The sequence below is a fragment of the Notolabrus celidotus genome, chromosome 10 (assembly GCF_009762535.1).
Source record: "Notolabrus celidotus isolate fNotCel1 chromosome 10, fNotCel1.pri, whole genome shotgun sequence".
NCBI classification, from domain to species: Eukaryota; Metazoa; Chordata; class Actinopteri; order Labriformes; family Labridae; genus Notolabrus; species Notolabrus celidotus.
Window position 1 is genome coordinate 10,822,747 of NC_048281.1, and position 144,179 is coordinate 10,966,925.

A 144,179-nucleotide genomic window follows, 5' to 3' on the forward strand; every position below is an offset into this window, starting at 1 on the left:
ACAATGCATAAATACAATCATACTACAGCACTGTAATGTTGAAGTGCTCACACACACACATTTATTCAGAGGCTTGTATGATCAGCATTGTGCTGCCTGACAAACATTCAGCCACAAGAGAGATTTGTTCTCTTTGTTATGAGTTCTGCTCCAATCAGCTGTGAGAGTCGAGGTATTAAATCCAGAGAAAGAGAGGTAGAGGGACGCTTACGGAGCGAGCGAGTGTGCAGCACGAGTGCTTAGAGATGATGTCAGCGATGGAGCCCAGCTGTGCTGCGATGATGATTGGGTGTTGGAGCCTTTGATTCTGCGAGCTGAGAGAGTGTGAAAATCTGTGCAACCTCACAGGAGTGTGGAAGCCGCATGAGGAATAAAAAAAAAAGGAACGTAGAGGGGGATAGACAGGATCCCAGTGTGTCAGTTCCCCATGTCAGTCTAAGCTTATAGTAGTTTAAGCTTACAGCATTCTAAGCGTATAGCAGCATAACTAAGAGCTGGTCCAAGCCTGAGCCAGCTCTAACTATAAGCTTTATCAAAAAGGAAAGTTTGAAGCCTACTCTTAAATGTAGAGAGGGTGTCTGCCTCCTGGACCCTTACTGATAGATGATTCCAAAGGAGAGGGGCCTGATAACTGAAGGCACGACCTCCCATACTACTTTTAGAGACTTAAGGTACGAGGAGCAGGCCTGCATGCTGGGAGCAAAGTGTTCTGGAGGGGTAATAGGGTACTATGAGCTCTTGGAAGGAATGAAATAAAAACAGTAAAACCGTCTTTGAACACATCAATATGACATTGCAATAGAGTTAAGTTTTCTACCTTCAGGGTGACGTTTGGGAAAAAAATGGCCGCTTTGTGACTCTGGTCATTGACATAGATACTATTATGTATTTAAATCGTGATAGGCCTGGCAGGTTCCTGTTATTAAAACCAGTGATCCCAACACTTTGTCGATGTTTGACATTTAATGTAAGACCCACTCAAAAGATGGCGTAAAGTTTCTCATAAAGAACCTCACGTCTGCTGCCAAAAACAGTGACAATGTTTTCTCAAGAAAGTTATTATACTACCAGCCAAGAGTAAATGGCCCGACCATCTGGACATACTAATGCTTCCTTTGGACTGAATGGCAATCCAAAACGTTCAGTGTAGAAGAACAAGGCCCTCTATTCAACCTGTAGGGAAATATAAGGGCACTTTACAGGAAGAAGAGGCCTGGATGCCAGACTGAACCAACCTGTTGGATACAGATAGGCATTCTTTCCTGAATTCTAAACGTCTTGGAAAGCTTGACATTTGCCTGCCCCGCTTCCATCACCCAGGGAGTAGTCCACCAACCATTCATATTTAAATCCTCATATGCAACAGGCTGACATTTACCTTCCCCACGCCAGCATTTGATTCCTCATCATATTTTCCCTCCAAAGAGCAAAAGCCTGATCCTGATCAGCTTTGAGTTTTCCAAAGGTCCAGCCGTTGTGAACTGTTTCCCCATTAACAAGGATATACGGGAAACCTCATCTCTGCTGATGACAGATCCTGTAACACAATGACAATGAGTCAGTTGACCTTTGCCTGTTTGACTCACCTCTGGGATTCGGGCCAGCCTCCAGAGCACACCAGACACTTGAATGGGTCATCTGAGAAGGTTTAGTGGTCAGTTAAAAGCCACTTTCAATTAGCAGGTAGCTCAGGTTTCAAGCCTTGAGTAAATATACTTACATGTTAACTTTCAAACCCTTAGAGTTCTGCAAATGACATGAAGACGACAGTGATGTTGATGGTTTTTTGACAGAACCTCTACACTAACCCTTATCATTGATTTCAGAGAAGTCAAGTTGTGTCATGTATAGAATATGCAAATAGAAATATCTGGCATGTTTTTAGCAGATGTTGTTGAATACACACTTACGACAAAACACCATATAGAAACATAAATAAACATAGCACCCCAGAAGATTTGTAAGCTCTGTCTCAGTTTTAAAGGCCCAAAGGTGTTCTGGGATAGACAGGGCTCTCGATGCACAACCGACTTACGTTACAGAGATCGGAGCAGGACCGCCGGACAGCTGGAGTCATGTGACCGAGGTTTTCCCGCAGTAATTACTGATTTTATTTAGGATCTATTTGAAAAGATAATGCAAACACAGATTTACCCGTCCTCAAACATGTTGGCACCTTGTTTTATATTATATGTAAAGTATGAAGTCGTCGGCGTACAGAGTGATTACACAAAAGACAGAAGTCTTCGCTGCATGTTGTTTTTACTTCTGATAATCTTAAACAGGATTAAGTCACAGTGCATGATGTGAGTGATGTCTTTAATTGTGCCACCTTGGTTTGAAATGAAAATGTGCACATGCCCCAGCTGCCTCACAGATCCATATAAAGAGAAAATATCTGCTCCTCTGACCTAATCCTTTGTGCTCTGTTAATCTCACACACACTCACACACACACCTGGGATTTAGCTGGCTGGTTTAAGCAGAGACAGGCCGTTGATAAAGCAGCAAGATGATGTATAGCCATAATGATAGCAGGCTAATACTCTATGAATCCTTAATCAAGGCCTTGGCTGGACTATTCCACAGAGACCGAGGATTAACATGCGGAAGGCTTCGTCCTGCTGAGCCTGATCCCATCTCCTCTTACCTCTTTATGCCACTTCACCCCTGACCACCGTGATGAGCCCTGGACATAAAGACAAGGCAGACCAACAGGAAGAGATATCGTGTCCATCAGAGAGGGAGCAGCAGGGGGAAAGAAACGAGGCCTCCGATCTAGATAATCCAGATGTCGTTGTGCAAACACCAGCAGAGAAGTGAGTGATAAAACATCGGCCATGATCTTTGAACTGAGGCTGTAATCGTTTACTGTTCATACTTATGACAATAAAATGTAATGCGTTATAATTCACATTCGACCGAGTTATTCTTGAGCCAACTTGATCCATCTACAGACTCACAAAGCAAACCGCCCTGGACGTCAGCCTCAAGAGGAAGTCAAGCCTCCAGGCTGGTCCAAGGGGATCTTGGACAACAGATGGAAAAAGAGTTAACACTTAGTTATTTATACCCACACAAAGGTGTACATCCTTGACATAACCATGGAGTGATTCTGCATTAACCTGACCACACCAAATGTAGGATAAGAAGTAAACAGACCTTGAGAGAGACTGTGTGAGGTGCATTTGTATGAGTCGCCAAACTGTAGCCCTGCAAATCACTGGTTTTTGAAGGCTTCCTGTGACAACAAGGGTTGTCAGTTAACACTTTAACGAGTTAACGCCACTAGTTTTTTTGATGCATGAATAGTGCACACACGTTCTGTGATTATGACCCCCTGAGACCAGAAAGCGGTGCAGCAGTAACGTTGTGGAGGGCATGAAGACACAAAGCAACCAGAGCAGAAATAAGTAAAGAAATGGAAACACGGTGACACATTTTTCAAACCTTGCAAATGAATCAATTTTGAGCTTATCATATTGATATCAAGTCTAAAGGGTCCCATGACATGACCTGATATGTGTATACTGTATTTGTCCATTCCCATGCTGATAAGGAATTCAAAAGCTGAGAATATTAAATTTAATACATAAAAAAATTGTGATTAATTTGCGATTAATTGAGAATAAAAAATAACAACACTTGGATATATTGACAGTTCTGAGGGAGTGGATGTAGCCACTGTTTTCAAAGTGATGTCAATAAATAAGTGCCATTAACATACATTATTTCCTTCAATTTGATTAATTAATTTATTGATAGACAAGATTTTGGAATGGTCAAGCAGTTCAATTTCATGATGTCTCCATGGTCTGATGTTCTCCTGACGTTTCCATTGAATATAATCTTCCTCCACTCAAACACTGAACCCATGTTGTGCAATGTGTTCCTTGTATCAGATCCATACTAAGAACATTCTCATGCAGCCCTAAACTCCCGGTGGGTTCCTGTTTTGATGTTGAAATATAAATATTCCTCTGCAGACATGAGAGGAACAGAAATCACGAATGAGTGGCATGTCTCCCTTTTCTTCTCGTCTGTCCCTGCTTCGCTCTCCTCTCATCTTTTCTCACTTTGCTGTAGGGTTTAACATCCTGTCTGGACTTGCGGAGTTGGAGCTGCGTCATGAAACACACACACACTCAGCAGAAACACACACATCAAAGCGAGGAGATAAGCAGAGACACAGCTTGACTGAAAGTGTGAGACAGTAGGTAGGAGGAAGTGGCCAGGAGGCAAAGCCATTTCTCTCCACTTGTTTTTTATGGAGGTGATGGATGGAGATAGAGTGCTCTCTCTTTATCTTCTTCTTCTCTCTCTACATCACTTTCTGTGTGTGTGACGTGTGTGTAATGTGTGGGTGTGTGTCAGATACTTTGTTATGTAGGTGACACATAAAATGCCTACGCCCTGTGTTACATACAAAGCTTTAAACTGCATGAAGTCTATAGGTGTGTGTGTGTGTGTGTGTGTGTGTGTGTGTGTGTGTGTGTGTGTGTGTGTGTGTGTGTGTGTGTGTGTGTCAGTCACGCTAAAAGGCAGTCATTAGGGCATATTAAGGGAATGCTCCCACAATGGGACGTGACGGGATTACCGCAATTAGGTGGTACAGGGGGAGCATGAAGTAACCACACACACACTCAGATACACTAACAGAAACCTGCATGCCCCAACATGTGAGACCAGTTTGACTTTAAATGGTTCAAAATGCAAGAAAACACGCAGAAGATCGAAACACAGCAACACAATAAAACTCTATATCTGTTCTCCTCCATGTAATTGGTTTTCCTTTCAGAAGAAGCTGCAATTAAGATAAAATAATCCCTGAGCAAACAAAGATGTCCCAATGTCAAATTCAATATTTGTTTTTACTGTATTTGTTGTTTGTGTGTGTCATTGTCATCTCCACAGCTTTGTTCAGTGTTCAGTCAGTGCTAATCAAATGTTCAGTCAGTGCTAATCAAAGGTTTACAACATGTTTTTCCGATGAACAAGACAGCCGTTTGATACGTTTGTCATCGCCTCTTTGATTCGTGGAAAATGAAATATCTGAAATAAAAAATAAACCTTTGAAATGTGGATAAAAATATCAAATAAATAAGAAGACTTACAGGGATGAGGCTCAGACCAGAAACTCTATAAAGCTTCAAAGTGTGGATAATTTTTGGTCGTATCATGTCAAACTTCATATCAATCTATCTTTATTTATAAAGCGCCAAAGACCGTACTCTATGTTCTATTATTAACAAAGATGCAACATCAAGACAGGATAAGATCCAGTCCCATCTTACAAACCGGACTCAGTCTGATCTCATCTTAATCCACCATGAGCAGAGCACTTTGCAGCATTTAGCAAGTTACAGTGGCAAGGACAAACTTCCTTTAACAGGCAGAAACCTCCAGCAGGACCAGACTCATATTAGACACACATCTGCTGAGACCGTGTTGGAGAGAGGGACAGAGGGAGATGAACAGAGAGAGAGATGATAGTGGTGAGACGGATAGTAGTTGTTGTAGCAGCTGGAGTCTGGCACGTCCACAGCAGCAGGCCGTCTATGGCAGAGATCCAGAGGAACCTACGAGACAAGGGAGCTCAGGGACTCCAGAATGGTCTGTGGTTAGTAACTTTAATGGGACAGGAAGAGTTAAAGTAAGAGATAGGCAGAGAGAGGAGAGAGAGAGAAAGACTGGATCCCAATGTGTCAGTCTAAGCCTATAGCCGCATAAATAAGTGCTGGTCCAAGCCTGACCAAGCTCGAACTATAAGCTTTATCAAAAAGGAAAGTTTGAAGCCTACTCTTAAAAGCAGAGAGGGTGTCTGCCTCCTGGACCCTGACTGGTAGATGATTCAAAAGGAGAGGTGCCTGATAACTGAAGGCACAACCTCCCATACTACTTTTAGAGTCTTTAGGTACTATGAGCAGACGTGCATGTTGGGAGCATAGTGTTCTAGAGGGGTAATAGGGCACTATGAGTTCTTAAAGATACGAAGGTGTCATTAAGAGCTTTGTAGGTCAGAAGAAGGATTTCAAATTCTAGTCTAGATTTTATGGGGAGCCAGTATAGAGACGCAAACACGGGAAAGATGTGTTAGAGGATGTTAGACCTCGTCTTACTGCCTCAAACACACCTGACTCCGCATGAACATATACATGCACAGATGAAATGACACTTAACATGCTTATCCAACATCAACAATCCTGAACACACACACACACACACTCACACACATGCACACACACACACACACACACACACACACACACACACACACACACACACACACACACACACACACACACACACACAGGATTAAGCATGGGGCCCCTTCCTCTTTGTTCAGGGGACTGTATTAGTCAGAGTTTGAGGTGGACCACCAGCGGGGAGGGACAGGCTAATCCTCTGACCCTCCACGCAGCCAGGCCGGCCCCGGACTCCCGGCCCTACAGGTGTCTCTATTATCCCGGAGCGACTGAATGTGGAGTCCTCTGGTTCGTCGTTTTCTCGCCTTGTAAGACCCTAACGTTGTCTTTTCTGCCTTACTGACCCTCAGTGAACAAGTTAGTTATGCCTCTGTAGAAACTGTAGCCGAGGATGTTGGCTACTTCCTGTGTGTCGGACAGGGCTGCTTTGGGCGCACATGGACGACAACATGGGTTTGATTTAATTTGATTTACTTCAACTGAACTGAAGGTGAATGAAGCATCTTTTCTGGACACTCAAATTGCAAATTAAAATCTTTGATTCTGAAAGTTGGGCACAAATCAGCAGCTGATGGCAGTCCTATCTTGGAACCCATGACCACTGTCTGAAGAGGGAGCAGAGATTAGAGACTTCCGGCTTTGACTTACTGTTGTTGCCTTTGTTTGCAGTCCAGCATCTTAAGAAGCAAGAACAGAGTTGAGTGCATTATCTGAGAGCGAGTTGTGAGCTTCACTTTCAGATATCTGATTGTAGGAGTTAATGAAAGCTGAACCATCATTAGATGATAACCAGAGGAAATTTATTCTACCTCTTTTGCTCAGCATGGGGCTGTTTTACTAACAAAGCATGCTCAAATTCTGGTGCACAACATTACTTTAACCACAAATGAAAACAAGACAAGCTTTTGTACCAAAATCTGTCAGTGGTGTACTCAGGGGGGGAGTAGGGGGGGTACTTGACCCCCAGGTGCTCTCGTGTCCAGAAGTGACCACAATGAAGTGCCCTCTTGGATTCAAATCTAGTAGATAAAACATTACAAATGTCCTTCTTTAAGTGGAAAACACATAATGGTTGTTCTTGTAGATGCCCTTCCAGTGGATAAAACATAAAAAAGTGCCCTCTGGGTTCCTCTCCAGTTGATTCAATGCACAAATGTTCCAGCTGGATGCCCTTCCAGTTGTTTAAATGTAAAAAAAGAATGCTCTCTGCATGACTTTTTCTTTACTTCACGGGAAAAATGGCGCTCTGGATGCCCTTCCAGTAAACTGCTGGTAAAAGAGGGCGCACTAGTTGCTGCTTTAATGAGAAAATGCCAAAAAGTACCTCTGCCTTAATTCATTAAATTACCCTGAAATTGTAAGTACCAGGGGTATGAAAAGAGGTGTACCTTTTTTTGACACCTTGACTAGACTTAATGTGGAATTGATACCATAAGTTGTTTTTTAACACAACTTTAAGGTCTGAAAATCCAAAGGTACACTGTGCACAACATGTATGGATTTAAAGCCCAATTGAGAAACTTTTGGTTTGCATCAGATTTGGGGGACACCTGTGCACACAACAGTTCCTTTTGTCTCTCCTCTGAAGGCACGTTTGTTAACACATCTCATCCTGCTCTTGTATTCATGCACTATTTGCCTCTCCAGCTGTTAAACAACAGACAGTAAAAAAAAGAAACCCAGTTAAAGCTCTGATGTGCTCAGGTTCTTACATAACCTCATTAAAGCATGTGTTATCTGGAGTGTTTGAATTATTTAGACAAAGATAGGTGAAGCTTATCTACTCCGCTGTAGATGTATGGAGTAAACGCTCCCTCATGGCATCAAGGAGCGCAGGTCTAACATTATATACGGATAGTTCAGGCCAATTAAACCACAGGATACGAGAGCAAAGACAACCTATGAGGCAGAGAGGAGGGTAAATGTTACTCACAGGTTAAAAGAGACCATCTTAGAAGTAAAATATCAGCACATATTAAATACTCAAACACAAACTTTCATTCGGATGAGGTAGGTTAGCCTGTGTCCGCTGCAGTTAGTCTTATTTCCTTGCTATATGAGCTTCCAGGTGTGCGCTTTGCTCTCCACACAGAATAAAGAAGAACAGCAAAGGTGAACGGGTTTGCAAGAAAATAATAGAAATAACAACTCAGGCAGAGATCTGAGAAAAATGGAGCCAAAGCAAAAAAAACACAACAGGAAATATGAACGATTGGCAGCTACTGCTGAGATAAGAGGATGGGGAGGTAAGAAGAGGAAGGAGTGGAGGAAGGAAACGGTTGTGTCTGGAGATGGAGTGGTGGGTTTCCATGGTGACTGAATTGCCTTCATGTGTTTCTTTGCCATATTTTGTGTGTGTGTGGATTTACATATTAGTCTACCAAAAAGAGCTTTCTTCTTTGTTTCAGGTGCAGAACGCTCACTCTGTATTCTGCATGTATGTGTTGTGTTTGTGCGCGCACAGTCCAAATTATGCGTGCAGTATCTTTACAGTAAGTCTTCTTTCATCCCCTGAATACTCTCGTTCCCCTCCCTGAGTGTGTTTTTATGAGTGTGTGTGGGCGAGGTGCCAATCAGACGCCGGCGCCTTTCACGCTGGCAGGCTTTGCCCAGGTCAGACGTATCCCAAAGACCCACACACAAACTATTACCACCCCCCAAACACTATAGCCTCGGGCCAACCTGCACCCTCCTGCACACACACATAAACAGAATGCATAATTAGCTCTCCATCTCAGCACAGGGTCAGACCACGCTGAAGAAAAACCCACAGCCCCCCTCCCCCTCGGGTGGTTTGTGTGAATCCAGCAGACACAGAACAGAGAACACACTCTGAAACCAGCGGGGTCAGACTGAGCCGCGCTGCGATCTGGCGGAGATTCAACACGGACAGAGGCTGATGCCTTTCTTTGATTTCAAATGATAACAAGCAAAATGCAAAACTAATCTAAAACCCAAGACTGCAGGGTTAGAGCGGAGGCTCATGGGTAATTGGCATCCCTTTCTGCCATTCCTAAACACCCGTCTATGAATATGTTTATCAACAGCGCAGATAATGGTGTTTTTTCCTGCACAGAAACATCTTTGATTTCTTATCTCCTCTGTTTACTCTCCGATCTGTTATCATTTATGAAGCTGTCAGCTCGTATCGTCCTTTAAGCTGCCACCGTACGGGAGCTCTCTGACGGAAACGCGGGAGACAAAAGGATGATACGTGTCGACACCAGGGTTCAGGTAAAGTTGGCTCGGCCATTAGAGGGGAATTTCCATCGACTGTGCCTGTGGCAAGAGGAGTGTTTGGGGTTGATCCGGAGCCACAGTTATGGAAATATCTCACCCGCACTGCCCTCATGTTAGCAGCCCCTGTGTGACTGCTGCTACAAAAGGCTGAGACGCGGAGAGAAACAGGTCTTTGACAAAGAAGACAACTGTTAGGACGCTGTCTCTGACACCTGATGCAGAAAGATTTACACTCAGATACACACCTGAGGTTTGCTCTTTACACACAGCAGTTGTCTGGGTGCTTCTATTATTAACTTAGTCTCATTACAGGGCTCCTTTTAAAGCCAATGATCATGGATTATTATCTTTTATATGTTATTTTGGAGTATTTTTGCCTCCACTGGATAGGACAGCTTGAGGAAGACATGCAGCAAAGACCGCAGCTTTTACATAAGAGGATGCACTCGGCCAACTGCTCCCTGAACGATTTTTTTAAAGCGCTGAGGTGACAACGTGTTTTACCATTTGCATAAACAAATAAATACAGCAAACATCTGCTGTGTGCTCTGCAGAACAAGGAAAAACAATGACAGGACTCAGTCTGATCTCATCTTAATCCACCATGAGCAGAGCACTTTGCAGCATTTAGCAAGTTACAGTGGCAAGGACAAACTTCCTTTAACAGGCAGAAACCTCCAGCAGGACCAGACTCATATTAGACACACATCTGTTGAGACCGTGTTGGAGAGAGGGATACAGGGAAATGAAGAGAGAGAAAGATGATAGTGGTGAGACGGATAGTAGTAGTTGTAGCAGCTGGAGTCTGGCACGTCCATAGCAGCAGAGATCCAGAGGAACCTACGAGACAAGGGAGCTCAGGGACTCCAGAGAGGTCTATGGTTAGTAACTTTAATGGGACAGGAAGAGTTAAAGAAAGAGACAGGCAGACAGAGGAGAGAGAGGGAGACAGGATCCCAATGTGTCAGTCTAAGCCTTTAGCAGCATAACTAAGAGCTGGTCCAAGCCTGAGCCAACTCTAACTATAAGCTTTATCAAAAAGGAAAGTTTGAAGCCTACTCTTAAAAGCAGAGAGGGTGTCTGCCTCCTGGACCCTGACTGGTAGATGATTCCAAAGGAGAGGGCCCTAATAGCTGAAGGCTCTACCTCCCATACTACTTTTAGAGACTTTAGGTACGATGAGCAGGCCTGCATGTTGGTAGCGTAGTGTTCTAGAGGAGTAATAGGGCAAGATGAGCTCTTTAAGATAAGAAGGTGTCTGACTGTTAAGAGCTTTGTAGGTCAGATGAAGGATTAAAAATTATATTCCAGATTTTAGACCCCACATGACCTTCTCCCAGATTCTCTGTCTGCAGATTAACACGCAATGCTGGAGGAAGCATCCAGACTTAACTAAGAGGGAAGCCCACAGCTCCCTAGCTTCAAGCTTCGGGCTGCAGAAAGAGCCTGATGGTTATGAGTCTGCTGTTGTCCTCAGTGAAAACACACTTGCAGTAACATTCTCTGAATCCGGGTCTGTGAGTGACTGATTGCCAAATTTGCATTGTGTTGAGACTCCGAAGACGCAGCAATCACAACAAACAAATTACACCTTTCTTCAGTTGTGCAAAAGAATATCAGATGAAGCTTGTAATCTAAATTCAATTTGTGTTTGCTGCCGGCACATTATTCCAACGAGCTGATCGCGCCTACAAACAAACAACTCGCTGCAGAGTCATCATGAATGCTGATCACTGCTCTTCCACCGCAGTCCAACCTTTGCATCATGTCTGAAGAGAAATCAGGTGGGGTCAACCGGGTGCAGCATCCCTCCTGTTTACTCAGACGATCTTCTGCAGGCAGAGGACTAATATCTGTGCGCTGAGTGTAAACACAAACAGGTGCTGAGCGTCTGCTGGCTGTGACTCAGCCTCACGCTGCAGGCTGAGACTTCACAGAGTCGTGTTTGCGCTAATTTGGGGGTAAACACATTGCAGCAGAAGTCCTCATCTAGAGGCAGCTCTGTTTGGTCTGAGATGGAGGTGGGGTGTTCTGCACATTCAGGAGCTGCAGAGGAACCACAAGCTGGTGCTGATGGAAAGGTGTGATGAGCTCTGCAGCTGTTTGGTGAGCTCACACAAAAACCTGAAGAGTGGAAAACCATCAAAGCCTCCCCTCTTTGTCGACATTGATTGAATTAACAGTCAGCGAGCAGCTCATCGATTGTGCAAGTAGTGCAGAGGCCCCCATTAACATCACCCTCAGCCCAGCACAGCTGTAATCACACTGTTTACTTAACAACAAGCATTCATACTAATGTACCCGTAATGCAATGATGCGCCACCCCGGGGAAGGTCACTCTGACTGGCAGGCATGCCTGACTCGACTCCCCGCGTTTGTATGTGTGACGCAGGGGGAGAGAGCGACCGAGAAGTGAGAGAGGAGGCTGATGGGATGTGAAAATAAACCAAAAAGAGAGGGGGAGGTGGTGAGAGAGGGGAGGTGAATGTGACGAGAATCTGAGAAATGGAGTTTCAGGAAGAGGGAGTGTGAAGCCAGGAGGGTGAAATGGAAATGTTCAGAGATAAAAGTAGGAATAAGTAAAGTAATGATGCAGTAATGGATGTTAGGAAAATATTTGAGACAAGTGTGGAAACTGAGGACACAGAGCGGGCGAGTCAAGTGGGGCGGCAAAAGGATTTATTTAAAAAGGGGGAAAGTGTTTTTATGAGCATTTTTATCTTTGATTCACTCAGTGGAAAAGTAAAGAGGAAGGCTTTGAGACACCAGAGAGGAACCGTGGTGAGATTTGATCTGAGACCAGTGGAGGCGAAAAAGTGACTCCTTAAAGAAATCATCCAGAATAGTTTAAAAAAACATAAAAGTTCTTAAAGTGAAGGAAAGTCTTTAATCAAAGAGCAATGCTCAACATTTTAACCAAAGTCCCATTTCTTCCTCTTTATATTTTTTGGATTTCTAAAAGCTTTGCTGGATGAAAAAGTTGGTATCTGCTCTATTAGGTTGCTTCAGCTACAGCAGCAGCACGGCAGTAATGGTTGATGGTTGCATTATTGTTGTTGTTGTTGTTTGGGGATGCTGCACATCCTTTAAAAATGGCTTCAAGTGTTATGTTATAAAATGGATTCCTGTAGAACTGGAGGATGCTTTTTCTATATTATTTATATTTTCTGTTCTGAAACAGATCATGTGCACACACATAAAAAAAATCAATGTCCTGAAAAAGAAAAGAAAAAATAAAACTAAATAAATAGAAATAGAAAATTAAGATTTAATCTCAATGTCAGTTAAATTGAATGGAAATTTGATTAAAACTAAAGTAAATTAAATACAATTTAAATTGAATCAAAATAAACAAATTGGGGAGCTGGTGGCCCAGTGGTCCCCACATATAGAGGCTATAGTCCTTGTTGCAGAGGTCGCCGGTTCAACTCCCGGCTGCGACTATTTACTGCGTGTCTTCCCCCACTCTCTACTCCCAGTGTTTCCTGTCTCTCTTCAGCTGTCTTAAATAATAAAGGCAAAAAAGACCCAAAAAAATGTAACTTTAAAAAAAATAAAAATAAAATAAATTCAATGAATAAATCAAAATGAAGGATGTAGCCATAATCTGAAAGAGAAAATTGAACATGAAAAAAATAGAAATGAATATATAAATACATAAAAAAGTATTCATTGAATTAAATTAATCAATTAAATTGAGTAAATAAATAAATAACATTTAAAAATAAAAATAAAATATAATTAATAAATACATCAAGATAAATACATTAATAAATTAAAATAAAATAATTAATTAAAAGATTGAAATAAAAATTTTAAAAAAGTTGGGGTTTTTTTTAGACTTGAGATGGCTGTTGCATCACTCACCTGCAAAGCAACCTAGCTGCATTTACTACAACAGCAATGTCACACTGCAGAGTTGTTGGTTAATCCCTGAAGCATTTTAGTTTCTTAATCATTGCAAATTTGAGTTCAGATTATTAAAATGTTGAAGCCTAACAACCTCGAAAACCAACCAACCAATCGTTTTATCTCAACAAATGAGTGGTTTACTCAGGGGATTGGTGGCTTTCAGGAGAGAGATGTAACTTCTGTTGCTGATTTAAAAAGTATCTTACAGTCTCCCATTAAGGGCTAACTCTGTGGAGATCCTGACTGTAATTTTGAAATACAATCACATTCATTGTTTTATGATGATTCGAAGAGGCAAACCTGACGTGAAAAGTTAAATTGAAGACATCAGCCTGAGGTATTATAAACTTTTACCCGTTTAAATCCCAAACTGTGTTAAAAATAGACTTCAAACAGCCTTCCCTTTAACCATCAGTTTATATAAGACATAAATGTATGACTTTCTGTTCAGTAAAGTTTAAACCGAAGTGGACGGGAGGCAAAGACTCTTCCCCGTGGCTCGTGGCCAACATATCTGAAGGTGTGATTTCACTTATTGCTCTCTTGGCAATAAAAAGGCGGTGTTTCTTCCAGCTGGACGATCAGTCAGCAGGTTAGAGGAAGGTGGGTGTTGATGAGGAAATATGATTTGTGTGGAGTGTGGGTGGGGGTTAAAAAGGCTGCAGACGGGGGGGGGGGGGGTTAAACAGGGTTTGAGGGGGAGGCACAGGGTCACGAGGGGCCACCGAGGTGATGGTTTACTTTGCACAATTCCAGGGGATTAGGGGCTCCCTCCTCATGTGTGGGTAATGCATGCAGAGCCTAATTATTCAACGTCGCACTCAGGACTGATGACACGCCGAGATCACACACATCAGCAGCACCTCTGGAGGGGAAAACAAGGGGAGCGGGGGAGGAGGAAAGCCCAGAGAGGGATTTACGGTGAGGCTGAGAGGAGAAAATGAAGATGAATAATTAAGATTGAAAGTGGATTTGAGACGAAGAACACGAGGATGAAATAAAAAAAAAGTGTCATCCCGGGAGGAGGAAGAGGAGCGCCGCCGCAGCTGTGAGCGAAGGAGAAGAGAGAAGGAGGAGAGGCTGCCTTTTGATTATGTAAAGCACAGCCAGGTGTAGAGAGTGTTGAGAGGCTGTCACCCTCACATCAAGGACACACACTCTCACTCACACACACACACACACACACACACACACACACACACACACACACACACACACACACACACACACACACACACACACACACAAACACACACACGCACACACACACACATTTGACAGTTATATATCGAGGCTTAGTCTGGCAGACAAAGAAATGAAATGCATGTGTATTGTGTGTGTGAGACAAAAGCTCTGAGGAAACCAAACTAACTCAAACGTGGAAGCATTGTTCTGGTGGTCCATGTGTGTGTGTGTGTGTGTGTGTGTGTGTGTGTTAGTGTGTGTGTGTGTTCTAGCTCCATGAATGGCTGGTTGGTTGGATGAATAACTGACAGGCTGTAAACTAGAATACGACTTGATAATGAGCTGGCTGGAAAACTTGGTACATGTCTGAAGTCCGTTTGTTGTCAGTCACAGAGATCGACGTCTGACTTGAACGCAGCTCACAGGGGGGAAAATCCACACAGCTCATTGGTCGTTAGGTTTAACTGCCTTTTCTCCAGCTTAGAGACGCATTACTATTTCACTTTTATGACAGCATTTCTTCTTAAACCTGCAAAATCTCTAGCTTGTACAGATTTCAGAGGAATAAGCATTTAAAGCCAACAATATAAATATATCAAAATCAATTAAATATCAGTTTGGGAATGGAAACACATGATCCTTTTGCACTATTTGCTCATAAAAATAAGAATAGCTTCTAACTTAAAGTTCAGCATTCAAATATCTTCTGGAGTATTGAAAGTGTGGACATTTTCAGACATTTATACACAAAAATGTGAGAGAATGTGTGGTTCTTGTGTGAATTTAACAAATGCATTAAGTTTACCTGTCTGCTGTTAAAGAAGGGACATGATTTTTGTGTTTATAGTCGGAGTAATAAAGTCTGAAAACGCCCAATGCAGACAAAAATTTGGATCAAGGGCTCACTTTCAGTAGATTGCAGCAAGGGAGTTGTCTGCAAGTTGTTTAGCACCAGGTTTTCCACAAGTTTGTGGTTTGCATGCAACGACAGCACGCTTTGGTCGTATGCAAGGAAACAGTCTCCGTGCAATAGAGCAAAAGAGGTGTGACATTAGTTATTCTTATTCTATCAGCCTCTTTAAATGACGTCCCTATTGGTGAAGACAACTGAAGGGATGTAGATGTCTCTTCACTCCAAGTCTCACTCCTTGTGTCTGAAGTTTCTCAAGTTTAAACTTTGGCAAGTACGTAAAGAGGAAGTTTCGTATCCAGATACACTTCATAGTCCTAACCCAACTAGTGATGAAGATTAATTTCTTTAGATGTGATTTCTTTTATGTGAAGCAGTCTGTTATGGGTGTGTTCAAGGAGAGCCAGAACCCAGATGCAGAGTCGAACAAAAAACAGTTTATTTTCAAGTAACAAACAAAAAATCACCTTGACGGGAAAACAAGACTACGGACGAGCAAAAATAACTAAAAGTGTCCAGGAGGGAAAAACTTGCTAGAAAACTAAAACTAGAGTACCTACAAGAGAAACGCTGAGAAAAATACTTAGACAGGAGATCTTCACGAGAGCGAGGACACACGAGACACGAGCATGAGCAGGAATCTTCTGGCGCTGAGGAGAATTTGGAGCAGGCTTAAGAAGCCGGACTGATTGCGGGATGAGAGGCAGGTGTGTCTTGTGAGCCTTGCTCCCGTGGAGATCGGCCCCGCCCCTCTGCATGTACCTGCTGAGGGAGAAAGAGAAAAAGGATCAGGTGGGAGGGCAAAACACAAAAGAGCCAGATCATGACACAGTCTCCAGTAGAGTCTCAAGATGCTACAAAGAGATGCTAACACATAAGCGTAGTTAAGGAGTTAACAGTTCATTACCATTAATCTAATCACTTATCTGAATAATGTCTGGTTACAGCAGAGGCTCCAAAATTTGGCTGTCACACCCAGAGGCTATTTCAGTGTCATACAACCCTGCAGCCTCTGGGTTTGAAGCTAGCGGCAACCTCCGTCTATGAGAATTGAAGCCAATGTGGAAGTGTTAAACTGCAGTTTCTTGGGTGTCTGCAAGAGGCCAACTCCGGTAGTACCGGAAACCACATACACACATCAATTCCAAAACAAGTGTAGGCTAGACAGCTCATTCCTCAATCGGCACACACTGTACGGGGGGGGGGTAATTTTTTCATAAAGTGGTTATTTGTAGAAATTAAGATTACGACAACATTCAACATTTCCAATATGGCTGCTGACGCCACCTGGCCTCAAAACAGCGCTTCAGAAACAGATGGGTGACATCACGGATACTACGTCTATTATTTATACAGTCTATAGTTTCAGTTGCACCCATGAGACAGGCAAACTTTACTCAACCTGGTGCTACGTTTCTGAAACTGTCAGGCAGACAAACGTATCCTCTCCGAAACAACAATGGCTGATTTTGTCACCTCTGCACACAGTCTAATGGACGTCATACAACTCTTAAAATAACGTAAGTAACATGAAACAATACAAAAGACAACAAAAAGGAAGATAAAAACAAGAAAACAGACAGAAATAAAAATAAACGAAGAGAAGAATTTTTAATATGTCATACATTTGACAAAAGCTGACTAAAAGTCCTGTAAAATTTCACATTCATACACTAAGTGGATCGATGTGCCCTGGTTCCTCTCAATATTTGATCCATGATGCTTTCATCTGTTTCAATAAAAACATCTAGGTCACAACATCATTCAGAGATTTCAGCTCCTTGCACAGATGTACTCTGACATTGCGAGCTTGTGAACGCAAATCTCTGAGCTTTATCTGGACTTTTTCTTGCCAGCCTTCTCGCAAAAAGTCGATGTGTGAACACTTCCTGCTCTTAGTGTCGTTTAAACGTTGTTCGACATGTTGTAGTGATTTTAACACTGATACAGTTGTCTCTCCCTGCATGTGAAAGTTGTCCGTCCTTAGTTTAACCATATGCATGGTCATTTCTGAGGGCGTCTGAATATCTCATGCATGTGTGAGCAGCATTTAAGGAAAATTTCAGGACCTTCATAACTTGAAATCGTCTGGAGGTCCATGTGTGAATGCAGTTTATGTCTATAATCTCCGTGCACAACGATAGATATTTACAAACACATGTATTCTTGATTCTTGAGTTTTGTCCGTCAACACCTCCTCTTGTTCGTCAGACATTCTCCCACACCGTTCAGCTCCAGTCTGTCGTCACACACACACACATATGTGCACACCTATACACCGAGCGAACAAAAGACCCACTGTAATGCATTGTTCCCCTCCCAGCAGAGAAACATGACTCCCGTCTCGCTTTATCTGGCTCCACAAAGAGCTCAGCAGCTGATCCAAAACAAAGGGACACAAAAGTGTGTGTGCAGACCTGTGTTACACTGGGTGGGGATATGCGTAGTGATGGATGGCACACACACATGGACAGGATGTGTGGGAGTGCAGACCTGTGCAGAGCGGCTGATCGTTTTTCAGCCCTGAGGATCCTGAGAGAGGAGGAGGTAGTGTTTTGGGAAAGCACCCGGTGAGGAGGAGAAAGGGAAAGTGTGCTAATGTTATGAGTATTTATTGTGAGACTTAAGTCAATTGTAGTCAATGAATGTCATCTGAGCCGGGGAAATGTGTGGAGAGTAATGACCCTGGCTCTGCAACTGACATGTGTGTCTGTGTCTACACACACACACACACACACACACATATTCACAGATGCTGATATTCAAACATAGAGACCCTCAGGAGGAGTTTGAAACACACACACACACACACACACACACACACATGTTTAGAGACACACATGTAATCAGAAAGAGCTCTGTGCGTGACAGACAGACGCGTGCTCACAGACTGCACTCAGCAAAATAAAAATCTCATTATGCTCATGAACCTGAAGGTATGAGAGCAGTCTCTCATCTCAACCCATGGCCCGGAATATTAAAAGGCTTTCTGCTCCTCTCCAGCTCCCCGGCTCCCTGCTCGCTCTCCCTCCCTCTGCATACATATGACTGCATCTCTCCGTTTCCACATCGCTCGCCTTTGGGATCAAACGCGCTCATGGTACCCCAGGGGCCCACGCTGGAAATGAATTGCAATTACAGCTCTCTTTTTCTCACCGTCTCTTCTCTTATTTTGCTCCTGTTTAGCTTTCAAGTTTAACAGAAGCTGTGCGGGAATACTTACCAGGTCCAAACGAGCTGCGGAGGAGGCAGGGATCCATCCATATGTCCATCTGTCCATCCATGGTCCGTCCATCCAGCATCCATCCATTACCCTTCCTAAAAAAGCATTCAAGTAATGAAAACAACTTCAATTTTACCAGGTCAGCTTATGTTGTGATGCTGTTTATGTAACTCTAACCTTTATTTAAAGGTTCTGCATAAAAATGTTGAATCTGCACCCATGTTCTGGATTTCAGTCGATGTTTTGGTTCCAGTTTTACAGTAAATTTGTAGTCCAAGTATTGACCAATCACATATCAGGAAGTTTAAGTGTAAGCATGAAAACAGTCCATACAGAGAACAAAGCCATGCAGAATGCACACCACCATGATGACATCCAGGCTCCCTTCGGAGACGTTTTTAATTGTGTATAAGTTTATATCTGCATGCAAATGCAAATTGCAACTCGATAAATAAATCTGTCATCCTTTAAAAATGTCCTGACTGCCTGGAATGCATCAGAAATGATGGATCCCACCTCCATTCAACAAACAAACATTGTAAAAGTAGTTTTCTTCTCCTCTTGAGGACAGACCTGACAAAGCTTTTTACTTTCAGCTATAACTAACCTGTAATTACAGATTCTGATTCAGAAACATGTTGAATCTGGATCTCGGGGTCTGGACTTTAGTCTGAGAAGGGTTCTGGTCTCTGTCTGTAGTCTGAGTAGTATACACCAATCAGGTGTCAGCAGACTTTGGTTTCTGTATGGAAGAATAGTCTGTAGGGAGAGAAGCAGCTTTCTGTAGTTTTCTTTTTCATTTTCTTCTCCTCTTGAGGACAGACCGGACAAAGCTTGACTTTTGACTAATCTGCATCATGATGTTGTTATTTCAGCAAACTTAAGACCTGTTAATTACAAGAATATCACAAGAAAATCAGTTTCTGTTTCAGGTTCATACCGCTGAAGGAAGCCAGAGGAAAGAGTACAGATGCAACATTAAAACTGTAGAAACTGTGTAGTATGAGTAGTTTTGACTAATCAGGTGTCAGCAGGAAAAACAGTCTGTATGGAGAGCAAAAGCAGATGTTCTAGAATTCTGAGATCAAAGAAGTTATTCCCTACTTTTTATTCAATGAGGAAAAAAATGGAACAAGTCGGTCAGCGTAGTTTGAAGGCAACAAAATAATAAAAATAAACTCTAAATAAGTACAGGAGAAAGGTTAATTATGATACATTTTCCTAAAAAGCATGGTAACAAGAGGTAAACTGCTTCAGCTGAGAGTCTTTGCAGTAACAGCACACTGATTTTACACATCTGTCTACTCTGTGATATATTCTGTATGTGTGCTGTAAATAAAAGTGTGCATACTGTTGCCTGAAGTCAGCTCTTATTAGAAGGAATTACAAGGCCAGCAGCCGTACAAACATAAATCAATGACATTCCCCGGAAAGCCCTCTATCACCAGCATCACTTTAAAGCTGCTCTCCTTGATGTTTTCTAAAAGGCAGATTTATGTCAGGCTTTAATGGGAAGATACACTTCTATTTCTGCACGCTAAGAGGTAAAGTGGGTTTACCTTCAGCTACACTTCTGCTTTCTGTCAGTTCATGTTTCATCACGTGTGAGCCCTTCTGTGACCATTTAGCAGCCATGTTCCTTCATGTACAAAACAACCTTGGATCTTGGATTTTTTGGGGATTTTCTTGCCTTCTTTCCTCTTTTTCTGTTTTCTGTATTAGTAATAAGTTATACTATGTTAGTCTTGTGTTATTAGTGACCATGTCTTGTGTTGTACTCCTGTGTTTCCTGCTTCATTTGTAGTTCTTGATCCCTGTGTGTCCAGTTTAGTTTTACTTACTGCTCTTGTGTGTTTCCTTCCTTTTTGATGAACCTGATCACAGTGCATTGCTTTGTCGATTTAGTGTCTTGGACATTTTTTGTTTTTGCCTCTTGTTCTTTTGTAATTATGAAATTGTATTTTTCTGCGCATGGGTCCTCCTCCATTTTTCCCCAATGGCCCCAAAACATAAGGCTTGGATTGATCTATCCATGAGACTAGCTACGAGCGGAGTTCCTTATAATAAATGAACTTAAAACACCTACGAGTAAATGACTCAACTTTGACCTTCTTGCATGAATACTCTGTTGTCCTTAAATCTTTGTTTATCTATCCCGGCCTCTGCAGCAGACTTTGTTGGTTTTGTGCTCACTCTGCTGACTTCTTAATGCCGTCATGTCGTGACAGCTTCTCCACAAAGTGCTGTGAGACCAGGTTGGGACTAAACATGTACTAAATCTCAGATTAGCAGCGTCTTTGCAGTTGGCACTCACTCTGCTATGATATCAGGGCTGAGACAGCAGGGCAGGGCTGGAATCAAGGTTTGGGTGTGAACCAAGAAACTGCATGCGCGTGTGTGTGTGTGTGTGTGTATGTGTGTGTGTGTGTGTGTGTGTGTGTGTGTGTGTGTGCGTGCATGTGAGTGAGTGTGTGTGCATGTGAGTGAGTGTGTGTGTGCATGTGAGTGAGTGAGTGCGTGTGTGTGTGTGTGTGTGTGTGTGTGTGTGTGTAAGAGGAGGGAGTTTGTGTGTGGGGGGGCATATTGATCCTAAATGACGACAGTCAGGCTCTCTGATCTCAGCCGGACCCCAGGCCCTCCCATGGAGCAATCTGCAGCCGCAGCCAGTCCCCATGGCAACCAGTGTGGTGTGTGTGTGTGTGTGTGTGTGTGTGTGTGTGTGTGTGTGTGTGTGTGTGTGTGTGTGTGTGTGTGTGTGTGTGTATGTGTGTGTGTGCATGTGGGAGGGGGATTCATGTTTGAGTTATCATTCCTCTCCTCCTCCTCCACCTTGGTCCGCTGCTCTCTACCTCTCTCTGTGGTTCTCCCTCTACATCATGTATCCGTCCTTGAGAGACTGGGGTTCTCTCTGAGTGTGTGTGTGTGTGTGTGAGTGTGTGTGTGTGTGTGTGTGTGTGTGAGTGTGTGTGTGTGTGTGTGTGTGTGTGTGTGTGTGTGTGTGTGTGTGTGTGTGTGTGTGTGTGTGTGTGTGTGTGTATGCTCCTATTACTATCTTTATGAGGACTCATTTCAATATTTGGTGGACAGGCTGATGAAGCAAAGTAAGGTCTTTAGAGGGAATGTTCTGCAGTATGTCGATGAAGGTCTCTCGGCCCTGGACTCAAAGTAGCATCATGAATGCTTTCATGCTCCTATGCTCACTCTGCTGCCGAACACAAGAGGACTTTGCTTTCTTCTTTTTGGCCCCCAAAGAAGCTTTAAAAGTTGCAACTTGGCCAGCTCTGTTTTGGACATAGACATCATAACTACTCTGTGTCATTCATGACTGCAACTCCTGAAGCCTTGAATTTGGCATTTTGCACACCTTGTGTGTTTTTTCTTTTCTGCCAGACATTACCGTAATACTCCTCTTTGTCCTGCTTGACAGGACTCTTGGTCTCTTTTTTAGCAACCTGTCAATCACATGTAGCCGCTACAAAAACATACCTTTCTTTACCATGTATGTTACTCTAACTGGAATCATGCTTACTGATGAGTAACATAACAACGGTTATTTTCCCGTCTTGTTTCATTCATGCAATCAGTCTCTTTGTGCACTCGTTGGAGTGGTCCCCTGCTGACTGAGGAAAATAATGTAGGTTAGAGACGCTTCAACATTTGAACTTAAACACAAGAATCCAAATGCAAGAGTTTCTACAGTGCAGGAAAAAGTCTGATTCATAAGTGTGTTGTTTCTGATTTGCTGCCAGACGTTACGTATTTTGATGACAGGATAAATACTCCTCCATGTCCTGCTTGATGGGTCACTGTGTTAGCAACCTGTCAATCACAGGAAGCTGCCCCAAAAGCATACCTTGCTAGACCGACGATTCTACTCTAACTATATAAAACTTCACACTGATGAAGATGCTGATGTTGTGGGACAATAAACTAAGAAGGACATTTTTTGCGACTTGTTTCATGCAATCAGGCTCTTTTTGCACACATTGAAGTGGCCCCCTGCTGGCCGGTGGAAATAATGCAGGTTCAGGACGTCTCAACGTTTTCTGAAGTCAAAACTTAAATTTAATCCAAACATCACATCAGTCTTTTACCTTCAGATTAGACACCACGTTTATGAAACTAAAGAATTCAAATGCATGACCTTCCACGGTGAAGAGAAGTCTGATTCATGACTGTGTTGTTTCTGATTTGGAGACAGACGCTAAAGTTTTAGAGATTATGATTTTAAGGATGCATAAAACCGTGCAGATTATTAGAAGAATGTTTACTGCTCTGTAATATCACTCCTCCCTTAATTGCAGACATAATCACTATGATAACAAACATCAGGACCTTCAATAAACGTCTCAGATAAAAATATATGGAGGTAAAAAGTTCAGATAAAGAAGACAAATTGTAGCTCCGCTCTTAGCGGAGAAAAGATGGAAGTTGATGGAAGAGTTTGAGGACTGAGCGACCTTGTCTGATGCAGAGACAGACACAGGAGGGAGATAGCGTTCATGCAAATGAAAGAAGATAAGATTAAAATCTATCGATCTGAAAGTTAAAAAAAGCAAGTGGACGGTGCAGAGGTTGAAAACCCTGATACACAAACTTCCACACAAAGCTGGGTATAAAAGAAGCACTCCTACAAACACCCGTAAAGTCTCACTAATGAGCATGTTGCACTCCTGCTGAACTGTTTAACCAGCAATTAGTGGTTTAAGGGGGAGTTACATGATGGAGCTATTTTGTTGGTTATACAAGCTCTGTGCAAAGACTTTGGCAATTTGTTCAAGCTACACCAGAAAGGGAATAAAATCAAGTTTTCCACTGATGGTGTGATGTTTAAAGCAACTTTGTGCTAAAGGTAACAACATTGGAGGTGTCAGTGAGATCTGAAAGTCACACAAAGCCTTTAACTCATGAATGGTTAGCTGTCTGACTTATCCCTGAATTTTTGGGAGATTTTCAGGAGCTCTGTCATCAAAATTTCCTTGATGACCTGTCTGTAAGATGGGACTGGATCTTTTCCTGTACTTGCTGCTGCATGCTTACATTGGCTCATTTCGACTTCTTGCACAACGTTTGCCTGTTTTGCACTTATCTGCTTATTGCTGCACAAACTGTTTCCCCTAATGCGGATTTACTAAGTTTAACGTGTAGCAGCCACAGAAGTCCTGTGGATAGATGCATTGTTGTTTGAAAGGAAATAGCTCTCCACATGGTGCTTTACTTCCCTTAAACTCCCAAAATGTATTTAAATTTGTTGATAAAATCTTATGAGACTACTGTGACACTGAACCAAGAAATTAAACCCAAAAGCAAAACTCCACAGTTCCAAAGTGCAATCCGTTTAATCTGTCCATGGTTGGTTCACAGGAAGTAAAAAGTAGCACAGGCAAAGGTATCAAAAAACACTGAACAAAGCCGAAATCAAAACTAGAAAACTGGTCAAAAAACTGAAGATCACACAAAAGACACAAAGACAGACACATGGTACAGGACAAACTGGCACAGAGGGGAGGGAAGACTGAGCTTAAATACATATTGGGAGCAGGGATAACAAGAGTGTCACACATTGATGTAATCAAGGCAGTGGGAAACACAAGGGTGCAGGAAGTCAAAGACCTGAAATGATAGACAAGGGCTGTTTCCGAAACCGCCTACTATACTAGCAGTACGTACTGATTTGGCCAAAATTCAGTATGTAGTAAGTAGTATGTGAACAAGAGCAAAATCTGCAGTATACCAAAACTCCCCGGATGTCTACTGATTTGAGAAAATTTCACAGTATGCATCGGACCAGTCTGCCTCGCGTACTGTTTCCCAAAATGCACAGCGCTCGTTCCTCTTTTTCTTTTTCCTCCTTTTTTGACTGGGAGAAATCCGTTTTGGGGTAATGTGAAAGTTATTTAATTCCATACAAACCACTTATCAACTTTTTAAATCATTAATGATTGCTAAATAAGCATTTTCTCTATCGGCTTCGCCGTTGTTTACTTCCGCTGTTTGAAACCAGAAATCCAGTGACGTCAGGCCCAGCATGCTACATGACAGATCGAACAGAACAGTCATACTACATACTAAATTCAAACGCAGTATGTAGTAGGCTGTACCTACTGCCTACTACTGTACATTAGTAAGTAGTGTGTAGCAGGCCGTTTTGGAAACAGCCAAGGTGAGTAAAAAAACAGGAAACACAAGACAAGAAACATGAGGAAATGAAATAACACAACTTGACTACTCTAGAGCAGTGACAATTACAACAGATGAGGACATAAAACTGTGCAGGGTTTGTCTAACCCTAATTTCCCTATGTCAAGATTTTGTGTTTAAGTTTTTGGAGACAAATCTGATCCGCTGTTCCCCTGAAACATCACATTTATTCTGTAACCTGTTTAAACATTCTCATGACAAATGAGCTATTCTTCCCTGCACAAGAAGGTGCAGCAATTGGAAAGGTATGATAAAAAAATATTGGTAATTTAAGCAGAACAACTGGTCTGGCCTTTCTGAGGAGGGATGTTAAAGTGGTGGCGGGGCTGCTTCTTGATCAAATCCCACCCTGGTTCCAATCCAGCGCCCCAACCTTTTTTTTTCTACCCGTCTGTCCTCTCTGCAGAGACCGCTCTTTCATCTGGAGGGTCTCTCTTTACTTCACCACACCAGCCCTCTCCTCCTCCTTTCTTCTCCTTCTCTCCCACTGTTCTCTTCTGTTCGACCAACACCCAGATACCCAAAAACATGCACGCCATCCCCCCGCCCGCCGCCCCTCCTCCAATGCCTGCATGCTCCTTCACGTGGAGTCATGGTTCTCTACACTTTGATTTAAGGGTCATGAGTTTACCAAATAATGTGGTGTAGACAATAAAATGAAAGGTTTCTGTTTCTCCAGGGGATAAAAAGATTTCAGAATAACTCTTTAAAAGGTGTTTCATTAATCAGTCACGACTTTTAGAAGAGCAAGCTGTGTTACAGTCTTCAGGTTTGACACGTTTTGGCGTACATCCTTTAACAGACTTTAGTTTTGATGTGTTTGCAGGACTCTCATCTTTGTTGCAGCACCTCTTTGTGATTAAAAAAGACTGTTGATGTATAAAAAATGTAATGAATGTTATCTTAAATAAAACATTGCAAGGTCTTCTTCGGTCACAATATTCAAGGGCATTTCCAACAGGGTCAGATTTGAAATGATGTTTATTCAACAACCATCAAGAGAAAAGGCTGAAAAGGATGTTTGTAAGAAACCATTCTTTCAGGTGTTTGTTTTGCATTCAAACATATTTGGTTGGGATATTTTTTAGTCCAGAGGAATGTCAAATAAGATTGAGGATAACAGTTCAGTGGTTTTTGTTCGGCTGATTGGAGAAAGAGGTTTGCAGAGCAGAGTCGAGCAATCACGGCTCAGGTATGTTTAATTTGCATAATTTTCACACAGACAAAGACACTCACTCGATGATTATCAGTCAAGGCAAATTAAGAAGAAGTGATATTGAATGCTGACAGTTGTGGTCTAAGCTTTGTGCTACCTCCCCCCAAAAAACTTGATCATCGATAGTTAATGTTCAGTACAGTTGCATAAATCCAGATCAGTGTATCAGCCACAGGGATCCTGGTAAGCCCTGCCCCTTTCTGGGACACTGGTGGAAACTGGAAACCACTGCAGACCTGTTCAGAACTAACATCATAAACGTTGGTGTAAGCGTTTATTACTTTTGGACATTATTAGCGCTTTACTTTGCTGTCAGAAAGCCACTTTGTTTGAGATTATTTTGCAAATGCTCCACCTTCATTTTCCTTTACTGGTAGCACACTGATCAGCTGTTCTGGTGTATGGCATGCAAGTCCACATGCTTCTTTCCAGTGCACTGATATATTGTGAAACTGACAAGACCAAGACCAAGACTCTTGAGATATTTGACAGTGTTGTTTTTTGACAGTATTGTTTTGTAATTAGTATTTCAGATATTGAAATAAACAAATAGAGCTACTTTTCAATGTATGTATGTGTAAAAGTGGGCGTGGACATTTTTCCACCAAGGAGTGTTTTTTGTGCAAAATAAATGTTTGCAATGAATTCAGAATCCCAAATTACCCCTAGTTTGACCCCTTACAAGCTGCTGAAGGCAGAATTTAACATTTTTAATTTTTCACCAATAAGATTCTACTTACCCAAACTTTAAACAGCTGTCACGATTTTTGCTACTGGAGTTGAGATGAAATATTTTCGTGTGTGTTATTAGAGACTTTTATGAACACATTGGTGGAGGCATTTTTTGGTAAGGATTCCAAGATTAGCCAAATATGGGCTAAAATTCCCTGACTAATTACTGCATTTCAGTTTGAGGTAATTTAAGCAACAAAGCCTGAACATGCTTTCAGGTACTGACACATTCATGTCTGTAGAGTTTGTTATTTCCCTTCAGCAGCTAACAGTGTATTTTAAAAAGGTCAACATATCGTGTGGACAGTGTGTTGTGTCGTTATTTGATTAAAAAAACAGTGACAGCTTACTTTATAGATGCTCCTCCATTCAGCTTTTCTGATTTAACTTCTAAAAAATTAAAGAACGCTGATGAAACAGGGGCGTCCAGTGAGACAGGGAACTCTGGATGGAGTCATGAATGCGGGCCTGACTCCAATATATGGATGCATATGACGTAACACATGTCATCACTTTGCTTGCAGTATCCCATGAGTAGTACATGTTTCTGCATTATGCGTATCTTTTCCTATTGCAGGGAGGTAGAAATTATTGCAGCTAAGATACGTTGATGCACATACTAAAGAAATTCCCAGATGCTGATTCATATCTCTGCAAAGACGATCATGCACGTATCCATGTTTCTGATCATCTGCTCAAAGTCACATACCACAGCATCCTGGTTTCTATCAGAGTGTAAGATAGCAAACCTTAACTCTGAATGAACCCTTGTCCTGGTTCTCCAATCAAAGATAACGGCTAATCCAAAGTCTGAAACATGCATGTACATTATCAGGGATTAAACTAACATAAATGCATTGAAAGAGAGATGTGTTACGTTTATTCATATCTCCAGGATGATGGTGTATTTCTCTGAGAGGGATGATGAGGTTTGAAGAGAACTCGATCTGATAGAGACAGAAAACCTCTCTGCTGTCACGCTGGGTGTCCTTGTCATTTTTCACAGTTTTGCAGACCGAGAAAAATTCCTCAGCTTTGTCTCCAAATAAACAAAACCCTGCTTTGTGCCAGCCTCTGCAGAGATTTGTCCAGGATATAGTGTGTGTTGTGTTTTTGGATGCACACGTGTACATGAAATTAAAATGTCATTAGTAAGAGGTGTGATGCCAAGACTTTCTTCAAGGTTGGCAGGAGCGCAACAGGTTCAGGGAGAAATGGGTTCTTATGCCAGAAATGTTCAATAATGTTCACCTGGAATGAAAGAGACTTTAAGTTCTGTTAGAAACTATGAAAGATATAAACTAGATCACCTCAGGAACACATTTTACCGTTTAACAAACCAGTTATATCTTCACATCAAAACCTCTGCTTGATAAATAAGGTTGATTGGTCGGTAACCCAAATACTCAACATTTTATAGACTCTGTTCCCTTCACTCTGCATGCATACCAACATGCATCCATCAAACACGCCACATACAGTTATACATTCAATACAAGTGGTCAGACACCGATCTGGTGGAATTTACCTGTTTACTCAACACTGTCAGCGGTGCAGGAAGCAGAGCAACACAATGAAGAAGATGTTTCTTCTGTACAAGATTATTTGAAAAAATGTCAGATAATATTAATAGCATTGCTGCCAGCGTTATTGTTGAAGAAAGAAGCCTTGCGAGTCCTTAGTCCATCATCAGATTGGTTGAAAACCTGCAGCCAATCAGCAATAAAACAGCAAATATACCTGAAATGATATCAGTATCACAATTTTTTTTGCGTATATTTAAATTGTTGTAACGTTTTTCCTGCTGAGTTAAGTTACGTCCTGTAAAGTACATAAAGGATGTGTTTATTCCCTGAAAAATCTCTTGATAAATGTGCCGTTACGTTGAGTCTCTGCAGAGAAGCTCTGAAATCTTTGTTAAAAGTTATCTATATAAGTTATCTTTGGTCGACTGCCCACACATTCCCAAGCAGCTGAGTGCTGCGCACACACACACACACACACACACACACACACACACATAAAGCCAGAATGCAATAAAGCTCAGCACACAGATGGTAACAGAAGTCGCTGCTTTTGAAAGTGTGCAAGATAATTTCCCTCCATCTCCCTCTCTACCTACATCTCTTTTTTACTTTGTCTTTCTTTCTTTTTTATCTCTCTCCTACTCTCACACCAAAGTCTCACTGCCGGGTCTGCTGAGAGGCTGCACGATGGCAGAGTTCAAAGAGAGATCAGGGCAGTGGGCGGGAGCAGAACACCCCTAAGCACCCAGCTTTTCTGTGGACACCGTGCTTCTTTTACTACACACACACACACACACACAAATGCATGCATTTGTTTAAGTACACTTTTTCTCTTCTCCTGAGTGTATGTGTCTGTGGCTTTAACGCGTGTGCCTCCACATGTGTGTCTTATTCCCTGTTTTCATTCAACTGCATGCCCCTGTGTGTGTCTTCAGAGTGTGTGTGACAGTGTTTATGTGAGATGTAATGCATCACTGCGCTTGTGGGCTTAAACTCGAGCTCTTACTGTAAGAGCCTGATGACGGTTCCATTGAAAACAGGTGACTCCACCTCGAGCCAGCACACGTAACCTGCTGTAATGTATTTTCAGGCTTTGTGACAAAATCGTACCCCAAAAAGAAAAAGAGGCCTGGACTCTAAAGTCCAGATTTCTATCCTTGCGTCCAGATTGAATCTTTTCAAGAACATCAGATAAAAATAAATCATCCTGAGGCTGAAAGAGAAAGACGTCTCCAGCTCTTCATTTTCAGTTTTACAACAAAGATAGTGTCCGACTTTAATCTTCCACGAATATGAAATGTTCAGCACACACACACACACACAAAATCAGCATTCTAGTTCAGTTAGATGCAGTTTCACTCTTTGTGGTGTGGGTGTATTAGTTTGTTCCAAAGACCAATAAGAGGAGGATTAGATTTGGATTATATAAGATGTGTTCCAATTTTTTGGAGCAACTGTAATGTTACCAAATTCTCCCTCAGGGAGCAAGAAATCATTTGTGATTCAGAGTTTTGTTCCAACATAAAATCGTCTTAATTGTGAATCTTTGTTTTTATTGCTATGGCTTTCCAAAAGTTATTCACTTTAATGCTCCTTAAAAAGTCTTGCACAATAGTTTTGCATTGATTGAAGTCTAAAGTGAGGACAAATCTGACCCGTATAGGATAAGGAGGGATGCAGCTGTATGCCCTTCCTTCAGGAACTTTGACCTGTCCTGCAACAAAAGTCAGATTAGCTTCTGATGATCACACGTCTGACCATATCTTTACTACAAGACTCACAGGCCGGAGATATACCTGCTGCATATACTATGCATACGTGAAGCTGCAAGCTTTAAGAATTTGGGATTTGGAACATTTTTATTGCCAATAGGGACAATTTGGTTTGCAACAGATGTCCCACAGGCATCATATATAACACAGGCAATACACATAATAGACAAACATAAGTTCCTACATATCTTTAAATAAATAACTCCTCTAGATCACATATGAGACTAAAGGTCACAATCCTTATGGCCAAATTCCAACAGATCTGAAAGGTTTCTATTCTAGTCCATGAGTTAACTTCCACTGGATCCGCTCCGTTGCATTCCAGCTGCGTCTCTGATCCGGCAGGTCGGAGCCATCCGGATCAGATACACAAGACTTCTATTTTTGTCGGATGCCGTCAGCACAGAGCAAATGGAGCGGGACAGGAAGTCAGGCACCAAAACAAAATGAAAACATCCATTTAATTTTCAGAATAAAACACTGTGTTATCACCTGATTGTATTTCACTTAACTACAACAACAAACCGTCATGATGAGCGGAGCCAGGACTGGAGTCAACAGGTCTGAGGTTTTCAGAGGACCATAAAGACAACATGGATGAGAAGAGGAGGAGGAGAATCCTTGATTCAGTAATTACCCGGGGACACCTCGGTCACATGACTCCAGCTGTCGGGTGGTCGTGCTCCGTGCTGCGATCTGAAAAGGCAACCGATGGGTGTTGATGGACGAGAGAGCACGGAGCCGGACTGGACACGGATTGGGAGGAAGTCCTGGGTTTGTGCATTTCCTTTGTGAAACCCTACAGCTCCTTGAAGAACCCAACAGCTGATGGCACGAATGATCTCAGATATCAGTTTGATCTGACCCTCCGAGCTTCAGTGTACCTCCTCCTTGTTGGCAGAAGTCTAAACTCTGCGTGAAGTGTCCCCAGCGATTGTTTGGTGTGCAGGCTGTGCACGTCCTCCAAAATAAATGTGATGTGGATGCAAGGTGCAGTATGCATATATAGAGGAGGGGAAGTGCAGTCGCAACTACAACTTCACTAGCAAGGACCACGCCACACAAGGATATAAGTTGAACATTTAATGAATTAGTTGTGCGTGGTGTGCCCAGCAGAAGGAGACTCAGGATGGGGGTTCCGTCTCAGCGTTATCCTGCCGGAGCTGATCTTGACCCCCAAAAGAGTTGAATTAGATGGAGCTCAGTTGAGCGTGAGCTTGACACGATCGTTGAGACTGTTGCGGATGTATGAGTGATATGTTTGAGATGACCAAAGCCCTAGGATCTGTATGGCTATGTCTGAGTTGCCTGACCAGGCTGCTGTGGACACTGCAGCAATGCGGAATGAAAGGGCAGGACAGTGCTTGGAGGTTATGCCACTTTTGTTCAGGTTTCAGTGATGAAGAGTGGGTCGTGAGGAGATGCAATAGCGACATACCGAGAGCTGATGTATTTAGTAAGTGGTTCGTACGGGCTAAGATTGGAGTTGAAACTAGGGATGTACATTTTAAGTATTTTCCGTGATCGATTTTTGGAAATGTTAACGATCAATTATCGATGAATTGATAAAACATTATTATTCTTACGTCAAAAACAATGCCAAATAGGTTGTTTTCCCCTAAATTGTATTTTCTACAGCAACAAAATGCATATAACTGACGGAATGGAATACTGGCACATGTGTGACGCGCAGAATATCAACGATCAGGCTCATTCGAATAGTGCTTGGAGCGAGGCTGTTGAGGAAGCTTCATGTGAGATGAGAGAGGTTCACTAGCTGTGGAGATAGCTGAATATTGTTGCTGAAAACAATGGGACTGGTATGGGATGCGGATCGGATTCTGGGGCCAAAGTCTGAATTTCTGAAAAGAGAATGAGAGTGCATAAGCGATGGTGTTGAGATAACCAGGATTCTGATCTGCTCTGAGAATGAACTGATGGTGGGTTGAGATTAATGCGGTTCTGCGCAGAAACGGCATAATGACTGGGGAGTGTGACGGCCCTGGCTGATGATTTCGACGACTGCCGTGTTATCAGAGTGTATGAGTATTGACTTTCTTAACCATTCGGGACCCCAAAATATGGACGCAATGGTGATGAGAAACAGGTCATTAAAGCGGATGAAGGAGACTGGGATGCGGAATCGAAGGACGTTAGTCCTGGAGGCCAGGTGGCAGCGAACCAACGTCCCCTGAAACAACCGCCGAAGCTAAGTTTGCGTGATATGGGAACGGCCCCAGATTGCGTGAGGGGGTTGGAGAGGAAGATTGAGCCCCAGGAACGATGCAGATTGCGTAGTGGAGGGGAAACGGAAGCCATATCGCCATGAGCGGCGGAAAGAGGGGAAGAGGACGGGATGAAGGGATGAGGGGATGAAGGGATGAGGGGATGAGGGGATGAAGGGGTGAGGGGATGAAGGGATGAGGGGGTGAGGGGATGAAGGGATGAGGGGGTGAGGGGATGAGGGGATGAAGGGATGAAGGGGTGAGGGGATGAGGGGATGAAGGGATGAGGGGATGAAGGGATGAGGGGATGAGGGGATGAGGGGACATATGTACAAGGAGATTGTGTGCAGCCTGCGGACACAGGGATGTAGAGAAACGGTTATAGTCCAAGAAAAGTCAGACACAGAGGGAGCAGGCACAGAGGCGACACAACCCGATCTCACTCCAGATGGCGTAATGTAGGTGAGACAGGTGAGATGCAGGTAACAGCAGAAGCTGGCCGGATGGGTAGTGCCGCTGTGGCGAGAGCGAAGGCGTCGACAGAGTGCGAGAAAACATTTGGGTATTGGGGAAGGGAGGGGGTGGGGATGGGGAGGGAGGGGTGAAAGGAGAGGTCAGTAGGAAAAGAGGGGGTCGAGGATAGCCAGTTCCATTTAACTGTGAAGGGGCTCCTGATGGAGCTGAGGAGCTGGCTATGGTGGGAAGAGGGGGAACAGAAGCCGTATTGCTGTGAGTGGCTGAAGGAAGGGTAGAGGAAGGGATGATGGGATGAAAGGATGCATGTGCAAGGGGAGTTTGTGAAGCCTGCGGACACGGGATGTAAAGAAGGCTGTGATAGCCCGAGAGAAGTCAGACACAGAGGGAGCAGGCCATAGACTGTAAAAAATATGGACGTAGTATCCGTGACGTCACCCATCTGTTCCTGAGAGCTGTTTTGAAGCAAATCGACGGCGGCAGCCATATTGGTAATGCGGAACTCAACTAGGCAGAGTGTGACGTAGTGTGAGTCTCTTAGCCAATGGCTGTGTGTTCCCGACCGGGAGTCACGTCAGTCATGTCCTTATTTGGGCAAAACTCATAATCTTAATATCTTCTTAACCGTCACGTTAGAAAAAAATTCACCCCCAGTACAGTGTATGCCATTAGAGAGATTAGCGTTGTAGGGCCAAACCGTTTTTTGAACCAGGCTGTAAACATGTTTATTAATGCTGCAAAGATCGTCTTTTCCCCATTCATATCTATGTGGTTTCCGGTGTTTCTGCAGCCAGCCTCAAGCGGATTTTCGATGTATTGCTGTTTATATCACTTCCGCATTGGCTTCATCGTTTGAGACCGGAGTTTGCCGCTTGGAGCAGGCACAGGGGGAGATACAACCTGATCCCCACCAGGGGGAGCCGATGATGCCGGTAGAGGCTGTGGGAGCGGCTGAGGCCTGACGTCACGCCTGACGTCACGCCTGACGTCGCTGGCGGTAGTAGGCCCAGGTGAGGAAGCAGGAAGCGCGGGAAGTTCGGTTTATGACGCTGTGGCGTCAATGAATGAAGAGTACGAATGGAACGATCCGACCATGTTGTCATTGCCGTGGAGGAGAACGCCTTTCGAGGTTGCGGAAGCGTCGCAAGCAAGCGACGGTCCAGTTCCAGCGGTCGGACTCCTGTGGAGAACGTGGAGCCGGTCGCGAGGAAGGGGGCGCATCGCCCCGTGATGGATTACCGGTGACGGAGCAGTGGGAAGGACGTGGAGAGGACAGGTACGGTCTGCTTCGGCGGAGCCTGGGGCGCCTCCGGTCCGCGGCTCTCCCTGGCGATGAGGACGAAGCCTGTGCACCTCTTGGAGAAGGCGACACCTTGTTCGGGAAGCATGAATGGGTACGACGTGGCCGCGGCATGCTGAACCGGAGCGCAGGCGGCTCCGCTGCGACTACCGGCTGTGGTGTGACTGCCCGTCTCCGAGAGAGGGATACTCTGCATGGAAGGTTAACCGTAAAGATCAACGCCGGAGCCGTACAGATGAAGCTCCATGGTGAGTTTGTTGCTTTTTCCTTTGCCCCGAAATCTGAGCGGTGATGCCTGAAGCACGGTCCGTCCGTCTTTGAAGAATCACGGACAAGCAGTTGGAGTAGGCTGGCTACGTTTAAGAAGGCTTGTCAGGTGATTGAGGGTGTGGTTTAGGCGTGGTCCTGCTCCCGAATCTAAGTTAACACCTTAACTTCATATAAAAAGCAAACAAAAATAAAAAAAAAACTTTAAGTCACTTAAAAGGAAAAAAAAAACATATAAATGAGGAAACTGTGCAGAACATGTTTAAACTTCAGCATCAATACCTCTGCACATTTCTGCATTTCTTGGAAAATGCTTAAGAAGCATGCAAGACTGAAAAATTCAGACTGACGCTGTAATTAGAACCTGACTCTGTAATCTAAATACAGTAACAGACCAGGTGGTGTTTTATCGTAGGGAGGTGTGGGGTCCACTCACCAGCTAAGACCTCCCAAAATGAGAGAAAGGACACATGCAAGAGAAGTCTGGCACGTCGAATTAAACAATAACACACAGATCACTGACACAAAATAATGCAGACAGAGCAGAACTCTGCAAACATGACTGACACGTCAAGCAGAGACGAGACCTCTCAGAGCCAGAAGTTGAACAAAGATTGAGTCCTCTGTGCCAGCTGGTCCTGCAGCTCTGCCCACACACACACACACACACACACACGCACGCACGCACGCACGCACACACGCACGCACGCACGCACGCACACACACACACACACACACAGACACACACACACACATACACACAAAGGCATCAGGTCATCCACAGCCAACAAACAACACAGCCACAGAAAGTCATTTTTAACATTAAGAAACAGTTCAACTCAATAATCCATTTATTGACATAATGATTTCATTATTTCACCTGTTTTATTTCACCTTACTTTATTTATTTATTCTTTTATTTTTTTATTTATTATATAGTTCACATATAGTTATTTATTTATTTAAAGAATAGCGTCATATTTAATATTTTAGTATTTTATTATCTTAGAAATGTATTTTATTTTGGTGAGTTTAATTTCCTGTTATCAGTTTTAGCATCTTGTGTTTCTTCCAGTGTTTCCTCATTAAGACATCGAGAGAGCATTTCCTCAGTTCGTTCAGCAACAGCACTTATTTATATTTCATTAATTTATTTATTTTAATGTATTTATTTTATTTATATATACAGTATATCTTTTTTTATTTATTCTATTTTAAGTGGCTTTCATGTACAGTATAAGTGTTACAATGTCATTGTATGAAAAGCGCTTTATAAATAAAGTCTGATTGATTGATTGATTGATTGATTGATTGATTGATTGATTGATTGATTGATTGATGATCTGTCAGCTTCTTTCAAATGGTCACTTGTAGCACACACACAGTTTCTTTGTTGTGTGCGTTACTTTTGAACAATATCGTATTAATTTGAATTTTTTAAAGCAAATTTTACAGATTTATTTCGCAAGTTTAACATTTTTGGGAGCCTCTCAAGATGTCAATAAAATGCTGAACAAAATAATAACAGTTAATTAGAAACTGTGCAATAATTTGACAGTTGAATGCTGTGTGTTTCTCTGTTTTTTATTCTTTCACTGCTGTTTTTTTAAGCATCTTTTGCGCTGATCAATGGGCTGCACTTCAATATCGTTGTACAATGACAATAAAGATATATTCTATTTTATTCAAGGTGTAGCGATCTTGTTTTAAACGAACATGCTCGTTCTTCAAGAGGAGTAATATTTATGATAAATAATGTCCTGTGTGGTTAAAATCACGCTCCTGTTATTTATCTAATAATTTCATCAAATTTTATGTATAACTACTCATCCTGTGTATTTGTACGCTGAGTTAAAATGCTAATGAATGCTTATTTAAATAGTATTTGATGTGATTGTGTGTATTTACATAATGCTGTATATTTACTGCTAATCATTCTTTAGTGTTAATAATAATTCCTCTGCTCTGCGTTGGAACAGGATTGGTCATGCCAATAAAGCTTATTTGAATTTAAATGAAAAGATTTGCACCCATGTCCTCCCACCATGCACTCTCCCCCACCTTACCCACTTCCCTCCTACATGTTACTCACCCTCCACCCCTCCTTAAACACACACACACACACACACACACACACACATGCAGGAACAAGGCGGTGGGCTTGTCTGGTAGGACAGATGAAAATAGCTTGGCCTGTGGGCGATTCGTTCCAGTTCAGTGACTGATTGCAACCAGGGACTTTTTTCTTCTGCTTTCAACTTCAAAACCATAATTAAAGCCGGCAATGCATCTTATTATTTGACCTGGAGGGGCGCAGCATTACACATTAACCCCCCTCAGAGTCCACAGGCCACTTTATGATGTTCATACTAAACACACAAACTGTAGGATGAAGAACAGTTGGCTCATACAGACACATTAAAGTGCACTAACTTTCAGAAAATATAAAGTTTTATGACTTTATTTACATGTTTTATTAAAACTGACCGACATTACTCTGATACTGCAACAGAGGTAATCAGGTGATGTCTGCATCATAAGAGGAAATAGAAGCATTTAAAGAGAAGAAGCAACCTGATAATCTAAACAGGAACTTGCTCTTCATTTTTAAAAAGTCACATCTTCTAATTCTGACCTTCGTGCATCGCTGAAAATCTTCATGGGTATGCCAAACTTGAGGAAGCTGAGTCTTCAAAGGCGGCGTCATAGATGGATGAGAACTTAAAAGACGAGAAACTGAGCTTCAGACGAGTAGGAGTTTCTCAAAAGTTCAATACTTTACATTGTTTCTTTTTTCATGAACTTGTTCAGAAGTAAATTTAGAGGCTTAGCTGAAAAGCAAGAAACACTAAATACCTGCTTATCTGTACAAACGTAAATAAATAAAGTCAAGAACTTAACATCCAGTAACTCTAGCATAAACTTCTTTCCTAACAACACAGCAAGACTTAATTTGTCACTCCAAGAGGCCACGCCCCTTCCTGTGAAAACCTGAAGCCTTAAAATGACTCACTTGTCATAATTGTAAATGTGTTTTACCTGGTCAGTCGATCATCAAATTCAGCAATTTTAAAAGTCTTTAAACTAATGCACTAAAGTAAAAATGTAAAGACTTTACTTTAGGAGATTTTAAAGAAGGATGAAGTAACAGATGAACATCACAGAGCCAAATAACTAGAGAAAGCTCTGTTTAACTCAACTCATTTTATAGCACCTTCATACATTCAAGCATGACGCTCAAAGTGCTTCACAAAAAAACAGAGACAGAACAGCAACAAGTAAAATGATACAAAGAAAGTAATATGAAAGACTTCAAATTAGATCAAATAATTCCAATAAAATCAGATAAATATCTGGAAAAATACAATAAAATCAGTAAAATAAAATCAGATAAATACAAGAACAATAAGATACAATAATTTAAATTAAAAAATGATAAAATTAGATAAATATTTTAAAAAATAAATTAAATCACTACAGTAAAATCAATAAAATAGACAGTACAAGAAAATCCAATAAAAATTACTTAAAATAAGATACACAAAAATACAAAATACAAATGATTCTAAAACAATGGTAATAATGCGTCTCAGGGCTAAAAAGAAATCACTCCAAATCATTTTGTTTAACAAAGTGCAGAAGCAGAAGAACTTATTTATTCTGTCATACTTGATTACTTTAAAAAAAAGCTGAGGTTGAAAAAGAGGAGGCCACAGACATGAGGATTTGTCGTATGGGGGACAGGATTATGTCACCAATCTTACTTCATGATCCATCCTCACCTATGTAAGTCCTTTGCCATCCTACAGTAAGAGGAACCAAAGTCCTTCCAACCCGGGTTTTGTCCCCTCCTGACCCCGCCCCCTCATACTGAGGTGGCTCCTGGCTCTTGTTAGCGGGTCTGGAGCCACTTTGTTTCGCTCGGTTTGGGACACGGCAGGCTTTTCATGCTCCGGGGGGCTGTGGTAGATCATCTTGCAACTGCTGAGAGTGGTCAGAGCCCACAAAGGACGCCTTTGTCTGAAGAGACCCTTATCTGTCCGCCAGCATCAACTTACTCCAACGGCACAGAACCACTCATATAAACCCTCACTTTACACTTCAACCGCACACACACACACACACACACACACACACACACACACACACACACACACACACTGATGCTGCACAAACCCAGACAGTAAGAGTCAAGTATCAGGGCAACAACACACACACCTCAGCCTTCATGCAGGTGAGTGAAACAGTCACTTTCAGGTCAGACTCTGTGTACCAGCGTGCACTCTGATGACCGTCTGTCGTTTTTTAGGAGGTCAAAGGTCGCTTTTCACCACTTTTTGGCCCTCTATGTGCCCACGCTTGTGTTGTTTGAACTTTCCTGCACTTTGTGTCTTCTTCAGAGTCTCTTCTTCTACTTTTACTGTGGTTATTGTCGTAAACATCACTTGATAAATGATCTGCAACAGCCCAAAGACCTTCATTTGTCCAGCAAGATCAGGCATTTAGCGCTTCCTATGTCTTGATTGCCATCATTTTTGTTGCATTAGTGTCTGATTTCTGCATCCTTTCTGGATTTGAACCACAATTTTAACTTATGGAGATCATTTGGGCTGCTTTAGAACAATTAGCTTCTGCAGCTACCGTACCTATGAGACAAGAAAGAGAAGAAGCATCACAACATTTTCTGCTGCATCTTGGAGATTAAACTTTCTCCAATGATTATTCTTATCTAGAAAATAATCAATCAGCGTTTCTGGATGCTTCTGACTTCCACGACTCAGACCTACAACAACCAGAGAGTCTGGGGGTACAAGACAGACTTGCTGCTTGTCGAACAAGTCCTGTTTAGCATTGGTTTTGTAACAAATCAGGCCCCATCATTGCTTTAACTGACGATGCACAAGCCAGGGAGAGAAATTAAGTGAGTAGCTGAAAAACTGAGTCACTCAGACAGTCTTGTAGTACTCTAGTCCAGGACTCAGACTCGTGTCCAACTTAAGACCCGATGTCCAGCACTCGTGACTTAACTTGGACAGGTTTGGATCAAAACAGCCGACTACGGGGACTCGACTTGGATTATTGTCTGGTGACTTGACTTCAACACTGTACTAATGTCAGTAAGTTTACAGTGAATTCTGGGTAAATATCACAGTTAAAGCTAGGGTTGGTAGTCTCGGAAAATCAGCATGAATTTGAATGTAGCTTTTCCTCATGACTCCGTCTAACCCCTCCCCTCCTCCCTCGGAGCTCCTCCAAAACAACGCCCGTTGTGCGAGTGGGAGAGAGGAGAGGAGAAGTTTTTCATTCATTCAAACATTGATTGTTGTTTTGTTGGTTGGCGTGATCACTGCTGACAGTGACCGGTTATTAAAGCTCAACGTGTTCACGAATCGGCTCGTCATCACTACAGCGTCCGGACGGACGCTACAATAAATATATGTTTTCTGTAGGACTTACTGAACGTCATTAATTATTCTGCTTGTTGGTGAGACCTTTTTAGACTCTGATCCGGACTACAGTCCCGAGCAAAGCACCTCACCGGGTCAGAGGGGACAGGCCCGAGGACGAGCGAGAGGGGCAGTAAATAGAGTCAGGGGAAGTAGAGGCAGGAGACGGGGACTCGGAGGAGTGCACGCCGGGGAAATGTACGCGCAGGAGGAGGGCAGAACTGCTGGACGGGATTTGATTGGTTTAAAATTTGGGGAGCCAAAAAACAGTGATTGGTTGGTGTTTTCCCAGGTTTACTCCGGCTGTAGATAGCAGGGTTTTTTTCACTCTTTCTTAGGAACACATCATGTATTGATTGCCATCAGGACATAAAGATCATTTTAACCAGTATGACAAAAAGTGTACCTAAATCTGATTACCAACCCCAGCTTTAAGGCTGCAGATATAAGGACTTATGGAAAGCGTGTAAGGTCAGCAGTTGTGCCCTCACACAAATAAAGGTTTGACTGTATGGCAGCTGAGGATTGGGCCTTGTTGTGCAGGAGTCAGTCTACTGAGCCATATTAGGCTTATGAGCAGAGTCCAGTGTGGCTGCATGAAGACCAGAATAATAAGAAATCTGCTCATAGTCGAGCCTAAAGGAAACACACTCAGTGCAGAGGAGGTTTTACTGAGAACACTCTGAGAGTACAAGATGTCAATCCTTTAAATTCTTCCCCCTGATAGCAGGATTTAAGATCAGAAAATTGCAACTTGGCAGACGATGCTCTGTGACCTTTCAGTCGAACAAGTCAGGAGAAGAATGCTGTTTACAGGCTTCCTCAGGAGCAGCAAGGTCATCATGGTCTGTTCTCTCGGCTTCAGCGTGTAGAGCAGGTGAGTCAGAGGTGAGACAGTCAGGGTGACATAAAGCTGAAAGAACTCCAAACAAAATACACTACAGTATATCTCAGGTGTTTCAACGGTGATGGAATTTGTTTGGTTTTTTTCAAAGCTGGTGTCCTCTTCCATCACAGCCTGCAGAAGTTCAGCGTCCAACCTGAGACGGCATGTCGAGGTGTGCAGATAAAGATTGGTTTCACTCCAGGTGAACATTTTAAACCATGCTTGGAGTAACTTAGCTGCTGTTTTTGTTCTGAGTATGGTTGTTTCTGATCTTGTTCCATTCATTTTAGCTGTAAATCTGCAGCATGTGAGATTAAAAATGTAGTTCATGTTCTCTAAATAAACATTACATAGCAGAATGTGTGCCCATGCATTTTGAAGATGCAATGTTTTGACATATTTTTAGAAGGTGGAATTTTAAAAGGAGGTACTTCTCTCCAAAAATCAGCTGCAAGAATGCTGACAAAATCTTCAGAAAGAGACACATTACGCTGATTTTACAGCGTCTCTGTTAGCTACTAAATCTTTTCAAACTCATATAAAGGTTCATTTATCAACTTATGAAGCTCTTAATGGTCTTGCTCCAAGTTATCAATCAGAGTAACTTGTTTGATATGAGTTCATGTGAGTCTATGAGAGCCCCCAGGTCTTAAAAATGACAGTTAAAGTCTCTTTGTGAAACTGTTTAAACACATTTAAATATGAATAATAATAATTCCTGCACTTTATTTGCAGGTGTGTTTGTTTCATGCCTCTGGGTGTGTCTGTGCAAACACAAAAAAGTGCATCTTATTAGTGGAGATGTATGAATAAGATGCAGCAGCATTAAATGTGGGGAAACATATGGTCATACTGTGCAAACAATAAGTCGTCTCTGAGGTTCATCTGCCCGCACACATTTACATACTCCCACACAGCCGTACCTCTTCACATGCATGCAGATCATTTCGCAGCAATTAACACCCGTACCACGGCTGTGCAAGCTTCCCTTCCCTCCTTATTGTTATTCCTCGCCTTTATTTGTTTGTTGAAGACGGCATCAGAGCCCCAAGGAAGTTGAGCATGAATTTACAGGAGAATCTGAGTCGTCCTCATATCAATAAATGTCTTATTGATTGTCTCATTTCTTATTGATATGGCACAGAAGTGACTACTTACAGAGAAACTGATGTGTTTCTGTCTCTGATGCTTTTAACAAGCGTACGGCTCATTGTTTCTTAAATTCTAACAAAACCTATAAAAGCAAAAGATTAAAAACACAACGTGCAGCAGCTTCTTCAACACTGTTATTAAAATGTGTTATGCCTGCTTTAACCTTGGGCATATTTTAAGACAGAGCAGAAGTGTCTTCTCCGTTGTTTTGAAGAATAAAGTCCTGTGAAAATTATTTATATCGATTTGCTCTGCATAAAAAAATCTAGAGAGAATCGGTTTGAAAAAGATTAAAAATTAAGAAGAGGCTTGTTTGCATCTCCTGCACCCTCGCTGAACAGACAAAGAGAGATCAATACCTTCAGAAGCTCCCCACACAGACACAAAGACTCCAATGCATGCACTACATCAGGGTGGAGTCTGTGTGCACGAGCATGAGACGTCACAGTATGCTTACTTTGGAATCCATTTGATGGAGTGACAGAGCGCAGAGACACATGGACCTCTCTGCAGATCTAAGAGTTAATTACAGGAATCCGTCTTCACCTTATTGTCCCTCAGAGAGAACTGTCAGGACAGGTAAGAGTACAGAGAGAATATCAGAGCCAAGACAGTGGAATAAAGAGGATTAGGAGTGACTTTTAGAAAAGAAGCACAGATGATTGGTCAAACTTGGAGAGAAGAGCTCTCACATGTCCCCGAAATAAGTCCTCCAAATCCTAAATATTCATATTAAATGCTGTTTTACAAAATCACAACCCATTCTCACTTCTAGTCCATCCAAAATGTACCCTTATAGTGTCTTGGATGCCGTCCTCAAGTTATTATTTAAAGTGGCATTGTATATGCAACGTACAATTGATGCTTCAGCATCCTGGCTGCAGTTCTTGCATGACTTGACATCTGCGAGCGAAGCAGAGGGGATGTACATCCCTCCTCGAGACACTGACCCTGCAGGCAGCTGAGCAAGAGCTGGATGCAACATCTCTGCCTTGTCCTTGCTGCCAGACAAGTTTCCATGAACCACGTTAACAATGGAGGAGAAAGCAACAAGTAGCTACTCACCTTGTCATGTTAGCTTGTTAGGCAGATAGAGTGGGAGCAGGTGCAGGCCAGCCAAGAGACAAACCCCCACCAGAGCAACCTCTTCTCTTAATGAAACAAATGAACGGCAGACCAAAGTCCTACGAGTCCTGACAAAAGATGGTAGGGGGTAATCCTGTGTAAGGACGGCTGAGGAGCTCAGTAATGCTGAGTGGGTTATAAAGGGGGGCAGAGCTGACTGAATGTGGTGGTAGGGGGATTGTTCCAAGCTCAAAAGTAGAATTGTAGACATGTAGACAAGTTTCATTCAGAACTTTAGATAAGGATTATGCCTCTCTACTTTTAAGAGTAGACTTCAAACATTCCTTTCGGTTTGGGCTAGCTCAGGCTTGGACCAGCTCCTATCATCTCTCTCTCTCTCTCTCTCTCTCTCTCTCTCTCTCTCTCTCTCTCTCTCTCTCTCTCTCTCTCTCTCTCTCTCTCTCTCTCTCTCTCTCTCTCTCTCTCTCTCTCTCTCTCTCTCTCTCTCTCTCTCTCTCTCTCTCTCTCTCTCTCTCTCTCTCTCTCTCTCTCTCTCTCTCTCTCTCTCTCTCTCTCTTCATCTCCCTCTATCCCTCTCTCCAACACGGTCTCAGCAGATGTGTGTCTAACATGAGTCTGGTCCTGCTTGAGGTTTCTGCCTGTTAAAGGAAGTTTGTCCTTGCCACTGTAACTTGCTAAATGCTGCAAAGTGCTCTGCTCATGGTGGATTAAGATGAGATCAGACTGAGTTCTGCCTTCCTGTTAATGTCTTCAGGACATTATATGTTTATTATAGCAGTTAAAGCAGCACCTGGTTGGTCGTATTTGGAAGCTTAGGACCGGAGACCAAGCTGCTGTACGATATTCTTTTATTGTTAGGTAAATTAATTGGTGTGTTGTTGAGTATTGTATGGAAGGATAAATATTTAATACCCGTGTAATTACAGCTTTTAAAGAAAGTTTGCATTCTGGTGGTGCTGAAGGATTGAACTGTGGCCCCTGAGAAACAAACGCAGCAGATGGTGAGCTGTAGTTTGGGATTCCCCTCATGAACAGGAGTTATTAAATGTTTCCCCAACGTGACCCAGGACAGGAAACGGCCATCGTCTGCTCTGCAGAATTATAGCAAATTGTCCAGAGTGTGTGCGTGCATTATGTGCGGATGTATATTGTTGAGGTAATTGACTGAATGGGCATTTAATTGGTTTTGCAGTGAGCACACAGTTTGACAGGGATAAACAGATTTCTTTGTCTGTGAGCGTTAAAGATGACAGAGCGGCGATAGTCCAATGGAGCACCATTTGTTCGGCAGCACAGCGATGCAAGCTGAAGCAAAACAATTAAGATACTGACGGATAATTCCTGTTTCAGACAGGACTGGGTGTCTGCGGCAGGAGGGGACATCCTCACCGTGTTGTCTTGGCAGCTTGGAGAGGAGATCTCAAAGCAGGCCGGAGTCTCACACAAGCAAGGGACTGCTTTTAATCGAGTTATTCTGCAAAGGCAAAGTATCCAGTGTTTAAAAGTTGGACATTTAAACACACAAAAAGGGAAAAGTAGACCGGATCAATCGATAAGCATTCAGCTGTTGTTGTTTTTTCCTTTTTCTTATGTTTCTTTGTCTCTGTCAGAACAACAGGAGAGTGCTCAGAGATCAATATGCCACTGAAATACAATCAGATTTTGTTTCAGCGCAGAATCAATGCTGTAAATCCTTCAATCTCCATTGTTTCAGCAGAAGCAGATTTTGTTTCCAGTCTTATAAAAACCTCAGCAGAGTACGACCGAACACAATGTGTTGATAATAATAATGGCAGAACGCCGTTCAGCTGGTCGCAGCCAAGACTCTGAGAGTGACTGCTGATGAATTTTCTTCCATCGCAGATTCAATCAATTGAAAACGATGTTTTAAAGTTGCACCCTATTTCACACGTGTTCGTTTCCAAATTACTTAAAGGTACATCGAGCTACTTCACCTGGTTTTGTCATCAGCAGCTGCAGAATGGGATGACAAGCTGCATTCAATCTCTGGAGTTAAACTTGCCTAATGATAGTATTTACATCATGTTTTTGTTCCTGACAGACTAAAATTAACCCTGATCCTAACCCTAACCCTTATCATAACCCTAACCATACTCATAACCCTAATCCTAACCCTAATCCTAACCCTAACCCTAATCCTAACCCTAATCCTAATCCTAACCCTAACCCTAATCCTAACCCTAACCCTAATCCTAACCCTAACTCTAACCCTAACCCTAATCCTAACCCTTATCCTAACCCTAATCATAACCCTAACCCTAATCACAACCCTAACCCTAATCATAACCCTTATCATAACCCTAACCCTAACCCTAATCCTAACTCTAACCCTAAAACTAATCCTAACCCTAATCCTAACCCTAATCCCAACCCTACCCTAATCATAACCCTTACCCTAATCCTAACCCTTTTCATAACCCTAATCCTAATCCTAATCCTAATCCTAACCCTAACCCTAATCCTAACACTAATCATAACCCTACCCTAAGAACAACCCTTACCCTAATCACAACCCTAATTCTAACCCTAATCACAACCCTAACCCTATCCCTAATCACAACCATAAACTCTATAAAATATGGACGTAGTAATTAGCAAATCGACGGCAGCAGCCATATTGAAAATGCGGAACTCAACCAGGCAGAGTGTGACGTAGTGTGAGCCTCCAAGCCAATAGCTATGTGATCCCGACCGGGAGTCACGTCAGTCATGTCCTTATTTGGGCAAAACTTGTAATCTTAATATTTCCGAACCGTCACATTAGAAAAAAATTCACACCCCGTACAGTGTGTGCCGATAGAGAGATTAGCTTCGTAGGGCCAAGCCGTTTTTTGAACCAGGCTGTAATCATGTTTATTATTGCTGCAAAGATTGTCTTTTTCCCATTCATGTCTATGTGGTTTCTGGTGTTTCTGAAGCCAGCCTCAAGCGGATTCTCGATGTATTGCAGTTTGTAGCATTTCCGCATGGGCTTCATCGTTTGAGACCGGAGGATGCCGCTTCATCATAACCCTAATCCTAACCCTAGGATCAGGGTGAGAGTGGTTTTGTAAAAGAATAAATGCACAAAATTGGCCAATTATAAGGCTTATCATAAAAACACTGTACGTAAAAGGGTTTTCAACACAAACCATTAGTTTTTGCAAAGTTAAGGTAAAATATACGGCTACAAAAGATCCTAAATTAAGAGCCGTTCGGGAGTCAAAAGAGCCGGCTCTTCTTCGGGAGCTGAGTTAAAAGAGCCGGCTCTCTGAAAAGAGCCGAACTTCCCATCACTAAAGAACATGCTTACTACCATTTGCACTCTTAGATGCCCTTGGAACTATTTGTATTGTAAAATGTATCAATGTAAATACTTCAGACCTGTACCATAGTCATAAACAGATAACACTTCAATTTGAATCAAGTAAATACCCCTTGTATACTTTAAAACAGAGGGTCATTTCATTCTTGTGGACTCAACATGACAGCATTTATACTTTTCAAGTAATTGATCTTAAACGCTTTCAGAAAATTAACAGTAGCAAGACTCACATATCCCTTCAAGACACCAAATGGTATCATAACAGTGGTGTATATGCTGTTTTGTAATGACACAGCACAATTTTATAATTTATTAGAAATGTATTCAAATTATTTCACGGACCCCCACACTATGGTTCGCTTACCCCTAGGGGTCCCAGGACCCCACTTTGAGAACAACTGAGCTAGGGTACGGTAATTGAGCTCTCAGCCTGCAGAGAAAGTTGTGAGGCACAGACCCCCAAGCTCTCTGCCCGACTCCACTGGTCACACTATAACTTGAATATAAGACTCTTTGAATTAAAAGAGCACTCCACAAGGTTAATGTACCATAAAACATGAACAATATACCCCCGTTTTCTGTGAATGCATGATTCTGAAGTGAAGGAGAAAAGATGTGAAAAAAGTTGTGCAGTGTCGCTGTCTTTTCCAGCACAGCATGCTCTCAACTTTCAATGAATGGGGATGTGTTTTGTTAATAGGGTCAGGTCGCACGCAGCCATGTTGGAATAATTTTCCAGGACTATATGTGATTTTCCAGGACATTTTACTTTTTCTCCCATTTTCCAGGTGTTTTCCAGTACTGGAAAACTGGTAAACTGTTTTCCAGGTTTTCCAGGTTTTCCAGAACGCATGGGACTGACTCAAATAGTAGCTGCACACCTCGACGTCCTTCCTCATCTTCAGCTGGGCCACCAATACGCTCAGTGATGCTCACAGGTTCACTTCATGAGTTCTCTGTGAGACTTTTTGCTCCAGGTTTCATGACAAGTATTATCTCATGAACAAAGTGCAGCTGTAGTCCTCACAGTAAACTCGATGACAGCTTGTCAACAGCAGAGCCAAACAGCTGAGCTCACATTCGAATAAAATGATAATTAATGAGGTCTACATTTCATCACCAGCATGTCAGAGGGCAGAGTCTGGATTCACTCAGTCTCATCTCTCTGTGCTCTGTTTACTCTCTCTCTCTCTCTCTCTCTCTCTTTCTGCTCTTTCAGTCTCTATCTCTCTCTCTCTCCCTCTCTCTCTCTCTGGCCGGGCTTCTGAGAGTCGAGGGAGACAGACGGGGTCTTTGACTTTGGGCGGTGATGCTATCATTGCGGGCTATACAGGCATGTCTTTGTTTTCTTCCTCCTCCTCCTCTCTTCTGCTTTCGCTACGCTCACTCACCAGGTTTCCCGTTGCACATGGAATTTCTGAAACTTGGAATAATGAGAGGTGTAAATCAAGACAGAGAAAATCAGCAGTTTGCAGAAATTCTCAGGGGACGCTGAGGAATATAAAAGTAATTACAAAAGAGGTCTGTTTCTGTGAACAAGTAGCAGAATGTGAGCTTACCTCACCTGCTAAGCACTTGTAGTTAGTTATGGAAAGTTACAAAGAAGTCAAGGAAATTTATATCCGGGCCCCGGGGACTCTTTGCATGAACTTCTAACCTCTGTTTGTGCTGTCACTTCTAACCAACCATACCAAATCCTCCTCACATGAGACTTTGAAGCCATTATGGTTCTTATGTTACTGCCTGCATGGCTGAAGAGTCAACACCCCCAGTAAAATGCACATGCTCATGACGCTACACGGACATAAGAGATAGTGTATGGTTCGCAGGTAGTTATTGTCTCACCCTGTCGGGATTCTATTTCCCATAACAACCTGCTAATCATACATGATCCAGCTTATTATCCAACTACTAACTTAAGATACAAACATTGCTAAAAGAACATTGATTCAAAGATTATTTCATTGATATAAAATGATTTATAGATACAGTTTTTAAAAATAGTCTGAATGATTCAATGTCAGTTAGCGTTCCATGGTGATGAATTCTTATCTGCCTGTTGCGGTGGATTTCACATGAAACTGTCCTCATTCAGCTCTCCTTCTTCCCTGAGCTCTGCAGTTCACACACCTTTAAAAATAAACAAATGTCACAACTTTGAACCCTGCTGCTATCATCACCACCGCTCATGGTTTAAGTTTCTTTGTAGAGATCGCTCACCTAAAGTTTCTCTCACCTGCTCTGCTCGTTGATCATATTGCTGGACAGGATCCAATATGTAATCATCCGTAGCCTGCTCATTTAGCATGCTCACCTAAACTAGCATTTTAGCCACATTGTGTTGATGCTAACGGAAGCTAATGGTTTTACCTCACCTTACGGTTGATGGTGCCAACAAGCAGAAGCAAAATGTGCTTGAACTCTTTTCCGGGGATTGATTTGACATGACGTGTGATCAGTTTGTCTCTGGTGTTGCTCATGTTAGTGAAAGTTAATAACCATTGTCAAGGGGTTTGGACCAATCAGAATCAAGCATCATACACAATCGGAAGACCGATAAGAATGCCGGGTAATAAGCTTGACTGAAATGTCAAACCTAGCCTGACTGTGGAGGTCTGCAGCTTGACTGTCTTGCTAATTTTATGCGTCTGCACACAGTCGCAGATTTGTTGTCTAAACAGAATATTCTTCTATGTTTGTATTGAGGTTATCTTCTCAGAAAAGTGAATAATAACGTCCTTAAGGAAGAAAAAGCATCCTTTGTTTATCTAAAAAAATGGAGGAAAGTTTCTTTAATTTGAGAGCTTGACACATAAATCAGCCGATGGATTAGTCTTTATTCCTGCGCTCACAGCCTGCATATATTACTATCAAACTGACAGTTTTGGCCCATAAGAAGCTGTTGTAATATGAGTTATGAGCTGTGCAACGTGAAGATCCCCCCTCCCCCCCCCCCTCTCTCTCTCTCTCTCTCTCTCTCTCTCTCTCTCTCTCTCTCTCTCTCTCTCTCTCTCTCTCTCCCCCCTGCCTCCTCTTTGATGCATATTATCTATATGTATGAGTGTACACAACCGGGGCACATTGCACCTCCCTGAAAGCCTGCTCAAATTTATATTTAAAGTGGGTTACAGTGGGCTAATATCTGCAGAAACTGTCACAATGAGGAATGATCTTCCTCATTATCTCTCACATGCATCTAAAAACAGGAACCCTTTGTTCTGGGATTTGCACGTCTCTGTTTTCCTCGGCTTGTTACACTCGAGCGTATATCAAAATTAGTCCAGGAATGTTCTACTTTCAGGCTTTAACATCATGCAGATGTTGATGCTGGACTGCAGTCAGGCCCGTGAAATGATCGATATCCCCTCCACTGGAATAAGATCTGTGGGAATGGGAATTAAATATCCGAGTGTTTAATGCCAAGATCAGCAATAGATATAACTGTAATCTTTTAAATCACTTCTTAAGACACATTTTCACAGACTCGCTCTAATAAAATAAATACTTTAAGTGCTCTAGTCTCATTCCATGTGCTTGATTTATTCAATCTATATCTCTGGTTTTAATTTAAATCTGCTGTTTGATTGTCTGCGAATGGAAATCATCCAGGTTAGGGGGGTAAAGGAGTCTCAGTGACCTGTGTGTCCTCATTCAAAGCTCCATCTGCTGCAAGATTTGACGATTTCGATGCACACCATATTTCCCATAATGCAAATATAATGTGTAAAAACAAATAAATGTTACAGCCTCTGCTTTGCTCTGACAGGACGTTGGCTCAACCACACACCAGAAAAGAAGCAAAGACACACATCTTTTTCACATCATGTGTGTCACATTCAGGTCCCACCCTCAATAAAACAAGAGAATAAGCAACAGCAGATTTGTGAAGCAACATTTGCATTCAGTAATCAGTTTGAGAGTTGTTTATCTTAGCAGGACAGTTTTAAGAATAAAAAATATTTCAGTTAACTGCATGATAAACACTTGACTTCACTTCTGCAGGTTTTTTTTAAAGGTCCAAACATGAGGTATCAGAGTACAGAAAGGAACACTCCTTTTATCATGTTTCATAAAGCCAGTGGTTCCCAAACTTTTCCTGCAGGGCCTCTTTAAGTAAAAATAATTTAAAACTCCTGCATCTTCAGAATTCATTTTAATGTCTGCAATAAAATGAGGAATTTCAACTTCAAAAATGAATGAAAATAAACACAGATAGCCAGTTTTACAAAGGAAGTGGTCATGCAACATGCAATGCTAAATGTTTAATGTGCATGCATCCCACTCTTGATGGGAAGCAAAGAGTGAGGTGTGACTCAACATAATTTCTTGTCCTGTTTCAGTTGTTGTGATGTGTGACGGAGCTCTTATACCTGGCAGTCCTTCCAAAAATTGGCCACGCTTTGTGTGAAGTGCAAACTTTGTGCAGTGTTTTATTCAGCCTTATTACCCAGCTCTCTTACTGATCTTCCGGCTGTGTAAAATGCTTCACTCTGATTGGTCAAAACCTCTTGACAATGGTTATTAACTTTCACTAACATGAGCAACACCAGAAGCAAACTGATCACACATCATGTCCAATCAAGCCGCAGAAAAGAGTTCCAGCACATTTTGTTTCTGCTTGTTGACACCATAGACCGCAAGGTGAGTTAAAATCGTTAGCTTCTGTTCGCATCAACACAATGTGGCTAAACATTAGTTTTAATTAGCATACTAATGCGGCAGGCTTAACAACACGGCTAGTGATTGGAAACTGTCCAGCAATGATAGCAACTGAGCGGAGCCGGGGTCTTGTCTCACCCTGTTGGGTTTCTTTTCCCATAACTACCTGCTAATCAAACATTATTCCTTACTTGCTGCACTCTTCTGTCATACATCAGGGAGGCATCCTTTTGGATGGCGCCCCGTCGTTTGAGAATCTCTGCATTAGCATACTTTATAGAGCATTGATATGGAAATAAAGGATCAGATGGTTAACTTAAAAGGTGGAAAATAATCTTGCAAGCCAACTGGCTGCACAGCTCCTTTCTCCTTTACTCTAAAACATGATATGATGATATGGTTGAGTTCATGAAACCGCTGTATTTTGGTGAATTTAAGTTGTGATTTTGTTAAATAACACAGAATTATGTTGCATAAACTTACACCAAAAACTATACATGGAACTTAAAGGTGTCGACAATGACTCTTACTTTCAGAATTCAATCTGACATTCAGCTCCCCTGCTATTGCCACTAATACTCTACACCTCATCTCTAAATAAGGGTCATAATAAGCAGCTGCGTGCTCATTCCATGCTCTGTTTGTGGTGCAAACACGCCCGAAAGGAAGAACAGTGACCAAGTAACAAACAGAAAGTGATACAGGACAAGAGAGTAGTTCCTCGGCTAAAGTTTGGAGCGAGGGTGGACTCCATCCTGCAGGATGACGGGCAGGGGTCTGATCTGATTCCACGGGAGAGGAGAGTCAAAGTGGAGTCATTAGAGGTGAGGAGGTCCTGAGATCACACTGAGCTGTCTGAGAGTCCAGACAGACGGATCACTCTGCAGCTCCCTGTCTCTCACACACAGAGAGGAGACACTCCAGGAACATGTCTGTCCCTGTACGTGGTCTCAGCCGGAGAGAGAGAGAGAGAGAGAGAGAGAGAGAGAGAGAGAGAGAGAGAGAGAGAGTGTGTGTGTGTGTGTGTGTGTGTGTGTGTGTGTGTGTGTGTGTGTGTGTGTGTGTGTGTGTGTGTGTGTGTGTGTGTGTGTGTGTGTGAGTCTAGCATAGATTAGAAGGTGCCAGAGTTGGTCAAGAGCACAGAGAGGATCAATGGTGGGACTCAGTCATCCATGGCTGCAGACTGTCAGACACTCGACAGATAGACTGCTGTTACAGTAGGTGGGGGATTCTTCCGTGCTCACACACATACACACATACACACTTTTTCTTTGCAGCCATTTTCAGGTTCAGAACTCTTCTTTAAAACCAACCACGGCCTGAATGTTGGAGCACTGACTCGAGAAAACGGGCTGCTTGAAATGAGACACATTTCTGTACGACACGACGCACTGTCGTGTGTCTACATTTGTCATCTTAATTTGGATGTTTGTTCTCGTTTGGTGTGCGGTTTGTTTTTATGTCTTCATTATCCCCTGGGAAAACCTCACCTGAGACAATTTGTTGTTTCCCTCTCCTCCCGTCTATGTGGTGTATTTTTATCCTAATTTGGTTGTCACAGAATCACTGAGCAAATAAAGTAAAAACTAGGCTGAACTCAAACTGACACCACACTGCTGTCGGAAACAGATTACAGCCTCAAACACAGATACACAATTAACAGCAGAGCCTCAGGTAGAGGAGGATCCACAGTCTGTCTTAAACGCAGAGAGAACATCTTTTAAAACATCTCATAAGTTCGCGTTACGAATGTTATTGCGTACATTTTTCATTTATGTGCCCCAGAATCAACACAAAGGTCAATGGATTAAAGGTTTACTCAGAGAACTGGCTCCATGAGCGACCATCAAACCACAAACCCAAAGATTTTTAGCATCTTTGTGAAGACATTGATTAACAGTTCATGTTTAGGCCAGATCTCACCTGGAAATCTGCTTCTGTCACAAGATTTATAGCTACTGCTGATGCCACTGCATCTTAAGGTGTGCAGCCTATAGGTGCATGCACAGTCTTCTCTTTTCCTCGTCTGTGCATAATGCTTAAACCTACTTTCTTTTTCTTTTACAAAAGGTGATGTTGGATATGAGAAGCTTTCGCTGTTTTTATGACACATTTGGACTTCTCAGATGATTATAATGCATGCAAAAAAGGCATGTAAATAACGTACTAGAGTAGTGTGGGGTAAATAGCTAACGCTATTTTTTAGGGGGGACCAAAATCTCATCCTACAGGTGAGAGAAACTTTAGGTTAGCGATCTCTACAAAGAACCTTAAACCATGAGCGGTGGTGATGATAGCAGCAGGGTTCAAAGTTGTGACATTTGTTTATTTTTAAAGGTGTGTGAACCGCAGAGCTCAGAGAAGAAGGAGAGCTGAATGAGGACAGTTTAATGTTAAATTGACAATTTTCAAAACCGTTTAAACACTCCTCACAGTGGCTTTAAATATCGTGAAGCCAAGAAGAGCTTCCTAAAAAAAGTCAACAGTCACTTTTATGCATCACAGGAACCAAACACTCGTCTCCTGTATGAAAGTGCAGCCCTTATGCAATCCATCCAACGCCTGAGCATGCAAATAGAATCATACTATATGTTCATAAAATCACATCACCTGAATTCAGTGTCAAATTAACACAATAAAATTGCATTAGAGGAGAACCCAGATTGTCTTATTCTGCAGCACAAGACCACTGAGTGAGCTGACAATCATCACGAGTTGAGAGTGAGAGCCAGCTGAATAATTAATAAAGCCTGCGTTGCATAAACCTGGATTTTTATAAAAGGCTTTAACAATGTGTTCCTGCCGCCTGCATGGCACCACTGAAAAATCCCTGAATTGCTCCTCACACCGTCAACAAGTCTACATCATGTCTCTGCACAGTGATGTCATCACATTTTCAAAACAAGACTTGTCAGATCTTTATGAAAAAGTGATTTAATGTGATGTTAACAAGTTTATTTCTCTTAAAGTTTGGATTCCGGAGCATATAAATAAAATTGAAACTCAGAGCCTCCGTTTGTTTGTGAGAGTGAGTTTTGGTAACCTGACATCCTGCCATCATCCTCGTCTCTCTATTTCCCCGTCAGCCGTTGTTCCCTCATTAGCCTGGATAAAACTCTCACAGTTTTCCTGGAAGATGACTGTAACCAACATTTGCAGTCATTTGGGTGCGGTTATTTGGAGCAGCTTTTCCAGTTTGAGCAAACTCCAACATCCTCGGTGTAAAGGCGCCGTAACTCTCCAGCCTGCCTCTAAATTATTCCTCATGAAGCAGCTTTGCGTTTCATCTCACGGGTCACATCACAAATGAACTCCCGGGTCCTGTGGACGGCCGTCTGAGTGAGGACGAGTTGTTTATGTACTTAATAAAGCACAGCTCAGTAGATTAATGTATGCAGACCTAGTTTTAGCCTGGATTATTTTCACTTTAATATAGTACAGTTGAGGAAACGAGGGGGGGGATCTTGTTGCATAGGCTCTGGGGATTCTGACATATTAAGACATATTTCTCTATAGGATTACATTCACTGAGATAGGCTACACAACACTGAGGATGAGCTAAGTATAATTCCATAGCTGTACCTTTTTAAGCACACATTGTAGATGATGCAGCCTGCAGCGCTGGGGACTGAGCTGTATGTAAAGTTATTCATACATAATGAATGCATGCACTGAGATAAAGACATGAACCCCCGTCCCCTCCTTCATCATCATCCTCCTCTTCTTTCTGAGTGGTTCAGAGTTTGTTTATGGTGTTGAAGCATTGTGTTGTCTCCTTTGTTTGTAACATGTTGGATTTTCTTTTTGTTTCTGCTTTTCTCTTGTGTGGCAAAACTGAATTATGAAGCATGAAAAGTAAACCGCACGACCACTAAAGACCTTAGTGAGTTAGCCTGGCAGCTAAAGGCAAATATTTGCTAGTGTCCAGGTTGGCTGAAAGGTAGGTTGAATCAGTGTTTCCAACTTGGCAACCGCCATCGTTCAGCTTTATAACTCCTCTAATAAACTAACGAGTAACGTCACTGATACTACATCCATGCTCTTTGAGGTGTATAGCTACCACCCCAGGCTTTATTTTGAATAAAGACATCCTTTAAAATTAAGATTATGACTGACAAAATTTTTCACTGAGTGAGTGCCTCAGAAATGTATAAGGAAGGGCAAAAAACAAGAATTAAAAATCAAGAAAGAAACTAGCAATTCAGTCCAAAACACTGACCTTAATATATTACATAATAGTGTTTCGGTTGGCCTATACGGCAAGCTTATACTACACCAAGGACCAGTCTAAGACTAGTTTGAACCTGCCCTAAGTATAAGCTTCATCAAAAAGGAAAGTTTTAAACCAGCTCTTAAAAGTAGAGAGTGGATTCCAAAGGAGAGAAGTCTGATAACCGAAGGCTTGATTTCCCGTACTACTTATGGATATTTCATGGTTCTCAAACAGGCCTGAATATTGGGAGCACAATGTTCTGGAGGTCTGATAGGTAAGGTGTTGCCTGACATGAGTTGGAGCTTGATACATACAAGGGACTTAACATCAAGAAATCTGGAATTGTTCTTTTTTCTTTACAGGATACACCATTCCTAAGGCGGAGGCATGCTAACTGAGGGCTCTACCTCCTGTACTTCTTCTGGAGACTTTAGGTACCTCAAGCAGGCCAGCACTCTGGAAGCAAAGCATTTTAAAGTTGTGATATGGAGCTATGAGCTGTTATGGCAGATAAATATTTAAGATGTCTGTAATCGTTTCCAAGTTGGCTCCCCATGATCTAGACTGTGAGGTTCCTCTTCTTTCCTGCCCCAAAAGATGTGATGATCCACTTTTTCCTCTGTTCATTTTTAACGAAACAAGATGTTCATACTTCATCTCATTTCTTCTCAATCACATTCCCTTTCTTCTTTGTCCACCATGAATCCTCTCATTATTCATAAGCGATAATATTCAATCGTCTGCATGGAATTAACGCTGCTCATTGTGTGTGTATGTGCGGGACACCTCATCATCAGCCCATCATATAGATCAGTGCTGATGATCCGTCTGGAGCGAGAGGACAGAGAAGCAGACCATTGTTCGTGGACCTCTCTCCTCATTTTTTTGTCTCCATCACAATGGACCAAACCTGTCACCAACGCTCTCACTCTCAGAGCCGAAGCAGCTAATTCATCCATTTATATTTATGTATGCAAAACCTCTTCCACTCCGCCATTAAAACAAAGCAAATGAAACTGAGTTGCTTTGTTAATTTGTCTTTCTTTCTTCATCCCTAATACCCTCAGATAGATGTGGATCGGAGCCTTTGTGGTGTAGTTATGCACCATGGAATATTATGAAATAACAAAAGAGCTGATAAGAGCGACACAAGAGGTCCATGATCTGGGACAGAGGAGTCACTGCTGCGGCCAGAGGAAGATGGGACAAGCTGAGACTGAACCAACAATTAACAGCTAAGATGTTTTTGGATAATTGGAAAACATGAAACACAAGTTTTATAACCCATCTCGTTAAGGAAGGGGCACAAGCTCTGTTGGTGGAATAAAGTTATTTATGGCAAAAAATAAAACTGTGCGAGTACAAAAGTTCGGCTAACATAAATTAAAAGGCTCCTTGAGGATCTAACCTGGAGTGAAAATACGTAAAACTTCAATTAGTAGCCCAGGCTTTTATTTGTTTCAGTCTGTAAACCAAGCCTGCCTTTATTAGGGACAGGCTTCAACTAGAGGCAGGCATTTAATTATTTTCCAATAAAACTTTTCCCCAGCAGATATCGGCTTTCTGTTATTTTATCAGCTTTTGAATTCCATCTTTAAAGACAGTACAAACAGTTAAGTCCTCCCTTGTCACTCAGCGGTGCATACATTTCTTTCAGCTTTCATCCTGATCAACTTATAGGAGATTGATGCCGATCTATACCATGCCTGCACGCTGAAACCCTGCTTGTCCCGCCATTTGAAGTTGAAGTTTAGCCACGTTTCCTCCCATGAAAAAGGTCCTCCTGCTGCTTTTTATTGAGCGTACTTGACAACCTAAAGGCATTCAGGTCCCCTGCTTTTCTCTATGCCTTCAAACCAAGGTGTTTGTCAAAACATACAGCCACTCCCGGCCACTAAAAGAGACCCTGCCTTTAATTGGGAAAAGCCTTTATTGAAGATTTATGGTAACTAGCTTTCCAGTAAGTGCATCAAACTGTGGAAATAAAGCCTAACTAACCAACAGAACAACAACCAAACAGCAGCCATGAACCAAGTGTTTTCTAATCTTGTTAAGGTACTCTAGGTGTTGGAGTGATTGTGCACTAAAACTGAACCAATCCCAAACATGTGACTCATAACAAGCCACAAAAACATAATACAGTTTGTTCTACTCTGAACAATTTAGTAAATACTAATGGCAAATAGCAAAGCTGTAAGATCAAGAGGAACGACTTTTACAAAGTGGTGAGGCCCTCAGGAACAAATCATCCATTAGTTGGTGACTTTGGTTTCACCATGCTGTAAAACAGCAGTGACCATATTTGGATGGTAGTGGAGCTGGTGAGGACTAATGGGTGTGTACGATAACAGTCATCACAGCTATGACACCCGTGCTTCTGAAATAACAGGTTTTAATTTGTGTTACTAACTGACAAGAGTTGATTATTCGTCAGACTGAAACCGCTGATTGAAACTGGTTGAGCGGCGAGTGAACTAAATTAACCAGGTTAACCAAGGGTATAATAAGCAGTAATTTCATCATCACTGCTCACTGCTTCCTCTGAGGGAAAGGCCAAAAACAACCCTGATTCCCTTGAACAGGCCACAAAAAATCAAATCAAATATAATCACCGTTTGAGGAACACTTTGAACTCGTAGAACTGGGCCTGTTGGCCTTTTTCACACTCGTAATTCATGCTGCCCCGTAATTAATAAGTTCACTCAACCAACAGAGCTTGAGTAGAGACAGTTTGGACAGTCTATTAGTGCAGTTAAACACACAATGAGACATATACTTACATATGAAACACCAAAAATACAGCTGGGTGAAACCTAGCAGCAGCAGCACACCCCAAACTGTGCATAACTTTACCCCTTATTATAAATTAAAGACGTGATAAGTAAAAAAATCTTATTTAACAGGCTTTAAACATGTTCATGAGATTATACGTGGTAACATGGGGCTTTAAGGTGGATGACTCATCATTGAGCCAACCCCATGTGGCCATTTGGTTAACTGTAGTTTTTGTCACTTTTTTGTTTACATGCATGCAGTAGCCCCCATGCATTTTATCTTTTGCACATGTAATATCAAAACTAAATCACAAACAGCAGTGATACCACAAGCAGTAAATTAAGTAGAAGTTCACATTCTGCAATTTAAGGAAACTTAAAGAAACAGGTGTTAGAGTGTATAAAAATACCCTAACAGAGGACATAATCAAAGTGAGCTCCAGCAGCAGGAATCAGGCTTTCTAAGTTATAACATATTGTCAGCCTGAACGGATGATTTCAGATACAGGTGATGAGAAAAGTATTAGAAAAAGCAGTTGGTAAGAAGAAGTTCAGAGCAGGTGGGAGGATTCTGTCTTTTGTCATGATGGCAGTCAAAGTAGTGGAGGAGGATGATGTAGGTGAAAGGATACGATTAAGTGTGAAAAGGATAACATGAGGTACCAGTTTTCAGTCCAGGATGAAAAATGAGGAGTGACTGTGTAAGGCCGACTGCAGTAAGAAGGTCAATCCACTTTCTAACATGAGTAGAAGAGGAGGCCGGGAAAAGCAGGGAAGTGAAGGGTAAGTAGTTTGGCCGCAGCTTGAATGCCATTCCTGACTTCTTCATGCTGCGAGTCGATCCTCTCCGAAGTGATGGAGATTAGTTTTGGAATGGTGATGGAGTGAGGAGGTATTTCAGACACAACGCTCTGCAATCCAATTTTTCTTTTCCCTCCAAAAATGCATCGCAGTGGTCTCATTCAATTTCAAATACAGCCTCACATTCAGTTCTGTCACATTCAATTTCTCTAAGCAGCTTCCAGAGCAGCAGCTTATAGACGGTCTCTAAATAACGCTGTCATCCATACGATGCACTTACATTCCAGATTTTACTTCACTCCCTGTGATGTGAAGTCATCATTTGGATGCTACAATAGTTTAATGAAAGTCAAAACCCTTCAAACAGGTGCTCGAAGCAGTGTAACTACCACTGTGAACATCAACTTCTTGTCAGGCGTCCATCGTTGTTACTGAAGCTTGATTAATCAATCAATCAAGGACAAACTTCCTTTAACAGGCAGAAACCTCCAGCAGGACCAGACTCATGTTAGACACACATCTGCTGACACCGTGTTGGAGAGAGGGATAGAGGGAAATGAAGAGAGAGAGAGAGAGAGAGATGATAGTGGTGAGACAGATAGTAGTTGTAGCAGCTGGAGTCTGGCACATACACAGCAGCAGGCCATCTACGGCAGAGATCCAGAGGAACCTACAAGACAAGGGAGCTCAGGGACTCCAGAAAGGTCTATGGTTAGTAACTTTAATGGGACAGGAAGAGTTCAAGTAAGAGACAGGCAGACAGAGGAGAGAGAGGGAAAGACAGGATCCCAAAGTGTCAGTTCCATTGGCGGTCTAAACCTATAGCAGCATAACTAAGAGCTGGTCCAAGCCTGATCCAGCTCTAACTATAAGCTTTATCAAAAAGGAAAGTTTGAACCCTTATCTTAAAAGTAGAGAGGGTGTCTGCCTCCTGGACCCTGACTGGTAGAAGATTCCAAAGGAGAGGTGCCTGATAACTGAAGGCTCTACCTCCCATAATATTTTTCTGACAAGTTGTGAATTTGTTTTGGAGTTCTAAAGAAAAATATCAGCAGGTTCATCTCCTGCGTTAGTGTAGCTTACCTTGTGACCCAACTCTAGCGTGACTCACCAAAATAGTGTAGACCCAAACCAACGGAGATTGTATCCTAATAAAGGCTTGCTTTCTGGGATTGTCTCGTTTGCATCATGCATCTTGGGACAAGATAGTTTTCTCAACTCCAGAGAGAAATGCTGTGTCATGAAAACAAAAAAAAATAGAGTTTAAACATCTTGAATTTAATATTTTTTGGTCCTGCACCATGATGTTATCCTTTGGGCTTCATTTTGACCTGTTTTTTTGCAGTTCTAAGACAGAATAATTTATCTAGTTTGGGTTCATAGAGCTGTCCTAAACCAGATTTTAGCTGATGTTTGACTTGCTAGATACAACGAAAATTGGACTCAGTGGAGACGGTTGTGCGGGTGTCTTACAGCTGAAACAGAGTGCCAGTACAGTTTGATAAATCCTGGTTCTGATCCAAGCTAAGAGGTCATCAAACTGGACACTGGTCAGCCTCAAGCAGTAGGAGAGTTCATCCAAACACAGTTCATAGGGGGAGACGGTAAGAATCTTAAAGATGTATTTGTTTGTATCCATAGCCTGATCATTCTTCGTCAAAGAGTATAAATCCATTGGTTGCTCTTGATTAAGGTTAATCAAAGCTTTGATTGAATTGCTAACCTTTAGCTTCGACTAATTTCTTTGACATGGACACAAAAAAGCACATGGTTTTCAAAAGACGTCACCTTGAAACTAGATGAGTGGTTACATAAAACATCAGAGAACAGAAAATATAAGCCAGGTAGAAACTCCAAATGTGCTAGTGTTCTCCTCGGTGTCTCAGACTGCCACTAGAGCCAGGTGAAAAGAAAGTCTCATATTTCTAATTCTAATGCATCACCTTTCAAGGACATCTGTCTCGTTCTCAGCTGAATTTTAACTCATCCACTAAGATTCAAAAAGCTTTCAAAATCCTCAAGTGTTCTGAAGGTTTCTTAAATTTGCATAAATCTCACCCCTGCAAACACACACATAAATATCCCAACAGAAGCAGCAGCAGCAGTGTGCGTGTGCATTCCTAATGTGTTTGTGTGTTTCACCTCTGGGACAGCAGCAGCAGAGCTCAGTGAACTTCAAACAGAGGAGAGGCTCCTCGGGGGTCCATTATGGCGGGACTGATATGCTCCTAATGATGCTGGTGTGACTCTGCCAACAAAGGTAGCTGTGCCGTTCAAGGCGAGCGGAGTCCCATGATAGCAGGGTGATTGACAGCTCTCAGGTCGTCATGGACGGCAGGAGGGAAGGATTCCTGCACCGATGCACCCCTTGATTTGTTGTCCATGAGCGTGATTGACATGTGATGGTGACACGGCTTCAGAGCTGCTCAATTCGACGTCCAAAACTCAGCCGGGAGCAACATGACATCACACCAGTTCAACTGTCTCCAAAACCTCAGGGGTTGATTTAATCAGGCCTTCTGTCTCCAAGTAAAGGTTCCGTTCACTCAAATAAGGACATCGTATTCCTGACATCATACTATCCTGTATGACAATGAAACTTATCTCTGCCCATTTTTTCATTCTCCAAACAAACAGAACCAAAATGAGTCATGAAAAGGCTTTGCCTGGTCAGGTGAACATCATTTGTGCACATGCTCAGTGGGAACTCATAAGAGGTTTGTGCTGGGGGTCACATGAGAATCTATGCAAGGTATGAATAGAACCAGAACACAAAGGTACCGGGTTGATTGCAAGTGGCTCACAAACTCCTCAACAAATGTTATGTTCAGACTCTTTCCACACCGAGCAGGTCTAGACTGTACTCTATGTTCTATTATCAACAAAGACCCAACATCAAGACAGGATAAGATCCAGTCCCATCTTACAGACAGGACTCAGTCTGATCCCATCTTAATCCACCATGAGCAGAGCATTTTGCAGCTTTAAGCAAGTTACAGTGGCAAGGACAAACTTCCTTTAACAGGCAGAAACCTCCAGCAGGACCAGACTCATGTTAGACACACATCTGCTGAGACCGTGTTGGAGAGAGGGATAGAGGAAGATGGAGAGAGAGAGATGATAGTGGTGAAACAGTTAGTAGGAGTTGTAGCAGCTGAAGTCTGGCACATCCACAGCAGCAGAGATCCAGAGGAACCTATGAGGTAAAGGAGCTCAGGGACTCCAGGAAGGTCTATGGTTAGTAACTTTAATGGGACAAGAAGATTTAAAGTAAGAGACAGGCAGACAGAGGAGAGAGAGGGAAAGACAGGATCCCAGTGTGTCTAAGCCTATAGTAGTCTAAGCCTATAGCAGCATAACTAAGAGTTGGTCCAAGCCTGAGCCAGCTCTAAGCTTTGTCAAAAAGGAAATTAGGGTTATCATTATTCTAGATGTGGCAGATTAAAAGCTCTTATGTTCTTATGTTCATTGTTTTTTTTTTGCATGCTGTGTTCTTCCTTTTTTCGCTGGTTACGAGCTTAAGTTTCATATCCAGTGTAGTGAGAGCGATATTTACTTAAATCCAACACTTACCCAGAAAAAGAAAATAGGTGCATTTCCAATTCCCGCAAATCTCGTGTGTTTTCCTCGACACCTGCATTGCATTGTGGGTCTGCCTGTTATTTTGGCGAATCATCTGCCCTCTGTTCTGGGAGAAGCGTCCTGGCTGAAACCTGCAGTTAAAAATATTAAATAGAGCACAAAACCTCAGAGTTGAAAAGCAGGAACCTCTTTTTTCTCCGTTTTTCATCATTATCTAATGCAGCGTTCCGTTCCCTGGCTCATCCGCTGTGAGTATTAAAGATATTAAAGCCACTGGCTATATATTCATCATTTCTAACCACATTGTCTTCACAGGCCTCTGTTTATGAGGCTGCAGCTGAAAATGAAAATATCTTCATGGCGCTGCAGCCGAGCTCTTGACTGTTTATCAGAAAAAAAAGAGAAAAGAGAAGAAGCCGACTGAGAAGGCAAGATGAAAACGAAAAACAGGCAACAAAAAGAGAAAACAAATTGTGAGCCTCCCATCGCTCACTCTCTCACGGTGGTCCGTCATCTCCTCGCATCTCGCTCACACACTTTGATGAGGAAGAGGAGAGGGAGGGAAGAGGGGGAGAAAACTTTCTGATGTTTTTCCTATTTAACGTTTCCGTGTTATCTCGCTGGCTTTCATGGCTCGGGAAGCGGAGTGCTGTTGAGAGGCGGCGAGGCGTTGCGGGTGTTTAATGGGTTTTTTTTCGTTTTGAGGAGGCTGAAGAGTTTATCATCGGGGGGTAGTCACGTTTTTGGGCCTTTAACCTCTGCGCACATGTCTGTAATTTAACATTAAATAGAGACCTTCAGCCTGTGTCTTAGAGCCCAGGCACTTCCTGTGTCAGCTGTGATTATGTGTTACGTAGGAAGACGACTGCTGGGACTTTGGTTTGAGTAGTTTGAGTAGGATGAGAACTCTCTTGTTTTTAATACCTATTTGTTGACTTACTGCACACATCTTGTTCTGGGGCTGTGAATGAAAGAAAAACAGCGCTCTCTTTTTTTTTGCATACTTACGCAACAACTTCAAAAAGCGAGTGTCTACAACGGGAGGAAACCTGTGTGTGATCCGAGATGCTCCTCAGCAGAACTCGTGGGCAGAAACCCTGGACGCATCTGCACAGATAAGCTCTGTTGAGTAAGTGAATTACTCAGTGATGCATGTGGTGGTGTCATGTGAATGTTAAACGCCATCCTAGTTTCTGATCTGTGGAGGGAGTGCACTAATAAATCATACGGCTGCACCCTCATCCTACAATGAGAAGACAATCCACACAGAAACTCTCGATTCCTGCTCTCTGACTCATCCAGGGAAACAGATTCCTTTCCGTTTGCTCACTTGGGAGATGTTCATCACGGCGATGAGGGTTTTACATAAAGAAAATTGACTGTGGTCCCTGAGGCTTCTCTTGTTACACATTCCATCGTGTCTCTGCAGATGCTAGTTAGTGTAAGTCAATGTCAGGCCAATTTTATTTACCTCTATGATGTAAAGTTACAACAGGAGTGACCTTAGGGCACTTATGATAGTATTTACAGAGATTTACCATCCTCTCTTTTCAAGGATGCTGCTACAGTAGCACAACTTACAGAGTTAAAACAATCACTAGTGCATTATGATCTCTTATGGCTGTAGTTTGTGCCGTGAGTCATGCTGTTCACATTATGTGATGTATATTTTGAAGATGTATGCAACATACATACAACATGTGTCCGCTACTGTCTTTTTGAGGCACTGTAAAGCACTCGGGAACCCTCCTCCACTGTTGCCATGCTATAGAAAGTTAAGTCAGAACCACTCCCATCAAAATAATTAATTATCATCATGCATTGAGTTATACTTGGTGGTCTTGCTTTGTTCTGGGAGCTCCCTGTCCAAATGCCAAAGCCTGAGGCAGGGAGAGCACACCTCCCCTCTCTTTCTGGAGTTATTTCTGACCAGGACTTTAAAGACTCCAGTAAAGACAGTTTTCCAGTCCTGTATTTATCGGCTATGAAATATTGCAAAGGTAGAGTCCTTCATTTCATTGACAGATTTAGAAAAACTCATTCATGCTTTTATTTCCTCCCACCTTGACGCCTTTGGACAGTACAAAATGTAGCAGCTCAGCTCTTTACTAGAACTAAAAATGTCCCACTTCCCCCCATTTTAAGCATTCCTACATTGGCTACCTGTTGTTTTTAGGATTTATTTTAAGATTATTTTAATCATATTTAAAGCACAACATGGACTAGCCCCTCAATATAGTTCTGAGCTTTTATCCCCCTATGAACCTGGACACAGTCTGAAATCCTCTGGCTGTGCTCTTCCCGACTGAAAACTAAAGGTGACAGGGCCTTTGCTGTCAGAGCCCCCTGACTGTAGAACAGCCTGTAAGAGGGAATCAGACTTGCAGAATCAGTCCTAATTTTATTTCACTACTCATGACACACCTTTATAGTAAAGTTTTTGTTTTGTGAATTTATTCTAATTTTTTACATTTTTACTCTGTGCTTTTACTGTCTTTTTTTTAAATTGTTTTTGTGAAGCACTTTGTTACTTGCATTGAAAGGTGCTATACAAATAAAAGTATTATTAATGTGCATACATGAAAATCCAAGGCAGGGAGAACAGCAGCAAAGACCCACGGGCTACAGAACAGAGCGAGCATCAGTGACGATACATATGAAACTGTTAGAATCAGACACAGCAGAAAGGAGGAGCTAGGGCGGAGGTGGGGAAGCAGTTAGCAGAGGAAGCAGCTGATGTTCTGTCATTTGAGCTTAAATTGCACAATACCATGTATTTAAACTGATGTTATGAAATAGTTTGGGGGTGTTTCTAGGAGCTTTATCACATTTGGTGCCTTCGTGAGCGTTACACAGCAGGACAGAGGATGTTGTATTTAATCGGAATAAACAACAGTGTTTACGATTAAGAAGGAAAACATGTATTTACCTGAGTCAGCTCTGTTTAACACTGAGGTAAACAACATTTTGGACTTTGGATAAACATGTTGAGGAAGTTTGTAGGATACAGAAACGGTTAGTTTGACTCTTTTTATGCAATTGATGACATACAAAGGAGTTTTATTAGCACTTCAACATTAAATTGTACTTCCTCTTTTATGAGGTCAAAGGTCAAACTGCTGTGATCGCTACATACCACAGAGAGTTTCAGTGTGAGGTCATGAACCATACAAACTCTATTTTTCCCACTCCTAAACTTTTGGGTGGTTACCTTGTTGACATGCCTCACAGGTATGTAAACACAGCCAACACCTTCGGCTAATCAGAGAGCAGCCCTGCCACACACACACACACACACACACACACACACACACACACACACACATACACACACATACACATTTTCACACACCTCTCATAAACTTCCCTGCAGGTAGCTCCTCCCTCACCTGTCCCCTGCTCAGGTATTGTGTGTTCAGACGGCCGGCCCCACCCCTCTCTCCTTTGTGTGGATGAATGGAAGGTGTTAGCACCTGCAGCTCTCTCTGTTACGTGGAGAAAAAGAGACAGAAATAGAAACATTGAAATCACTTAATCCTCCGTCATGCCTCTTCAGCCGGCTTCACCTCTTCCCGACTGGGTTTGGTTTTTGATTCTCCCACGTTTCTGGAGTTTTGATTACGGCTCTGTTATTCATCGTCTCTTTGTCGTCTGTTCTCAGATTAGTCATTTGGTTTAATGTCACATGTGTCTGACTCAGTAAGGCTAACTAGTGAACACAACACGTTTTCAGAAGAGCACTAGAAACTTTTTGTTTTTGTCATATTTTTATTTATTTTCTTTGATTTTATCTTGCTCCGATTTTTTGGTGATTTATTACAAAAAATAATCTTTTTTGACTCAAATAAATGAATATCTAAAATTAGTCATTTATTTCATTTTTCTCAGAGTTGTAGCAACAAAAAAATCTGCAAAGAGATACTCAGAAATTATAATTGAATGTGTTTAAAAACTCAGGTAACTTTAACTTCTTGATGTGTTTTCTCACTTTGTTCTTCTTCACATTGTAAAACGTTGATCCAATCGATCTCATATTGGTTATTAGAGCCAATCAAAGTGCATTTCACCATGATATATGTTTGTTTTTTCTTAACTTTACGATTAACAGAAGTAAATCATTGGTTGAGAAAAAGGTACGGTTTCTGGTATAAAAAAAAAAGGCAAAGAAATCTGCTTATAAGTTGCAGTTTATAGTTTTTATTACATTCAATATACACATGTCTAATACATTCTGGTTGAGATTAACAGAAAATAAAAGTGATGGTTTAGAGGATGAAATTGTTCCCCATCATGCCTTTTATTTCAGCCTCAAATCATCTTTAAAAAATGATTAAGTAAAAATCATCCAAACTGGGTAATGATCATGAAAAGGTAACAAATTACATCCGAGTGGGTTTTTGACAACATTTCACAAATCAGAAAAATTTGACTGTAACATGTTGTTTTCTTTAACCTTAAAACATTAGACTTCGCTGTTTCTTGAGCTTCTATTCAAAAATGTCAGCTTTCAAACATAATCCAGGCAGCCACCAGGTTAATCTGTGTTTTGTTTTTAAATGTCATTCATTTATTCGTTCATATTTTCCAATCTCTGCTTTCTTTTTTCTTGGTCTTATATTTTGAAATATATTATATTTTCCTGATGTCATTTCTTTTAACACTGTTAATGTTACTGTTAAATGAAAAAAATATTTTCAATGCCAATGAGTTTTTCTCCTGGTTAGATAAAGTTTAAATCCATTAAAATAATAATTATAATAAATATATAATAATGAAATGTATAAATCTATGGATAAACTAACCTGCTTCACCTTATTCTTAAAAAATGTGACTTAATAACTTTTTAGAAAATCTACCTCCTACAGTTTTCCACTGTAATAATGAAGGCACAGGGAACAAAGCTTACTGTATTTCAGAGGAATTATTGTAAACAACATTTTACTCCACTATAATTATTTCAAAGCTTCAAATAGTTTCTTTATGAGGAGAAATTCTGTTTCAAGATAATTACTATTGATTGTGTTATGCAATTTGCTTTAATGTGTGTAGTTTTGTTTTTTTTCGGTGACACATTTTAATATTTTCTGTTGCTTAAGAAGTATTCATATCCATCAAAGCATATGAAAAGTATTGGCATTGTGTGAGATTAAATTCTTTATTTTCACAGGCTTTGCAGATCAACCGACCTGACTCTCCCTCTGTGATACTTTTTCTAACACCAAAAGGAAAAACACGACTCCTGTAGCTGTGACTATAAATAAAACCCTGCAGGCTTCAGAACAGTGTGAGGTGTACAACTGCATCGAGGTAACGCTGCTCTGCCTTCGCTTAGAATACACAACCGTCATTATTCTCAAGGTCCTACAACGAGGTTCATTTCAGGCACTCACAAATGAAGCAAAGCTGCATCGCTGCTGCAATCCAGCAGAGTCTGGGGAGTCTGTGGATAGATGTGGTCACTGGAAACACACACGGCTGTTTGCTTTCTAGATTTCTCGTCCTGCACCTCGGACAGAAATACATTTAAAGTCTGAGGGTCGGGTGAAAAGGCTCTTTGATTCACGTTCAGAGATGTTTGTTTGTTGGCTCTGTGTGTTTTTTTGGGTTTGAAAGTGCTGCAAGTTCAATTTTCTTTTAAGCAGATTACAGTGAGAGCACATCCAAGGCTGATTATCCCAAACCTCGAGAGCTTTCTGTCCTGAAGGCCGAATTAAAACCTGAAGAAATAATTTAAACATGGTTAAAGAACGACGTAAGGAACCTCTTCTTTAGCCTGATAGGTCTGATTGTGCTGCAAGGTTTGTACATCAAATTCAACCTTTTCCAAAAAGCAATTAGAGACCCAGCAACCAAGTGTTTATGCAAAAATAAGCCAAGACTCTGACCGCCCTAATCTGGACTTGGCTAAGAAGGCTGGTGATCCGGACGGCTGGCTGTCACAGCTATAATCTCGCCTGTTGCTCGCCGAGTCTTTGGCTGAACACAGAGTTAATGGTGGCAAGATGACGGGTTATAGGAGCTGATTGGGTGGCTGGCTGACGCGTACTCTCTCGCTCTATAGTGGAAGGGACGGCTGGCTTGTTGTGGCTGAGTTTCTGCCTGGTTGTTCTCTGGCAGCTCGGCTGGTTATACAGGCTAGTTGCCTGGAAATGTTGGCTGACAGAACAACTAGCCTGACTCACCGGCTTAGTGCTAATTTGGCCCTGTGCTGGTTCTGTTTCAGAGAGCACCCTTCATCCCACTGATAGGAAACAGGATCCTTTAATCACTGCCTCCACATTACATCAACAAAGAGAGAGCCACACCTTCATCGCTCTGTGTGGCAGGACGACACCAAGCCCTGCTATCAGACTTCACAAAGTCAAAACTATTTCTCTACCAGGTCAGGATGTTTTGTGATAGCCTCATTGCTGTCCATTCCCTTACTCTGAAGTGTCTCTGTCTTCTGAGTTGTTTTTGTCCTCATGTCTGATACTGCAGCAGGATTAGACAGAGAAACTACAACCAGGGCTTTGCTAGCTAAAGAGCTAACCGTCTATGAACAGGACTTTAGTCAGGACCAGGACTCAAAGATTGCACACAATAAGTTATATTTGTTGGTATGGCTCTGTTCTGGGAGCTCCCTGCCCTTCTATGTGCCCACGTGGAAGGGCAAAGCCTGAGGTGGGGAGAGCACACCCCCTCTTTATTCCGGCGTGTGAGTGCTTCACTGCTCTTAGAGGACTAAACAGTTAAACCATGTGCAAGGGGGCGGAGCTGGACTTTTTGGCCTGGTGTGATCACTGACATTTTTGCCCAAAACTAGGAACACAAAAGTATCCAAAAAGATGTCTTATTTCTGTGTTTTCTGTTTTACTTTAAACAAAGCGTCAACTTTTAAATCTTCTAAGCTTGAATCTTTAAGGACTGAACACAAGATGCTTGTCTGAAACGCCCCATCATGACGGGTAACATTAAACCTCTACGTCTGCCCACCTTCTGTAAGCTAGCTAACGGTAATAAATCTGAGTTTACAAAATCTAGTCGTTGTTACGTTACAGTTCATAATTTCACGTCAACACATAACCTCATCACTCTGCATCCTGATATAACATGAACAAAGAAAAGTAGGATTAAGAAGAGATCTTTAGCATAGTGGTGACGGTGCTCATGGAAATTGTAGTCTGATTTCATCCAGAGGGGGCGCCAATATCAACACATGAATACTCCCCACAGTGCTTTTAAGCAGATTCGTGTTCACTTTTTCAATCTCTTTTGTTTCCATACATCTTTATCACAGTGGGTGACGGTGCTCATGGGAAATGTAGTTTCATCCATCCAACACGGGCACTAAAACTGAGTATTAAGAAGCACATATATTGTTGCTGATCATCTAATTTTACTCTTTAGATCATGAAAAAGTGTAAGTGCAAGAGTGAGACTATTTTAACATGAGTGAAAAACTCCCTACTGTGCCTTTAATTTAACAATTAGAGACTGTGAGAGCAAAAGAAGATAAAAACCTGCTGGTTAAAACAGTGAAACTTAGAGCCCAAAATAAGTGGAACAATGTGATTTAATCATCTTTTAAAGAAACATTTTGATGCAAGATGTTCAAAATTTGCTGCATCTAAATGTGTCTTTTGTTTTTTCCTGGAAAGAACATGTGGGAAAAGGTTTCTAGTGTATTATTTGTGTTCTTAAATGTGCAGAAAATTCAGTGTTTACATGTTATTTAGTGAGTATTTCAGGTTAATGCTCAAGCATACACATAGAGTGGATGCAGTGGGTTTCTTCAAGTGTAGTTATTGTGCAGATAAATGAGGTCTGAACTAAGTAAATGAGACTGTCAGCCCTCTCCGTCTCTGTCCAGTCATGAAGCAATAAAACATTCATTATTTATTCATGCAGCGTGCAGCAGAGCAACAAAGCACCACAAGCAGACAGCGCGTCCATAGGAAAAACATTTTATTGAAAAACATTTTCAGTTTGTAACAGACTGGTGGAATGTGTGTCATTTATCCTCACTTTGAACTTGTTTTAAATTTTGAATGTTAAAACCATTTTTCACAGCCTGGCCATCTCATACTGCGAGGAACAGGGGGAGAGAACGGGGCTACGGCCACCCAGTAACCATGACATGACGAAAGAAAACCAGGGGAGACGAACAAACGATGCAAATATAGTAATACTGTGTTACTCAAAACTGGACTGAAATCATAAACAGAACAAAAGAGAAAAAAAAAGAAACTAATTCAATAAATATTTATGGTACACACTTATGGCACAAATATGCAGCAGTCGGTTTGGCAACTTTTCTCTCATTTTTTAAACCAAATTACCATGAAAACAGTGCAAAAGGGGAGGGAGTGGGGAGGACACGGACTTTCCATCGAGCGCTAGCTAAAATACATAGCAAAAAATTCAAATTTTATACAAAACATCTTACTTTAAGAGTTTATAAAAAATGTTTTATTGGGTTCTGGTCAATATGTACATAAGCTATTTACCAAAAAAGTAGTATGCTCTGTTTTTACTGAAGTGTACTCCATTTTTTCTCAACTTTTTTCCTTTTACTTTCCTAAAAAGGTGAATAAGGCTATTGTAACAACCCAGGATCCATATACAATACAAACATTAATGTATTTACAGTTTCTTACCTACAGAAGTACGGTGCAAAATTACTGAGTCAAGTGACCAAGGGCTGACCATACGAGCAAGGCATTTTACAGTAGCCTGAGGTGCTTCTCCGAGCTCCTGTGCCAAGACTCTCACAGCATCGCCGCTCTTAAGCGAGCCGGGTCGATGTTGGGAGAGCGTTAGCCGAGCGGCCGCTAAGAAAAGGACGTCAGATTCAAAGAAACTAATAAGATTGTCATATTCTGCCGCAGACAGACAGCAACTAAACAGCCATTTCTTTGTCGTACGTGTGTGTCTTTTCATCTTTTCTGTTCAGGTGTGATATATATGCTTTTGAATGGTTTCATTGTTCACAGTTTACCTTTGTACTACGGCACGTCGTTCAAACAGAAAAGGTTCAAATAATGCAGAAACAGAAACTGAACAGCAGGCTTGTGTGACGTACTTTGCTAGTTTTGTGTTGTTTGTTTGTCGTTACATCTCTCAGTGGTTAAGAACACTTTCCATAGGTGTTTTTTTTTTTTATCAGAATCGATTAAAAAAATAAATAAGAATTGCATATTTGCAGATTTTGTAGCCTCTTGGAGGCACAAACCTCAGATCATACAAGGCTTGGCTTTTCGGTGAATTTTGATGTTCTTTAAAAACGAATGAGGATGGGCTGATGCATGCTCGGGGCTTGGCTCCGGTCATGTTTATGACCCTGAGCCGACGATATTAATGGATGTGAATCACTGAAACTTGCTCAACACACGCACACACACATGTACACACATGCACAGAGAACATGAAGGGTGTGTATGAGGAGAATCTGGGCACTGGGTGTTCATGGGAGTTATCCTTTGGGAGATGCTACACTGAGTGAGTGTGGTAGACACAGCTACTCTGCCCTTTTATACATCGATGTGAGCTATACGGGGTCTACTACCCCGCACTTCAGGGCCCGGGGCCCGGGCTGAGCCAGGAGTCTGCGGGCGAGAGCTCATGAAGGACCAGGACTCAGCGGGTCGAGAGATATCAAATAATCAAAAACCTAGATTGCATAATGTGCACTTATACCATAATATATTAACATTACTCCTTTTCTTCTTCTCCTCCGTCCCGCCCGACAACACCTGTGCTCTATGTGTCTATCATAAATAAATTCTGCTTTTTATTTGTATTTTTTCTTCTTTGTAACGTCCTTTTTAAAATGTACATCTATTTAAAAAAAAAAAAGAGTAAATTAAAAACTCACAATGTGGAAATGCTAATGGAGAATGAGAAACAGTGACGATGTAAGAAAGATGTCCCTGTGCTTTTTTTTTAGAAATCGAGAACAGTCAGCACGTTCTCACTCTCAGCTCGCTGCTTCAAAATACGAAGACGTGGGATTTGGTTTCACAAGTGACGAGCTGTGCAGTCAAGTCCGCTCAGGAAACTTCTAAATCATGTCTGACTTTTTAAGAAAAGAGAAATCAGGGAAGAGAAGAGATATGAGACATGTTTGGTTAGACGCTCAAAAAGAGGCGTGCGTGCGTGTGGGAACTCTCTCCGAATAGTTTTGTGTCCGTGGGTTGGATTTTATGCTTGTTGTGTAACTTTTACATTTCGTGGTTACTGCAAAAGCGGTACGACATGAGACGTGTTTGGTGAGACCCTTAAAAGAAGCATGTGGGGGAACTCTCTCAAGGCTCAACTCTTAAAAGTTTCGTGTCCGTAGATTGGACCTTATATAGTTGCGTAACTTATACATTTGTTGTTACTGCAAAACTTATTCGGATAGTCTGTTTGTTTTTTTAATTACTCACTTGACCTCTGAGTCTGCACATGCAAAACTAAATCATCACGCATGCCTACGTGTTCGTATTTTGAAGCATTGAGCTGCCGTTCAATCCGCGGTACCACGGGAACGTGAGAACGTGCTGGACTAGGAGAGCACCTATCACGCTGACTCTGAGCCCTCAGGACACCCTTAGTCATCACTGGACACCTGGGGGTAAACATTACAGTACCAAGAGCTGTTTCAGCCAGCTCTGCTAACCTCAACAGGATCTCGGGCCTTGTCTTCACCTGACATGGCAGTAAGGCGAACTGGATTTCTTATTGCCCCGGAGACTCCCCCGCGTGGAGAGTCTGGGTTCTAAAGAAGAAGCTGAGGCGAGCCCTCACTGCTGCTAACTCTGATACAGCTGCTCTCCCATCTCTAGCTATCACTGCGTCTCTCTCTGAGAAGAGTGGAGGTACCAGAATGGGGTTAAAAGTGCTGCTCTATGTGTATGAAAGTCCTCCACTCTTCCCAGGAGCCACCTGAGCACACCTGACGTGCACCCAGGTTCCTAAATGAAAATAGAAAAACTCCTCTCTCCGTCTTTGCACACACTCTCTCTCCGCTCCGAGCCACTGTGGGGTCACTTGACATGATGCAACGAGAAAAGAAAGAATCACACAAGGATATGAAAGTTGAACAATAATCTTCAAGTAAATCTGAATGAAGCGATTCTCTGAAAACAAATCTGGGATGAGGAAGAAATGGTGCAATCCACATTAAACCCAAACAGTTCACATTGAGACAGCGTGTCTGTGTGTGGGTGATGTGTGTACGTGTGATAGTGGGTATGTGGGTGGCAGGGTGAATGGGTGATCTCCGTGAGTCAGTCAGGAAAGTCCCAGAGAGGATCGCTGCGAGGATCTCTCTCCTTTTTCCTCCTCCGCCTGCTAAATCCACAGAGTCTCTCAACAGTGGGCAGCCATTTTCAGAGTTCATGGTCAGCCTCCTTTTCCTGTCCTCCTCACTCTTTTTGTCTCTGTAGCTCTCTTTGACCAAGCAGTAGTCTCTTTTTCTTCCCCTCCTCTTGTGCCACATCCGTACATCCATCTGTCCATCCCATTTCATTACAGCAAAAACACACCATCTAACTTCCACATCCCTCAGTCCTCGCTGGCTGCAGTGCACAAAACAAAAACAGGAGCCGCTGCAGAGGGAGAGGAGATCAGCTCCTCCGTTTCCCCGAGAGCTCCGGCAGCATCAGCCTTCTCTCCAGCCTCCATCTTTTTAATCCGCACCGACTGAAACCGAACCAGAGCCACAAGGTATCAGCAAACTGTAATAAAGAAAAACTAGTGACAAAACATCAGAGGAGAGGAGGAGGAGGAATAGGAGTCGACAGAGTGAGAGAGAGAAAGAGCGAGAGTTTGCGGGTGTGCCGGCGGTGCCTGGCCAAATCAAAAACCCGCTCTGCCCGAGGATTGTTCCGCTAAAAGTTCCACGTCAGACTTTGTAATAGATGTTCGCCGGACTCTGAGGTGGCATCTCCTGAACTATGTAGACTGGGTGTCCGTAGTCGCCGCTGACCTTCTCGTAGTGCGGGCAGAAGACGCTGTCAGCAGTCCTGAGCGGGATGATGATGTCGCTGGGCTCCGAGCCGTTATTGTTCCCACCGCTCCGTTTGGGTGTGGCCAGGGTGCTCAGAGACAGCGTTGTGGCGTGCTGCGGGGAGTGCTTGCGATGCCGCCGCCTGTACTTCAGCAGCAGCAGGACCAGCATGATGATGATGATGATGAAGATGACGCTGCCCGAGGCGATGCCCACAAAGATGGCCAGCTCAGAGCCGATGGCGCTGGAGGACTTTCCCCCGTTGTCGTTATCGTTGCTTTCTCTGGGTGATACACCTGAGAGAGAGAGAGAAGGGAGAGAGGATGAGGTGAGTACAGCTTCGTTTATAACCTGAACTCAGGTAAGTAGTCATACGTTTAAAAGCAGTCCATCATCACACACAGATTCAGCACGGCTAGCTCATTTATCCGCTTTGACATCAAACCACATCTGATGCTGAATGAGTTCACACCTGCTCCTTGAAGCGACGCTCACAGGTGAGGTGCAGAAACGCTTACTCAGCAAACAGTGAGGTATGATACTGACACGCCGCTCCTGTCACATTAACAAAATCAACATTTAAGAAGTAGTGCACGGCCTCGAGAGAGCAAAGCTGCAGCCTCCAGCTCGAAAAATGAAAACCTGCAGTTCCTTAAGTGTCCACTTGAGGCAGTGTGCAAAAACATGGACCCCATTGAATACATATTTGTACATTCTTTTGTCCGAATAGCGCACTTCTCTTTTCGTACACACTGTGCAAAGGTTAATTATTTTATAACTCGTCATTTAAAAAAATATTTAGGTGAAGTTTTGCATAATTCGTTAAAATTGGGGGCATGGCTGCCTCTGCCTCTTTGCATTTTGCTTAAGTTGCTTCAGAAACCGATGAGTGACATCGCTGAGACAACTTACATTATATAAAAATTGCAAAAGAAAATAAAGAAGTGTATTAAATTAAGAGCTTCATTCGTGCAGGTATCCAACAGGTGTAAAAATCAGGAGATACAAATGAAAATTTGGGGTAAATTTATGATTTTTTTTGTAGTTTCATTTGATTATCTAATAACACACAGGTAACAAAAACACATCTATAAACAGACATGATTAGCACAGGCAGGTGGTTACTTATCTAAAGCAGCAGGCAGGAATTATTTTAACACACTGTTAAAGTGATGGAGGGATGCATGAATGAAAGCTTCTTATTACAGAGAGAATAATGATGAAACTGAGGGTGAGCTGAATGTTTTTGGGTTTGTGGTTGTAAAAAGATTTTGTTAAGAATCAAATTGAAGCTGTGAGAGAGAGAGAGAGAGAGAGAGAGAGAGAGAGAGAGAGAGGAGATGAGATCAATGCCAATATTTGTGTGAAGTTGGCATGAATTTGGGATTTTTCCAGAGCTGGAGAATTGTGATTCTTCGTCAACCCACGCGTTCCTGACATCAGGAAGGTGTGGAGTCTCAAATCCAGAGACAAGCTTTTGGTTTGACGCCTTTAAAAGCACAAAATAAAATGGAAGCAGAAGCTTTTTTTTATAGCATTGTGTCTTTCCCTGCCTTCCACCTTTTTTTATTCTGCACAATCTTTTCATCATGTCAGCGTGAGGGGAAGAGGCCAGCAGCGCAGCAGCTGAGGGTGAAGCCTGCCTATAGAAAGCTTTTGTGTAAAGGTCACATTCGATCCACTGGCTATTCAAATTCAGCCGGTGAAGACTGCAACCTTGAAAGTAGGGCGAGCACCGCCTGATAGGAGATACGACGGCTGGGGCAGAAAGAGGCGGACGCACTCAGATAAATTGCAATTTAAAAGACATAAAAAGTAACTTCATTTTCTTCCCCGCGGCCCCGGAGGGAAGAAAAATAAGAACGAAATATTTGATGTCCACATGAGCCATGAATTATGAAAGGCAAGCTGTGCTGTGACTCCCAGCGATAGACGTTCTGGTTGTCGTCCAACACTTAGACCCCGCCGTGCTGTGTTCTCCCCGGGACAGGAACGCAGGGATTATTTTGTCTCACTGTCTGCTGCTGCTCTCCTGAGGGCCTTAGAGTGCTTTCCTGTGGTCGGGGGACAGCAGACGGTGCAAAACCAGGACCCTGCCCATGTTCTACACGGGGATTATAGAGCATCAGATGTAGCACTCTGCCTGTGTGCTCCAGGATGGAGGGATGAGGCATAAAGAAGGGTGAGGAGGACAAGATGCTGTAGTCTGCAGGGTTTAACCCTCGGGGGTCGACCTGGGCGGGGTCGTCACTTAAAGGATCCTGGGCAATAAACTATAGCTGCTCGAGCCTCTATTATGTTTTTTAAAAGAAACCAAAGTTGTATGATGATGCTATTTTATTATGTTGCATGCACTGTGGTCAAGTCAAAGCAAATTGGTAGCTAAAGCTAAGCTCACATTCTAACTTTTTAGATTTTAAAGCTCCTATAAGGGACTCTCTGTTAGTGTAGATTCTGGCGCCCCCTGTGGACAAAGAAACACCTCTTTTCTCTTTGCTGATCTTGTCCTTTTTAAAGCAAAAGATGTTATGTTTTCTCATCTTCTGTTTCCTCCTGCTCTAATGTTTCACACTTTGTAAATATTTGCTGCGGGAAAGTAAAAACGATGTTTCTTTGTCATGCTATCAGTTGTCTCGTCTAACACCTTCCTCCTGCAGAGGTCACAGGCATTCAAAGTTGTAGTATGGGAACATTCAGTCTTGATACTGAGGACCTTGTTTGCTTTAAAGATCATAAAGAAGCTTCCCTGTTATTGCCAGTCTGTTTATTAGCAGCTACAACTCCTTACTGGAGCTTTAACCATCTACGGGTGAGCAATGAAATCAGAATAAGCAGCGTGCACCTCATTTGCAGAAATGCAGATAACACGTGTGCTTAAACGAGAGAAACTTCATGTTTCAGCATTCAGATCAGTATTCGCAACTTTGCAGAATCTGATGAATAAACTAATTTTAATGCCTTTTCGATTTGTAATAGTCTTTTATTTGAAACGCCTTTAATCTGCAGATTCTATATGCAGCATTTGTAGATACTTTAAATATAAATATGTTTGCTCTGCTGTTTTAAAGTCTTCTGCAGAGTTGAAAAGGGTAACAGGCAGAATCTGCATGCTCAGCGTTGTAAACAGAGCGTCAGGTGTGACCACACCCTGAATGAATCAGGATCCAGCTCGATAAACGTGTTTTTCTTCCTAAGCTCTCTTCCTGTTTCTCTGTTCTTGCTGAGGAAATTGCCGGTCTGATTTTCTTCTCCTGAGTGTTTTTAACTGGAATAGAATCTGAGAGATAAGAGCAGGCTGCGTGTCTGTCTGAGTTGTGATTCGTGCAGAAACAAACGGCGCTCTGTGTCGAGAACAGGTCGTTAAAAAAGACGGCAGACAGCGATCGGATCATTTTCCTGAAAATGTCACTTAAGCAGCAAGTTCGTGCTGGAGGGAGGCCAGCGTGGAGATACCTTGTAAGACCTTAAGAGGCCGCAGATGCCTATCAGCTTTATGGGTAACATTCAATTACTGGCTGATGAATCGCTGACCTTTCTTTCCTTCACACACACACAAACACACACACACACACACACACACACACACACACACACACACACACACACACACTCCTCAATGACTATCGCAAACACACACACACACACACACACACACACACACACACACACAAGTGCGCGCTTAACGTAGCGCTATCAGCTCTCAGCTGGCCGAACAATCGTCCGCCCAAATGCCAAATTGTTTCTATAAATCCTCCACTCAATTACGGCTTTCTCCGGGTTTAAATGTGGGAAAGGTGATCTCACCTGGCTTCTCCAGCACATCGTTAGGATTGTAGGTGTCCTTGTCGTCTGAGTGCTTGGGAGGGAAGGGAACTCTGGTGGGGTTGTCTTTGGGTGAGATAGGATCAGAGGGATCTGAAAACAAGCAGAGAAGATGCATCAGAATAAATGTGTATTCATAGCTTAAAGAGCTCATTTTACCCCCCTAGAACAGCTGGCTCAGGCTGGGACCAGCTCTTAGTTATGCTGCTATAGGCTTAGACTGCCAGGGATCTGCCACACAGGGATCCTGTCTTTCCCTCTCTCTCCTCTCTCTGCCTGTCTCTTACTTTAACTCCTCCTGTCCCATTAAAGTTACTAACCATAGACCTTTCTGGAGTCCCTGAGCTCCCTTGTCTCGTAGGTTCCTCTGCAGAGTAAAACCCACGTTTTTTGTAAAGGGAGTCTAAAGAGAGCCACAAACCTGTCTGAAACTACTCAGGTGTGTTCTGCTGCAGTGGCTTGAGCTCAGACATAATCAGTAGTAAAACAAAGATGATGCATATTTGTGCAACAGTCATATTTTTTAAAGATGCTCTAAAAATGTGGAGCATGTGGTGCCTCATGATCAAAATCACAACAACCACCCATAAAGACAAGCTAAAGGTTGTTTCCCGTTCTTCAGCGGGTCCATTTGGTTTAAATATTCAGTATCTGTTCTTTCTTCTGGTGCTGAACAGACTCTAAATGGAGGAGTGACACAGCGAACATCTGCTGTCATGATGAATACTCCTCTCAGGATGAAGCTCAGACACAATAACAACACGCTGAATTCACTGGTTTGAAAGCAACTCCTCCTAAAATCAGAGTCCTGACCTTCAGAGTCTCAAAGCAGCATGAGGAGGACGGTGTTTAAGAGGAGATTATTAATCTGGGTGGAATCCAAGCATCTGAAGTAATGAGTCTGATCCGTCTGCAATGACTCATGACAAATCTGTTTGTGTCATCTGAAGCAGATCTGCATGTGTCGAAGTCCTTCTTGTATCTGTACAGCAGCAGATGCTTGTGGAGCATGTGTGCATGCAAGCATACTCAATGTGTGTGTGTGTGTGTGTGTGTGTGGTGCATTAGGACTTCCGCTAGATTACATCTCCGGCCCCCTCGCAGCCCCAGGTGTCATGGAGACGATGGAGCTGTTAGCTTCCCTCCTCTGACCTTATTCGGGCATGTTTTAGACGCACGTTCTGCTCGTGCCTGCAGGCGCTCGGTGCAATAATAATGAAACACTTACTTTGTCCCACTTTCATGATTATCTTCATAGACTTGGTCTTGCACACGCCCCCCTCCTGGTTGTCGATGCCCTCCATGGTGCCGTTAGATGTAGCTGCAGGAGAAAGAGAGGGAGACAGTGAGGGGTTATAGTCGCTGAGAGGTCCAGAAGAAGATGTGTCAGGGAACTAAAGCACCACTGAGGCAGCTGTATTTACTGTCCTGAAATCAAACCCATCTGACTCTAACTTTTAAACATGTGTGCCTTTTATTCTTCTTTTATTACCAATAAGGTCTCTTTGGTGCAAGATTGTTTAGTCTGCAGCGCTGAACGATAAACTTTAAACACTTTCACAGCCTCCAAGAACCAACACGTAGCTTTGTTTCACTGCTCATGACGTACAGATCATTCATTCATCCCTTTAAATACATGCAACAGCAGAATATCCCCTAACCCCTCATGCAAAACACAAAACAGTTCTTCATATTTCCTTCCATGAACGTACCTCTCACAGTCATGTACTCTGTTTGCAACTTTTGCATACTCTTGCTGTTTGTTTTTTTCGCTGTTGCAAAGTAAAAACCTCACTTTTGATTTGTGCAAAAACTACGCAAAGGAACGACTTGGTGCATTTTTCATGCAAGCCCACTTTGAGGAGAACACTTTTATCATCGTTTGCAGCATTTTAAGACACACAATTGTTCATGTTCTCCTCTTGTTATGGCCACATTATCTATTTGAGGCGTATATGCATCGTAACTTTCCCGCAAAGGGGTTTACTCTCCTGTAAAGCACATGTTACTGATGTTTTTATACGTCATGTGACTTGAAATCCAAGAAGATTGCTGTATTGTTTGTATTTTGGGAATAACAAAACTCATCTTGATCCTGCAGGTTTTTACATTTAACGTTTATGACGGCGAATGTTTCTGTTTCCTGAGACTTTGCAGTTTCAGATATGTCTGATGTTCAGATTTAATGAATGTCATGTATCAGCAGTCAGACAAACAGCCGCTCCTGTAATCGTAGGATTCTGGTGGATCACATGTGCAGCTTATCTCGGAGAAACAGCCACTTCCCAAAGACAACAGAGGCAGTGAATGCCTCCTGCTGAGGAGCCAAATGAGTCATCCCCCCCCTTTAATAAAATCACAATTCACCTGCTCATCACCTCAGCGTCTGCACTCAGCCTGAATATTCCACATCCCAAAAGTCAATTAGCCTGAGTAATTGTGACGGTAATATCTCTAACTGTGCTGATGGGCCTCGTCAAGGAGGCAGTTAAAGGAGGTGAGGAGAGAGGGGAGGAAGACTGCACAAACAGCGGCCATCTTGGCATGAAAATTTGGTGGCTTATCCTGCATTAGCGCTTACAACACTCCAGAGAGAGAGGTAGCCAGAGCAGCGTTATTAAAAGAGCCAAGCCTGCTGCCAGCATGAAGAAGAGCGATCTGCTGACATGAAACATGAACAAACTCAGGTGTGTTAACACCAGAGGAGGAGAAAGTGTTGATTAAAAATAGGGCAGTCTTCCAGGAGAGGCAGTGAAATGAAGGGAACAGAGGGAGGTGATAAAAACCTGGATGGTCCTCAGATAAAAGGAGATGAAAGGATGTAAAAGTCTCGTTTAAACACAGGAGAAAACAGAAGTGAGACGCTAAACGCTGTGTTTAAGGGACAGCAGCAGATGTTGCAGGAATCTGGAGGGGCGGAGCATGGCAGCACACATGTGAGAAGAGGGGAGACAAGCATGTGTGCAGGTACGGAGGGAAGCTGGGGTATGAGATGCAAAAACAACTCCTGAAATATCTTCTACAGACTATGAAAGACATCTCTGATATCCAGGTCCTCAGGTGTAACGCATATGCAGAGAAAGATGCAGAGGAACTTCAGATTAAACCCTTAAAAACATGGCTGCAGCTTCAAACTGAGCCCAGAACGGCTGCAAGATGAGACCAAACCTGAAGACCAGGGTGTGATGGTATGATCTGCATGTGAGAGTCGCTCCTTGAGCGTCTCTATAAAAGTTGTAGTAGCGATATAAGCTGTGCAGGCTTGGCGTGAAGCTCTGAATGCACCACTTTTGATTCTTTCTGATCATGCATGCAGACCTCTGACCGCTCCTTCATTAGATGTGTTTACTTCAGAGAGAGAATGCCGAGCTAACAGTCTGCTTGTATCTGTGCTGCCCCCGGAGGCTTGGCTGCAGAGCTGCAGGTATCTGAGCTCATGAGTTGGGACGATGAACAGACAGAGGAAGAAAAGAGGGGGGGGCAGTGAAGGGGGGAGGTGGGGATAGCAGGGGCTTGTGGTTTATCAGGTCAGTAACACAGAGGCTAACGAGCTGCCGGGGCTTAGCGGCTTGGCTTCCCGCCAGAGCGCAGTGGCCCGCATTCCCTGTGACCCCCCTCCTCTGCTTCCTCTCTCTCCCTCTTCCTTCAACAACACCCCATCCTCCCTGGTTTCCTCTTCTTTCCACCTTCCTCCTCATCGTCTCCCACCCTGACGCTGCTCCATCATCTTCTTGTGGATTGAACGGCAGGTGCGTATCTGAATTTTAAAAAATGAAGTCGTGCTACATCCTCCTCCTCCTCCTCCTTGTTGTCCCTTTTCTCTCTTTTCCTCCCAGCCACCAATCATCTTGATCCGAGTTCTCTCGCAGCAATAAGACGGTGATGGGAGCGGACACAAAGAGCATGTTAACAAGGCCTCCTTCCCTTCCCTCCCTCCCCTCCTCTCTCTCCCCCGTCTCCCTCTCTCTCTGACCTATGGCTTTCCAACGGAGCCCGAAAAGCACATTACAGACAAAGCTCCTTAAAGGCTTGTGCTCCTGTGTGTGTGAGTGTATGTGTGTGTGCTTGTTTGTGTGTTCGTTTCATAAACCTGTTAGCACAACACTTATGAATTTTACAATCCTGTGCCACGTCGCTAACCACATTAGCTCTGTTTACTTTGCAGGGTGATTGGCACTGCGTCGGTGTGATGGCGAGGTCGTGTTTGGGTGCATGCACGCTCAAGCCGCTTGAGCCTGAGAGGTCAGAGGTCACTGTGCTGCACAGAAGGTGTATTTAGGCCACTTGTGCCCCCTCCGTTCTTTGTTCTGTCGTCCCGCCTTCTCTCTGCTCCATTAAATCGTTTAACACATCAACACAGAAGTTAGAAAAACACAAATCTTACCGAGCCTCGCTCAACTCAACTCTTTTTTTAAAACTTGGCTGCGACGTTTAATAGAAACGTGAAAAATATCCTTCAATCTGGAGCATCTGAAACTCTAAATCTGCCCCTTTAAGTGCAGACTCTCTGTGCCAGCGCTGCAGTCAGGAGAAGCCTGACTTGGATTTAAACAGAATGTGATTGTTGAGTCGGCTGAATGACTTGGCCCTCCTCAGCCGAGGCCCGGGCCGGAGCGGCTGACAGACGAGCTGGCTAGAGTTAACCAGCTAATCCGTGCTGCCCGGGGGGGGACATGCTGGAGGAGCAGGAGGGAGAGGGATAGACCTGGTTCACACAAGATCCTTAGAAATATTGTTGGCATTACAGCGGTCAGATAAGACTTAGGACGGAGGCAGAGGTGGAGGGAGCAGGAGAAGGGAAAGAAGTGAGCTGCAGCTTTTGTGTGAACTCCTTCTGCAGGGAGGAACGAGTAAAAAGAGGAAATCAAACTTTAACACCTTCAGAGAGGTGACTGTGAATCTCTGCAGGTAACAAAACAAAGAAGCTGCAGATATCTAAAAAACACAACCAGACATAAAAGCAGAACATACATCTGATGCAAAGAATCGATTTAAATCCGATGCTCTCTCCTGGCAAAAATCAAATGCTCGCTTCAGTTTGCTTTGTTCAAAACAAGCTGCACAACAAACCCACGCATGGCTGCAAATGCTGCCTTCTTTAGGGTGTTAATTGTTCTGAAATAAGGTTTGTATACACTGGAATCCACAGAGGGAGACAGCACAAACTGAAGAACAGAGTAGATATGATTAAAAAGGCTTTACGAGGCTGAAATCTGCTCGTTGAGGCGAAGGGAATCTGAAGTAGAATACGAAAATCATGCAGATTGAACAGAAAAGAGTTCTGGTGTGCTTGTCGTGCATGTCTATTTTCACGCTGCTTCAAATTGGCAGTGTAGTTTCGGTCACACACACACAAATGCTGAAACAGATGCAGAAAGGTCATCAGGAAAATCACAAACACACACACCATGAAGAGTGAAGCAGATAGACTTGTGCACAGAAAGGGGCTTTTATTTTGAAAGTCTGCATGAAATAAGAGTCGCAAAACGTTTGGATGTACTTTTTGTGAATGATGAGGCGTAGGTTCAAATTCTGGTTTCTAGAGGAGGTCAACTTCATGTTGAGTTATTTCTGATTTAATACTTGATCATTTTTACGAGCTGAGCTTGACTCTGAGTTGAAAAAGTGAACCGTCTGCAGTCCAGCAAAGCCTGAAAAACTTCCCCCCAAAATCTGCTGCTTCAAATTTGCCAAATTCTGTGGGTATAATTAATACACAATGCACCGCCGAGAGACAATGCTGTGCCGCTCATAAATAGTGAACAAGAGCAGCATGGAGAGGAAGAGAGAGAGAACAGACGGATTGAATGAGGACGGAGAGAAGAAGAAGAAGAGGAGACAAAAGCAGCTATGATCTAAACGCTGAGCGTAATTGCCGTCCATCAGGTCGCCGTGGAGCGTGAAGCCGTCATCACAGCGCCAGGGTTATGAGCTAGTTAAGAGCCGTCACTGCTGAGTGCACTAATCTGCAGAGACAGGGGGCGCCATCATGTTCAGGACCCAGGTGACCCTGAGAATGAGGCCAGGGCAGAGCCGGGTCACTGAGAATACCCAGACCGGACTAATGAAGGCCGCAATGACTGACCAATCACTGCTCAGCAAAACATGCAACAACTATGATTCAGATTTATGTAAATATAAGTTAAATGATCAAAATTCAATCAACACTTCAGTCTGAGGAGGTTTTTTTATAAACGTGCATGCACAGAAGTTGCACAGAGACTTGTTTTTGTCTGACACGATAACGCTGCCGGTGTTTTCCTCCTCTGAACCTGCGTGGACCGGGGTGAACATCGTGTCTCTCCCCATCCGAGAAAAGTCTTTCCATCGCCTGCAGCGTGAACAAAATGCTGCAGCTCGTGTCAAAAAATGTGATCACCCGCTTCAGCTGATTCAAATTGGCCACAGTATAAATCTTTTTAAGTCTAAAAAGTACAATATTTATTAATCTACAAGTGCACAGACTGAGCTTTAAGAGTGGTGCAGGATTTCAAAGTAAAGCTGCTTTTGTTCCTCTAATCGTGCACGTTACTTGTTGTGCTTTTTTTATGTTTAATTTTGAGTTCACTGCAGCAGCGTGCCATCCTTTTCGAGTCTCACTTCCTGTCAGATCAGCGTGGAGGTGAAGGGACTATTTTCTGTAGTGATGGCGGCGTAAGGTGATCACCGTCTCGATGATTTTCCTCATACCCTCATCAGTCTGTTTCTCACCATACCCATGCTCTCTCTTCAGCTCTTTAGCTCCATTCCCCCTCTCTCTCTCTCCATTTAGCTCTCTTTCCTTTCCCTCCCTCCCTCCCTCTCTTACGTCACTCTTTCTGCCCGCTTTCCCTCCTCATTCATCTCTCTATCTCTCCCTCTCTCTCTCTCTCTCTCCCTCTTTAGATCATGTAATCATCTAGCTCGCTAGTTTCTCGGCTGCAGGCCATGCTGCCGCAAACAATCACATCAAACTCATCTGCTCTCAACTGGAGCAGCATTGTGAGCCACCGCTTTAGAAAGGGCACGCAGAAACACACACACACACACATGTGCATGAAACAAACACACATGAGAGTGCATGGAAACCTGCACGCAAGGACAAACATGAATATCATCACTACAAACACACAAGATCTAAACGCCTGTCAGCCTTCAAAATAAAAGTGCAGAATGAGACAGTCTGACACCGAGGCCTCATGAGTAGTTTGAAGGGGGGTGTGGGGAGATCTAGGTATGAAGAGGTCAAGTCCTTCCATCTAATCTAGGTCTGCGCTCAGGCACAATACGCAACACGAGGCAGCACTAATCCAATCGGTGGAGACTCTGATGGGCAGCATTGATGTGCAGGCCTCGGCGATTGTGAGAAGAAATGGAGGATTAAACGGTGGTTAATTAATTACGTATCGAGTGCTCACTCCAGAAGACTAATGAAACCCTCGCCATGAGTTATTCTGAGGCGGTGTCAAAGTGCGATGGAGTCCGGGCAGGGAACACATACACAAACACAAGAACACACAAATACACGAAAACGCTTTTGCTTTGGTCCTAAAGTTTATTTTTAAATATAAAATGAGTAACGGTTGCAGAAACATCCTCCAGAGCGACGTTTGCAGCTTGAACTTTGAACTTGAACTGCAGTAAAGAAGTTGAACTCTTGCAGGACTCTCGTCTTTGCACATCTATCTCCCCCTCCACCAGAACGTGCTCCCTCTACCTCCCACCCTGCTCAGTGTGCTTGTGTATCTATTAATTCTGATACCTTTTCTGCGCCCACGAGCAAACCCCGACACTCACACCACCGCTGCAAACAAAAACATGAATGTGACTCCACCCACACACACCTCTGTGTGTTTCTCTCATTCTGCCTCTGATGTTTGTGTTTGTGCTTCCCTCCCTGTGTTTACCCATGCAAAGCTGGAGCTTCTCCAAGCGGGCCGCTTGAAAGTGAAAAAAGGGAAACAGAGTACACAACGCGACGGCGTCACAATGCAGCTGCAACGGGCTGTTAAAGCTGCAGGACTGGAGGCCAGAGCTCGCCAAGAAGAGGCAATTAACAGCAAAACGTGACACGCTCCAGCGGAGGAACAGCTCTCTCTCTCCCCTCTTTAGGCTACACATTAGCATTTCGGGGATCTGTGGAGGGAGGCGGGATGGTGGCGGCGGTAGAGGCGGCACGGGGGAAGAGAGAGAGAGGGGGAATTTGCAAGAAGTGCAAAATTGGATTTTTCCAGCCCCTCTTTTAAAGTTCTGAATTGAACTTTCCCACCGCTCTCTCTGTTCCAACTTGTCGAGTCGGCAGGCTGATGAAGAGGAGGGCTTTTACACCAGGCGCTCGGAAATTGAATATTCTGGTCTGCTCAGGCTTTGATAGAGAGCCACGAGGAGAAATACATTTCACAGACAGAGAGATGCTCCTGCCTCCTGAGGGACAATGTGTGTGTGAGCGAGTGTGTGTGCATGTATGCTCTTACAGGAGCTTCTCTGCAAACATTTTCTACAACCAACATATCCCTGCAAATGTGTGATTTATCATCCTTATTCTTTATTCAGCTAAACTCAGGGTGATGATTCTGTTTATATGACTGTGTTGCAATCTATCGACAACAAAAAACACAACAGCTCAACAGACGCTTACAAAACGGGTCATTTAGTTGTTTTAAAGGAATTTAAGGGGTTGCAGGCATCGTGTTTATGCTGCAGAATTTGCACACTTGCATGATTTTATCACTTATTCATTGATTGTGGGTATTGACCTTCATTATCTCCAGTTTTAGCTTCTACAGATACTAGATATTCAACATATTTGCAGATGTTTACAGAAATGACACCGCAATAAGCGTGCATATCGATGCATGCACCTGCAGCCTCTTTCCTTCTTTCTGATTCTGATCCGGCACTCTGAGATCACACTGAGGGAAGAGCTCTGAGAGATCAGGGATAAGTAAACACCAGCATCGGCTCATCAATAATTAACTGCAGCGTTTGGGTGGAGGGAGCGATAGAGGAGGAGGAGGAGGAGGAGGAGGAGGGTGGTGGTGTCTGCGTCTTCAGCCTGAAGCCTTTGTAGTCCTTGAACACACCACATCTAATGCTGCTGCTGCTGCTGCGGGTGTGCATGATCACACAGGTGTATTTCTGCGTGCATCCAGCCCCGTCAGGTGTGCATGTATATTTTATTTGAGGAGGAAGTGCAGGAGAAGTCTGAGGCATCAACGTTTCAGAGATGGTGTCATCACCTCTTCTGTCAACAACACGACTGTTTGACTTTAATTAATCACGTTAAATCATTTTAAACACTTTGAACACTGCAACAGAAACGACTCCCCACGCTGTCTGCATCATGACTCTCTGCAGGAATATATCTGTCAGCACTCTGGTAGCGAAATAAGCTTATGTGCATGTTTTAGTTTAGGATATGATCCCGGAGAGCGTGCAGAAAAGGTGTTGTTAATGATGTCTGTGCATTGCGGGGTCGTTTTTCAGCGGGCCAGTTAAGCTATCAGTCTAAAAAGCATGCTTTAAATATCTCTGCAGAGTCATATCTGTGCATCTTTCTACCTCTAAAAGCAGAAACTGTTTTCAAAATGTCATCTCTGACGGCTTTAGAAGTTCTGCCAAAGAGCAACTGTCTCACCTTTAACCTGCTCTCTTTGATGTCACGAGCATTGTCTGCCTGGATGCATGTCTCACCTGCACGACCGCTTTAACACCTGTTAGACTCTTACACAGCGAGACATGCCCCGCCACGCAAATATCCTGCAGCTACGACACACCAGCGACAAAGCAGCCACTGTTTCTGCTGGGTTAGAAAGCACCTGAAGCCGACTGAATGAACATATTGTGCCAGTGAACCTGTTCTTTTTGTTTTGTTCAAACAGCTGCGTGACAGATCTCTCTGCAGGACCTCTGAGTGCTGCAGAGCTCCGGATCATATTTAAATACAGGAGGCGGTTTAAAGAACACTACATTTGTTTTAATTCCTCTTCCTGCACCAACGCAGAGTGTTTCCTGCTCCTCTTTCCTCCTCTCCTCTCTCTTCTTTCTTCCCCTTCCTTCTCCTCAGTCAGAAATATGGCCCTCCACTCTGTGTGACAGCTCACAGATGGCTGTGGCAGAGCCTCACAGATGGTCCTATCTGCAGTGCACCCCCCATCAGCGCCACACAGATGGTTCAGTCCACCTCCCGTGTTTTCAAACTAGGGGGCCGCCGCTAAACCCTGTGACAACTTCCTCCCAGGACGCCGCACGCACATCACAGGGAATCAGTAACGCGGAGAGGCCACACCTTCACCGTGAGACTGCTGAGTCATTTCTACGCCAGCTGAAGACCCTTCAGTGAGTCTATCACAGGAGTCCAGTTTCTGTAAACATCAAACTCCTCCTCACGGTCTCATTCTGATCTCAGAGGCTTAATTTATGCAGAAAGTAAATCCCAACTGCAGGATCTTTAAAAACACTCCAGATTCCTGTGACTGGACTTCTTGCAGGAGTTCAAACCAGCATAAATAATTCACTCATATATCTGCAGACTCTTCAGCATCCTCAGGATTACTGCATTTCTGGTTTGCAAGGAAAATTAATCTGCAGAAGAAGAAACTTCAACCTCAGCAGCATTCATCTATCTGCAGTGTATCCTCTGAGTTAAATAACGTCATGAAGGGAACTTATTTTGTCCCTGACAGACTTTCTGAAGCCCTGTTTTGAAGCCGATTGTTTGCGTGTGCCATATAGGAAATGCTGAACTCAACCTAACTTATGTGGAACTAGTGTGAGGCAAAGAGGCGGGCCTTTAGCTTCCTTGTTAACGGCTACAGGGTGCCTGCCTGTCAATAAAGTCAGACACTCGTAAGAATAAAGAGTTATGAAAAATTCACCTCCCCTTAGAAAAATTCAGACTAAACTCATTTTCTGTACCAGACTGTAAACATGTTTATTTCTGCTGTAAGGATTGTCTCTTTGAATGTGTTTGTTTGTGGTTTCAGGTGTTTCTGCAGCCAGCACCTAGAGGACACTTAAGGAACTGCAGTTTTTAACATTTCTGCATGGGCTTGATATTTTAAGACCAGAGGTTGCTGCTTGGTCTGGAGGCTGAAATTCTTCTTTTTGTTGAGTTTGAAAGGATCTTTATCTGGAGCTACCTTTCATTTTTTATAGTCAGAAACTTAAAATATCAATCTAAGTCTGTCAGAGGCAAAAACAAGAGCTCACAGGAGGTTCACTTTGATCAGGCACATTGGCCCCAAGGCTGAAGTTGCAGCCCGTTTTGAGTGAAACCTAAATATGTCAAAAAGTAAGCCCATGTTAAAAACTATGGGGATTAACCTTCAAGTGAAATGCAACAACAAACCTGACCCTGAAGTTTGACGCGTGTCACCAACAGCTGGTTCCTCAACCCGGCCTGACTCTTTAAAAGGTTGCTCTCTCTTTAAATTATGCACGGTCTTATTTACGATCGCTTCAGGCGGAGATGTGTACTTACAGATGATGTAGTAGTCCTTCCCTCTGAAGAACTCCAGGCCCCACAGGTTCGGACTGAACTCCTGAAACTTGAGGGTGAACTTGACGTCCTGGTCGGGTTTGACGCAGTTGAGGAGCGGCGTGTCGGCCTTGGTGATGGTGCAGCTCTCCAGCTGCTCCCTGGGCACCATGTACACCTTGTAATACTCCACACCGTCGCTCACCCCGCCGTCCACGCGGGGGCACACAATGTCCAACTTATCCCCGATCTGGGGGTACAAAACCACGCCTTGGCCTGGCACGAATCTGAAAGAGACGCAGGAAGAGTGATGTGAGTACGCTGCAGAGAACTGATGAGGAGTCATTCATTATGCATTTCAGATTGGAGTGTTTGCCATCCAGCTCTCTACATCTTGCAAAAAAAGAGAAGTCAGCTTAATTATTGATGTGGTAATTACTGATTGTGTTCATTAATTTTAGATGATGGCGGATAATGGCGTGTGGTGTGATGTGTGTGATGAATTTGTGCGTGTGGAGCAAAGTGACCCCCATATCTGACGATGAAATCACAGAGCTTTTCACTCCAGCACTGTGGCGGCGACAGAGAGAGAGAGGGGAATAATTAAGGGGATAAATGAGGAGAAGGCGGCTACTTCTTCTCCATATGAGGGAAAAACAGCCGAACAACAGCGGCATACAAAACAGAAAATTAAGAAACAATATTAAAAGCATGAGCGACGTCAGGGAGAGCAGCAGAAACACAGAGAGCTGGAGGGGGTTTTTCAGGGACTTAAATTTCCCTAAATTCTCTCCAAAAGTAAAATAATGTTGTCGTTTAGTCTCTGAGTAGTGTGATCCCCTGCAGCATCCCCGTGATTGCACATGTTCTCACACACACATTCACAGCCGAGGCTTGAGTTGGCGGCGTAACCTCGTATTTATCAGCTAAACGAATTTGCTGCATGCTTAAATACAATTTGAAATGTTAACCGTGATGCCCAGGAGGCTTTTTAACGGCACGCTGTGAACACTGGTGTAGGAATGCAACACACAGGGATTAATGAAGACGTTGGGGACATAATGGGGATGGTTAAGTCTAACATGCTGATCAAATGTCTGTCAGGGAGGGACAAGGAAACCACGTGATGAAGGTTAGAAGGTACTCTGATCATCGATTACTTGTGTACGCTGTTTTCCATGCAGTTACTCCTCTTTTAAATGTGAGGATTTCATGCTTTTTTCATATTATGCAAGAGTTTTGCAGCTGCAACATTTAGAAAACAAAAGGATTGGTTGATTTCTCTAGCAAATACTCAACAGCATTAAGGCCCTCTGGTTCTTTATTATGCACAGAAGTTTTGAACTTGAGGACCTTCTGTGCACAATTAGAAACACGAGACAGCGGAGCAGCTTCTGCTTGTTCGGAGTAATATTTCGTCTTGTTTTTATTGTTATTATCAAGTGATTTTCACTTACAGCCTGATAAAAACTGGCTCTTTATGGCTGTGTTAATCTTCACTCTGTTTATTTTTATGTGAAAGTCTTGCTGCAGATATTTTCCTTTAAGCTGGCATAACACCAACACGGATGGAGTGTCTTGCAGTCGATTAATCGTATCTGCATGCTTCTCTTCCATGTCACGTATGCATAAATTACAAATGCATCTCAAGGCAACCTTTGACCCTTATTCCTAGAAGAAACACAGCTCCCATCAACCCTGACACTGGATCCTCTCAGTCCTCGGCTCTCAGCGTAAAGCTCTGGCTGCGTTTTTCCCCCCTGACTACAAAGACAGCCACCGCAGGGCAGCAGGGGAGCCTGCACACAGGGGAGCAATGGCGAGGCTCAGTCGATTCATAATTAACAAAGAGGGAAAAATCCAACACATAATCAGTTTTATATATATATAAACATAAAGGCTGCAAGCTCACAGAAACATCACTTCCTCCTCTCTGCTGCGTCTCCGCCACACACTCTCTCTTGCTGTCGTTCAAACGTAAAGAAACAGACACATACATTATTTCTTTTCCTCCTCTAACAGCATGCATCATCTCTCCATCGCTCAGGGCATCAGAGCACAAACACACACACACACATATACACAAGATCTCACATGCACTCGAAGCGGCTAACTAGGCCGAGCGAATATTTCTTCCTCCCCCTGAGGACACACTCAGCTGTGCAGTGTGTCCAGTGACACAGGGAGAGAGAGAGGGGGGGGGGGGGGATATGTAAGTCTATGCATTGCAGCAGATCACATCCGTGTGTTTGTGTGAATAAAGCAGGAGGCGATAATGTGGTGCTGTACGTGTACACAGTGACCTCGTGTGTGTGTGTGTGTGTGTGTGTGTGTGTGTGTGTGTGTGTGTGTGTGTGTGTGTGTGTGTGTGTGTGTGTGTGTGTGTGTGTGTGTGTGTGTGTGCAGGGATCCACTCAGGCATGGTCGTGGAGGGTATGTGTGTTTACACAGGGGTGAAAGCAGGCATGCATGCATGTGCTGATTTTACATGAGTGTGTGTGTGTGTGTGTGTGTGTGTGTGTGTGTGTGTGTGTGTGTGGGTGAAGCAAAGGTCATGGTGACCTTTGTTTATCTGCAGAGGTTAATGTAGGAATGCTTCAGTGAGAGGTGGACAGACTGTTTTTATCAAATATGATGACTCAGTTTATTTCTTACGACAGGTTGACGTCTGTGCATCAAGACTAGTTGATGAAAGCAGCTTTTAAGTAGTTTCCTACAAAACAGGTGAACTTAGCTGCATGCTTTTCAGGAGCAGCGTTGATCAGACATTCGCCCACAACACGTGTAAGGAGAGTCAGATGAGCCTCTAGTGGCAGTTTTTGCGTGTATCTCAAGGCTACATGGAAACAGACCAATGTTTTTATCCATGCTGTTTCCTGTCGCTCGGACCCCTCTTTTTCCAAAAAGTGACTAGCGACAGATCTAGCGACTTTTTCTGGTGTTAAATGGAGACTTTTGGAGACTGAAGAGAAAGCATGTATTGTTTTTACTCTACTCAATGAGCTCTGGATGCTGCCGTGAGTCCCTCCTAGCATTCAACACCGGTCACGTGACACGAAAGTCATCCCTCCTGCATGCACGCTCGCCCGCCCCCTCAGAGTTTTCCAAATCAGCTCACTCTGACTTCTTCGGGTCAAATTCAAAGTGAAAATGTTGTCTCTTTACGTACACGCATCCAGCCCAACCAGAAAAATGTGTTAACGTTTTCAGGAGTTTCTTGCACGTTTGTTATGTCAGTGAAAAAATAAAGCTCATGTGAAATCTTAAAGTCTAGCTCACGCTGTGCACGTGCACGCATGTCGAGCGAGGGAATTATTTTCCTTCTTTTCTTAAGACCGAGTTCACGAACGACTTTCTGACAGCTGGAGCGACTGAACTCTGATTCTGCTCGGTGCAGGAAGAGCAGGAGATGATTAGACTAAACCTACACAAGCTAGCACACAGAGAGAAGTCTGCAACACATGTACACACACACACGCACACACACACACACACACACACACACACACACACACACACACACAAAGATACGACAGAGCAAAAGGAAACATCTCCCTCATGTCTTCATCTCATTCTGTCACACAGAATCAGAGTGGGTGTGTGGGCCTGTTCCGCTCTGTGTCTTCCTCCTGACTCAACGTGATATTTGGTATCTTATTGGCGTCATCCCGCTCTGTACTATTCAAAAATGAGATCTGCCTTCGCCAGGGGCAGAAAAACAGACATCCTCTCGGTTACACTGCTGCGTCTGAGCCAGCTGATTTACAGCGAAGTGCTGTGTAATGAAAGCATTCAATAAAACTGACAGAGGAGAATCAAAGTGTGGTTTCAATGTGGGTTTAACGACGAGCTGCCAAGAGGCTGATTACGGATAAATAAAATGAGTTATTCTGGATCGTCCCAGAGAAGAATCACCAGAAGAAGAAAGAGGAGAGATGGACACTCATTCATGTTTGTGCAGAGACACCTGACGTTACAATAAAACACCCCAACCCTCAGACAGGCAGAGGACAGCAACAGATAAAAGGACACAGAGAGGGACGGACCACGAATAAAGGCCTGCCTCGCTGTCTTATAATTGTAAATGTGTTTGACCCCCACCCTCCTCTACCGGGCCCCCCACCCTGCTTAAAGGCACACTTGGCCCTTCACCCCTCCCTCCCTCCTCTCCTCCGTCAAAATAAAAGCCCCCTTCTTTTAGAAGCCTTCCCGCACCATAAATATTCCTGCAGCAAAGAGCTGAGAGCCGTTTATCACCGAGGTCTGCTGCTCGTCTGGACTTTAAAAGCATAAAAGGCTGATTAATCAAAACGGAGGAGAGACGGAGAGGCTCGCAGGAAGATAAGAATATGAGTTAGATTAATTCACTTTGTGGGCCACAGCGCTGATTAATCAGACGCAGCACGACTGTCCACTCTCACGAAACTAGAGCGGGAATATGACTGTTGCAGATCTCTGCTCGTTCCGTTAATGTTACGTGTACGGGGTTCTGAAACCCCTCAAATCATGACATCTCGGCAGACTGACAAAAGTCCACCTTCTTCTTAAAATCATGATTATTAAGTTTGTTTAAAAAAGTCACCTGTTTGCAGGAGATATAACTAAATTTGACAAACACTGTCCCTTTAAGCTCTGTGTTACGTATGACATTAAGGATATCATATTTGATGTATAAACGAAGAAAGAACAAAAAGTTTCTTAAAAAACAAATGTCACTTTAAGAAAGTTAGGACGGTAAAAGTTATTGTAATATTAGTCATATTTAAACAGAAAAGGAGCTGAAAAAAATCCTTTAATGGTTATGTAGCACACAAGTTCAGATAAAAGTGGATGAATCAGCAATTTAATTTTAATATTTGATTAAAGAAGCAGAAAAAGTTCAAACCTTCAAATTTAAAATATTAGAGCAACAAAATATGACTTTATTATGCTTCAAGAAAATTTATAAAATGCTAATTTGTCATTTATTGTAATGAAAAGAGCTGTGCAAATGTTATTTTTATCATGACGTAGCAAAAAGGTGAACAAATAGTCGATTAATCACTAAGTTTTGTGGTTTTTTAATATTTTAAAGCAAATTAGACATTCTGTTTAATAGTTTATAAGAATCAAGGAGTTAGTATAACTCTGAATAACACAAAAGTGGTAAAACTTTAATTGTTGAGCAAAAGCTTAAAGTTGATTAAACAATATTTTAATTGTTTTTTAAAGATTCAAAGGTTGCAAATGTTTTCTCTTTTACAAAGTGTATACAATCATACAAGATTTACTGAGCACTTTCAAACAGGACGTGAGATGTTAATAGCTACTAGATTAAAGCTTCAAGGCTATTTGAGTCAAGCTAAAGTTGATTAATCTGAACTTTTACTGTATTTAAATTATTTCAAAAAGTAGAAACAGATTATCTATGAAGTTTTTTACATAAAAAAAATCCTAAATTAGTTTATAATAACTTTTAAAGATTTATTATGATGATAAAGTGTTAGATTAAACAGCAAATAAAGCTGAAAACTTCATTCTAATGTTATTCAGAGTTTAGGTTAAACTTAAGAGTCGATTAATTGGTGTCTTAATTTGATTTTAATAATTAAAAGAGTAATGCATTTCTCATTTACAAGATTGAAAATATTTAAAATTACTTTATTAGACTTTGAGAAAGATAATGGGATGTTTTTATTCAGATTTAGATGCAAAAACAGAAGTTTCATCCCAGAAAGGTGAAGCTACAGTCGATTGATCAAAGAGTTGTTTTGTTTAAAACCACTACAGCTGCTTTAAAATGAGAAAGACTTATTTAGGCTTCAAGTTGTCTCATGACTATTGTTTTAAGTATTAACTTGTTTATTTAGTTCCTTTGAATAAAGTAGAAGCTGAGATTATTTGCTTTTCACAGTTTTGTGTAACCTCACACACCATTTGTTTCACCCGACACAGAGAGGACGACAATCCTTTGTGACGGTGACTGTGCAAAAACCAGGAGGAGAGAGAAACACTCTGTTTCCTCCTCTCATCGCTGTTTATCTCTCCGCTAAACAAACACGCCAGACGCAGAGTTTACAGGACGGACTTGTTTCTGTCAGCTGACCTCTCCTCACGTCTGTGTCAGAGTCACACATGAATAAAAAGGTTCTTTAATATGAAGAAGATGAGAATGAGAATCAAACAGCTGTGAGCCTCAGTCAGCAGAAAGCTCTCACAGCTTTTTAAAGGTTGGAACAACTTTCACTCTTTTGTCCAATATGGAGTTTCTAATCTTAGCTCTGCACGCCAGGTGAAAGTGGAATCAGGGTTTTGTGTCTTCCATATGTGACGCCCTCTGCTGATTCAGGCGCACAGGTGGGCGACCCTCCTGCAGACTTGAAAAGTTTACCACCCGACATCTGTTTCTCTCGTTTATCTCCTAACTAGCTTTCTTCACCTTTAAGTTTGGTCTCTCTCTTAATGTGTGTGTGAATGTGTGTGTGAGAGTGTTTGGGGGAGGAGAGAGGAAACATTCAGGGGCAAAAGGAGCCAGAGGAGGAGGAGGAGGATGAGGACCTACTTCCTGAGAGGTTACGACCGCTGCATCTGTCGCCAGTAAAACAGAAAACACAGAAGAAGTTGAATCCCTCAAACCTCCGTATTCTCATCTAATGTGTGTGTGTTTTTTAATTGTAAAGACATGATTGTTGTTGTTTGTGACAGAGCAGAGCCGGGGTGGCCTTCCTGGTATAATCCGCCTCTCTCCTGTTCTCCCCCTGTGGCCCTGAAGTTAAAGCCGCACAAATCGACAGAGGAGAGGAGGAGGAAAGGGGAATATTTCTGCAGCTCAAGAGCAACTGTTTGACTCTACACCCAGCTGCAATGCAAGGATTCATTAAGGAGGCAGACAAAGAGGCCAAGCCGGGGCGCAGTGAGGGTTAATCCACTGCGATTCTTTGCAGCGCCCCGGCTTTCGCCCTCTGTCGGTGGAGGGTGGCGGAGGGGACGGAGGTCTTTATGCTGAGTGTCACCCTATCCCCCTCTCGTCCTCTCCGGTTCTGTCTGCCTTCGGCCCACCTTTCATCCAGTAATCCCGGCCTGTGGGATCTGAGCTGGCCTAGACATAATTACCCTCCTTCCCCCGAGGGGCCCCCACGCTTTCTTCTCTCCTTCTCTGATTCATTTCTATCATTTTTCCCTCTTCTTTTGCTCTCACACGATCTTAATCATCAACTTTTCTCATCATTAAAAAAAGACGTGTCGACCTCCGGAGCCGCAGCAGGTCCAACTCTCTCCGTGTCAGGATTCCTCTCTCTGCCCGGCTGTCGTCGATGTAACTAAATTAAAACAACTGATCTTCCTCTCTCACTCTCAGCGGAAGAAAAGAAAATTAGAGGCTCTGCAGGGGGTTCAGGAAAAGGAGGGATCGCTGGAGGAAGAGGGGAGGGTTACAGCACAAGGCCTCGTCAGTCATTCATGATGGAGCTGCATCTCTCTGCCGCCTCCCTCCCTCCACCTCCTCCTCCTCTCTCTCTCTCTCTCTCTCTCTCTCTCTCTCTCTAACCCCCCTACATTCACAAAAGGACCCACAGAGGTGCCCCCGTCGCTGCCCGGTCACAAAGGGTCTTTGGGCTTCTATGTAATCTCTTAATGAACTGCAGTGGAGGAGAGGCAGCGCTCCTTTTACATAAACCATGTAAAGCAGGCCTCGCTTTTGTTTCTCCCTCCCAACTACAAAATGGATTACCAGAAGAAGGAGGTGTGTGTGCTGTGATGTATGTGTGTGTGTGTCTCATGGGGAGGAAGGAGGGCGAGGTGGAGGGGTCATTCTCTTGTTTTTTTCTCTTCAGAGGTTCATGCATAAGGGCAGTAAAGTAGTAAAGCGCAAACAACAATGAGGTTTAATCGACACAGCCGCGGGCCCTGCGCTGGGATTTTTCTCCTCTTTTTTTTTTAGATGCACACACTTAGCACACACACACACACACACACACACACACACACACTGAGTGTTTCTTTATCCTCTCCCCCAGCCTACACACACAAAGGCATTAGACTGGCCCACAGCCTTCACATTTCTAACATTCATCCTTCCTTGAATAGTCAAAGAGGAGGACGAACACAAACTAACAGAGAGAAAGAGGCAGAGACGACTCGGGCTGTGGAGCATATTGCTGACCTGCTGAATAAAGATATTCACGCTTTGGGGTTCTCTCTTTGCTAGCAGGGAGGAATAACCGGCTAACACACTCACACACACACAGAGGCAGGAGGACTGTCAACAAGCTGTGAAAAGGGATAATAAAAAGTTTGTGTGTGGTTTATTCAGCCAGCACACACAGGAGAGTTATTTATCAGATGAGAGGAACGTTTTCCATCCTGCTCTCAGAGTTTGTCGCCTCGTAATGGAAAAATTAAAGAGAACAAAGAATGCAGAAGTTGGAGGACTTCATGTTTATTTTTAAGCCTCTATGAGAGATTTATTTCAGACAGAACTTGGACTCCAAACTGAAGTTATTGTTCTCGCCCAGCTCATAAAAAAAGAGGCACAAAGAGTTCCTACCTGCAGAGAAAGAGGCGTCTACTCACACAATGATATCACTCTCTAACCTTTTACCTCTGAACTTCTCACCCAGACAGAACGCAGAGAATGCACACATGCACAATGCTAATTCTGCAGGAATGCCCGCTGCATCTGTGGCAGCCCTGAGGCCTATATTTGCTCCGAGGGACTCTCTCTCTCTCTCTCTCTCTCTCTCTCTCTCTCTCTCTTACATCCTTTCTTTCTATCTTTCTTTCTTTCTTTCTCTCTCTCTCTCTTATATCCTTTCTTTGTTTCTTCCCCCAAAATCAAATCTGACACGCCAGGCAGAATGACATACTCATTTGCTCGGGCTGCTGAAGCTCTAAAATGGAGGAGGAGGTTTCATGCTCTGGCTCTGGCAGAAAGGTATTTTAAAAAAGCTGAAAATGACTTGTTGGGCTGATCCTTATATAGATGGAGAGCCCTGCCTGTGCTCGGTCTATACATAGCATGATATGTAAGAAAAATACCCTCACAGTGTTTGTATTTGTTGTGATCTGACACTTTACATCGAGCAAATGTTCCTCTGCTTTGTTTTGTCTCTATTGAGGCCAAATGCTCATCAAACGGCTCTGAATACGCTCAGGCATTAACATATAACCTCCCAACATAACGGCTGTGTGTGACACGGAGGCATTTGGCCTAAATAAAGGTGCCACCTCAGTCTGCATCACTTTAAAAATCACATTTTGTTATTCTAAATAAGGTAAAAGCGTAAATTTACGCGTCGTAGTGAGCACCGCACACTCGGCACGCAGATGGCCGTGGCAGTCAAGAGGCTAGAAGGCCGAGCCTGGAGCCGTGTCCTGCACACAATGCAACAAATCCTCCCTCCACATCTCCTGATTTACAGACACAACAGACAAACAATGCGCGGTTACGCACACCGCGAGTTAACGCTCAGTTAAACGCGCACAACAAAAAACACCTGTTAGACCGTCTCCATTGTGCGCGTGCTTTACTGAGGAAAACAGCACACAGAGAGATAGAAAGAGGCTTTCTGCCTGTACAGAAGCCAAAAACGGAATTATTGAGCGAGTAGGAGTTTGGCCGTGACGAAACGGCCACAAAGAGGGGCGCCCCCCGCCGGGCTGAGAGCAGGGTGTAGAGGAGGAGAAAGACACCTTTTTATCTGCAGAAAAAAAGAGTTTAACCGCCTTTCTTGGCCTGATGGAATATTCAGGAGGCGAGTGGAGGGAGAAAATGATCCTGATGAGTGGTTGGATATACAAAAAGGGCAAAGAGACGAGAAAAACATGAGGGGCCTAAGCGAGAGGCTGACTCTATGATCACACACTGGTGGTCTGAGCTTATGCTGTGTTTTAAATTCAAATAAATATAATATAAATACACTGAAATCTACACATCCAAACACACACAGCCATGCTCTGTACGCTCCCTCAGCCAGGAACAAGAAGTGTTTGAAGGGAAGCTGATTTATTCAGAAGTTTCATCTCACCTACAGTAATTCCTGCGTAATTCCCCCTAAAACGAGCTCATTGTTTGCTTCATTATTTCATAATATGCGCATAAAGTGTTGGAAGCACAGCAGAGCATCAGAGGCCCGGAGCAGGAGCGTCCCAGCAGCGCCTCCATGAAGCCTCCGCCTCGTCATGTTTCCATTTTCTCTTCATTCCTCTCATTAATGTAACAGTCAGGAGGGAGGATAAAAATAACATCCAATAATATCTGATCCTCTACAAACACAAGTGTGGGGGAATAAAAGGGAATGTTAATGAGCTCAAAGCGGCTTCAAAGGTCTGCTATTTTTACCGGACCTGTTACAGACCGGTGTGGTTCAGAAAACGCCCGCTCCAAGTTGTTATCGAGGGAGGAGGCGAAGCGTAAAGTTACCCTCTAAATATCTCCCTCACAGCGTCAACCACGATAACACATCCATGTAAAGACTACAGACATGTGCCATAAATAAGAAATAATCGATACAGTTTTAGAAGTGCTGCTGTGTGTCCTCGTGAGGCGGGTTTCTAATGTTGAGTGGCACCATAACGCACGGCCGAGCGGGGCCTCGCCGTCCTCTGAGCGTACGTATTCCCCAACGGCGACACACACAAATCTATCTGTAATGCGCTACAGCACCGAGCGGGGATACACTTTCATATATCCTCACTTATGTTTGATGCTGTCTTAATTATTTTCAGTATTACCATCCTGCGTGGACACTTTCCTGTGTTTAAACTCGGTACGATAATTGTGCGCGTGTCCAGCTTCCCCGACAAGATCACAATATCCCCAAATCCATCTTTACCGCAGCTTCAGACACATGACCAAGAAATCTGTGTGAATTTAACCAGAAGGAGAGGCGAGGAGATTTTACATTTTAACCCACTCTGATAACTCTTCGTTTCTGTGAATGTGCGCTGAATAGAAGAGGTGTTTCTAAAATGCGCTTTCATTCCAGCTCCCTTTAATTTACGCATTCAAGCCTCGAGCGGGGAGAGAGTCAACATATAAGTGCCGGATTTTTCAACGGAGTCTGGCATGAAACCGTCTCCACACAGGAGAGCGTACACACGGCGCTACAGGGGCCAGCAATCAACGCGGCTTGTGCTCCACTTACTTGGTATTTGTTGTGTTCCAGTAGATGGACTCCAGGATGAGCGCCCGGCACAGGTCCACTTTGAAGGCAATAAACAAAACTCCGAAATAATATCTCCACATCGAGTCCCCCATGGTTAGCCTGCGCGACTCCGGGTCGGTGCACAATCCTCCTCCAAAAGAAAAACAAAATATGTCCACAAAAAAATAGAGGACAAGAGCTCCGCGGCAACTGCTTCACCTTAGATCCCGATCCAGAGGGGATACGCACGGACCACAAACCCTGATCAGACGCACGAGAGCATCTCAAGAAGAGAGACCTGCTCCAAAAACCAAGGGCGCACGGCAGCAGTTCATTCAGCGGACAGTGCGTTAGTATTCTCCCGTGTTCAGAGCGCAGGATTCACCCTGCTGTTATACATCCCTCAGACAGAAAAAGTGGCGGTGTCCGCGGTGGAGCGGCGGCAGATGGAAATCAATTCAAATATAAATCCCCCTGCGTGATAGTCCAGCAGTGCAGCCAACATCCAGACCAGCAGCAGCAGAGAAAAAGAGCACAGAGATGGCTGGTGGTGGAATGGTGAGATATTCCCCTTTCAGCTGGTGGTGAGCAACAAACTGTGGGTGACAGCAGCAGAGAGATGAGAAGGGCGAAACAATGAGGTCGGATGGTCAAAATCAAGAAAATGATAAAACATGAGAATGAAAGAAATCAAAGGAGCGGGAATGGAAGTTCTCATACTAGTAGAGGTCCCCAAAACAACGCACGCGCTGCGGCTGGCTCCTGCAGATCCGTCCCGCACACAGCGTACAGGGATGATGCCTCAACGCTGCTCCGAAACCTGGATGGAAAGTAACTGCAAGGGACCGCGACTGGAAATATTTGGCGAGGCTGGCCCCGCCCCCGGCCGCAGCTGATTGGTCCGTTGGCTGGGAAGTCAGTAGGCTGTCAGTCAAGGAGGGCAACTGGTTCAGTGGTGACTCGTGGTGAGCGAAATGGGAGGAATTACACATGAATCCCACTTTTGTCATCAGACAGGTGGATTAATACGACTTCATTAAATATTATAACTTCATAATACTTCATAATAATGTCAGATAAAATGTTAAGGAATAAAACAGTTCAGGAATATTTAAATCAGAATAATAAAGCGGAATTCTGGTGTTGATCGATGAGCTTTTCTTTCTGAACGGACCAGACTTTATCCGTACAATAAATCTGATTTCCCTCCATTCTAAGTTAAAATATTAATAATAACATTAATAATTATTATAATAACGCGCACTTCTCGCGTGTTTTGGCTATCTATTGATGTCCCCACAATCAAAATGACGGGCAAACATTTGCTCACACACAGAACTGCACTGAGCCACAGAGCTGCATGTGTCTCCATTCAGTGCATTATATGCAGCACAAGGTTTTTGGAAAGACACGAGCGCCCACTAGCGGAAAATCCACCTTGGAGAGCTGAAAGGAGGCAGAGGAACAATCGAATTTATTTGATTTTACACCAAAATTAAACTTTAAAAAATATCTGCTCATTCTTAAAGATGAAAAGTATTTAAAGTGGGGTTTGTTCCGGAAATAAAGAGAAATTTGCAACTTTTGTGAACCCTCGTGAAGTTTAAATTTTCTTTATTTTTCTGTCTGATTGAATGATTAACATGCATGCTGTTGGACCTTGCATTGTGCTATTTAATTACTAATTAAACATTGTTTTAAGGAGCACTAAAGTCCCCTCAGAGTCCTCATTGAAATGGATCGCACTCACACTCGGAACAAACACTGAACTTTTCGTGAACAGCCTCTAATTTGACGCGCACACCTCTGACAGCTGCAGGTCTCAGCTCCGCGTGCAGGTAACGTGTCAACTCTTCACACCCTCCAAAGACTTAATTCGATCAGGTCGATTGTTGAAAGGCAGCCGCTGTGGATTGGGGCTGTTTGCTTAGCTGATAATCACCCTGATGTGGAACCGGGCAGATAATTGAGGAGTCCGGTCCCCACTTTTTCCTCTGCGCGCTGGAATCAACACAGAGGCGCAGCAGCTCTGGATGTTTACTGCCGCAGCGTGAACTTTTACATTCACTTCATCCAGAGACAGCTGAGGGGAAAATGTATTTTACAGACTGACGTGTGCACAAGCCCCTGAGGAACTTTCTCTAAATATTGAAGTGTTTGGGTTTCTTCACTGGCTGAAGACCAAGGACAAACCTCTCAGATATATAACTCAGACATGTGGAGTGTTCGACAGCGTAAAATAACTTTACAGACAAATTTAGATTGTAGTTTTCCTTCTGTGGTTTTGCTTTATCCAAATAATCTGTCCATGTGTCTGAATGAAGTCTAAAAGTGGCTGACAATTATTTAAAACAGAAAACATGAAACTTTTTTTTTCTCTATCCAAAGTGTCTGTGGCTGCAGATTAAACTATCTGCACTCACACAACAACCTTTTTCAAATTTAGTTTCTTCCAACCTTAATTTTTTCTTTCCATGGATGACATATTTTCCAATCTATCACTTCCTTCTGTGCGTGGTTAAAAACTCGTCAGTCAGGCCGTCGGGCAGATTTCAGCAGAGCGTCTTTTCCTGCACCTCTGCCCGGCTCACACACACAGAGAACACACACTTAACTGTGAATCTTTGAGCTTGACACTTACAAACAGGAAAGACGTTTGGGCAGCACTTAAACTATTGTTGTCCCTGTTAGACTTAATGATAAGTACACAGAGAATCCTCGGAGGCAGACTCGTGATTTCATTAAATAATGGCAGAAAGTGAAACAAAGGTTTTTAAAAGTCTCGGATTTTTATGGAAAATAATCAAAAATACTCCAGAAATAATATAAAAAAATATAAGAAAATAAAGAGTAAAGTTTGATAAAGTTTTAGATTTAATAAGTGATGTATACTCTGACACTTGTTCCTACTTTTGGTCAAACAAAATGTTCCATAAATTATAAAAATTCTAAATTTTAGGAAAAGTGCACCAAGTAATTTTACCATCCACACCTCTCTCCCTCGCTCTTGTTTTTCTTCCTTCTCTGGTCTTATCTGAGCTGAGCCGGGACAGAGAGCGGGGGCACAGGGGGCACAGGCCGCGCCGCAGAATGTTTGTTCAGAAGCCAAAGCGCAGGACCAGGCAGGCAGGCAGGCCGTGCAGGCACCGGGGCCGGGGGCGTCCAGATACGACGCGGGACTTTAAAGCTGTCTTCAGGGGAAATGTGACGGATGTTTAGGGATTGTGGTGGATATTTAACTATACTGTAAAGAAATCTAAGTACATACGAGGTAGGGTCATATATTTTTAAGATATCAAATTATTTAGTAAGTTAATCAGAAGAGTTGTTTCTCATATTGATCCTACTTATGCGTACTTCCAGACCACAAATGTGCTTTTATTATGTTTTCACAATGTTCTGTTTATTTTAAATGAATCTTAAAATAAACCAAAGTTTACCACAAATTCTTCCTTTTTCAACTGTATTTGATAAATTAAACTATATTTTACTACATTTTTTTTATTTATTGCATGGTCATTAAGTTGTTTTTTAAGCAAACGTGTGTCTTGCATAGTAAAACAATGTGTCAACATTTTTTCCAAATAACATACATTGTGCTCACTAAATCAGTAGTCTGCATTTCTTCACTCCTCGTGCACTTTTCTTTATGATGTCACGTAAAACACGCAATGAGTCATGAGCAATACTGCGTAATTTGGATAAAGGGGAGGATATTACATTTTTCTAAATTAATAATAGAAAAGTTGTTTTTTCATTAAATGTCTGTGTTTTGGGCTGACCACAAACAGTTTGAACACTTCCAGCACAGACTTTCTCCCATGGTGAGATAGGGACGTTCCAGCAGGATGAGAGTTAACCGTGTTTTGACAGTTAAAATTGGATTGTTCAGACTCCTCCTTTAAAGCCAACCCCTTAATACAGCACTTACTACGATCAGTGTTTGTTGATGTTGTTTGTCATCAGCTCTAATCCAATGAGCTGGAGCTGGAGGAGGCAGCGTTCCTGCTGATCTCAGGTCAGTCTGCAGTGAGCTAATCCACAGCCTTCACTTACTGGAAACAAGAAGCAATGACAGCAGCTAAAGTCTCTGATGGAGCTGTCATCACCAAGGGAGGGGGTGTTAGAGGATAACTTCATGATGGAAAAAGGAAGAGTGAAAAAGCTGCCCAAAACACAAAAATAAAAGATCCTGGAAATAGCAAAACACGTGACGTCAAATAACTTCAGTAAGGAGTGCTTAAAGTTGAATGTGAGGTAAACAATCCCAGATGTGTTTCTTTAAATGTTGGTAAACAAATGTTTAAGTGGATCATGATCAGACAGAGCGAGTGGAGGCATTCAATGGATTTATTGATCTGTTCAGTCCCTTGACAATTGGGGAGAAATTACACGACAAATTTTAATTCCCACAATTTAACAAAAGTCTTTATACCCACCTGAGGTCAGCCCGGCAGTTCAGTCTCTACCACACACACACACACACCAACACACTCACACACACACATTTCCTCATTCACACACACTGCTGCTGACCTCAAACCTGATCTTACCTGAACTTGTCCATCCTCTACGAATCAAACGAAGTCGCCAAAGTTTATTCACTACGACAAAAACTCGGGGACAGAACACGGAGCGGTGTCTCCTCCTAGAACGGTCTCATAGATTTAGCATTACTGTGACTTTTTGTTTCTGATTGTGGATCAATGTCATACGATTCAGGGCGAGAGGGGAGAGGGGGCAGTGGGAGTTGAACATCACAGCAAGGCTATTAACATTACATCATACAGGAAAACGTCCCCCCTCTCTCTCTCTCTCTCTCTCTCTCTCCCACAGGGCCCCTTTTCAAAGACGAGACACGTATCCTTTTGGAGGGTTGTGGTTCGAGTCACGTGCAGCTTGGGAGTCGAAGTGAGTCCACCTGCACTGCGAAACACCTTAAAATGCAACTCCATATTTACGTTGTTCGTTTCAAACGTGAAAAACAAACCGAGGTGAAGCGTTAAAGTTTAGACGGTGATCTGATCTTTGGGGTGGAAAAAGTAAAAACAGTGGAAGACACAAACCTGTCAGCTGGACGGGAAGTTAACTGTGCTTTCAACGGCTGCAACAGCCACTTAGAAACCTTATTTTGAAAAGAAATCAAAACAGGAAACCACGGGACAACTCCCAAGCTGCACATGAGCGTTTACAGTGAACCAGACACAGTCACACATAGTCGTCTATAATAGGGACTGGCGTTTTGTTAAAGTTTGCTGGCTGTGGAGACATTTAAGAAGAAGAAGAAGAGCACAGGCGCACAGTTACTCTGCTGTCACACCGGAGTTAAGACTGTGGGGACATGTTATAGCATTCTACATCAAAAGTTCAAGTTTCCTAAAAAATAAAACCGAGAAAAAAAGCACAAACAAGAGTCATCTGTGTGGAGGGGGCGAGGAAGGATGGAGGGAGCAGTCAGGTCCTTTAAAGGGGAGAAGAGATGCCTCCTCTTCAAGGCCGGGCGGTGGCTCCTCACAGGGGGGCGTCTACACACCGGGTCACACCTCCATTTTCCTCGGCCTTCCTTCAGCACTTCCAAAACGAAGCGAGCGTTCCACAGAGGAGGCGGAGGAGGGGCAGTGGGGGGCTGGATGACGAGGAGGGAGAGCTGGATGTGGGATGAAGGCAGGACGCAGGGGGAGCAGTCTCATTCGGTGGCCTTGAGGGTGAAGGAGAGTTTGGGCCTGGACTTGCCCTTTCCCAGGATGATTTTCTGCTCCTCCTTCTGCTGTTTCTGACGGTCCTGCTCCAGCTTCATGCGCTCCTCGTGAATCTTTCTCTGCTCCTCCACAATACGCAACTGATCCTCGGCCTGTCGGATACACACAAACAATGAGGTCAGGCGGGTACAGAAAACAATAATCCTTCAAACCGAGAGCCCGCAGACTGCTGGCATTTTCTTTATCCGCCTTTAAGATCCAGCATTACACTGTCTGCTTTTCTTCTACATGCAGCTGCTAGCTCGCCTGAATCGAATAAACACTGCGCTGCAAATTAGTCAGACTTAAGCTTATATAGCCAGCAGGAAAAACAAACCCGCTGGATTGTTAACCACGGCTGATAACCATCAATTCAAAACCACTCAATAGAAGCGGGTCCTGCCAAAAGGACTCTTAAGATATTCGGTCATGTTGTGGTGCGGCGAACGCCCAGAGGTCTCAATCAACGGGAGGTTTATAATGAAAGACACGTCAGTGACATTAAGACCACAAAAACAGACATGACGTGTTTTCATACTACTCTCACTCATTTGGCAAATACGGGAGGATTTTAAAACTGGATTTATGTTTAATAAAATTCATCTCAGGGGTTAACGTGAAGTCAACATGTTCAAGGATGCCTTCAAGGAACCAATCAGACTCTAGTCAATGTTAGAGTTGAAGAAGGCCGAGTTTTTTTGTGTTAGAAAGATGCAGAAGAAAAAACAAAACATGTTTTCTGTAGCGATAGCATAACAGCTTTCTTAGTTATACAAAAAACTGCTAAATAAGAAGCTAAATATCAGTCATTAGTGGATACAAAGCTAACTGAAGTCAATAAGGTTTTCTATATTTCAGTACTTTTGAATACCATTTGCTTTAAAATGACATCTTACACCAGAACCTTCACTTTGATACAGAAGACAATTAGGTCAATTGACAAAAAGACATTTTACTGTTTTTTTCTCAGAATAAAAAAAAAACTGGAAAAATTAAGTGTAATATTTTTTTATTCTGACTTAAGCTCATATTTCTGACTTTTTTTCCAGACAGAAATAATAAAATACACCTAAAATTTGTTTTTTGCTCAACTGCCCTCCTCCAACAAAAAAAGTTTTTAGTGGCCCTCCCCCTCTTCCATAGTTTTTGGTTCCATAATGTACTATAAAAATACAAACAGAGCAAACTCTCAATAATATTTAAAATAATTTAGATTATTTATTTCCATTTTTTAATCTACAAATTATTATTATTATTATTATTGAATTATTATTATTATTTTATTTTACGAAACATCTCATTTATTATGTCTTTTTTATCATATTTATATATATATATATATATATATATATATATATTGATTCATTTATATTACAATCATCTCTTTGCTAAATGTTGATCTTCTTCAATGTTTGCAGACTGCAAGTCAAAAGTCATAGAATTACCCAGTTCAGGTTCCAAGGAGTTTGTTTTTTGTTGCTGTGGTTTAACAACAGGTATCGATATTGTTCAGTTTTTACTGGTTTGTATCAAAGTTCAACTTCTGGCATCGTGACGACTCTAGAAGCCAATTTCAGGAACCATTACTTGGGAGGAATAATGAGAAAGCTCAGTTAAAGTGCATGCCTCTGCACAAAGTTAAAATCCTCATTGCATTTGACCGTTGCAAAATCTTCTACAGTGGGCTCTTTTTGTGTTTCTCTGGACTAAATCACAGTGTTAATGTTCCCCTCACATCTTTTTCTTCAGCCCCAGCATTCAAACCGTTCAAGAGGCCAAAAAAAAATTACATTAATGACGCATAAGTTAAGAATATTTTGAATAAATGTGGCCCTGTGAATAAAAAGCAGCTTACGGAGTAAAAACAAGCTCCTCTTTGTGTTAAAGAAAACAAGCTCTTGTCTTTGGGGCTTCTGACGACAAATCAAGTGTTGCATTAAAGTGCCTGAATGGATGTACTCTTTTTTTATGCGACCACGGCAGCATGCGAGAGCGGCTAAATTGAGGGTTATGAATATGACAGAAAGGGTATGAATGCATTAAAAAAGAAGCAGCGCTGTTGTTCACAGAGCAGGGCGTACCAGCTTGGCCTGAGCATCGGCGATCTTGCGGTTATTCTCCTCCAGGATTTTTTCCAGCTCCTCCCGCTTAGATTTTTCTTCCTCCTAGACGGGTGACACAGTTTCATGTTAGCGCACGAACAGGCTACAGCCACAGAGCACTTTATGTCCAAACATACACACACGCTTGCCCTCTAATTGCCACACACACTCTCGCCACTCCAGCACACATACACATACACAAAAAAACTAACTCATTGCACCACAGAGAAGTTTGTTTAGCCTCTCGCACATAACCACACTGCGGCATTCTTTGCAGTCAGCCTAAATTGGTTTAAAAATACAAAAAAAGGGCAAAAGCATAAAGAATCTGGGGGGGATGAACCCTCTACTTCCCCCCTCCCTCTACTGCTGTTAATCCCTCCTAGAGGAAATTAAATGCTTAGGGCGCTCATGTTAAAACTTAAAAAGGGGGGAACCCACTCATCACACTCATAGATAGAAGACAGATATAATGACAGACAATACAATCTAGAAGAAAATACATTTGCTGGTTTTTAACATCATTAAGAGCAAGAGAAAAAGGATACAAATAAAGGAGGGAATAGTTTTGGCTCACCAATGCACGTATACCTACGCATTTTCCTTCCCTGTGTACCTACACAACTGGTGAAAGCTTTCGGCATTAAACGGTTGAATATTTACTGTCTCGTCCGGACTGTGTGGCCCCTGCAGAGACAGAGAAGCGCTCCTGGGGTGGGTGGGTGGGAAGGTAGGTAGGTAGGTACGGGGGTATTCTGCCATACCGCGCCCACGGCATTCCTCTTATAACTCTGATCTCTGTATTGCTTAGCCTGCGCCTGCAGCCACAGCTCTCTCCCTCTCTTTTTTTTAAATAGTTTATTCCTTTCTTTACAGCAGCTCAGTCCCCACTGAGACGATAGCAGTGTGAAGGAGAGTACAGTACAAAGTGGTGTCTGTGTGTGTTCGAGGAGGACCGGACCACGGTACACTTACAGGACAGGACATGAGTCACGGGCTGAGCTGAAAGGCTGCAGGCCAGCTCGGGTCAAGTGCTAGTTAGGAAGGTTGGTGAGTTGTGTTTCCAAAATAAAAACAACACAAATGTATTTACAGATAACAATATCAAACTTAGCAGCAACCCTACAGGAAAAGCAGGTCATGAGTATAAAACACAGTACATTCTTTCTCTGCGGAGAAAAAGCTCTTTTAAATCATAATGTGAGAAAATATAGCAAAAAATAAAAAGGTTAGACCTGCGAGATAACCTTTCAAACAGCAGAGAGGAAATGAATGTAGCAGTCCAGTATTGTGTGTCCATGTTAAAGGAGGTAAAGAGGGCGGAGGGGGGCTGGCAAAGAAAACCTGTACAGGACAAACTGTGAGTTAAACAACATTTCTACATATGAAATCTGGTTTCAAATCTCAGAGTAGCTCCACTCCTGCTGTGAGAGTCGAGGTCGGACTGGTGCCTTGATGCCGACACTGTGGGCGTTTAGCTAAAGCTGATGGTGCTAACTCTACTGACTCCATGTTGGAGAGTCGGAGAACTAGACAGAGCAGAGTGGGAGCATGCAGACAGAGCATAAGGCAGGAGAGAGATAACCGAGAGAGACCAGGAGGTGCCACCGGACTACATTTCTCACCCAATTAGTACCGAGCCACTGGCTGCTCCCTGTGCAAGTCAGGGTCACTAGGCTTTAGCTGCCCCCCTCATTCACAATACATTATTACTGTAGTGTAAACAAATCCCATTTTCTTAATGACGCCCATGGAGCTGGGGCACAGACTGCTGTCTACCTTTATTCCCTCTAAGCTTGTGCTAACTTTAAAGAAGCCAAAGCTGGTTCCTGTAAGAACTTAACACCATTACAGGAACAGGCTTCTTATTAGGAGTCACAGAAAAGCCAGGCTAACCTAATATACGAGGAAAACGAAGGCTTTCTGTGGAGAGATGTCAAATCTAGGAATTTAGGAGGATTAGAAATGGCCAGTGATGTACTGAGACTTTAGATGTTTAACTGAAGTGGCATTTAACCCTTTATTACACACATCAACAGAGATGCTACAAACATTAAAGTAAAACTAGTTAGAAAATGAGAAAAATAATGAAGTCAGTCATATGTTTGTAAAGCCTCAATGGAAAACTCTCACTGGGGAGTCAGGGATCTCTTTGAGATGAGACATTAAAGACCGGAGATTTCCAGAGTTTGTATTTAAGAATGAAACAGGCCATCATCCTCATTTCAGTCACTTAGGAACTGAAGTGTTTGGCTTCCTGCTCAGTGACTGCAAGAATTAATTTAAAGAACAGAGATTTGCAAACATTGGAGTAGTTACTTTTCACACGTTTGCACTTTAACTCCTTTAACACGTACTGTAATCGAAGATAAGACCAAATATATATTAAAACTTCAAGCAAAGAGATTTTTAATGACGCCAGCTTCATTCTGCTCTATTATTTATCTGTTGCATGATGCACTGTGATCAAATCAAATATAATTTCCTGCAGGTTTCAGCTCTGCCTTTCTCTCCCTGTGTCGGGTTTCCACAAGGCTAGATTACTTTTAAATCAGGAGGTGTGGGAGTTCCCTCCACCATCCTAAAGTCTCCCACAGTAAGGCACCAGTCAGTGCAGGTGATGGGGGTTTAAGGGCAGGGAGGGGAACAAGGGACGGGGTATGTAGGGAAAGGAGGGGCTTCGTTCCAAACGACCGAGCGTTACCTCTCTGGCCTTCTGTGCCGCCAACTCTGCCTGCCGCTGCCTCTCCAGCTCCTCCAGCAGCTGCCGCTCCATGATGCGTTTCGCCTCCTCAACGCGTCGCAGCACCTCCCGCTCGATCTCGTCCTTCCGCTTCTCCAGCTCCTCCTCCACCCGCTTGGCTACCAGCTCCTCCACCCGCCGTGCCGTCTCCTCCTCGATCAGCTTCTCCTCGATCTCCTGTTGCCGGCTGGAGGGAAGAATGGACGAAAAGGAGGAGAGACATCTGACGTTAGTTATGATGGTTTGAAGGAGATTTGGAACCATCTGATTGACCACAAAGCTTGTCCTCTCCTAAACTACACACAAAAATATGAACAAGACTCGATCGGGGATCTCCGTCAGTCATTTAGATGTTTTGTGTCGCAGGACTAGTGTTTACTTTCCCCTATCTTCTTGGAGCATGCCCATTGCTGTTGCCTTGTATACATCTTCACTGCAGATTGACCACAAGCCCTTCATATGACGAGTCCCTGTGGTCGCTCTGCAAGTCTCTCATGTACATACAGAGTAAACTATTGTTGATGTGGCCAAATCCCAGGATATCTGCACATTCTAGATATAGAACATGTATGTGTATTAGGGGTGCAACGGATCAAAAAACTCAGGGTTCGGATCGGATCATGGTTTTGAGTCACAGATCGGATCAGCAAAAAAAAAAAAAAAAAAAAAAAGAAGACAAGACAAATATAACTTTGTCCTCTATTTATTTTGTAAAACCCTAGTAAACTTTTGCCCATTAAATAAAAACAAGATTCAACTCAAAATGTATAGCTTGTGCAAAGCCCCCCATCTGTGGGCCCAGTCCTGCCTCATTCACTGCATTTCAAAACTTCAAAAGTTTCACTCCATTCTTCTTTCATTTGCCGATTTTCACCGTCCACTTTTCTTTGAGTTGCAAACTGTTGCACACCATTTTCGTGCATTCTAGGGTCCTACAGCTGGCAAAGTGCCAATATGCGAACTGCTCCAGAAACGAAAGTGAAAGTTAAAAATTTCACTCACAGCATTGGACTCTAAGTAGTAAGTAACAGCCTGTCTGCGCATCTGACATGGAGACAAGTCTCGGTAAACACGCAGTGACCCGACCAAAACACAGAGTGAAGGAATAACAGTTCGGGGGCCACAAATAGGCGGCCGGGTGCGGCCCGCGTATTGACGGCCTCTGGTCTAGTGGGTGCACAACGGAGTTTCATAATGTGGCTCAAGCACATTCAGCATTCACTGTATTTCACAGGGAAACCAAAATGCTCCCATACATGTGACTTACAAGATGCAGGAGGTTTTTCAAGTCCCTCTGCTCCTCCACTTGCCATGACTACCGCTGCGCTTGACGAGTGAGTGTGGATTGAACATGCGGTCATCATGTGAACACGCGCAACTTTTTTCATCAACCGATCCGCAGACCACGTCCGTGCCGAACCGTGGAGAGGCATCCGTACGGATCAACGATGATCCGTTGCACCACTAATGTGTATGCATGCCCTGTAGGCATATGAGTCTGTACTGTGCAGCAGCTGCCTGATGGATGTCAGCTGCCATCCTGTTTGCTTGTTGAAACCTATTTTAAATTGTTCCTTTTTGTCTTTAAATGCTCTCTGAACAGGAAGCTAAGAGTTGGGCGTCATGTTGTCACATCGCTTCTGGCAGGACTGTAAACAAACCACGTACCCTCCCTGGATTTCATTTCAATAAGTCAGCCAATGGGAAACCAGAGATCTCACCCAGCCCAGGCCCGAGCACTTCCTTATCTACCAAGTCTCAGTGACACGACATTTACATTTGTATGTCTGGTTAAGTGGCCCTGCAGCTATTACGCAGTAGAAGAGATCCACTCTGAAGGCCAGGTGTGGAGCAGCAGCTCAGATCTCAGGTGTCTGCGTGCCCCTGGCTACCAAGCACACTTTCACAAAGGCTGTGTCCCTGTCAGCTCCCAACAGACCAAACCTGCCAGCAGACAATAAGCAGGCTATGATGACAATGTGACAGCGCTGGAGCGCTTTACGATGCAGAGAAGGGACGGGGACGCACTTTCACAGCAACTGTCCTGCTGCACCAGTTGATCGGATACTGCTGAGGGGAGACTTTCAAATGAAAACATGAGTAAAGTGTGCTTATGTGCATGCATACATACATACAGTGTGTAAAATTAAAGTTTCAATTGTATAAGCACATTGCACGATCTTATGGATGTCCTTACAACCTTAAAGCCGCTGAAAAGCTTTCATTTTGCTTTATTTTTCCACAGTAGGAAGCAGGATACAACTTTCTCTATGCTGAGAAAGAGTTTCATCGTGTATCCTGATAACTAGCTGACATATTCTCCTCTACTCGCCAGGAAAATGTAAACCAATACTTCTTCAATCCCTGTGCTGTCAAAATGGATCTGATAACAGCTGTAACAGGCATTACAATAACTACATGATGCCAGATGAGCTCCAAGTTGAGGATTTTATTTGCTTTTGCAGGTCATAAAGAGGCGTTAATATCAAATTTAAACTACATTATAACCAATAATCAAGTTTTTGTATGTTTGGGGTAAGTAGCTTTAAATTAAGTGTGAAAATCATGGCATATAAAATAGTGTTGTCTAGGGATGTAAGGACATATCGCAAATCGGTATAAAAACGATAGAAATAAGGGTGGATTAAAATCGATTCAACATAATGGAACAGTGGAAGCGCTATCTGCATTATACCCTGAAGTCTGAAATATGATTCTGTTCAGTTGTCCTGTTGCAGTAAATCCACATGTTGTAGTCTTCACTCTATGACCATGCGTCCATGGAGATTTTTTATAAGCCTGAATGTTGATATTCAGCGTGTTTAGCACTTTGAACACCTCAAAATGATCCATAGCTTTTTAACATCATCAGTTATATACATTGTGTCATGAAGAAAAATTTGATTCAGGGTAAAAAACGAATTTGGCATTATTTTTGACATGGAAAACTTTTATGTTTATTTAATGATTAATCGATAATTGATCGTTAACATCGATCACGGAAAATACTTGAAATCTACATCCCTAATTTAAAGAGATTTACCCGGTTTGTTTTAATATTCAACACTTTCATTTGGGAATCGTTCAATTTCCATTTCTCTAAAATTGTTCTGAAATTTTCCAACAAGGTATTTTTGTATGGTCATTTTTAGTTTTTTTGTAATATACTGGAAAAAAGTGTGCAGTGGTTTTATTTGAGTTACAACGCATCTTAAAAATTAAAAAGGATTACTTTGATTACAAATAAGTATAAGAGAAAAAAACATATTGCAACCAAAGACTGTATAAAATATGGACGTAGTATACGTGACGTCTGTTTTGAGGCAAATCAGCAGCAGCATCCATATTGCTGCTGTGGAACGATTGTGACGTAAAGAGGAGGGCTTTGAGCCTCCTAGCAAACAGCTACAGTGTTCCTGCCTGTCAATCAAGTCAGCTGTGCCTCTCATTGGATGACTCCTACAGCATGTGCCGATCGAGAAATGAGCTATCCAGACTTCACTTATTTTTTTGTACTGGACTGTAAACATGTTTATTTCTGCTGTAAAGATCGTCTTTTTTTTGTGTATGTGGTTTCCGGTACTTCCGAAGTCAGCCTCAAGCGGATCCTCGATGAACTGAAGTTTTTAACACTTCAGCATTGGAGTCATATTTTTAGACAGGAGGTTGCTGCTTGATTGCAACTGTCCAAATCAGAGAATTGCAATAAAATAATAGTTATTTAAATTTTGAGTTCAATCCAATTTTTTTCTGGAAAATCGTTAGAGAATCTTGAGTGAATCATATCGTGAACCAAAAATCGGGATTCGAATCGTGTGTTCAGAGTATCATTATATCCCTAATTATAACCAATAATGAAGTTTGTGTATGTTTGGGGTGAGCAGCTTTAAATTAATTGTGCAAATCATGGCAAAATAGTGTTGTCACAAAAATGTGCGTTGCAAATGTGTAATCATGAACCCTGACTCTAAAGATGTATGGTAGGGTTAACAGCCTTCCCAATACTAGTCAGTCTGCATATTTACATTAAAATCTAAGTTTAAAATTAAACATCAAAAGCATGAGATAAATTCCCCTACGAAGGTGCAGGAGTGTCTGACAGGTCTGATCATCGTCTCTGAGCATCAGGGCCTGTTGAAGCTACATGCAGCTACATGAAGCTAGCCTAGCATGTAGCTGAGCACACAGTCGACCAAGGTTATATAACACAAACCTCGAGTTTCAACTTCACATATACGTACATTTTCCTCTGTCTCTCCATCTCTACCCTCCTCTCTTCCTCTTCCTTCCTCTGCTTCTCGTCCAGCGCGTTTCTCTTGCTCAGCGTCCTGCCGAAGATGTCGATCCTCTCCGGCGGTGAGGCTGCTCTCTCTCTGCGGGACGAGGCTGTGGTCGACCGGGAACGAGAGCGAGATTCTCTGCGACGGTTCCTCTTCGCTTCTCGGGACTTGGACCGCTTCTTGGACCTCTCCCTGTCTCTGGAATGCGACCTAGACCGGCTTCGTTTCTTGCTGTGCTTGCTGCTTTTGGAGTGTTTGGAGCGGGACGAGCTGCGGCTCCGAGAGCGGCCCATGTTGACCACCTCCGCTAGTCGAGCGTTTACACCAAACTACTGGATCTTATGACTTCAATGTGCGCTTTGTCTTAGATTAAACCCCACAGACTCCTTTAAAGAAGTGCTAGGTAGGCTATAAGGCGAAGTGGAATTGCCTCAACACTTTGATTTGGCAGAAATAATGCTTGAAATCTGTTGTTGTTTTCCCCTACAGACTCGCTACAAAGAAAGATGGCGGTTCGTTGAGTGTGTAGTTTCCCAGCAGGCATTGCGGCACTCGGCATTTTCCGGCGGTCTTCGGGAATGCCCCGTCAACTGCAGGTGAAAGTAACAGGCACAGTCCCCAAACTTGTTTCATCTTTCTCATAAGAAATAATGAGGTTAAAAAATAATAATGATGTGCGTTATGTTTTTATAGCAATCCTTAATATAAATGTGTGTACGTCATGGTTATTTTGAGGCCTATTTATAAGGACATTTCCAACTTTCTTTATCCCATCTACCTGTTTTTTAATCAGAATCAGAATCAGAAATACTTTATTTATCCCGGGGAAAATTCATTTGTTACAGAATGCTCTTATACACAGTAGGCCTATGAAAATGTCAAAATGTTAATAGAAAGAAAGAATACAATGAGATATGAATACAAATTAAATAATATAAATTGGATTAATAACAAGTACATACAGAAACGCATAATAGTATCAGTTTGCTATGTACAAAAGCGCTCGGAATGAAGGTATTATATACAGGATGTTGAAGTGGCAGGGATATTGCACAGTGTATTGCACAGTGTACAGAATATACTGTATTTCAGTTATCAGAGGGAGGAGTTGTACAGTCTGATGACCAAAGGCAGGAATGACTTCCTGTGGCGTTCTGTGGTGCATTTAGGGGGAATGAGTCTTCCACTGAATGTGCTCCTGTGATTCACCAGCACGTTGTAGAGAGTGTGGTGAATGTCGTCCATGATGGTGTGGAGCTTTGATTGAGTCCTCCTCTCTGTCACCCCCGCCAGAGAGTCAAGCTCCACCCGGACAACATCACTGGCCTTACAGATCCGTTTATTTAGTCTGTTTGCATCCGCTACCGCTACCCTCAGTCTGCTGCCCCAGCACACCTCAGCAAACAGGATAGCTCTGGCCACCACAGACTCATAGAACATCCTCAGCATCGTCCTGCAGATGTTGAAGGACTTCAGCCTCCTCAGGAAGTAGAGGCAGCTCAGGCCCTTTTTTTAGATGGCTCCGGTGTTCCTGCTCCAGTCCATTTTATTAATATAATATGTATAACCTTAGTAATGTGGGTTATATCACATCTAGGAAAAACTGTTAGATGCCAGTTAGATCACCGTCCCTTTCATTTTCTGAGGTAACATTATAGGGAAGTTCCCAAGCAGGATATGTTTGGATTATAAGTGTTTTTAAGGTCCAGTTATTCACCCATTGCAGGGTCATCATAATTAGCTTGTGCTCAGTATGACTTTCCACCATCTTGGTCCTTATGGGTCCTCAGATGGGCGAAGAAACCAACTCTTGAGCCGCATATTTTGAGCCCTTTTGGTGGCTACTTCCTCAGTCTGCATTCATCTTCTGCAGTGCAATGGCTATCTCCAACATGCCCGATTGGTTATTTTTGCCCCTCAGGTGTCAAAGCCAATGTGCCATTTTTTGATGTTCATGTTATCTTTTTTTTTGCCTCCTGGTGCATGTTGTCCTAGGAATATGCATGGGACTTGCTTCAGAGGGCGAGAGTTGCATATATGGGTGCTGTTGTGTGCATTGGCGATGGTCCCAGTGGGTCCAACTAGAACGCTCTTTCAGGGGAAACCTGCACATGATGTAGATGATACACCTGTAGCCACAACAAGGCATTTTGCAGAGGAGCCAATTCCCAATGGCACACATCCATGACAGATGGGGACTATCTTTTGTAGCAGCCATTGCTTGATGTTTGCATTGCTATATAACTTTGTGTAGATGAAGCTTTCTATGTCGCAGTACAGTCTTTTCCAGTAAACTCAAATTTTGCAGTTATTGCCCATTATTTTATTCTTTCAATCCATTCCAGGAAACTGTCCCATATTTAATGATTTTATCACTGATGTAAGGGGCCACCACCTAACCCAGAGTACTTCAAAACCAATGGAGCTTATCACACGACTTACTTTAAAACTCAAAACATCACATAAACACTGAACTGAACTCGCTGCATCCTTTACTTGAACTTGAAGCTTCACCCTCAAAATAATCCACTACACAAATGTCTTCTTTGACTTCACATGACTCATATTCAACTTTGTGTCCTTTTTTAAAGGTTGTTCTCATGCTCCATCAGTGGCTAGAATAACACTTTTATCAGAGGTCGTAAATTTAGCGTCGAGAACATCAGATAACCAACCAACAGACAGAACCAGGAGGAAAAAAACACTACTCGACAATGACACAGACTTGCACTAAAAGAACGCCATCCCACTCTGTTTAAACGAGGCCATTGTGATAACTCTCCCCGGAGTGCAGCGCTCAAAATAAACTGGCATTACTATATTTAAAAACACATAATTCAAAAGCCCAGTGAATCAGCCTTAAAAAGGTCACACTGCTGGAGCTATAAATGAAAGTGTTCAGACTACAGAAGGACTTTTTGTCACTTAGTTTTTTCTAATTACCTGCAGCTCTCAGCACTTGTGTCTAATTTTAGTTGAAAGGGATAATTTGTTCACTTGGAGTCACACTGTGTGCAGCTTCCACTGTAGATCAAGAATACTTTTAGTTGTTTTGAAGTGATGAAAGTTGTCAGATGAGTCCTATGCATACTCATGGAATGAAAAGCACCTTTGCTGAGTTACTATGCAGTCATCTGAGAGCCTCAGCTGAAGTGTGAGCTGTGCTGCAGAAATACAAATGCCCTCAGAATTAAAGTAAAGAGACGATGATGTGATTTTAGTGCCAGAAATTGAGGGCAAGTCTTGGTTCATACATCTAGGAAACTGTTCCCCTCTCCGCCTGCCCTCTCTCCCCTTTTTTCTTATTACTCCGCTGGAAGCCGAAGAATCAATTTTCTGTAACTTGTGGTTGTGTTTTATTTTAATGATCCACGTATTCTGTTCCCCGAGATGAGAGGAATCAGCATTAAAGAGGCAGAGATGTCTTGTTTTTTGCTCATGTAACAGGACGAGAGAGGTGCTTAAATCCTCTTTTGATGAATAATAGAAAACGTTTCATGGAGGTAGAGAGGAAAAGAGCTCCAGTGCAGCTCCGCTGGGAGAAAAAGAAGCCTGAATCGTAGAAGCGGTGGATGTGTAAATGAAAGAATTTTGCAGAGTTTGTCTACTTGGCTGCTGGGTGGTTTGGGGTGAAGCAATAACACGAGCAGGGAAGATGGGGTTGTTAGAGCGGGTTTCAAAGAGCAGGTTTCATATTTCTCTAATCTGTATTTGAAAGGACGTCTTGGGGAGGTAATCTCAGGAAAAACAATTTGGATATGTCGCCAATAATCACACGTCAGTCAAGGCTTAAAGGTGTCACAGGAAGACCTCCTGTTTCTTCGCTGGGAGAAGTTTAGATAAAATGAGAGTAACTTTGGCTCACAATGTCTCACTGCCTCCCTGTATTCATATATTTCAATAAGTCAAGCTGACAGTAATGGGAACTTTCTAGAGGGCTGCTACTCTAAAGATTCATCTACATGCATGAGAACAAACATCTGATAGAAAATGTTGTTTTTCACTCACAGGAAATGTAAAACTTTGACACTGACAGCTGTATCATGTATGATATATGAGCAGTAGGACTTATTGTATTAGTTTTTAATATTAGAAAACATGTGTTTTTGAGGAGCAAACATACACAGAACAAATATGAAGATGTGATGCATCTTACAGTAGCAATTCTTAACTGTAACCGTTAAAGGTTAAGTATATTCTGGCTGTTTTTGCATTTTTGCTGCTCACATTTTTCTACCACCCCTGTGTCTCTTTCTCATCCATGCTCCCTTTTTTCCATCCAGAGTAGTTCCTGGGTCATTAAATGGCTGCAAATGGCTTTTAAGACTTAGACAAAATAAAGCTGCAGCTTCCAATTTTGGAAAATTAAGCTAATGCAGAAATTTCAAAACTCCAGTTTCCCAAGTGGCCACCGGGGGCTAGTCCTGAAATCCAAGGGAGCCACATTAACACTCATGTTAAAATGTCTGCTTTACAGCAAAATAAAAAATGCTAGCAGCCCGGCATGGACAATGTTTTTGGCCTTATTTAGTTGTTTGTACATTAATTATCTGTTTTAGTTATTAGGGCTAAGAGTTATGCATAGTCTTGCATGATTAGAGGCCTAGCTGATTTGAATGACTTCACACATTGAGTTCATACAGACACTTTACAAGCACGCTGTCGGAAAAAGTCTACAACGTCGGGGTGAAATATTTTCCAGTTCGTAATCACACGTGCTGCACACCTGCATAATTTTGGAACATTTCAGGGGAGCAGAGCACATGAGAAAGGAGCAGATTGGCTCATGCACGAAATGCTTCATTTAATTTTTTACTCTTTAACAGCAGTAGTTAAACTGTAGTTTTGGGCAGATATCAGAATCAGGATCACCTTTATTGATCAGTTATGAGTGCAGATAGTGAGGATTTGAATTTGGCTTTACATCACTCTCAATTTGCAAATGCAAGAGCAGACCACAAGTGTGACATAAAATGCATTGATGCAGTGTGCAGGACTGGAGATGAAATATACTCAGAGCATGCATTCAAATGACAATACATAATAAGATTAGAGTTTACAGGCACTGAGAAAAGACAGATGTTTGCTTTGCACACAGAGCTCTGTATTGCCCTTTAGATATGCAGCTGTGAATAGTAGTGATAGCAAACAGTGCATTTATGGAGACTGTAATCAGCTGTGGATTTATATATATGTTTACACCGCTTATTTAAAGTAATACTTCAGGTACTAACATTGTCACTGATTCCATTATGATGCATTACATGAGATTGCAGCATTTGTATGCAGCCACCACGTCAACAGTGCAACAAAAACAGGTGTAAATAAGGAATGTGTTCAAAGAGCTTCCTGATTTCACGGACACCCATTCACTGAGATAAACTTCATGAGGTCTCCCTAAACCAAATCCATCTGACCTGTGTCATGTTAAAGTCTCACATCGTGGTTTTTCAGAGTGAATCTTTTCAATGAAACGTATGCTATCCTTAGAGCTCAGTCTTACTTCAAGAGGTAAAGGAGCGGAGCCCGGCCCTCCTGGCTCAAGTTAATCAAAAAGTCCATCCCTTTCACATCGTGTGATCAAAGTTGGCCCTCGTCTTTCATGGGCACTTTTCAGGTCCCCTGACCCTGCCCTGTGGTTGCTCTTCAGGGGGAGAAACACTTAACAAACACAGGATCTCTTTTAAAAAGCCCCGCCACATTGTCACATTGTCATGTTGATGACCCAGGAGTCCTGGCATAAAGAGCCTTTGAGGGAGGGGGACCTGAAAGCAAGCTTTCCCCCTCCACTGGCCTGAATGAGAACGCTTCTTTCACCCCGGGCTGGGTATGGGAGAGGTGAGGAAGAGAGGCACACAAAGGGGGGAGGATGGTGGAGGTGGAGGTTTAGGAGAAGGAAGTGATTGAGGGTGGAGGTGAGGAGGGAAGGGAAGAGTTACAGGAAGTCTGCAAGAGCTCTGACCACTGATAGCCACCAATCATAACTCTGACACTGGACCAGGTTTGGTTCTAGATTTAGTCAATCTGATGTGGTTGTCCTCCATCAGTGTAGAATTCTCTCTTACATTAAACTTAAGAGTTTGTTTGCATCAAAGTTGACCTTTGACCTAAGATTTAGTGCTATGAATTGTGTATGAATGTCATTTTGAAACAGATCAAGCCTCCTGTTTCATTAGCTACATCCACATCAACAGACTGTATAAAAAGATGGAAGACATGACAGCTCATCAAAAGGGAAGGTCCTCCTACTCACTAGCCACAACGCCTCCCTCCTCCATGTCAACAGATGGGACATGCGTAAAACTTTAAAATCAATATATATGTCAAAATGTCTTTTATAGTTAGTTTTGAGTTTATCTTTGAGCAGACATTTTGATGTGATCACAAGGGGTATAATGCCACATGATTGACAGCTCTGTTGACCAATGAGGCTCCTGCAGCGCAGTGTGCACTGGATTATCAGAGTAGAGGAGGAATGCTGAGAGGAAACGTAACAAACACTAACACAAGAGTCATTGAGCTTTCCATAACCGTGAGTCTGCTTCAAACCCACACAAGATTCTGTTACACTGAGGACTTCTGACATTTTAATGGTAAACAAAGTGCATGTTTTGTTTAGAGGAAGGGGAGTGGCGTCCATACTGTGGCTCTACCAGCTAATCTGCATAGTCACATACTCTGGGTGCATATGTGCAGGATGTCAGCACTCGTCATGAGGGGAATTTTGGCTTCACTTTTGCACAGCAAGAGAACATTTCTACCTCTAAAGTCCCAGTGTCCAACTTCTGCTTTAAGGATCTCTAAAACAATGACTGGTTTGAAAATTACTAGAAAAAAATTGTGTTTCCATTTTCGTATATTATGGCACATATTTTCCATCAGTTTATACCACTTTAACTCTTCCTACGTGCATCATTGATTAGTTGACACCCATTTTGGCAACACCATGATGTCTGAAATACACATTATTGTGCAGAAAGTTCAGATTTTCTTTTATTTTTTGTGTTATTCAGGCCTTTTCTTCTTCTGAAACCAAAGAAGTGAGAACCAAACTGTCTTGATTAGTTCTAGGACCCTTTCCAAGATGCTTAAATTCAGTTGGAAATGATCTCAGTCAAGTTTAAACCAAAGGAAACTAAACTTGGTTGAAGTTAAGAACATCATTTGCAAATTTCCCTTCTGCTACTTCATCATTTATCTGCCACCGTGCGACCACGACATCCTCCACGGATCCACTGACCAGATGTCCACTCTCTGACTGACCATTACTCAAGAACGTCCATCCTCACGATCCACTCAATTCAAAATCACTAACCCTTAAAAGAGGTCTCTATTCACTCTGACCACCATATGCCCGACGTCTTTCTCTGTACGATTTATTCGTGTCGAAGCAGCTGAAGAGCCAGGTCTGTTTCGCATGTGTCAGCCATGTCCCCTTCCTCTTAGGAGATGTAATTAAGTGTTAGAGGAGCTTCAGAGCTGACCTCTGCGACAAAAGACTCAGAGGGAACTTGGCTGTCACCACCACGAATATGTGACAAGGAGTGGTCAGCGCCCTGGATCATCTTTCTCGAGAAGGCTGAACGGGAAGAGAAAGAGAGGAAGGCAGGGGATTCTGACAGGCCAAACGCAGAGGTCATAGGTCGGGTTTGAAGTGAAGGCAGACAGGGAAGCTGATCCGCCTAAGCTCTTGTCGCTATCTTCATCTGAGACAAGCAGGCTCATCTTGGCTCGGCACCCCGGAGGTCTCTCCCTGCCCTGCCATTCAGGAGTCCACTGAGCAAAGGTTAGGTATCAGAGCAATTACCCACTGAAATTAAAAACTGTGAGTGAGCGCAGAGGGTTAGGCCCGTGTTTGCTCAACTGAAATGTTGCATGAAAGAGCAAAGGATTGACGGGAACACGATCTGTGTGGTGCGCCGGCACACCCCGTTTACCGTGGAGGCTGCAGTTTAATGTCAAAACATGGAGGAGCAAAGTCTCTGACTTAAAAGACTCTCCAACCTTCTTGAGTGTGTCTTTGGCATATCCTTTGGTCCGAGGGGATTGAGATTTATTCCTGCGACTCTTTCATCTCCCACCTCTCCTTCCTCTTGCACACTCTTTTCTTCCACAGTGAAAGCATGGTGGCATGTGTGCGTGTGTGCGTGCCTGCTGGTGTATGTGTGTGTGTGTGTGTGTGTGTGTGTGTGTGTGTGTGTGTGTGTGTGTGTGTGTGTGTGTGTGTGTGTGTGTGTGTGTGTGTGTGTGTGTGTGTGTGTGTGTGTGTGTGTGTGTTCGTTCACAGCATGGGAAAAGGAGCACTCCTGAGAAACTACAAACAGGAAGAGAGGCATATCCATCACAAGTACACACCCCTCCTCCTCCCGCAGACAAACACACACACACTGTACACAATTCATTCTGTGTGCCTGCTACTGTTCCCGACTGTAACAATGCAGGTTTCCTTGGGTCATGGTGACGTGAGTGACGAGCGGACGGTGTGTGAAAGCTCAAGAACTGGCAAATAGGAAGCAGTCAAGGTCTGACTCAATATGCAGCCATCACTCAAAGGGCTTTCTTAAGAAGCCTGTGCAACAAGCTTTCATATTCATGCACCATTTCCTCTCTGAATTCATCACCTAGCATTATGCAAGAATGTCGCAAGGGAAGGAGGGAAGGTGCTGCTCTTTTTAAATACAACATTTTTAACAGCACAACTCAACAGCTTCATCTCACATGTGGACTTCTTGGCTGCTGTTCAGGAATCACTCTCTCTCTCTCGACTCGTGCACATTGCTCATTCATTCAGTTTTCGTGTGCGAGTGAAGGTGCACACGAAAACATCAAAACTGCTGCTATTAGTTTGATATCTGCAGAGCAACAACAAGTACATCAGAGTGAACGAGGTGTTGTGCCCCTCAGGCGTTGTCAAACCAGCTCTCGTCTGCAGCAGCTCAAAGTGAAAGAAGCCGCTCTGTCGGTCTAACAAAGCCCAGACAGCTGTGATGAATTGATGAGTTTGCCATCCTGCATTTATCCTCCAAAACCCCCCACTTCTTCAGGACATCCAGACCTGATTCTGGAGGAGCTGCATGAGTCCAGGGCGGATTTATCTGTGCATCACTCATATGCAAGATGAGAGATCTAAAGCACATTTATAGATGTGCATACTACTTCACTGTGGTCCTGTTTATGCAAATGGTGTGTGTCACTGTGGTTTTTGAACTTTTAGTTCCTCATGTAAATCTTCTGATCAGTGTCCTCTTCCTGTCCAGCTGCCTGAGCTGCAGAAGAAGAAGACTGGATGAAATTAACTTCCTTGTCTGTGTCATCTTCAATTCTTCGTGCACGCAGCCTTGATGACCGGCTTCAATAAGATGCACAAAGCTTCTCATTTTACCTTCAGAGGTAAAGTGAAGCTGTTGTTGTGTGATGTGGTCACATGGCAACAAGGCATTTGGGATGCATTGGGATCCAATAGCTCAGAGCAGACTGAGAGGTGGTCTGGGACCCATATGGCCACATTCTTTCAGCATTGTGTGCTCAGATGTGTCCTGATCCACAACTATTACAATCAGGAGACCTAAAAAGACACAAAAGAAACCTGTGTGTAGTTTGTAAGATAGTTTGTGTGTTACTGCAGAGGAACAAGATTGTTTGTCCTTCCAATTTCCACAAACCTTCGGTATTTAGATTTTTATTCTGACACAATCAGGATCTTCAAAAAATTCAGTTTCCAAACAGAGCAGGTCTAGACCGTGCTCTATGTTCTATGTTCAAAGACCCAACATCAAGACAGGATAAGATCCAGTCCCATTTTACAGACAGGACTCAGTATGATCTCATCTTAATCCACCATAAGCAGAGCACTTTGCAGCGTTTAAGTTACAGTGGCAAGGACAAACTTCCTTTAACAGGCAGAAACCTCCAGCAGAACCAGACTCATGTTAGACACACATTGGCTGAGACCATGTTGGAGAGAGGGAAAGAGGGAGATGAAGAGAGAGAGAGAGAGAGATGATAGTGGTGAGACGGATAGCAGTAGCAGCTGGAGTCTGGCACATCCACAGCAGCAGAGATCCAGAGGAACCTACGGGACAAGGGAGCTCAGGGACTCTAGAAAGGTCTGTGGTTAGTAACTATAATGGGACAGGAAGAGTTAAAGTAAGAGATAGGCAGATAGAGGAGAGAGACAGGATCCAAGCGAGGCAGTCTTTAAGCCTATAGCAGCATAACTAAAAGCTGGTCCAGGCCTGACCCAGCTCTAACTATAAGCTTTATCAAAAAGGAAAGTTTGAATCCTACTTTTAAATGTAAAGAGGGTGTCTGCCTCCCGGACCCTGACTGGTAGATGATTCCAAAGGAGAGGGGCTGATAACTGAAGGCTCAGCCTCCCATACTACTTTTGGAGACTTTAGGTATGATGAACAGGCCTGCAAGTTGGGAGCATAGTGTTCTAGAGGGGTTATGTACATTTTTATTTATGTTTTTGTGTCTTATCTAATTTGATCACATCCCTTTTAATCGCCTTTGAAACTTTTCATCCAACAGATTGCGCTCTTTGAAGCTCTCCTCCCTCTGAGTCATGTTTTCAGACCACATGTGGTACAGCAGTAGCATTACACTGATAATGCAAATCAGCAGAATTTTAAACTTTGACACCTCTAAAAAAAACACAATCTACTCTATGCTTGCTGACTTTAAGGCCTCCTCCGTTTCTCCTTTCACCTCTTGCACTTTGCAGCTCAGGCGTGTGCTTATTACCAATTTGAATATACAGCATTCTAATTCCATTAAACAATAAAGATTCCCATCAGGGGTTAAATGTGGTCATAAAGAGCCTCTAGCTGTGCCCTGCCCTCTCCTCTCCCCTCCTCTCACCCTCCTCCCTCACCCATCATCCCCCGTCCAGTTTGGTGAGTGATGTCCTGATTAAACAGAGAGGATGATTGATCCATCATATCCATCACTCTGCTTGTCTCTGGCACAGTATGGCATCATCCCTTGAGTCTTTTGTGCAGAATTCCAACCTTTGTGCTGCACACGTGTGTCCTTGTGTGTGTGTGTACATGTGTGTGTGTAAAGCTCTTTCCATGCCCCTGTGTGTGTGTGTGTGTGTGTGTGTGTGTGTGTGTGTGTGTGTGTGTGTGTGTGTGTGTGTGTGTGTGTGTGTGTGTGTGTGTGTGTGTGTGTGTGTGTGTGTGTGTGTGTGTGTGTGTGTGTGTGTGACAAATGGAATTTGTCATCATCGTCAGTGGTAATCTAATTTTTCCAGCACATGTGTTTAAGTGTTTGGGGACACCATATGTTGATTGTGTGTGTGTTGGGGAGGTTGGGAGGCTTTGTGTGCATGTGTCAAACTCAGTCTAAGATGTTCCTAGGTCTAAGTAGAGTCTCCCTCTCTGCGTGTTTCCCTCCTCATCCATCTCACTGACAGTGGCAGAAACAGTAGCCTCCCTGAGCGCTCCTGCGGGGCCCTCAGCGAACAGTAGGAGGCCCTGCCTGTTATGTATGGAGGCCTTGTGTGCAGGAGGAAACCTGTTTACAGTCGGGTTAACTTGTTGAGGACACCCCGCCGTCAGTGGGTCGACCTCTTTATGGACCTGAATTGAGCTGCCAGGTCTCGAACTCATTTGTCTGCTTGGTGCTCTGACAGCTCTGTATGGCCTTTCACCTTTACTCAGAGCTGAAAATGAGACTCATACAAATGATCTGACAAATCCATCCTGTGTGCTGTAAGGGGAACCATCAAATATAAGATTACACTGTCTCTTTGTGTTAGTGAGGTCGACGTATCCCAACGCACAGACCGTATCAAAAAACTTAAACCCACTTAAATGACATACAGGGGTTTCCTACTGTGTTTCTGTGTGTGTGTATTGAGCAGGACTCAGCATCCCTCCGTTACCAGAAAATCCAGACACGAGCCCTCAAAATATGGGCTACTATTTGGCACAGTGCAATCCTATCTGATCCAGTGAATCCAAAGGGATTTGGCTTTGGGAAGTTAACACTTAGAGGCACAAATGAATGTCAATCAAACTTTATGAGGAGACAGAAAACACACGACAGAGCTCATTGTGTCAGGTTGGATTGGAGAGTAACGGCCAAATTCCACTAGATCCGTGTCCAGTCCATTTCCGATCCGTCACAACACTGGATGTGATAGGTTTCTATTCTAGTCAATCTACTCTGTTGCGTCCCGGCTTCGTCTCTGATCGGCAGGTCGGAGCCCTCCAGATCAGATGCACAAGACTTCTATTTTTGCCGGCTGCCGGAGCACAACCCATCAATCTCAACAGAGCAGATGGAGTGGAACAGGAAGTCAGGCACCAAAACAAAATGAAAACATCCGGTTACTTTTCAGACTAAAACTCTTTGTTATCACCAGATCGTATTTCATTTAACTACAAAACAAACCGGGCCTGGAGTCAACAGGTCAGAGGTTTTCAGAGGACCATAAAGACAACATGGATGAGGAGAGGAGGAGGAGAATCCTTGATTCAGTAATTAACGCGTGGAAAAACCTCGGTCATATGACTCCAGCTGTATGGCGGTCCCGCTCCATGCTGTGTACCGAAAATGCAACCAGTGGGTGTTGACGGACGACAGAGCGCAGAGCCAGACCGTTGCGGATTGGAGACGGACCAGACACAGATGATGTCTACGATGTTCAGGAAGTGGTTGTTGTAGCCGCTCACAGTTGTTCATTTTCATGCATAATGCACGAGACTATTTGCTCGATAGCTTGTACTGCTCATAATTTCATAACAATGTCCTGAGAGCTATCAATCCTCAAAACTCAGTAAGGTTAAAAACTGTAGAAACACACACTACAACACTGTGATAACAGACTTTAGCAGAAAAGTTTGAGTGCATGTTTAGTGTTTAATATTCATGTCTGCTTCTGCTGTTACTTGCATCCTTGCTCAAAATTAGCCGTGAGGTTTGTCTAGCTGTTGGAGGAACAATGCAATTTTATTTGGAGATTTTGGACGAACTGTTTTCCTCGTTAAGTTCCCTCATAACTCTAACGTTGCGTTCATACCAAATGCAAACAGTTGTTATTTGCAGAAATACGAATGCAAGAATGTTTTGTGTGACTTGCTCAATTCGTGCATCAAAATCGCATGTACACGAGTGCCCAAGTGTTTTTTTTTTTTACTTGTTTTTAACTTGTTGCAGCAGGAGCAAACGTAAAAGAAGACTGGGTTGTTAGCAGGCGACAATGTAGTTGTCAGCTGGCCTGTTAGCCCCCCTTTATAATAAATGTCTTTATGATAACGTTACAGTAGATATTTTTGGCCATAATAATCGATAGGAGAAAATCTGATTTTATGACAGCTCTACTGTACACTCTTGTGTTTGTGTCACACCACCAGAAGTACTGAGAGTTTTTAGTCTGGACCAAAACAGTGATGATTGGCAGCCATCTTTCTGAGGTCAGGCATAAATTATAAGGTGTAATTTTTCCTCTTTCAGCCCAAAGATGAAGTTAAAACTGATGTCATTCTCGTATTTCGAGACTAAAAGCTTCTCAGTCGACACTTTCATCGTCATGAAGCTCTTCCACACATAAAACACAGTTTTTATGAGCTGCGTGTCTCACTGCTTCTTCTCTTAGTGTAAAAAACAAGATCTGCACACCCTCAAAGAAGCAGCAGCAGTCCAGTGTTTGCATCACTCCGGGTGTCTTTATTAACATGACTGCAGCGCCAGATGGGAGGGGGCTGAGAAAAGAGAAGACAATACAAGCGCCAAGCAGTGAGACAATCACAGGAAAGCAATTGAAAATTATTCTGGCAGAGCTGCTGTGACCACACACTGACTGTCCTGATGCTGTGTTACCCACACATCTGGAACTCCCAGCTGGTTAAGATAATATGAAGAATAATTTAATAAAACGTATGTGACCCTGGTGTGTTTGGGTGGAGAGAAAGTGTCAGTAATGAGTTCCATAAGAGAGCAGAGAGAGAGACAGAGAGAGGTGCAGGAGGACAGGGACAAATGGAGGATTGGAGAGCTGTCATCAGTCTGCACGCTGAGTTAAAGGAGGATGAAGCATGTGAGGCACATTTCAGCCCTATAAGTACGGGTGTCGACTTAAAATATTTGAAGCAAAAAATCAAAGTGCAGCTCAGAGTTAGCTTGTGAAGCTGGGATAAATCTTGTTTGGATCCTAATTATCATAACAGCAGCACGCAGCTAAAGCTTTTCATTTTCAGAGTCCCTCCCTGCAGCAGCACAGAGATCAACAGGGTTGATAGCAGGAGACCCAGAGGGCTGCTAACATCACAACATGAAAGACAAGCTATTCTTTTATCCAGACAATAGAGGTGGACAGGCCTCCGCCTTAATTTACATTCAATATGCAGCTCTCTGCTCCTGCAGGAGGAGGCTGCTTTTATCAAACTCTCTGCTGAAACACTCGCTCCCTCTCCAGGGTGCTGCTAAACTTAGCTGACCCTTGACTCTAAGCGTAAAACTCTCTAAACCCCCGGTCTTATATGTGGCCCATCCTGGTCTTGTTAATGTTGGACAGAGGAAGAGGAGTGAAGATCTGAGGAGCTGCAGCTCTGTGGGGAACCGTTGGACGAGGATGTTGATGTTTAGGACAGTTAATTAATTCTTGTGTTTGCAGAACTTCACTGAAGTCCAGCAGAACTCGTAAAAGTCTAGAGACAGGTGTGCCGGAAATGTTTCCCCTGGGGTAAATGACATAAATTTGCAAGAACATCCAACGAGGATTTCCCTCTATTGAACAATACGTGTATTTTTCTGTATTTTGATTTGTGTGCATGTTTTTTATTTGGGCTTGTTTCAAGCAGTGGAAACATCAGAAGCTCCTGCATGTGTCCTGGGATGGTTGCAAGGAGAGGTTCCTGAGAGCAAATGAAATCCCTTTTTAGAAGTTTTAAAACACTTACACTTTATAGAAACAGCCAACAGAAGTATGACATTTCCCTTGTTAGTCTTCTGAAGGTATTATTACTGTAGGATATTTTGCATCCTTGATTGCGATCACTCTTTTTTGTTTGTAACGGCTCAAATATAAGTGTAGAGGTACTTTATTGCTCCCTTTAACACAGCCTGTTGAAGCTGGGACTGTCTCTCTTCTGTAACACCGTCATTGTGACTGTAACCAGCACTGTTTGTGTACGTGTCAGTGTGTGAGTATTCAACCCTCCTGCTGTTGGTTTACACGCAGTGACTCTCCTGTTTTTGCTCCCACACTCCACAAGGCAAGGTAAAATCACACACTTCAACACTAAAATCCGGGTATCTAGGAGGTTTAGCTTTGCCTTTAAGCTCTTGGTTTAATGCTAATATGTAATGTAGGCTTGTTTTAATACAAGTTAATATTTTCAGGTTTATTTTTCACATACTGTATAGGGCAAAGTTTACTGGAGTAAAACTCCTTGTCCAAAACAGCGGATTTTGATTCTGATTCTGAAGCCTCATCTCAACAACTCTCCTGGTGTTTGCATGGTTAAAACATGGAGGTGTTAGAACTCAATTGAACCAGTTTGGTGTTTTTGACAGTTAATTTATGACTTTTTTAATCTGGCTTTTAACCTGGAGTCATTTCTGGAGTGCATTATTACTATTATAACCATTGTTTGACCATTATTTTTATTTATTTTTCATTCTAAATTATTTTGTGTTATTTTATTTATTATTTATTTTCATTTTATTGTTCTGGTATTTCTTTTATGTTATTTTATTGATTGTATTATAATGATTTTATTCTATTTTCTCATATTGAACTGATCTTATATTACTGATTTTTTAAAATTATTTTTTCTGGTATTTAATTGATATCATATTATGGATTTTTATAATGGTGTTGTGTTTTTTTCTTGCATTTATCTGATTTTTTATTGATTTTATTTTATTTTTTTCTGGTATTTATTTGATATTATTACATTGATTTTTGTGATACATTTTTCTCATAATTATCGCATTTTTAGTAAATTGAATTTATTATAATGAATTTTAATTTTCTTGTTTTTATCTGGTCTTATTTTATTAATTTTAAAAACAATTTTATTTTATCTAAAGTATTTCAAATGACTTTCCTCTATCTTGTTTAAGCTTTCTACAATTTTACCTGTTGATACTATTTTCTGTCTCTCTGCTCTTTTGTGAAGCACTTTGAGCTGCATGCTTGACTGTATGACAACCGTATATGTGCAAATAAGGTGGAGTTAAAATTGTTCTTTTCTAGGACAGGATGACTTCCTGTGAGGAGTTTTTCTTTTGGCTTCAATTTCTTAAGAAATAGAAAAACAAAGTACTGAAATTGAAGTATTTGACGCCTCCTCTCTTGTCCCTGCCTGAGCCTGACATCCTGCATCCTCCCTGCAGTCAGAGTCCTCAGAGCTGCTGAATATTGGGATGTCTGTGTTGTTGTTAAGATAAATAATCATATGATGTGTGAGCTTTCTCTGAAACCTTAAACTATTATGAAGAGAGCATTGATTGTTCCAGTATCTGAACCTCTTCTCTGAGGTTTACAGTCATCTCTGAATACGCTGTCCTTCACTCAACCTCTTCACACACAGGAACTCCAGACTCTAGAGATTGATAACCACTGACTAATCAATCCTCCTCTCTTAGACCTCACACCACACATCCATGTCTCACACACTCACACTCCTCAGATATCCCCCGCAGGACGAGCTCCCCATCCCAACACTCGGCTCTGGAATTTGATTTGTCAGTGTTTCCCATCCCTCACACACACACACACACACACACACACACACACACACACACACACACACACACACACACACACACACACACACTCCATCACCCACCTCCCCCTCCCTCTGCTGTAGTTTAGGTAGAGCTGCTGTGATTGACAACTGCATTGAAGAGGATGAGTGGCGTGACACTGGCTCTTAAAATGTTGGAGCCTGAATTGGGAACGCCCAGTGGCCTTATGACACCGAGTCAAAGGGGTATGACACCTCCTGGGTGACACCGAGATGTTTAGCGCTGTCAGCTCACCACAAACAAGCACTCAAAGCACTTCTCCTTCCCAGCTCGTCAAATACAGCAGCTATCAGTGCTCTACGCCTTAAATAGGACGAGTCAGGGTCCAGTCCACCTCTGGGATTCGTCTGTTTTGGTTTCCAGTCTGCAGGGGTAGATGGTAGAAAAGAAACTCTGGACATTCAACCAGAGGACAAAGGTTCAATCGGCATATGAGTGCATGCATTAGTCCGGTTTGTTTTGTTATGTTACAACCATTATCTACAAACTGGTTTCTAGATATTGTGCAGAATCTTTTGGCCGTGCACAACTTTTTTGGTGTTCGTTTCCCGAGTGTTATGGGTGAAGCATGCATTTAAATCAAGACAAAGCAATTCAAAGTGTGATGCTCAACCAAAACAGACCACTAGGATGATTAGGAAATATATTATGAAGCAAATATAAGACACTGAAATACAGAATGCATGAAAATATGAGATCAAAAGCAATTAAATTAAAATAATTGAGCAAGTTACTCTGGTATCCAGTTCCACAGTTTAGGAGTGCAGAAACTCAAAATAAAGTTGTATATGTTGCCGGAAAATCCTGCTTGTTTTATTGCAGAAGAAGAGAAACATGTTGTTCATTATTAATCCTGGAAGACATCAACACGTCTCTGACGGTGGTTTAACTTTTATCGTCTTTATAAACAGATAAATGCTTAAAAGTGCGGCTAATAACCGGGTCAAAAATGTCCTCTCTCCACTGCAATTTGCATCTCACCTTGTAAGTTGCTTGTTTGACCTTGAACAGTGACCAGCAACAGAAAAAAGTCTTCATCTAAACTCTGTTCTTCCTCCAAACACTAAGCCCTGAAAACTTTTCTGCCACCCTTAAGCCGCTTTCACACATACACAAAACTCCTGGATATTTGCATATTTTAATTCCTGCAGGCTGCATGTGTGAACACAAATGGCTGAAATATTCAACCTGACTCTATCTGCACCTTTGGCAAATATCTGTGTGAAGCAGCGGGTTCAAGTGTGTTGATGTTCATGTTTAGCTCATCTTAATTGTCTACTGTATTTTCTACTGCTGCAGAAACATCCTTACACATGTTGGAGCAACATTAATGCAGAAACAGTAACTACTTTCCTCCTGGATGCCCCACACTGTACTGAGATGTGAGAGCACATCCCACAGAGAAAATCTGCTGCTGTGAGGTGCATGTGCAAACGGAGAGTTCCTGCAAATATCAGGGCCTGAAACGTTTGGAGTTTATGCGTGCAAAGGTATCTAAAGGATTTAGCATTTTCAGACAGTAACCAATGATTGCAGAGAATGTGCAAAAACTAATCTTAGCACAAATCTAAACCCCAATCACAATCTTTTTCTAAACGTTAAAGAGTGAAGATCGTGGTACTAGTAAAAGTGATGGCTTTATTCTGTCCGTGGAGCCCTGCACATGCAAAACTGATGCATGAGGAGAAACTACACAATCATGTTTTGCAGAAAAGGACAGCTCCTATGTTTAAAGAGTCAGGAGTAAGAAGGTGTTGACATACCCTTCATGCACACTGGTGCATACTCTCCATCCTCTCTTTCAGTGCTGCATTTTTCTATAATTTGAAAAATGCAGATTGTCTCCCAAACAAATACATCCATTAATCACTGAAGTCTTAATCAAATGAAACTACATCCCTCTAATCAGAAATCATATCTGGCTCTTCTTGATGTATACTCAAACTCAAAGTTATCTAATTAACAGAAGTCTCCAGGCTCAGTGAAAGCCAGGCGGTGCTACTGTAAATACACTTTCACCATCTGGAGTGTGTGTGACTGCGCGTCTCTCTCTCGTCCCTGTGACCTGAGGTAGCCTCCTGCTAGGTGGTAACAGCATGCCAGGCATCGGACAGCTGTCTCTGTCTCTCATTCCCCTCCTGTAGTCTGCCTTATAATCAGCAAGTCATCAAGGAGTTCAGAAGGACTTCCAGCAGCTCAGGAAACTTCTGATCTGCCGTCTTTGCTGTTAAAACCTCAGAAAATGAGTCCTCCTCTTCCCCTCCCTCCCTCCCTCCTTCACTCTGCAGGTCCAGCCTTTCACTACTGTAAGACGACCCCCGTGCATTCATGTTGTGTACTCCAGTATGTGGCCTTCTGCTGACCCTTCAGACACTTTCATGTCCCAGGTTAGCAGCTCAGCCTCTGGGGAATGTCCACCACCCAGTTCTCCTGCATCTTCCTGCAGATAAAGCTGTATCTGCATCAGCCAGCACATTCCTCAGGTGTTAAATTAGCAGTTAACAAGCCCTCTTCATTAACACTCTGACAGGAGGGCTGCCTGATAACACCCCCTGCTTCAAACTTGCTGCCCTGTGCATGCTGTGCCAGGCAGGTTAGCGTGCAGAGAGACAGTCGCTGCCCTCAGAAGAGAGAGGTGATAACTCCGAGCTGAGGTTTTGATTTTTCATAACACAGTCAGCAGGAGGTCAGATTCAATATGAGTTTGAAGCTACCTCCTGAATCAACAGATTCCTGCAGGAAATGCCTCAGTATAAATATTTTCACAGATCACAGCAGATGTTCGGCTTTCACACAGTTTATTTTCTGCCTTCAGTCTGGTGGTGCACGCTCCCCCGGAGTCCCGGAGCTTTCTTGTCTTGTAGATTCCTCTGGATCATTGCTGCAGACGCCTCCAACCAAAACAACTACTTATATCAGTCTTAATATCTGCATCTCCCTCTATCCTTCTTTCGAAACGCAACACGGCCTCAGCAGATGGCTGTTCAACATGGGTCTGGTTCTACCCAAGGTTTCTGCCTGGTTGGGTCTCTGTAAATAATAGAGCAAGCATCAACACAGAGACTCATTTAGCTAAACAGCTCCGTCTGACACCCGGAGCCGAGCTCCTCTTGGTGCACATAGTGCACTTGAGCCTCCGCTGCTCCGGGCGTCCCATGGTTCTAATGCCCCGAGACTAGACTACGAAGTGATAAAACTAATAAATGACACGAGTCCTGTTTCTGAAGTATTTTGTGACGCAGCAATCAGAGACCATTTGAAATGAATAATTTTCAGATTCTGGATTTTTTTTTGTCTTTAGATTCCATTTACGTTTCCAGGGCCTTTAAAAGGATCACAACAGGGTGCAGACTTGGCTTGGTTAGTGGAACGGGAACCCCATATGCAAAGGCTACAGTCCTCATTGGGCAGGTCGTGGGATCAATGATGGTGCACGTCATCCACCACTCTCCTGTCACTCTCTTTCAGAGCTGTCCTCCTCATCAAGACACAAAGATTTTTTTCTTCACAAAAACATCTCTGAAAGGATCCTTCTTGTGATGTTGTTGGATACTCGAAGGTCAGTCTGGATCGGTTTACTCCAAAAGGAATCCACACAATATAAATGACCAACTGATCAGGCATGAGGTAGACAAGCAACTACCAAGTTCTGCAAGGCAAAGTTGCTGCTTTTGTCACTGGAGTCTTCTCTTACGTGACAGAAAAGAGACAAACCTTTGTGTCAGGCACTGAACATCAATCTAAGCCTGTTAGCATCAAAACAAATGAAAAAAAAAAGAAACTCGGAGTAGTCGCACCTTGATCGAGCGCCTCAGAGACGAGCCTCTACAGCGCATCCTGCTGCTACAGAATCAAGCCGTTTATTGGAGCGATTCCAACACATACTTAATATTACAAATCCTGGACTTCAGAGTCATGAGAAAAGAAAGAACAGCTGACGTTACAGAGTCTCAGACATCCCTGAGTGTTCTTACCTGCGTCCACTCTCACACGGCCTCATCACAGGGAATGCTATAACATATGGAACCTGATCCAGTATGCAGTGAGGACGCCGCTTACATCCAACATTACATTATTAGCATTATCCATCTTTACTAACACGCATTGTGGTCTCAGCTCACAGCGTCGAATCCTTTGTAATGAGGTAGAGCCATCTGGCTGTGAAATCATGCATATTCAAAGGTGAGCAGAATCTGACATAACACCCCACAGCCTTACTGTGTTACCTCCGACTGAATCAAAATGTGTCGGAAATGTTTGGATCACCGTTTACTGATGACTGGGAAGCTTCAGGCCATGTGTGTGTGTGTGTGTGTGTGTGTTTGTGTGTGTGTGTGTGTGTGTGTGTGTGTGTGTGTGTGTGTGTGTTTGTGTGTGTGTGTGTGTGTGTGTGTGTGTGTGTATGTGTGTGTGTGTGTGTGTGTGTGTGTGTGTGTGTGTGTGTGTGTGTGTTTGTGTGTGTTTGTGTGTTTGTGTGTTTATTGTGTTTTGAACAAGAAGCTAACTGTGTCCAGTGTTTATTGGTGACCACCAGGGGGGTCACATGAGACCCCACATGCATCACTTCAGGGGATCACCCTGGTCACACTACCATCTGCTGTCGTCAATAACACACATACACACACACACACACACACACACACACACACACACCTCTCTGCGTGGCCGTTAGTGAAAAGAGCGTTCTATATATATCAGGCTGCATGTTCTGACACAGCAGGAGGTGATTGTGATTTAGGCTGAGAGGTGTTATGGCAGATTCAGCACCCTGGTGAAAAGACATAATCCCTCGACCAGCTGGCACGGCGCTCTCTGCATGTTTGTTTGTTAACGCCACAACAACATTAGAGCAAGCAGTAACCATTCCAGGAATTATACCATGCAACATTAATTCAATTAAAGCTTTAAAAGTTGAACATAGACTCCTGATATCTTCTAGATTATTCAAGGACGTTCAGAGATCTGGTGGAAGTCATGCATCAACACTGTGTTGATAGTTGTGAGGTATGAACAGATTCACTGTTCAGAGCTGATTCTGCAAGACTTGTCACCCCACCACTAGTCCCTTGTTGTCTTAAATTGAGGAGTTTTTTTTCAATCAAAGCACTGCTCTTTAAAGTTGACTTACTTAATAGCACTCCACGGTTTTCTTTGACTGCATGATTACGTTCTGATGAAGGGGTAAAGCGTTAAAAGGGGATGCAGTAAAACTGGTCCAGAGCATACTTTTCACAGTGAAGCTGCCACTCCCTTCTTGCAGTGAAACAATAAGCTTTAGGGAAATATGCCAATTCTGCTGCATCATGTTTGGTCTTAGTTCAGCCTGTAACCAGCAGAGTATGTGTATATGTCACTGGCGTATAATTGCAAGAACAGCCTGGACTCTGAAATGTAGTTTAAACGCTGCAGAAGAAACTTTTGAGAACTTAGACTTCAGAAGAAGCTTCCTGTTTCCCTCAGCTTACTCATCAGTTGATTTGTTCTCTCTCTTTGCTGCTGTCAATCATTCACTCCTGACAATTTCTCCAATGATGAATTGTCAACTTTCAGACAGGCAGAGATGGATTAACAGATTTCTAAAGAGTGCAAAACATTAGATGTTAGGCCACAGCACTCTCACTGAGTGGGTGCAAATGTTCTTGCGCCTCAGGGCTTGTGAGTCGTAGTGAGCATCATCTTTGGCCAAATGTAATCTTTGTGCAAGGTTTCCTGCAGGTTAAAAAGATCATCACTCAGATAGGATGCATCAAAAGAAGCATGCAAAAATCCTTGTTTTAGATGCATGTAAACAAAGTGCACATATATTTCTTAAGAAGACATGGATGCACTCACTTTGACCTCCTTCTTTCCACTCTTCACCCCCCTGGGCTTCAGTTGATTCTTGCTGCTCTAAACATGAACTTTCCCATTGCTTACAAACGTATCATTTGGTTGGATCTGGCGATTAAACTCCAACTTTAAACCCTGATTGTGCAGTTTAATGAGAGAAAGTTGGAGCATGCACTTTAGATAAAACAGGGCCTTTAAATCGTTAGTGTGGACGTGCAGAGGTTGTTTCTTAATGTAATACTCATTAGACGACGTCATTACAAGGATCTGTTGAGAGAGTGAAAGAAGGAGACCCTCAAGAAGTTCAAATCTTGCTCACAAGGTTGAAGCTGCGCTGCACACAAAGCTGCTTTTACTCCCATTAACTGGCATTTAGTCACATTATTGATTTCCTGAGAGTTGCAGACAGAGTTTTCCTGCAAGATCATCAACTTTCTGACTTTGGGCTGCAGCAAGGAGGGCATGATTTAAGTGGGAGAGAGAGGGAGGATGGAGGGGAGAAGAGGACGAATGTAGGAAATGAAACAGGGAGAAGAATGGGAAACAGAAGAGAAAGACAAAACTGCACAGAAGAGGAAATACCAGAAAGAGAGTGGAAGTTAAACAGGTGAGAGATGATGCAAGAGGAAGGGATTTAAAGGAGGACGAGCAGAGGAGAAGGAGTCGTGATCGATAGAGAGAGGGATCAATCTGCCGTCCAGAGAGGAAGACTGATTAGGATAGAGGGAGCATTCATCATGACACCTTCCTGATACACGCACAGAAACCTGGAATCAGAGACTATACTCATCTTACAGCACGAGTAATCAGCATGCACAAAAGAGAAAGTGTGTGTGCATAGAAGCTTTATCCATGTGTCATGTGTCATCATCATCAGCAGCTGTAGTTTCCTCCCACAATCCCTTGTTTTCATGACCTAACAGCGACCTCCTCAGAAACAATTAACCAGCCAAATAAACTGCATCAACACAGAGCACTCCCCAATCACAACAACCCTGCGCTGACCTCTCTGCGAGAACACCCCCGCTCTGTGCAGTGGTACGTCCCAGCTCTGCAGAGCTGCTGGAGACAGACAGTGTCCACTGTTACAACACGGGAGGGAGGGGCCTGAGATAACGTTAAACAATGAGGGCCTGGAGTTCACACCTGTGTTGGGTTGTTAAAGAGGCTCAGAGTACGCAGACACAGCTTTCTTTAAGGTGGGTGGTCGTGTTTTACGCATGCAAATTTACATATCAGGCCTGTTGTCCCTCTGCTGTGGGGTGTTGTTTGTTGCTCTTATTCGGATCAGTTACTCCTGCAAACATGTTTCATTTTACTGTAAAGAAAAGGACCAAGTGAGGGTTTTCAGCCTGTCTCAAGTGGACACTCGATGAACTGCATATAAAATGGCTAACTTTCTGTGACAGGTCAGGGAATTTATTGCAGTCAAAGATTATGCAGACATTGAAATGTGTACAAAAGATTTTGACAAATAAAAGGATGGAGTAAGAGCATGAGTTAGCCGTAACAGTAGACCCTCACCTCTCCGACAGTGAAATTATACAGATGGGGAGGGAGGAGGGTGCAGTGTTGCCAACTCCTCACTAAAGAAAATAGCTATAAGCTGTCCGACGAGTGGCTAAATGACGCTGTCGCTTAATTTGTATAATTTAAAATTGTAATGGCTGCTGTAGGAGAGACGAGTAACGTCAAGGAGAGACAAAAAGTGAAAAACACCCTAAATATGTTTTTAACTATAAATGAACTTTCTTCTGATCATTCTTGTTTTGGGGTTTTCTATGCCAGAAATCCAGCCCTCCTCCTTTATCCGGGGCCGGGCTTTGGACTGGCGTAAGTGACCCTAAGGAGAAACTCAGGTGGAGTAACTTTGTTTTGGTTTTTTAGGTTATTAGTTTTTAAATACAGTTTTCTTAACTTTGGTTTTTAACTTTATGGTCCACTTAGAAGTCTACAATCTATATGGACCAAAAAGAGCCAATAGGCAGGATCAGCCAGCTGCGGCTTTGTGCATGAGCAATACATTAGCAGTTCTGACACAGAGGGGGGAACACCTCCTGCTGTGACTGCAGCTAGGGGGAACCTCTGCATGGCGAGGACTGGGATGCCAGACAAAGTTGCTAGACTTGTTGCTTGTTGCTTTTTCGAAAAAGAGTTGCTAGAGGGGTCTGAAAACTCGCTGAATATAGTGTCAAAGTTGCTACATTTGAAACACTGGGAGGGAGCAAAAAGAGATTTTAGAAACAAACCACAGAAGAAGAGAAAGCAAAGGTGGAGCTTTAAACTATAATATTTACACATTCTGAAGTTTTTAAAAGTCTTAGCCAAATACTGACCAATATCAAATCAATGTTTTATTTTATAACAAGAAGGGAGTTAATAAAGCTGTGCATGTAACACAGAGAACAAATGCCAAATGTTTCTTTATCAACAAGTCTTTTGGATTGTGAGTAACATTTATGATGAATTATTGTGGGTCACTGTCGTACATTTCCCAAGTGAGACAGATTCTACGTCTCTGACAGTGACCCTCTTCGTGTCCTCATGTTTCGTTCTGCAGCAGCGCGGCTCCCTCACACACATAAACACAATAAATTCACCTTTCATTCCAGTCCATGTTTCCAAACACTGAGGCTTGGTCATGTTTCCAAAGGACGAAGCCTTTGGCCTCGTTCGCCCAGTTCCCACCCCCCTCCCTGTCCGTGTTTACTGCTGTCTGACGGCATTTCCCCCCGTCGCCCGTCGCAGTCGCAGCCAAAGTTTAATTATAGAAGCAAGTGTGGAGCCCAGCCCGCTGCTGACCGTCCTCCTGTTTTCAATCACCTTATCTCATGTCTGATTGTCAACACTAAACAATGGTCCACTGTCACTGCTCGCTTTAAATCACAGAGCGTCTCTCTCCCCTGATCAAGCTGACACAGTGTGAGAGTTTATGATTGTTGTAAAAAGCTCTAGTTTGCTGTAAAGTCCATTAAAATCTCAGAGTTTCTCTACATTTCATCATTCAGTATCTCTGCTGTTTCTGCAGCAGCTTCACTGTATCAAGAATATACTGTATGTTTTCCCAGAATGGCAGAACAGCATCTCTGAGACCAGCTCTTGAAAATGCGCTCAAACCACAAGAAGTTATTTTCATGGATTCTGCTGATTCTTTGTGGGTGATGCAAGTTTCCCTTGCTAGGTGCAGAGAGATGTATTCAGCTCTCGTAAAAAGTGATTCCCAGCAGTGATACTATTTAAAGATGCTGTTTGAATTTTTTGTCAAAGAGCCTGATGTGTAACTGCAATAAACTCTAAGAGGAAGTTTTTTTTTTCTGAGCATGCACCTGATTCTGAAAACGCTGCAGAGGCTCAGAGACGAGAGGAAAGTTTCACACGGATGTTTCGTGTATCAGTGTCCAACAGTCATACTGCAGAAATCATCTGTTAGAGTGGCTCACACTGTGAATTATATTTGATGCATGTTAATAGAGGCACTCGTGTTGTGCCTGTAGATTCATTTTCTAAAAGAAGTTTTCAGCAGGGACTCCTTTTTTAAATGTTTGCAGTTTGGTCGGACTTTGACACCAAAAGGACTCGGCTTGGTTCAGGATGAAAGTTAGGTGACATTATTTCATCAGAACTTGGATCATTGTATGTCACTTTTCAGGAGCCCTGCCACTTTGTTGTTGTTTTGTTTGTAATCCAGGCTGAATCAGACGACGGAGGCTGCATGGTGGTGCAGTGGGTAGCGCAGGAGTGTTTCTGTATGGAGTTCCATGTATGTCCTCCCTGTCCATGTGTGGAAACATGCTTGTTAGGGAATCACTGCAATGGATGTCTCTAAATGTTGGCCCTGTGAAAGGCTGGCGACATGTCTAGGGTGCATGCTGCCTCTTTCCCAATGACAGCTGGGATAGCAGAGGAACGTTTTTTCTCACTGTGGGGACGTGCATTTAGTTTGATACCACTTTAATCAAAATATAAGGGTCAGTGAGTAGAGTATGTCAACAACCTGCCTGATTTTGCTTAAAAAGTTAGCTTCCTAACTTCCATCAAAGTCGACTTTGTGTTTCTCATGAGAATTAGACTCCAGCTTCCTGGAGGAAATTATGTTTGTTTCATCATCCAACATCCCCAGACACCATCCTACAGAGTAATTTAACTCTTTTATACAACTTTGTCACCTGACTTCAACCAGTCCAAAACTGTAGCATGAGGTGAACTTACAGGGTCTACCTTAAAGAGCCACTGACCAACCTGCTGCAGAGACAACAGAGACTTCTTCATGCACGCCTTTCATGTTGGAATAAAAATCCCCTCCGTCTGTCAGAGGTAGATTTAAAAAAAGGTTCACCTTAAGTTATTGCTGTAATGTATCATATCCGGATGGCAGACAAAGAGCAGACAGGAGATTAGCGTGGACAGCAGACAATAGTCTGCATGGAGTATTGTCTAATGAGTCAGAGCTGATGTGGATTTATCATGGGAACAAACACAGGGAAGGACGGAGAGGGGGACGACTCAGGACGACCATCACATGGTTCCTACTTTCAAGAATGAGGACATTTTTTGTACATCATGTGAAGCGTCTTTGAGTATCTAGAAAAGAGCTACATAAGTCTTATCGTGTATTATTATTTTATAGGAGGGGAAAGTATGAGGATGCATTATGGGAAATGTAGGATTTGGCATGCCTCTAAGACCAAGAGCAAGGAAATCTGTAGCACCAGATGATGCATGTTGTTGTGTTGCATCCAAGCTTACTAAAAACATCAAAGTCACACATCAACACGAATAAACTAAATGCTCACAGCGTGGGTAGACAAACAACTCCCATTCTGCAAGTGAAATGTGTGTTTTTGGAGTCTGGTGGCCGAGGAGAGAAAGATTTGCATCTATAACGGTCTGTGTTGTTACAATTTCAGAACAATCATCCCGAGCAATTCAAGTGTTTTGCAGCAGATAGTTCAAAGAGCTGATTCTTCACTGTTCCGCTAAGAAGCTACAGGATCATATTTTCAAAAGAGTTCAAAAGCAAAGCTTCGAATTCAACATTAAATTACAGATCACACATCAGGTGATCATGCATGTGTGCTCACAAATTATGATTAGGACCCTGCAAACAGCTCAAACCTCCTGTGTTTACCTGATTGTAGCATCGCCCACATGCTCAGGAACACGCACTAAAGTATGCAGCCAAACAAATCAAAATAAAGCATTTAAATCTTCATTTCTGAAGAGATAGAAACACACATGAGCAAAAGTGTGCATGCGTCATCCCACCCTGTCGAGGCTCTGTTTCTCTCTCAGGTGACTGATTGTGGGAAACTCACAAGAAAACAGAAAGTCGCTGCTGTCATCTTCGGCTGCTGCAGTCATCCTTTGGTCAACATGTTATTTTCATTACTGGACTTTGGCCAACTGCCCAGCCAGAGACAGCCAAACACACACACACACACACACACACACACACACACACACACACACACACACACACACACAGACACTCACACACTACACACACACACACACACACACACACACACACACACACACACACACACACACACAGACACTCACACACTACACACACACTACACACACACTACACACACACACACACACACACACACACACACACACACACTCACAAAGACACGGGGGGAGCTCCTTGTCCAAAACAATAGACATAAATATAGCAGCCTCTGGGAAAAAGAATACAAACGCTGCGTCCATCCCTGCACCGAGGAGTCACACCCAGCCCTGAGTTTCCTGTTCTCTGAACCCCACACAGAGAAGTGCATTATGGGAGAATAGAGTCCCCTCTCTCCCACTTCTACCTACCAAGATATGAGACAGAAATTCTCCTCCTACTGACTTCAACTGAGGAAGATTTCCGACTTTACTCTTTATTATTAACAAAGACCCAACATCAAGACATGGATAAGATCCAGTCCCATCTTACAGACAGGACTCAGTCTGATCTCATCTTAATCCACTATGAGCAGAGCACTTTGCAGCATTTAGCAAGTTACAGTGGTAAGGACAAAC

The 144,179-nt window shown here is 42.9% G+C and overlaps 2 protein-coding genes and 1 long non-coding RNA gene across 5 annotated transcripts; 1 reads left to right on the forward strand and 2 right to left on the reverse strand.

Moving 5' to 3' along the window:
- Positions 1–55,167: 55,167 nt before the first annotated feature.
- LOC117820650 lies at positions 55,168–56,574 on the forward strand. 2 transcript variants are annotated; one of them, XR_004632810.1, is made up of 4 exons: positions 55,168–55,430; positions 55,519–55,590; positions 55,954–56,125; positions 56,224–56,574. It is a non-coding gene; the product is annotated as an uncharacterized LOC117820650 (long non-coding RNA). The 2 variants fall into 2 exon arrangements; XR_004632809.1 differs by having other exon boundaries at positions 55,519–56,125.
- Positions 56,575–70,243: 13,669 nt separating this feature from the next.
- efnb2a (ephrin-B2a) lies at positions 70,244–101,626 on the reverse strand. Of its 2 annotated transcripts, XM_034694590.1 has the most exons (6): positions 101,411–101,626; positions 100,691–101,286; positions 89,571–89,854; positions 79,338–79,430; positions 78,092–78,202; positions 70,244–74,583 (listed from the first exon to the last, which is right to left on the reverse strand). In XM_034694590.1, the coding sequence occupies exons 2-6, from the start codon at positions 100,801–100,803 to the stop codon at positions 74,183–74,185; spliced, it is 1,002 nt and encodes a 333-aa protein (XP_034550481.1). In that variant the 5' UTR covers positions 100,804–101,286; positions 101,411–101,626; the 3' UTR covers positions 70,244–74,182. The 2 variants fall into 2 exon arrangements, with proteins under 2 accessions (XP_034550481.1, XP_034550480.1); XM_034694589.1 differs by having other exon boundaries at positions 100,691–101,626.
- Positions 101,627–105,026: 3,400 nt separating this feature from the next.
- On the reverse strand, positions 105,027–116,120 carry arglu1a (arginine and glutamate rich 1a). Its single transcript, XM_034693464.1, has 4 exons — positions 115,515–116,120; positions 111,235–111,460; positions 108,510–108,593; positions 105,027–106,541 (listed from the first exon to the last, which is right to left on the reverse strand). Exons 1-4 carry the CDS (start codon positions 115,844–115,846, stop codon positions 106,377–106,379), a joined length of 807 nt encoding a protein of 268 aa, XP_034549355.1. The 5' UTR covers positions 115,847–116,120; the 3' UTR covers positions 105,027–106,376.
- Between the last annotated feature and the right edge of the window lie 28,059 nt (positions 116,121–144,179).

Bases quoted from the DNA above. Each gene is read 5' to 3' on its own strand.
- efnb2a (XM_034694590.1), bottom strand. From the start codon at position 100,803: ATGGGGGACTCGATGTGGAGATATTATTTCGGAGTTTTGTTTATTGCC. The intron at 89,855-100,690 runs GTAAGTGGAGCA...CGTCTCTTTCAG, and splicing joins TGGAACACAACAAATACCAA to ATTCGTGCCAGGCCAAGGCG. The intron at 74,584-78,091 runs GTGAGATCACCT...TCTCTCTCTCAG, and splicing joins CGATGTGCTGGAGAAGCCAG to GTGTATCACCCAGAGAAAGC.
- arglu1a (XM_034693464.1), bottom strand. From the start codon at position 115,846: ATGGGCCGCTCTCGGAGCCGCAGCTCGTCCCGCTCCAAACACTCCAAA. The intron at 111,461-115,514 runs GTACGTATATGT...TCTTCCCTCCAG, and splicing joins ATGGAGAGACAGAGGAAAAT to CCGGCAACAGGAGATCGAGG. The intron at 106,542-108,509 runs GTACGCCCTGCT...TGTATCCGACAG, and splicing joins CCGATGCTCAGGCCAAGCTG to GCCGAGGATCAGTTGCGTAT.